The sequence below is a fragment of the Orcinus orca genome, chromosome 16 (assembly GCF_937001465.1).
Source record: "Orcinus orca chromosome 16, mOrcOrc1.1, whole genome shotgun sequence".
Taxonomy (NCBI): domain Eukaryota; kingdom Metazoa; phylum Chordata; class Mammalia; order Artiodactyla; family Delphinidae; genus Orcinus; species Orcinus orca.
In genome coordinates this window covers 47,963,882-48,085,777 of record NC_064574.1, presented here as the reverse complement: position 1 = coordinate 48,085,777, position 121,896 = coordinate 47,963,882, and the positions used below count along the sequence as shown (strand labels likewise).

The 121,896-nt window shown below is 47.3% G+C and overlaps 1 protein-coding gene across 1 annotated transcript; it reads left to right on the top strand.

Moving 5' to 3' along the window:
* The first annotated feature begins 408 nt into the window (after positions 1-408).
* Positions 409-104,192, top strand: DTD1 (D-aminoacyl-tRNA deacylase 1). The gene is made up of 6 exons (XM_004270411.3): positions 409-563; positions 5,983-6,073; positions 7,774-8,009; positions 26,450-26,556; positions 95,208-95,375; positions 103,625-104,192. Exons 1-5 carry the CDS (start codon positions 521-523, stop codon positions 95,358-95,360), a joined length of 630 nt encoding a protein of 209 aa, XP_004270459.1. The 5' UTR covers positions 409-520; the 3' UTR covers positions 95,361-95,375; positions 103,625-104,192.
* The last annotated feature ends 17,704 nt before the right edge of the window (positions 104,193-121,896 follow it).

The window sequence follows — 121,896 nt, the reverse complement described above, 5'->3', positions numbered from 1 at the left end:
AGAGGCAGGAAAACAAGGGAAAAAGAACTTGGGAGAATCTGGGGGCAGAAGGGTGGAAACATGGAAGGAGGCACACGATTAGGATTAGTATTCAGGACAAAGCTGGGATTCAGGGATGACTGTCTCTCAGGCCGGGGTTTGTGAAAAGAAACTGGGGCAGAAACTACTGTCTGGGCACCAGTGAGTCGGGCTGGGGTGTGGGGACGGGGAAGGGGGTTGCGGGACTCCAGCGTCCGGGCGGGGCTCATCTAGCTGTACGGGGGACATGACCAAGAGTGGGCGGGGCCGGACATGGAGCGGGCGGGGCCTCTCGCGGGGGCGGGGCCACACGGAGGGCTCAGATGGGCGGGACCAACCTGTGGTGGGCGTGGCCGACGTGGGCGGGCCGTCGACTCGTGGGTTCAGGGGGTCGGAGCGCGCTTCCAGGTGTCCCCGGCAGAGGGCGCGGGCAGCTGCGCAGCCCGCGGAGTCCCGAGGCCGGAAGCCGCGCGGCGCCGCCCCGCTCGCCCCAGCCGTCGCCATGAAGGCCGTGGTGCAGCGCGTCACCCGGGCAAGCGTCACAGGTCAGTCGGGCGGGGCTGGGCCGGGCTGGTCGCCCCCGGGCCGCCGCCGGCCACGCGCGAGCCCGGCCCCCGCCGCCCCGAGTCCCCGCCGTCCCGGGGCGCCGTCCACGGGCTGCAGGGTCTACGCTTAGTGTCGCGGTGACCGCGCCTCGTCGTCTTCTGCAGCGTTTCCTTTAGTCCGGAGCGCAGGTGGCCTCCCGCATCCCCCGAGCGTCCCCCGAGCATCCCCCGGCCCGCCCTTCCACGCGGTGTTAAACAGACGACGCGTGGGAGCGTTTCCGGGGCACACACCCCTTCCCCAGCCTTCTGCCCCGCGTCTCCCTTTCTTGCCGGTTTTCTCCGTGTCCCGGTTCACCTGGAGCTTGACTCCCCTAAGGTGCCCGCTCGTGACAGGTGCTCGTAGGGGTGGGTTCTGACCGTGTCTGCCCACGTGACCCGGGTGGGAACCCAGGAGATCCAGGATGAGATGTTTCTCTTTTCCACCAGTTTCATGTGAACCGAGCCACGCAACCATCAGTCATGGCTTGAACACTGCGGTCTAGTTTGAACATCAGGGGTCCAGATGATTAATAGGTAGAAGGAAGTCCTTTTAAAAGCTCAAGCCAAGATAAGCAGAAATAGAGACACAGAGGTAGAGAACAAACGAATGGACACCAAGGGGGAAGGGGTGGGTGGGATGGATTGGGAGATGGGGATTGACATATATACACCTACACTATTGATACTATGTATAAAATAGATAACTAATGAGAGCCTACTGTACAGCACAGGGAACTCTACTCAGTGCTCTGTGGTGACCTAAATGGGAAGGAAATCTAAAAAAGAGGGGATATATATACACATATAGCTGATTCACTTTGCTGTACAGCAGAAACTAACACAACATTGTAAAGCAACTATACTCCAATTTAAAAAAAACCTCGAGTGAAGATAGTATAGATGTTAAAATTTTTTTGAATGATTAACTTTACATTGTCTTCTAGTCTTTCCTATTTTTATTGGCAGAATTCTAATATTGTTTCAGTTCAAGTAGTTCTAGATATCCTTTCCTTCAAGCCTATACCAAATGTGTGTTTCTATGTCCAGGAGAGTATAAATCTAAGAACGAAACAACAAAATCCCCTAAAGAAACAATCAAACTCAGTAAAACCATATATTTAGATCCGAGATTCTACTTTTCAGTCCTGGCTAATGATTTCTAAGCTGTTCTGATAAGTGATTTTGGATATCGTCCTGGAGTAATAGGGAATAGTATAGCTCTGGGATTTATGAAATTTTAAAACAAAGTGGGCTTTTTTTTTTTTTAGTATTTTAGTTAATATGTAACTTCACTAAAACTGGGAAAATTCATAGATGAAAAGATTTTCTTGCTTTTTTTGAGAAGAATCTTGCAGCCTGCCCTATGTGGTCATGATGGCCAGTGAACAGACTTTGGAGAATGTAAGTTTTGATCAGAATGGAGAACTCTCCATTGTGCTGATCTGGAATATCAAAAACACATTTCTGTGAGATTAGCTGAATAGTTTGAATGATCTTACTTTACTATTTAAGTTGTATGCTTTTAGTTAAAAACAACAAATTAACTGTCTGAAGGTGTTAATAAGATGGAATTCTCCCACGGTGCTGGAGGAAACTTTGAGTTAGCCTTGCCTTCTACTTGCATTGTAATGGGGAGAGGTTTTCTGATTCCTTTAGAATGTGACTGACAGGCTTCACTTCCATGTGGCCTTTCTCGAATGGCATTTTATTTCAAAGGTTCTAAAATGTCACTTCCAGTTTTATAGGTGGGACAGTATTAAGAGTCACGTATTACGTGGCAGGCTCACTTGATGAGCTCGGTCAGGCACATTTGATGCCTTAGCATGGTTATTGTGATAATCTAATTTTAAAAGCTTTATGACAGAACACTTCAAACATATTCATGTGGTTACACACATGGAATAGTACAATAACCCCCATGTCCATCACTCAGCTTTATAAGCCGAAATCTGAATAGAATCATAGAATGTTGGGAAGAGATTGGTTGGGTTTGAATGCGTTGATTTGTGAGCTGGTGAATTCTTCTCAAAGAGGAAGTCTTGGGTGATGCCACTATACGTGGCGTCAAATAAACATTGACCAAACAGCTCAGGTCTCTTCTAGCCCTGTGACCTTTTGTCTAAAATGGTGATTCTCAAGTTTTTCCCCTTGGAAATCCATTTGTCTATAATAAAACATCCCTTTAACCTCCTAATTCTTCTGCCTGAAGGAGGGACAAAACTTCTCCAAAATAAGAGAGCGAATTGTGTCATCTCAAGGCTTTGGTGCATAATTCATTTCTTATTAGGATAATACCACATTATAAAAATATTGAAACTGTTCAGATAGTGATTTGAATCACTTCAAATAGTGATTCTATTTTTGAGAATCTATTCTAAGAAGATAATCCTAATTATAGAAGAAGCTTTAGAGGGGTGAACAGGTGGAGCACAGAGGATCCTTAGGGCAGTGAAACTACTCTGTACGATACTGTCATGGTGGATACGTGTCATTACATTTGTCCAAACCGATAGAATGTCCAACACCAAGAGTGAGCCCTCATGTAAACTGTGGACTTGGAGTGATAATGAGGTGTCAGTGTAAGTTCATCATTTGGAACAAATGTACCATCTGGAGGGGGACGTTGATAGTGGGGAGACTGCATGTGGGGCTGAGGGTATATGGGAAATCTCTGTGCCCTCTGTTCAGTTTTGCTGTGAACCTAAAACTACTCTATACATGAAAGTATATTTAAAAAACCCCAAAACTTTAGTGTATAAAGATTTTCACCACAGTGTTACTTATTGAAGTGAAAAATTTTAAAACAAGCCATTTATCCAGCCAAACAGGATGGTTAGTCCATCCATGGATGGAATGCAAATGTTCCACTGGATGGGCTGCAACTATTAAAAGATGCTTAGGAAAAGCTCATAATGTGGAAAAATCATTGTGAGATGTTAAAAAAGATGAGACACAAAAATTTATACACAATATTACTATGGTAGTTGAGAACAAATATGAAGTAAAATCTGTGAATAGAGGAAATATCAGAAGGGAATCAGTAACATACTGAAGTGCTTGTCTTCGGTTGTTCTTTTTGCTTTCCTGTTTCTTTTATTTTTTGAAGTTTTTCTATACTGCATGTGCATTACTTTTAATGGTGGACATAGTTCAACCATCATTCTTTTTTAAGTTTTTAAAATATACCCTGGGGAAAATTTTTAAAATATCTTGATATTGTAAGAAAATAATATTGACTTACTTAAAGAACAAATAAAGCCACAGTTTTCTAAAGCACTGCAAACAGGCAAGCAACCCCAGTTGTTTACTGCTTATGTCAGGATAGCTGATTTCTGTTTCAGATTTTGAGTCAGTGGCTCAAAGGATAGTAAATCACCCATAGTCCATTATAAAAAAAGCAGCACAGAAGAAAATACTAAAATATTTGTGTTTTCTTAATCATAAAACTAAGAGAAGTTAAGCTTTAATAAGAATTATTTCAGGGACTTCCCTGGTGGTCTAGGGATAAGACTCCGTGGTCCCAATGCAGGGGGCTTGGGTTCGATCCATGGTCAGGGAACTAGATCCCGCATGGCACAACTAAGATCCTGCGTGCCGCAGCTAAGACCGGCTCAGCCAAAATAAATAAATCAGTAAATGTTCTTTAAAAAAGAGTTATTTCAGGAACAAACTGATGCTCGTGCTCGCCTAGTGTCTGTCAGATGGTCCCTTGTCAGACACCTGCAGGGAGAGGGTTTCTCACTCTTCCCTTAGCTTGCAGGATGTGGCAACATGGAACAGTCTGTGATGCCTTGTTGGGTGTATTTGTAAATATTATTATGTAGCAGAAGCAAATAACAAGAAAGTGGCAGAGTTGACCTTTCTCCTGATTGGAACATTAGGTCAGTATACGATAAAATAACCAAACATCAATAATCAATGAGCTTTGGCAAAAAGTTGGCCAAAAAAATTGAAAATTATGAAGATCAACATTTGAAATATGGATTTAGTTTCACCACCATAATGATGTGTCTTGACCTAAGTACTGTGCCAGCACTGAGATACTGTCTAGTGGTAGTAGAGTGTACATTTGACGCTAAATATCTATGCAAATGTTTGGAATAGGAATCTGTGTTCAAAGAATTTTTTTTATGCCTGGGGTGCATCACTCAAAATGATTTGGAGGGCTTCCCTGGTGGCGCAGTGGTTGAGAGTCTGCCTGCCGATGCAGGGGACACGGGTTCGTGCCCCGGTCCGGGAAGATCCCACATGCCACGGAGCGGCTGGGCCCGTGAGCCATGGCCGCTGAGCCTGCGCGTCCGGAGCCTGTGCTCCACAACAGGAGAGGCCACAACACTGAGAGGCCCGCGTACCGCAAAAAAACAAAAACAAAAACAAACAAACAAAAGATTTGGAGGTCATTGGCTTAGAATACAACCTTAGTAATAAACTGGGAAATAATAGAAGTTTGCTGACTTGAAGTTTAACTTTTATTTCTTTAAAAGTTTATTCATTTATTTTTAATTAATTAATTAATTAATATTTTATTTTTGGCTGTGCTGGGTCTTCGTTGCTGTGTGCGGGCTTTCTCTAGTTGCAGCAAGCGGGAGCTACTCTTCGTTGTGGTGCACAGGCTTCTCATTGCGGTGGCTTCTCTTGTTGCCGAGCATGGGCTCTAGGCGTGCAGGCTCAGTAGCTGTGGCTCACGGGCTCTAGAGCACAGGTTCAGTAGTCGTGGCGCACAGGCTTAGTTGCTCCGTGGCACGTAGGATCTTCCCGGACTAGGGCTCAAACCCGTGTACCCTGCGTTGGCAGGCGGATTCTTAACCACTGTGCCACCAGGGAAGCCCCTGGAAGCTTAACTTTTAAACTGTGTTTTTTATGTATGATATATTTATCTTTTCTGCAGTGAGTAGAGAAATCATTTCTTTATTTTTATGACATAAATGTTTTCCATTGTGCATTGTGTATTATGTTTTCAGGTTTGCTGATTTCCAAGAAGAGCAGGCATCTCCTTTTTGAGAATTACCATAGCTGAACTGGATTCTCTGGGGAGAAAAACTTTTGTTACAGACGGGCAAACTCATAGAAAGTTTCAGGGGTCTCAACCAAGGTAGCACAGATGAAAACGTGGCCTGAAAATCCCGCATAATGGTTGTTCACTTCACAACTCATTCATTCCAAATGTAAAGTCAGAGTGGACAAAGTATGATTATCATACTGCATCGACGTAACCCCTTTCACGTTTCAGTACCTACTGACTTTGGCAAAGAAGTTACGAGAAGTATGTGTGATGTTCAAACTTTCCTGTGGATGCTCAGATGTGCTTCACGGCACCGGTTTGGTTTTCCCTTTTGTTTCATTTCTCTTTTGTCTCTTTTCCCTTTTGTTTCCTTTCCAGTTGGTGGAGAACAGATAAGTGCCATTGGACGGGGCATCTGTGTGTTGCTGGGTATTTCCCTGGAAGATACGCAGAAGGAATTGGAGCACATGTAAGAGGCGGGTTTCCACGTCACTGCCTTTCTAGTGGGACATGTGCTGGTCATCTGGCTGGCTGGCTAGCTATTTAAATAAATTATACATATATATATATATATATATATATATGGAACTTCCATAGTATTTTGCTCCTATAAAGTGAGCCTCTGTCAGTTTTACCCATGTCCCTTTTGATGCAGTGTGGTTATTTCTGTGTCACAGATGGGGAGAGCGAGGAAGAGCTGTCACCCAGTAAGTCAGCGACAGGGCAGGACCACAACTTAGCCTCTGTCCCTATTTGCTGCTGCAGCCTTGAACCATTCCCTTGGTGTGAAAACCAAGCCTCTTTTCATAGGAATGTTTTATGTTTTCAGTTTGAGCAGTATGATCTGGGCACTGTTTACACATGTTAAGAATGCCCAGTTGTTCACCGTTCACAATAGGATCTGGAGCTCAGAGGGGTTACATTACCTGCCGAAGGTCAGGCACACGTCCTTAGCAAAAACCCTGACTCCAGGTTAGAACCTAGGCCGCCTGGCCTGGAAGCCAGTGCTCTTTTTACTAAGGTGGGAGGTTTGTCATTGCTCTTGACCCTTAGTACAGGCAGCCTCCCCTCCTCATGTTCACTCTCCCCCGCACCACTTCGCACATGTACTTCAGATGCTTGGATCCATTTTCTCTGCCCCTGGTGCCCAGAGCCTACATGTGACGGTTGCCCAGTTGTCCCTTTTGTATTAGGTTGAAAACCAGACTTGGAACCAAGCTCCTGCTGAGGTGTTGATGACTAGTTCAATAACACTCACGGATGTTGGTATTTTAAAAGCTGTCCCCTGGATTCGCAAAGAGGGAGCGAAGTGGTGTAGTGGTTAAAAGCCGGGGGGCTGGTCTGAATCTCTCCGTGGCGCTGACAAAATGGAGAGCTAGTGCCTAACTCGGTTAAGAGCAATGACTCCGCATAAGGCAGACCCGCTGTGGAGAAGGGGTGATGAATAGCGCCCACCGCACGGGGTTCCCATGTAAGGTGTCGGCGAATGAGTATTTGTTCAGGCTTTGAACATGTCTTCAACATCATCCAGAAAGGTGGCTTCAAATGGTGGAATTGCACCTTTCACGGAGGTAGTTCTTTGTCATTTGTCTCAAGTTTGACCTTATAAATGTTACCTGGTCCTCCTCCTTGCCAGGGTGGCCGTCCTTTGTCATCCATGTGTATAGGGAAAGCCCCGCTGGGGCATAAGGAGCATGTGGCATAGTTGTCAAGGTGTCTTTCCCCAGATCGTTTTGCATATCTGCAATGACCATGAGTTTTCTCCAGGGTATTTGCTGAATTGTTCATTTTGAGAAGTTCCGAGAAAAGGTATAAAAGCGGGGCATCATTTATTCCAGTGTAAAGATGGAATTCTGTAAAAAATCAGAATTGAGCCCATGTTTTGACACATCCGGTTCCCACCGGAAGCTGCTGTGACTTGGAGGGGCTGACAAAAAAAAAAAAGCAAATCGCCAATCAACGCTAAGAGGTAGGACTATTATTACCCCATTACAGATGCAGAAACTGAGGCACAGAGTAGAAAGTAACTTGCCTGTGGTCACCCCTGCTGTAAGTGATGGAGCCAGCACAGTGTCCCTAGTCAGCAGAGTGCTTGTGACATTTGGGGGTGTGGGTGTGTCTGGGGGGCTTATGATTCTTCAGGTAGCGCTCACCCCTGTTTTCCCCCAGGGTCCGGAAGATCTTAAACCTGCGTGTGTTTGAGGATGAAGGTGGGAAACACTGGTCGAAGAGCGTGATGGACAAACAGTACGAGGTGCTGTGCATCAGCCAGTTCACCCTGCAGTGCGTCCTCAAGGGGAACAAGCCCGATTTCCACCTGGCGATGCCCTCAGAGCAGGCGGAGGGCTTCTACAACGGCTTCCTGGAGCAGCTACGCAAGGCATACCGGCCGGAGCTTGTCAAAGGTAGGCGGGAGCCCAGCGCCCAGGAGGGCGTCCCCTGGACACTTCCTGGCAGGGGAAAGGCAATCTGCAGATGCAACATTTCCTTTTCCAGAAAGTTCACTGTTTACGCTTATTACTTTCTTAAAACAGCATAAGGGCCGCTGCCGCCGCCGCTCTTGTGCGTGTCCTCTGAATGCCCCAGTACTGTTTACCCTTCTTTATTCTTCTGTCCACATTTGGAATGTTTAGCAACCCAGCAGTGCGCTTGATATAGTGGTGGTTCATTTCGGTTGCTTATCCTGCCCAACAGAGAAATACACCTTCCAGACGCCAGTGGGAGCCATGTGTCATTTTAAATTTCTAGGAGCCATATTAAAAAAAAAGAAAAAGAAACAAGTGAAATTAATTTTAAAACTGTAATTCATTTAGCCCAGGATATCCACAATATTCTGATTTCACCCTGTCGTCAATGTAAAGAGTTATTAATGAGGTAACTCACGTTCCTTCTTCTTACTGAGGCCTTTCATTCTCACAGTGCATCTCGATTCAGACCAGCCACATGTCCAGCGCCTGGTGGCCGTGTGTGGCCCTCGGCTGTCATTTGGACAGTGTAGGCTTAACGGCTTGTCGTGGGGACTGCCAGCCTAGCCTGACTTATCAAGATTAAGCCTAGAAAACGCCTGAGAAGCGTGGGCCTGGTTTGTGGGAGGATTATGGATCGGAACTTATGAATCTTCTCAAGAGGGGGTGTTTCTAGTCTGTTTTCATGTTCCTAGTGTGCTTTTCCTTCAGAGTTACTGGGAAGCGTATTGAGCCTCCTTTGGTGACGCACCTCAGGGTGTGAACTTGCTCAGCAGGATGTCTGCTTCCGAGTCTGACTGCAGCTGCTCCTGCTGCTGTCGGACTCTCGTAGCTGTTTAGTAGTTGTTAATAGTTGACTCTGTAGTGTTTCCTACACTTTAACTTTCTCTCAGTGGGTTTGACAAACCCAGGTCCCTTTGTTATCGGGCCTGTTTTCAACCGTAAGTAATAAAAGTCACGACATGACTTTGGAGCTCTGTAGCAGAGCCCCACATCTCTGAGGGTCGTCAGCTCCTCAGGTGGCTCTGTGTTCTGAGGAGTGATGTTCCAGCCCCCAATGGTATTTCCTTTCGTTTTTATTCTCCTCTTACTTGTGTCAGGTGTCCATTTGCCAGCAGGACAAATGGATTCTATGTGATCAGGACCCTCCCGCCTTAAATCAAATCCTGCTCTTTACTTGGGTCCTGGTAGAGCAGAATATATTCGCTTCTTCTGGGAGCATCGAAGTTTAGAACTCCATTGACACGTCCGATCGTGGATGTCCACTGGGGTCCTCTGTCCGTCGTGGCTTCGCTGCAAACAAGGTTCTTCCCAGAATTAGCCATTAAGTTAAGTGCTTTGAATAATAATTTTTCTTGGTTGAGACAAGGATTAATGCTGCCAGCATTGCCTTCTCTGCTTGATGTTTATAGAATCATCCCATTTCTGAGTAATCTCAGACATATTTGGGGATGCACTGAAGTCCTTTGAAGGATGAGCAGAAGGAATATCATGAAAGGCTTCCCTGGTGGTGCAGTGGTTAAGAATCCACCTGCCAGTGCAGGGGACACGGATTCGAGCCCAGGTCCGGGAAGATCCCACATGCCGCAGAGCAACTAAGCCCATGTGCCACAACTGCTGAGCCTGTGCTCTAGAGCCCACGTGCCGCAACTACTGAAGCCTGCATGCCTAGAGCCCGTGCTCTGCAACAAGAGAAGCCACCGCAACGAGAAGCCCGCACACCGCAATGGAGAGTAGCCCCCGCTCGCCGCAACTAGAGAAAGCCTGCGCGCAGCAACGAAGACCCAACACAGCCAAAAATAAATCAATTTATGTATAAAAAAAGGAATATCATGAAAGCACAGGTGAGGGCCCTTTCCATGGGAGAACAGTGATGGTCATGAAGGAATGCTTGAGTGAAAACAAAACCACTTTCGTCTAAAGCCTTAAAGAGGAGCGTTTTATTATTCAGTGCTTTGTGTTCCTAAAAACACCTTTTACGTTTTGAAAAAAATCTGTATTCCATCCAGGTAATTATATGAAGTACCTGAAGCAATGTACTGCAAACAGTACAATTTTATAATGGATCAGAATTTAAGCTCATGGGATATGATACCTCTGGTCATTTTGATGAAAAATCAACATGAATTATGCCACGGGTTTTCATCAGAATTTATTTTCTGCTCCTTTGGGCTTTCAGAGGCACTGCAGTGATTTCCCAGGGCCTCACGCACTCTTCACCTTTTATCTCCTTTATGGTCTCCAGTGGAACCAAGTGCAGGGAGCGTGTTTTACGTGCTTGCAGTCTTTTGGTAAATTTTGAGATTCTGGCTTCCAGCTCCGGTACGGAAAGGCCTCTGTGACCTGGAGGGAAGATGGAACACAAACTGCTAAATACGTTTTCTTTCTTTTAGGATTTTCAGGACCTCTTTAGTGACTTTAAGACTTAAAGGAGTTTAATTCGAAAATTAAAACATTTAACCCTAACCCTAAAAAATTTAAAAAACTTTCCAGTTTTATTGAGGTATAATTGACCTCTAACACTCCATTAGTTTTAGTTGTACAACATGGTGATTTGATATACACATATATTGTGAAATGATCACCACGATAAGTTAACAGCCATCACCTCACATGGGTTGACAGTTAAGGTAAGGATGCTGTACCTCACATCCCCAGAACTTAGTCATCTTCTAACTGGAAGTTTGTACCTTTCGTACCTGCGCCCTCCAACTTCGGCAACGAGCCTCTTCTCTGTATTTATGGGTTTGTTTTTTTAGGTTTTGTAATATAAGTAAGATCAGACGGTGTCTTTCTTTGTCTAACTTTTTTCACTCAGTGTAAAGCCCTCACGGTCCATCCGTGTCGTCACGAATGGCAGGATCTCCTCCTTTTGTGGCTGACTGGTATCCCACTGTGTGGCTAGACCACATCTTCTTTATCCTTTCATCACCAGTGGACATTTAGGTTGCTTCCATGTCTTGGCTGTTAGTTTAATTAGACATTAATTTTCACTCCCTTCCTCTTTAATGACTGAAACTTTATTTCAAATGTGTATTTAATTTGCTTCTCTTACTTGTTGTTAAGGGCTGGATGGAGGGTGTAAACTCTTCCTATTTCCCCTGCTGAAAGATTCAGACTTTTCTTTTTATCCTGAGTTATTTCAAGTCTTTGGACAGTGACAACAGTGAAAGGATTTTCTTTCCCCTTATACCTGTATCTTCTTTATTATTATTATTATTTTTGTGGTACACGGGCCTCTCACTGTTGTGGCCTTGCCCGTTGCAGAGCACAGGCTCCGGACGCGCAGGCTTAGCGGCACGGCTCACGGGCCTAGCCGCTCCACGGCATGTGGGATCTTCCCGGACCAGGGCACGAACCTGTGTCCCCTGCATCGGCAGGCGGACTCTCAACCACTGTGCCACCAGGGAAGCCCACCCCTAGCTATTCTTAATTGTTATTTTTCTATATGCATTTTAAAATCAGCTTGTCTAGTTCCAGAAAATAATCTGTTATTTTTATTTGATTTGCATTAAATTTATAAATTCATAATTCCTTTGTTTCATGATAATAATTACTCTTAGCATATTTCCTTACCTCCCTTAACTGTTTTTTGGGACAAACTGCAGCCCTGGCAGGACGCCAGCCCTCAGCCTACCCTGGGCCCGTGCAGCTGAATGTGGCTGGAGACAACGTCCACATCACCTGGCCTCACGGTCATGACCTTGACCTGCAAGGTGGCTCAGCAATTGTGATACATCGGCCTGTTCATTCACTCGACTGTTCTCTCTCCTGAAAGCTCCATCCTCACCTTAGCTATTGACCTTACTTCCCATTTTCCTGAGAAAACGGAAGCACTCAGAAGAGAATTTCCAGAATTCCGTCTGCTCCACCTGCTGGCATCTGCACCAGGAAACAGCCTGCCTTCCTTCGAGGTAGCTGACCCCATGCTCTCACCTGTGCAGGGACTGAGCAGGGACGTTCTTCTGCCCCCTCTTCTGTCTCTGAGTCAGTTTTGCTCCCCCATGCCCAGACCATCCCCACCAGCTTGCAGATCTGCTGTTGGTCCTCCCATCATGGAGACAGCCTGTCAGCCCCACCTCCAGCTCCTGCCCCAGTTCTCTGCTTCACTTGACTGCGTGGTCTGTGGAGGGCTGTCTGCCCCCATCCCACTCCAGTCCGCCTTTGCCCCTCTCACTGCTGTAGCTGCTCTTGGCAAGGCACCATGCCCTCCACTTGGCCAGGTTAGTTCTCATCCTCAGCTCAGCGGCCCATCAGCAGGTTTAGTCCTGTTGCTTCCTCCCTCCTCTGTGGGACAGTAGTCCTTCACTGGGCGTTTAGGACTCCGCACTCTCCTGCTTTTCCTCCTGCTTCACCGATTGCCCCTTCTCAGTTCTTGGTTACTTCTTCCTACTTCCTCGGCTTTGTAACATTAGAGGGCTCTGGCCTTTGAACTTTTCTCATTTACACTGGGCCCTTGGGCATCTTGTCCAATGGCTTTTAAAAGCCATCTAGGGAATTCTCTGGTGTTCCAGGACTCCACACTTCCATTGCAGGGGGCACAGGTTCGATCTCTGGTCAGGGAACTAGGATCCTTCAAGCCGCATAAAAAATAAAATAAAATAAAAAAAAAAAATAAAATAAAATAAAATAAAATAAAAAAATTAAATTCTTAAAAGCCATCCATGTGCTGGTGACTCCTGAATTTCTCTTCCAGCCTGGACCTCCCCAGCCTTTTTGTTGCTTTTCGTTTTGCCACGCTGCACGGCTTGAGGGGGTCTTGGTTCCTAGGCTGGGGATTGGGCCTGAGCTCCTATACTGGGAGCACTGAGTCCAAACCTCTGGACTAACAGAGAACCTCAGACCCCAGAGAATCTTAATCGGTGTGAGCTCTCTCAGAGGTCCTCATCTCGGCACCAAGACCTGGCTCTGCCCAACTGACTGCAAACACCACTGCTGGGTGCCTCAGGCCAAACAACCAACAACACAGGAACACAGCCCCACCCATCAAAAAAAATGAGATGACAAAAAATATGTTACAGATGAAGGAGCAAGGTAAAAACCTACAAGATCAAATAAATGAAGAGGAAATAGGCAATCTACCTGAAAAATCAGAGTAAGGATAGTAAACAAGATCCAAAATCTCGGAAATAGAATGGGGGCATGGATCGAGAAAATACAAGAAATGTTTAACAGGGACCTAGAAGAACTAAAGAACAAACAAATAGTGATGAACAACACAATAACTGAAATGAAAAATACACTAGAAGGAATCAATAGCAGAATAACTGAGGCAGAAGGACGAATAAGTAAGCTGGAAGATAGAATGGTGGAAATAACTACTGAGGAGCAGAATAAAGAAGAAGAATGAAAAGAAATGAGGACAGTCTCAGAGACCTCTGGGACAACATTAAACGCACCAACATTCAGATTATAGGGGTCCCAGAAGGAAAAGAGAAAGAGAAAGGATCTGAGAAAATATTTGAAGAGATTACATTCAGAAACCTAACATGGGACAGGAAATAGTCACCCACAAGTCCAGGAAGCTCAGAGAGGCCCATATGGATAACCCCAAGGAGAAACATGCCGAGACACATATTAATCAAACTAACAAAAATTAAATTCCAAGAAAAAATATTAAAAGCAACAAAGGAGACAAGCCTCTTAGATAGCCTCATCCACCAGAGGGCAGACAGCAGAAGCAAGAAGAACTACAATCCTGCAGCCTGTGGAGAAAAAACCACATTCACAGAAAGATAGACAAAACGAAAAGGCAGAGGACTATGTAGCAGATGAAGGAACAAGATAAAACCCCAGAAAAACAACTAAATGAAGTGGAGATAGGCAACCTTCCAGAAAAAGAATTCAGAATAATGAGAGTGAAGATGATCCAGGACCTTGGGAAAAGAATGGAGGCAAAGATCGAGAAGATGCAAGAAATGTTTAACAAAGACCTAGAAGAATTAAAAACAAACAGAGATGAACAATGCAATAACTGAAATGAAAACTACACTAGAAGGAATCCATAGCAGAATAACTGAGGCAGAAGAACGGATAAGTGACCTGGAAGACAGAATGATGGAACTCACTGCTGGGGAACAGAATAAAGAAAAAAGAATGAAAAGGAATGAAGACAGCCTAAGAGACCTCCAGGACAACATTAAATGCAACAACATTCGCATTATAGGGGTCCCAGAAGGAGAAGAGAGAGAGAAAGGATGCAAGAAAATATTTGAAGAGATTATAGTCGAAAACTTCCCTAACACGGGAAAGGAAATAGCCACCCAAGTCCAGGAAGCGCAGCGAGTCCCATACAGGATAAAGCCAAGGAGAAACATGCCGAGACACATAGTAATCAAATTGGCAAAAATTAAAGACAAAGAAAACTTATTGAAAGCAGCAAGGGAAAAACGACAAATAACATACAAGGGAACTTCCATAAGGTTAACAGCTGATTTCTCAGCACAAACTCTACAAGCCCGAAGGGAGTGGCATGATACACTGAAAGTGATGAAAGGGAAGAACCTACAACCAAGATTACTCTACCTGGCAAGGATCTCATTCAGATTCTATGGAGAAATCAAAAGCTTTACAGACAAGCAAAAGCTAAGAGAATTCAGCACCACCAAACCAGCTCTACAACAAATGCTAAAGGAACTTCTCTAAGTGGGAAACACAAGAGAAGAAAAGGACCTACAAAAACAAACCCAAAACAATTAAGAAAATGCTCATAGGAACATACATATCGATAATTAACTTAAACATGAATAGATTAAATGCTCCAACCAAAAGACACAGGCTTGCTGAGTGGATACAAAAACAAGACCCATATATATGCTGTCTACAAGAGACCCACTTCAGACCTAGGGACACATACAGACTGAAAGTGAGGGGATGGAAAAAGATATTCCATGCAAATGGAAATCAAAAGAAAGCTGGAGTAGCATACTCATATCAGACAAAATAGACTTTAAAATAAAGAATGTTACAAGAGACAAGGAGGGACACTACATAATGATCAAGGGATCAATCCAAGAGGAAGATATAACAATTATAAATATATATGCACCCAACACAGGAGCACCTCAATACATAAGGCAAGTGCTAACAGCTATAAAAGAGGAAATCGACAGTAACACAATAATAGTGGGGGACTTTAACACCTCACTTACACCAATGGACAGATCATCCAAAATGAAAATAAATAAGGAAACAGAAGCTTTAAATGACACAATAGACCAGGTGGATTTAATTGATATTTATAGGACATTCCATCCAAAAACAGCAGATTACACTTTCTTGTCAAGTGCTCACGGAACATTCTCCAGCATAGGTCACATCCTGGGTCACAAATCAAGCCTCAGTAAATTTAAGAAAACTGAAATCATATCAAGCATCTTTTCTGACCACAACGCTATGAGATTAGAAATGAATTACAGGGAAAAAACCGTAAAAAACACAAACACATGGAGGCTAAACAATACGTTACTGAATAACCAAGAGATCACTGAAGGAATCAAAGAGGAAATCAAAAAATACCTAGAGACAAATGACAATGAAAACACAATGATCCAAAACCTATGGGATGTAACAAAAGCAGTTCTAAGAGGGAAGTTTATAGATATACAAGCCTACCTCAAGAAACAAGAAAAATCTCAAACAATCTAACCTTACTCCTAAAGGAACTAGACAAAGAAGAACAAACAAAACCCAAGGTTAGCAGAAGGAAAAATCATAAAGATCAGAGCAGAAATAAATGAAATAGAAACAAAGAAAACAATAGCAAAGATCAATAAAACTAAAAGCTGGTTCTTTGAGAAGATAAACAAAATTGATAAACCATTAGCCAGACTCATCAAGAAAAAGAGAGAGAGGACTCAATAAAATTAGAAATGAAAAAGGAGAAGTTAAAACAGACACCGTAGAAATACAAAGCATCCTAAGAGACTACTACAAGCAACTGTATGCCACTAAAATGGACAACCTGGAAGAAATGGACAAATTCTTGGAAAGGTATAACCTTCCAAGACTGAACCAGGAATAAATAGAAAATATGAACAGACCACAAGTAATGAAATTGAAACTGATTAAAAATCTTCCAACAAACAAAAGTCCAGGACCAGATGGCTTCACAGATGAATTCTATCAAACATTTAGAGAAGAGCTAACACCCATCCTTCTCAAACTCTTCCAAGAAATTGCAGAGGAAGGAACTCCCCCAAACTCATTCTATGAGGCCACCATCACCCTGATACCAAAACCAGACAAAGATACTACAAAAAAAGAAAGCTACAGACCAATATCACTGATGAATATAGACGCAAAAATCCACAACAAAATACTAGCAAACAGAATCCAACAACACATTAAAAGGATCATACACCATGATGAAGTGGGATTTAACCCAGGGATGCAAGGATTCTTCAATATACGCAAATCAATCAATGTGATACACCATACCAACAAACTGAAGAATATCATCTCAATAGATGCAGAAAAAGCTGTTGACAAAATTCAACACCCATTTATGATAAAAACTCTCCAGAAAGTGGGCATAGAGGGAACCTACCTCAACATAATAAAGGCCGTATATGACAAACCCACAGCAGACATCATTCTCAATGGTGAAAAACTGAAAGCATTTCCTCTAAGATCAGGAACAGGACAAGGTTGTCCACTCCTACCACTGTTATTCAACATAGTTTTGGAGGTCCTAGCCACGGCAATCAGAGAAGAAAAAGAAATAAAAGGAATACAAATTGGAAAAGAAGAAATAAAACCGTCACTGTTTGCAGATGACACGATAGTATACATAGAGAAAAAATGCCACCAGAAAACTACTAGACCTAATCAGTGAATTTGGTAAAGTTTCAGGGTACAAAATTAATGCACAGAAATCTCTTGCATTCCTATACACTAATGATGAAAAATCTGAAAGAGAAATTAAGGAAACACTCCCAATTACCATTGCAACAAAAAGAATAAAATACCTAGGATAAACCTACCTAGGGAGACAAAAGACCTGTATGCAGAAAACTATAAGACACTGATGAAAGAAATTAAAGATGATACCAACAGATGGAGAGATATACCATGTTCTTGGATTGGAAGAATCAATATTGTGAAAATGACTATACTACCCAAAGCAATCTAACAAATTCAATGCAATCCCTATCAAATTACCAGTGGCAGTTTTTACGGAACTAGAACAAAAAATCTTAAAATTTGTATGGAGACAGAAAAGATCCTGAATAGCCAAAGCGGTCTTGAGGGGAAAAAACGGAGCTGGAGGAATCAGACTCCCTGACTTCAGATTATACTACAAAGCTACAGTAATCAAGACAAAATGGTACTGGCACAAAAACAGAAACATAGATCAATGGAACAAGATAGAAATCCCAGAGATAAACCCATGCACCTATGGTCAACTAATCTATGACAAAGGAGGCAAGGATATAGAATGGAGAAAAGACAGTCTCTTCAATAAGTGGTGCTGGGAAAACTGGACAGCTACATGTAAAAGAATGAAATTAGAACACTCTGTAACACCATACACAAAAATAAACTCAAAATGGATTCGAGACCTAAATGTTAAGACCGGACACTATAAAACTCTTAGAGGAAAACATAGGAAGAACACTCTTTGACATAAATCACAGCAAGATCTTTTTTGATCCGTCTCCTAGAGTAATGGAAATAAAAACAAAAATAAATAAGTGGGACCTAATGAAACTTAAAAGCTTTTGCACAGCAAAGGAAACCATAAACGACGAAAAGACAACCCTCAGAATGGGAGAAAATATTTGCAAATGAAGCAACTGACAAAGGATTCATCTTCAAAATATACAAACAGCTTGGGCAGCTCAATATCAAAAAAACAACCAAATTGAAAAATGGGCGGAAGACCTAAATAGACATTTCTTCAAAGAAGACATACCAATGGCCAAGAGGCACATGAAAAGATGCTCATCATCACTAATTATTAGAGAAATGCAGATCAAAACTGTAATGAGGTATCACCTCACACCAGTCAGAATGGGTGTCATCAGAAAATCTACAAACAATAATTTCTGGAGAGGGTGTGGAGAAAAGGGAACCCTCCTACACTTTTGGTGGGAATGTAAATTGATACAGCTGCTATGGAGAACAGTATGGAGGTTCATTACAAAACTAAAAATAGAACTACCATATGACCCAGCAGTCCCAATACTGGGCATATACCCTGAGAAAACCATAATTCAAAAAGACACATGTACCCCAGTGTTCTTTGCAGCACTATTTACAATAGCCAGGACATGGAAGCAACCTAAATGTCCATCAACAGAGGAATGGATAAAGAAGATGTGGTGGTACATGTAATTGAGTTGGCCAAAAAGTTCATTCAGGTTTTTCTGTAAGATGTTATCAAGCCTGAACGAACTTTTTGGCCAACCCAGTACAATGGAGTATTAGCCATAAAAAGGAACGAAATTGGGTCATTTGTAGAGATGTGGATAGACCTAGAGACTCATACAGAGTGAAGTTAGTCAGAAAGAGAAAAACAAATATATTAACACATATATGTGGAATCTAGAAAAATGGTACAGATGAACCTATTTGTAGGGCAGGAATAGAGACGCAGACATAGAGAACAGAGATGTGGACACAGGGGGAAGGGGAGGGTGGGACGAATTGGGAGATTAGGTTTGACGTAAACACACTACCATGTGTAAAATAGCTAGTGGGAGCCTGCTGCATAGCACAGGGAACTCAGCTCGGTGCTCTGTGATGACCTAGATGGGTGGGATTGGGGGTGGGGGGGGTGGGAGGGAGGTCCAAGAGGGAGGGGATATATGTATACATATAGCTGATTCACTTCATTGTACAGCAGAAACTAACGCAACATTGTAAAGCAATTATACTCCAATTTAAAACAATAGTGTATTTCCTCCAGCTTCTGTTGATAATATTTGACACGGCCACAGTGCACTTAATAAGACCAGGAAATTAACTTTGCTGAAGCGCTGTTGAATGAACTACAGACCTTGTTTGAATTCTGCCAGTGTTCCCACTGGCGTTGTTTTCCTGGTCCCAGGATCCAGTCCAGAACCCACGTTGCACTTGGTTGTTGCGTCTCTTCCTTAGTCTCTTCCAGGGGGTGACGGTTCCTGGGTCCTTCCTTGTCCTTTGTGGCCACTTTTGAAGGGTGGCTTGTTTGGTCGGTTTGTCTGTCCGTGTCCCGCAGCATGTGTTTGCCTGAAGTCTTCTCGACGTTAGGTTCAGGTTGTACGTTTTGGCAGGAACACCACGGAGGTGGTCTTGTACATTAGATCCTGGGTACCTGCTGTCGATCAGTCTGCTTATTTGGCAGATTTCTCTCTGGTCAAGTTATTCTTTTCCTCTTTGTGTAAATATCCTGTGTGGAGATACTGTGAGACTGTGCCAATATCCTGATATCCAACACACCCCGCCCACTGATTTTATCTTCATCCCTGGTCTTTGCTGCAGCAGTTATCACTGAGGTGTTTGCCCAGTCGGTCCATCTTTTTAAGTGTCAGCTGTGCTGCCTGGGAGGCGGGGAAGGTCATCAGGGTGCCTTCGTTACCCGACTGAAAAAAGCAGGTCACCACATAGTCTTTCTCCAGTTCAAAGGAGCGAGCTTCCCTTGCTAGCCAAGTGTTTCAGTTTTAAAGGAAGGGGAGTTGATTTTTTTCCAGTGTCTTTTTCTCTAAGTTTTAACCTGGTGAATGCCCTTCCTAATCAGGAGCTGTGCCGACTCACCCTTCACTGGTCACTGCACCGTGTTCCTCTGGTGTGTGTGCCTGTGAGAAACTGCCCACACGTCCCTGTACAGTTTTTTGCCTCTGTATTCAAAGGCGAAAGTGGGCTATGCTTTTTTTTTTTTTGTATATCCAGTTTTTATATTAGGGTAATACTAGCCTTGCAGGATAAATTGGAAGGCTTTTCATCGTTTTCCGTTGGTCTGGACCAACTTAATCAACAGGAAGTATCTGTTATTTTGTTTGTTTGTTTTTTTCCGGTACGCGGGCCTCTCACTGTTGTGGCCTCTCCCGTTGCGGAGCACAGGCTCCGGACGTGCAGGCTCAGTGGCCATGGCTTATGGGCCCAGCCGCTCCGCGACATGCGGGATCTTCCCGGACCAGGGCACGAACCCGTGTCCCCCGCATCGGCAGGCGGACTCTCAACCACTGCGCCACCAGGGAAGCCCCGGAAGTATCTGTTTTAATAGATCTTGTCGGACCAGCCCTTTGGGTGGCCTTCCTTGGTCACGGCCCTGGTCAGGATTCCCAGGACCCTTGAGCCCCTGTAGGCAGTTTGCCTGTGTCTCCTATCCGTCTGGAGTTTCAAATGCATCAGGAGGAAGCGTACAGATTTTTTTGCGGGGTGATTTAGAATGATCTCTGCATCTAGAATCATACCCTTTTCTCATTGTGGTTTGTTAGATGTATTTTCCCCCTTTGCTCTCTTATCAGAGTTTTTAATATTTTTTCAGAAAACTAGCTCTTAATTTATCAAGTCTGGTTATATTTTTTTGTTTGATATTTTATTATTTTCCCTTAATCTTCACTTTCGAAATTCTGCGTACCTTTTGTGTGTGTCGTTTATTTGGCTTCTTTTCCTGGGTCCGTATTTCACGTACTTTCAGTCTTCTTTCCTAACAGGCGCATTTAAGGCCCCAAACTTCACTTTTGCTTGGCTCCTCTTTCCCCCATCAGCAGCTCCCGCGGGCCTGACCTTTGACATGCACACAGAATCCAGCAGCTACACACGGCGTCTGCGGCCCCCGGCCCGGCCGCCGCCTCTCCTCCCACCCAAATTGTCGCGACAGCTCCCTAGTGGGTCTTCCGCCTCCACAGCCGCCCGAGTGAGTCACTTCCCCACGGATGCTGATCCTCAGGTTAGAACAAGCTTTCAGGCTTGGGAAACGTTTTGGGATTCCCTCTGTCTTCTCAACAACAGATACAAGAACCATTACATATATAGGTGTCCATGGGGGTGGGGGGCTTGCTGGCCACTTGAGCCCTGGGGCTCTAGCCCAGGAGGTGGCGGGAGCTGATGGCAGGTGGTCCGGAGCAGAGGCTCCCTCTGGACGAGGGTCAGAGTTTACAGGCTCAGTCCTTTGAATCCATCTTTAAACACTGAGGCTGTTCCTGCTGTGTGTCTTTTGTCCCCAGAGCCCCTGAATTGGGTCAGAACCTTGCTGTGAAGCCCCTCCAGGGCCACTCTGCTCCCAAGGTGAAAGACTTCTTCCCTAGTCTGTGTCCTAAACCGTGTCCAGCCTTGGCCCGGCCCAGCACACGAGAGGTTCTGCAGTGAGGTGAAGTGACGGTATTAATATATTCCAATAATAAATACATGAGAAACTCAGAATAAAAAGCCAACGACATGGAGAGGACCTGAGCTTAACTATAAACCCTCGCCCATTATCACAGTCCCAGGGAAAAGTTACAGATCAAGTTTAAGTTCTGTGTCATATTCAAGTCTAAAGGAGTTAAAGTCTGAAATCAGACCCCGTGGCCGGATGAGCTCAGAAGCTGCCCTCCCTGGTTTCTCACTCAGCTGCTCTCGGTGGAGGGGAGTCTGCCTGGTGGAATAGGTTCTTTCAGAGCCCTGGCCTGGCTCTGTCACACACAGGTCCACTTGGGCCCTTCAGGGCCTCAGACACTGCATCGTTCTCTCGCGCCTCAGTGAGGAGACCGGGCAGCCTTGGACACAGGTATCCCAGGCAGCAGGACGCCGAGGACACCGGCAGAGCCCGGGGAAGTCTGAGCAAAGCTGGTGGTCAGGGATGACCTTGCCTTGAGCCTCCCTGTCGTGCAGGTTGGGTGACTTCAGAGCTTCAGCTAGGACGAGAATTTAACCTCCCAGCAAGGGGTTAATTTTGGTCCTAGGCATTTACCATCTTAATGTCCGTTTGCACAGAAGCTGCCCCTGTTCTTAGGTCTGCGGTTTGGAATTGGGGACGCCCCATTGGGGACAGGTGCCCTCACTTTCCTGTGAGGGGGCACTTTCCATCCTGGGCCACAGGGCCTGTCGCCCAGTGTCTCTTACTATGGAGTCCTGGTCCCCGGATGCCTGCTGCCTAGAGCGGGTGTCTCCCTCCAAGTCCTGAACCACCGTAGAGCCAAGCAGAGACCGGCAGTTGGGAGGGACTTGGGCCCAGGGAGAAGCCTCAAGATTCCGGTCAGGGTTGCTGTTCTGCGGCCTCTGTGACCCTGAATGTGGCATGGAGTCAGGTGGTGGTTCTGACGTGCCCACCTGGGCCTGGCCCTCATGCTCTGAGAAATCCAAAGGGCCTGGAATGCACCTTGTTTCTGACAACTGAGTATTTCCCCAGCCAAGGTACTTAGGAGATGCCGTTCCTTGAGCCCTGGTCTCTGCTCTCCAGGCCCCCTCGAGCTAGATCCTTACCCCAGTGGTGGTTCCCCCCTGGGCTGGGCTGAGCTCTCTGGGGAGCCGGGGGCCAGGAAGCAATCGGACTCTGTAGAACGGACAGAGCTGCCCTAGCGCCATGCGTCCCCCAGGGCCACACTCCCACGGGGACCAAACTCCTCCAGCCCCATGGCCCTAGCCTCACCACCTGCTTATTTTGAGCCCCCGATTCCACCCGTTTGCTTGATTTCTTGGTCCCCAGCCTGTCACTCGATGTTGGGGTCCCCATCAGTAACCCCTCTCCCCTGCGTGCCCAGGCTCAGAACAGGTTGAAAGGAGAACAGAGAGGAAGCCTGGGCGGTGAGGATGCATCCTGACGGCAGAGGGAGCCGCCTTTGGTGGAGAGCTTAGATGGGCGGGCCTGAGGCTCAGTGTCTGGTGCGGGTGTCCAGGACCGTCTGCGGAGGTGGGCCGAGCCCCAGCTGGGTCCCAGCTGCGCAGGGCCGGCCCTGGAGAACAGAGGACACTTGTGTGCAGGGTCTTCTGCTCTTCCCAGTTTTCTTCAAAAGCATCTTCTTCAGTTTCGTTTTCTGCTATTCCCCCCCCGCCCCCCACCTTTTGTTCATATACTCCCCCCCCCCCCCCCCCGCCCCTTGGCCCATATACCACATGGACAGTGGTAGGAATGATAGCAGTGATAGGGACCAGGTTTCCTGCATGCTGACTGCTGGGCTCTGGGCCTGGTGCCCTGCCTGTACTAACTCACGTGCACCCTCCTTGTGGTTACCGGCCTGCTGTCATCCTGCAACAGACTGGGGCACAGAGAGGCAGGGCAGGGCTTCTCGTTGGGTGGTGGCAGGCAGTCAGCCTTTGCAGGTAAATGGGGCGCTCTGGTTTGGGGCTGGTAGAGCCCTTGGACCCTGCAGGGTTGGCCCCAGTGGGGAGTCTTCCTGCTGGAAACATGTGGGACTTATATTTAAGAGTGACTTGGTTATGTCATCACTGGAGCCTAGATGTAGTTTTGTAGATATGTTTCTGTCTTTTAAGATTATTTAAAACAATGTTTTTATTTTCCCTGGCCAATGTAATTTTTCTTGGGGGCTTTCCTCTTTGATGTGGACTGGAAAAGAATGTTACCATTTTAAGATCTCTCAAAACATGTCTTTGGATTTGTTGTCCGTACAAATGGAAATTCAGATAATAGTTCTGTTCTTAACTGAAGAAAAACAGGAAAAGAAAATAAATTTCTTGCTACTTGGAATGATAAACACGGTGAAGCATATGCCGTATATCCTGACAACAGAAATTCAAGGTCGGAAATAATTCCTTTCCTCCTGAGTCTGCCTTCAGCTTCCCTGAGGAGTGCAGGAGCTGAAATTTGCTCCTAATTGTAGCCTGCAATTAAACACATGATTTCATCCCAGCTGATGTCTTTTTAGCTCTTCTGACATGCATAACACGAAAGCCCTGTAGATTTGAGCGGCCACTTTAATCTGATGGGAGGTCACAGGAAGTCACCGTTATCTGAGCACGACTGGCTGCCCAGTGGGAACTAGATTCATCTTGCCTCTAAAAAGGGCACACAGCTCGTCTTCTCTCGGTTTCCAGGGCTACTGTCTGTGCCTGTTCTGCTGAGACCCTCTGTGAGGTCAAGGGTCATCGGAGCAAGTGCCAGCAGGTGGGGTGGAGTCGAGCTGGTGGGAGTCCCTTGCTGCTGCAGCGGGTCTGGTATCCAGAGCCCCGGAGCCGAGCTGCTCTGAGGAGGGAGCTGGAGGGGCTCCTGGTTCAGGCCCGTCTGGGCTGCTCTTCTCCTCGGCCTGTCCCCCAGAGATTGGCCTGTCCTCCGGAGGTCGGCCTGTCTCCTTGGAGGTCGGCCTGTCTGCCCAGGGGTCAGCCATCTCCCCAGAGGCCAGCCTGTCTCCCCAGGGGTCAGCCTGTCACCCAGGGGTCGGCCTCTCTCCCCAGGGGTCGGCCTGTCCCCCAGGGGTTGGCCTGTCTCCCCAGAGGTCGGCTCTCTCCCCGGAGGTGAGCCTGTCCCCCAGAAGTCGTCCACCCCATGAAGCGAGGGCTCCCTGCCCAGGGGAGCGTGGGGAGCACCAGAATGAAACAGGTTTCCCTCCTCCAGGTCCTGAGAGCCCATCCTTGCTGCGGTGCATGGTGACCCCCAGGGCCGGCATGCAGGCGTGGTCCCCGAGTGTGATGCCGAGAGCAGACCCTGATCCTGCACAGGCACGTGCTGGCCGCGGCCCTGAGCGCTTCTGTGCTCGGCCTCCTTGAACTTTCACCATGACCCAGGGCTTCTCATTGGTCTCCCTGTGGTGCAGGTGGGATGCCGAGGCCTCGGAGCTGGTTGGGGGCTGGGTCCAAGTCTTGTTGCCCTTCACATCCTGAAGCTGGTGGAGCCTCCTCCAGGGAGCCCCTCTGATTCCCTCCTCATCCCCTAAGGGGGGGGGATTCTGACCTCCGGGGTTGGGATTCCTCAGGGTTGAATGGTGCCGCATCATCACCACCCTGCACCCACCTGTCGCCTGTGAGACCCTGGGCCATGAGTGCCGGGCTGTCCGCGCCCCTGAGCTGAGCAGGGTCTTCTGGTCTCCAGCAGTGAGCCTGGCGCTTCATTGCTGTGAGTTAATCGTCAGCGGGGCATGGATCTCGCCCTCTCTCTACTCCTTCATGGTGGGAGGTAGCAGAAGGGCTCACACTGTCTTTATGCTGTGGACCCGGCACCTTCTCCCTGTTGGGTTGATCAGGAGCGGTGTGCAGTCACTCGAGCAGGTGTCGGCATGTGGCATCGGCTGCATTTGGACCCAGTGCACATCAGAAGTTCTCGGGTGGATGGAGGCAGCGTTCGGATGATTGCGCGGCCAGCTCTCAGGGCGTGTGCTGGGCTTTCTTTACAGACGTCGCTTGTGAAGAACGTCGTTCAGCATTCGGGGGTTGACTAGATACTGTTTGATTGATTGGATACAGTTGGCGTGGGTTTGGGTTAGAAGGTTCGGAATAGGACACGGAGAGGCGCTCATTTCTGGGGCGGTCCGTGGCCACTTTGAGGATGCACCCCGGGAAGCAGGATGGCTCTGCAGCCTCGCTGGGGTGTCCCCTCTGTTCTCTGGCCTGTGGGACCTTCTGTAGGTTGACCTGCCTTTTGGCCTCACGGTGAGGGACCCCCCTCCGCGTCTTACACAGAGGGGCCCGCCGGCCGCTCACAGGGCAGTGTAGGAGGTTGTTCTGGGGGAACCTCCTAAGCTCTTTGCCTACTGTGTTTGATTTGTTTAAAAACGTTTGTTAGGAAACCTGCAGAGAACAGACACCGGGGGCTCACTGGCCAGGCAGTCTCGTGCTTCACGTGTCTCTCAACTGCCCTGCCCCCCCGCCCGTGTGGAGGTCGCCATCGCCCTGCCTTTGCTGTTCGTCTTCCTGCCGTGTTTCTTCATGCATCTCTCTCCACAAGTGATAGAATTTGTTTTGGTGTTTGAACATACCATCTAAATGGTGTTGCACTGATGTGTCCTCGCCACTGTTTAAAGATCACATTGTGGGTTTGAGATTTGCTGCGTTGACAGGTGTGGCCGCCGAATGGTATTCTGTGGGAGAATTCAGGCAGAGATTCTGCATTGGTTCCCCTCCAGGACAGTCACACTGGGTCCACTTTCTCTCTTATAAACATGGCCAGAGTGAACACCCTTGGCTGTCTCCTTTTGGATAAGAGATTCTAGAGCAGACGCCCCAAAGTGGAATTCCAGGCTTGTAGGGTTTGTTCAGCTTGAACTTGACCTCCACAGTGGTTGTACACTTTACCTTCTCAGTGTCTCACAGGCCTGTTAACCCACGTGTTCCCTGACCCTGCCCTCTTGCCAGGTCTGCAGAGCCTGCGGAGGCCCTCTGCCGTGTGGTTTTGTGTTTTCCTTACTCGGGGGCGCAGAGGGGGGAGTTGGGCGGTCCTGCTCCCGGGTTTCTGATTACACTGATCGAGGTTAGCTTTAATCTGAGGTCTCCAACTCTTGTGACCGTTGGAATTGCTCTTACAGACGGCAAGTTCGGTGCCTACATGCAAGTTCACATTCAGAACGATGGGCCTGTGACCATTGAACTGGAATCTCCGGCTCCTGGTGCTGCTACCTCCGACCCAAAGCAGGTAAGCCCAGAGTCAAGGGTCGGGTCTGTCTCCTGGGAGCCGGTAACATCTTTTGACCTTGATTTATTTCCTGGAGCACTTCTGAGTCTGAGGTGGAGAAACCGCCTCGTCGTAGTAACCTAGAGTTTATTCGCTACATCCCTTCCCGAGAACGCACCTGTCGCCCCGCGTCTCCGTGCTGCGGCCTTGCCTCCACCTGACTCCATTCCAGAGCCCAGTCCTCCTCCAGGCTGGTCCTGGGTGAGGTGCCTGGGCGTCCACAGGCCGCTGGGTGGCAGCAGAGGAGCGGCACGGCTCCCCTCGGCCGGACCCGGTTCCCGAGTGTGGAATGGTTGCGAGGAGTGGGTTTATCCCAGGTGTGGGTAGATGTGCCACCTGAGGGTCTTTGTAAATCTTTATTTTTCTAAAGCAACGTCTGACCTGGATTTGCTGCCAACTCTGTAAGCTTTCAGAAAAAATTTAATTAAACTAGAGAAAGGAAATCTGTGCTAGTCCTTGTGAGCTGTGTGCTTCTCATAGGTGCTTAGCACTTCTGAAGGCTTTAATTAATGCAGCTGCTCTGTGGCCTTTGAGAGGCAGGAGGGCAGGAGGAGTGAGAGCTGGGGGCGGGCAGCCCTGTTCTCCCCCTGCCCCCGCCTTCTGGGACACCGAAGTGGAAGGATGCAGGGGTGGTGGGGAGTATTATGTAAACGTAAAGCTCTGTGACCTGTTCAAAGTCATCATTTCCAAGGGGAACAGACCTTTTCTTTTATGTTACTGATCCTTTGGATTGATAGAGAAGCAGGAACACATCTGGCGCAGTAGTGCTGGGCTTGAAAGGTGATAATTGAGGTTCCTGGAATTACTGATAACATGAAAGAAAATCACAAGTGAAAAGTCCACATGAAAAATTAAACTTTTTATTTTGATGTAACTTGAGACTTACAGGCAAGTTGAAAAGAGTCAGAGTTTCCATACGCCCTTTACCCGGTATCCCCTAAATTTCCCGTTTTATGTAATCAGTCTGCTCATCAAAATGTTGACATTAATATTGATACAATACTGTTGGCGACGCTACAACCTTACTTAAGTTTCACTAGTTTTCTCTAGCGTCCTTCATCTGTTTCAGGATAATCTGGGATCCCATGTGGTGTTTACGGCCTTTCCCGGTCCTCGTGGCTTTGGTCTGCTGCTTCTGTAGAATGTTCCTCGGTTTCCTTCCCTGTGGTTACACTGAGGTTGTGCATTTGACAGGTTCATCTTTACCTTGTTTCGCAGGATACCGGCCTCTCCCGGTTTCCTCTTGCCCCTGGCTGTTCTCCCTCTGCTTTTATTTGATCACTGTTTCGTTGTTTTGATTTATTATTCTGCTTCAACTGTATTTGGAAAGAAAATTTAGTCAAGATTTTTTCATTCTAAATATTTTTCTAGAAGTGATAGAATAATACATGAAATCTTTAGGCTCTTCAACCTTCTTGAGCAAGCACCCCCTCTTCTTTACCATAAAGAAAAAGACAACTTTTTTTTTTTTTTTTTGTGGTACGCGGGCCTCTCACTGTTGTGGCCTCTCCCGTTGCGGAGCACAGGCTCCGGACGCGCAGGCTCAGCGACCATGGCTCACGGGCCACCTCCGCGGCATGTGGGATCCTCCCAGACCGGGGCACAAACCCGTGTCCCCTGCATCGGCAGGAGGACTCTCAAACAATGTGCCACCAGGGAAGCCCCTAGAGACAACATTTTTTAAATTTATTAACAGGCCATGCTAACTTGTTACAATAAGAAAGTTAGTTTCATTAGTTCTGAATCTTTTAGGAGCTTTCTCTTCAAAGGCAGGAGTTGTCCTGAGTCAATTTCAATTACTTGTTCTAGTTAATGGACTCCAGAAGCCTCAGACCCTATAAACTGCCCAGATCTCTGTCCCCGAGCTGTCAGGAGGTACTGGTAGGCAGGCACAGGGGGCTCTGGGGTGGCCTGTCTGCCTTCCCCCTTTCAGTAAGAACAGGCTTCCTCTTCGGGCTTATAGCTGAGTTGTTCACTTTTGTGTTGTGTTTTAAAAATACAGGTTCTTTAAACCTGAACAAATGAACAATGCGTGTGTGAGCTTTTTTTTTCCTAATTGAAGTATAGTTGATTTGCAATGTTGTGTTAGTTTCTGCCATACAGAAGAGTGATTCAGTTATACATATATATATATCTATTCTTTGTCATATTCTTTTCCATTATGGTTCATTATAGGATATTGAATATAGCTCCCTGCTCTACAGTAGGTCCTTTTGTGTGTGTGTGTGTGTGTGTGTGTGTGTGTATTTAAGCATCAGGTGTCTTTTTAGTGTGTGACAGTGTGTTGGGGGGGAGGAGGTGCCGTGACCCGGTCCCTGCTCTGGGGACAGATTCAGGGCAGCATAAACCGGGAAGGTTCTTGACAGTGACGGGGGTAAAGGACAGTGTCCGACAACTTGGGACACATCACAAGGACACCACTTCATGCTCCGCGTTAAACCCCTCAGTGCCTTCCAGAGACATCTGGGTTCCAACCTGAGCCACGTGCCTGGCTGCTGTGGCTCGTGGCCTGCTCTGCACTAGCCCCCTCAAGACCCCCACTTCCCCTGCCTCTGGACTCTGGTCTCAGCGTTTGTCTCCTCCTCGGAGGGTATCCTCTGACCCCTCAACCCCAGTGAGCCCCCGTCAGCCACTCGTCCCGTTGCTCTGAGTCTTTTTCACTGCCTGGGGCTGAGCCTGGGGTGCACTTTGTTCTGGAGTCGTGTGTCCTGGGCCCGTGAGCTGTGTGTCTGTGAATGTCCTTCTGGCACTGCCGTCGGCACAGAGCTGGCCTGGCCTCCCAGGGGACTGGTGGTTTTGCTGACCTTTAAGGATGTGAGGTGGGGGGAGGAGGCATTCTCAGTTGTTGTTTCCAAACTTGCACTTGAAATAGGGCTAAATTCCTGTTTTTAAGAGTCCCAGGGCTCTATTTATGGGTCATGCAGCTACTGCTGGTGAAGACTGGGCTTGTAAAGGCAGCTCGCTGTGTGCCTGCCTTAACCAGGTCTCTGCTCGGGTCTGGAAGTGGCAGCCCCTGCACATTTCCCATGGCTGCATGGGCACCACACCCAACGCAGTAGGGGCTGCAGTGTGGGTCCCCTGATGTTCCCGACGGAGAGAAAGTGGAAGAAGATGGGTAGTGCTCGCTCTGAGGGACATCCCTCAAAGAACAGGGGGTGGAAGCAGTAGCAGAGCCATCAGACAGAAGACAGAGGCTGGCTTCCCCATTGCACTTTTGTGGAAGAACATGGTTCTGGTAGGAACATCCTGATTATAACCTAGAGAAGATCGCTAGTGCGTGAGTTCTTCTGTGGGTGGCTAGATACAGGGAAATTTCAACACCCTTGCCAGCCCGGGCCTGTGGGGAGAAACTTACTGTTGCTCTTGTTTTCATCTTAATTGCTTTCCCTTGGTGGGGGGTGTTTTCCTGAGTCTCACATGGTCGGGATTGCACGTGGTGAGAGCAGGTGGGGGCTCCCCCCCTCCCCCGCCCAGGAGGGCATTTCAGTAATTGGAGGGCTCTTTCCTGGGGCCCAGGGCTCACCTAGTTCACAGTGTTGCCATTAAGTATTTATATTTTCACGGATTTAGTGGGCTTGTAAACCTCACTAAATGAAAGGCTGGAATGAGCTGAAAAAAATGAACTTTCAAATACACATCCTTGAATTGGCTCATGAGTTTATTGACAGATCTCTGGGATAAGTTGACCAGTGAAGAATGGTGCCAGAGCTTTTCATTTCATGCTTCTCTGATTATCACCCTCACTTCGCCTGTAACTTTCTCTGCACTCGTCTTATCAGCAAGCACCCATCCCTTTGCCCTGAAACCTTGGGACGTCGAGATTGAGACACTGGTGGCTTCTGTAGGGTCAGGAGGAAATGTGTGGGCTAGAGAGGGGGTGCGGAGTGAGCGCCGGTCAGCCTCATTTACCCGTACTTTTCAGTAACACGTGCTGCAGAATCCAGAAGGTGAAGCAGAGGACAGGCCAGGACACAGGTGGCAGCCCCCCTGCAGGTGCACAAAGGTGGGTCTGAGTTACCGCACAGTTCAGTATGAGCAACGGTCTAACGAGAAGTGTTCTGAATATAAGAAAGAGTTATACTGATGCCCATACGTTTGCATTTCTTCATGGAAGAACGTTTATTTAAATGTACGTATTCCCTTTTTCGTCCTGTTTTAGGCTTGAACTCTGGTGCGAACTCCCCGGTCTCTGTTGGTGTCAGTGTGAGGTTTTGCGTGGCCTGAGCCAGGCCACAGAGCAAGCTTCTGGGTCTGGTTGCCACAGTGGCACTGGATCCTGTCCTTCACTCCAGTCGCTGGTTCATTGTGTCACATTGATTTATTGGACAAATGTTGACTGAGGGTCCTGCCTTGTTTATACTGAAGTGTTACTAAGACAAAAGCGGGAACTTAGCAAGAGCTTCATCACAGAGTTTTTGTTGCTGCTCGTGTTCATCTTTGTCACCGTTTCACCGTGGGTGTGCTTGTGACCTTGGGTCCCAGGACCTCACCTTGTATGGAAGCTTTCCCGATGGGGCAGTGCTGGCACCTGCCAGACCGCTGGGGCTGCGGGCATCACTGCTGGTTTTCTCATCCTTTCAGCGCGAACATCCACTTTCCTGCATAACCATCTGGCCAAGGGTCGGGTTTGGAGGCTGGGGGGCTTCTCTGCTCGAGCAGCCAGGGCCCCTGCTGAGTGCCATCAGTGCACGGGCGCCCATGCCTGGGGCATGTGTGTCTGGCTGGTCGGAAGGGTTGGGAGCCTCGTAGAAGTTTCCACCCAGGCTGGCTTCTTCTGAGTTGGGGAGCTGCAAGGGCTTGCTTTTGTTTTAGCATTTTAATTTGTTTTTATATAGATGGTTGTCCTAACTCAGTATATACCATAGAGTTAAAAAGAAGCCTTTCCAAGAGATACATGACTGGCTCTGCCTGGAGACCCATTGATGAACTGATCAGTCGACAGAACTTCATCTTTGCTTCTTCAGTCCATAATGGGTCACCGAAATTGTGAAAACTGAAAAGAGTTTGTTTCCTGCTGTTGGAATATGGCTGGTAAATTAAAAACTGCAATCTTCTCCTCTTCCACCTTTGATACATGCAACATTTCTTAATCTCCAACTAGAGAAAAACATCTGTTTTGCCTTAAATAACTCTCTCAGGGCACTAATGGGTTAGTACATTTAAGGCTTACGGGTTTTGTTTGTTCCTGTGTATGTGTTTTGGGCAGATTCTTAGTTATTTTAATCTTCTAATCTCATTTGGGGATGTGCTAGAAAGACAAAACTCCTTACGTTACTGAGTTGGCCTACTGAAGATTAACTAGCATCTTTCTTTATTCCCAAGGGAGGGAGGTAAAGTTTATCCTGCCAGGGATTATACATTGAGCACAGCAGTAATGTAATCATCCAGACTCAGATTATCGTTGGGAATTCTTAGCTTTTTAACTAAGTTATTAGGAGCTTCATAGTCTCGGGTAACTGTAGAAAAATGTTCGGCCAGTCAGCGGTATTTTGTAGAAAGCCTTGTTCAAACATCTGCGTTTCTAACAGAGAGAGAAGAATGATCTGGAAATGAAGGAAATAAAAAGTGAAGCTCTTCCTATAATTTTTTAAAAAGGACTGCTCAATAAATAAAACCCTTAACTACCCAGAGGTGTTTTGCCAACATCTGTCAGCCTGACTGACCAAGGTTTATCTTTTTGTTAACCTGATTTCTCTTTAAGATAAGGTCAGGATGGGAGGGTGGGGTGTGAATTGGGTCACGTGGGCTTTTAGGGGTTCATGAACCACCCTGGGCTCACCCAGGTTTTCTTAGTGCCTGTGCACGCCAGTGCTTTTGCTGGGAGGTTCCAGGGCTTTCATCAGACCCTCCGAAGGCCCCAAGGAAGTGAAGATGCTTGGGGGGTGCTGGGAGCAGTTGGGTTCAGGGATTACTGTTCTCTGTCCACCAGAGTCACTCAGGACCACCCACTGTAAGCGCCGAGGGTTTGTATTAAAGGGAGGAGTCTTGGACACCACCCCACCCCACCCTCCGCCCCCAGGTTTTCTGAATCCGAGTTCCTGGCGTGTCTGGACGTGGAAGGCAGAAGAGTAGCAGGTTTGTGTGTTTAACCAGTTCTTCCTGTGCCCTCCAAGGACACTGATGTAGAAGAACTGCTGGGCCGGAGGCAACCGGACAGTCGGACGTTGCCATTTTAATCTGCTCCAGGCGTTGGTCTCTTCTGGACCACGCTTCATCCCCAGCTGAAATGTCTAAAAATACTTTACAACCTGTGTTACTGCAGCTGCCAGGAAGCAGGCTGGCTGGGCTTGATTATTGAGGTCACATATGAGGCCGTTGGCATTCATCACCGCCCCTCAGTACCCATCCCCCACCCGCCCAGCGGTGATGGAAATATTCCCAGGGCACGGGGCCTTCTCGACGCAATTACAGATGTGTCAGGAAAAGTCGATAGAGCGACAGCAGCTCAGCACCTTAGTGACGTATGACAGGCCCTCTGCTGAGCGGCACTGAGGCCTGAGCTAGCGGAATAACTTGTTTCTTAAGAGAGATGAACCCGAAGTGTGGGCGAGATTGTAGTGCTGTATCCTCTTAGAGTTTTTAGTTGAAAAGCAATTTATAGTTCTCTTGGTTTTTTGGGTACCAGACATGGAATGCCTTACTCACTGGTCGGCTTATTGATTGGACTAGAATAAAAACCGGGGATGACCAGCACCTCAGTCTTTGCTTGGAGAATTGCAGTTTAGTGAAATGCATGATGTCAAGGCTTCATGGGCAGTTGACTAATCACTTTTGTTTAAACACACGTGGGACATTGTTAAACGTTCATCTTTTATGGTGCATTACTTCTTGGGTTTATGGTAAAGGCTTTTCGCATTGAGCTGTAGGACTCGTTGCCTGCAGGTTATTCACTGTTTCTTGAATATTGTGTTCCTGTTCATCCCCCTGAAATGAATTCCCTCTCTCTTTACCTGTTGCTGTCTTCCCCATCTTTAAGGTCTGTTTCAGACAGTGCTTCATCCAAGGTGCTCACCTCAGTGCCATCCAGGCAAGGCCTTCCTGCCTTTGAGCCCTCACTGCGTGGTGTGGTCCACGGACTGAATACCCGCCATGTTTCTCCTTTGTTAGTGTGTTTGTTCATTTCTCCATCTATCCTTCCACCTTGTGTCCATCCATCTGTCCAGTCCCCTACCTACCACCCACTCGTCTGTCCACCCAGCAGGTATTCACAGGGTGCGCGCTGCTGCTGGCCTTGCATCGCGAACAGCGCTGGGCAAAGTTGTGCCCTCATGGTGCTTGCATTCTAATTCTAGTGCGAAACAGGCACAAGCAAGTATAATTTAAAACTGTAATATTATAAAGAAATCAAAGCTGGGAGAAGTGTAGAGAGGGCTGCTGGCAGGGGCCACCTCAGGCACAGGAGCTGGGGGTGGGGATGCTGAGCTGGGGGGCCGCTACGTGGAGATGGGGAGGAGTGTGCTGGACGGAGGGGCTGGCGGGTGCAGAGCCCCGGGGAGTGGTAGGGGGAGGTCGGGGGTGCAGGGAGAGAGTGGACACGAAGGCAGAGCCATGACCCCAGCCTCATGGCCAGGGTGAGTAGTGTGGGTTTTAGTGGCAGCGAGCTGGAGGGTTACTAGAGGGTTACGTGTGTGTGTGTGTGTGTTCACAGAGCTGGCTGACACTGGATTGTAGAGCTGGCCGGGGCAAAGGTGGCGGGGGGCACTTAGGAGGTCCTACAGCAGGTGGCCAAGAGCTGTGGACAGGATCTGGACGCCCCTGGAGGGTCTCGGCTGCCCTGGTGCTCTGCTACCCCCAGCGCAGCTTCCCTAGAAAAGACTCGTGTTGGAAATCTTTTATCCCGTGGTGTGAGCGTCAGGACACTCTGCAAAGTCCAGCCCCCACTGGTCACTACAGGAAGGACCCTATTCCTGCCTTCTGTGCAGGACGGTGAGGGGATTCCGAGCTTCTTTGAGTTTCTAGGTTAAGATCAGACATTTCGACATCAAGGGGTGTGACACTTGCCCTGGTCCTGAGTGACCCTGGGCACAGGCTGGTTGCTAAACCAGAACCTCTTTTTGATGCGGTTCAAAAAGAGCAGATTTTAGGGACTCAGTTCCCTGTCTTCAGGTCAGCGTGATGCTTCTCTATGGCCCAGTTCTCCCCTTAATGCAAAAAACTTTAATTATAAGAAGAAATTGTGAAAATCCCAAGAATCAACATTTATATTGAATTTGATTTATATGTACCATTTTAGCTTATATTGTCAGGGCAGTTTCTAAGCGTTCAGAGCTTGTCAGGGAAAAGAAAGGGTTTATTTTTGGAAGAGTGTGTCCCCTGGTGTTCACCGCTCTTAGGAATTACGGGGAGTAATTGTCAGGAGGGCGCAGCAGCTCCAGGGCTGGAGGAGGCTGGCAGCAGATCCAGAATCTCACAGCGGCTGCTTTTGCCTGCCTCGTTCCCCAGCCTTCATTACTTTTGTCAGTATGAAACACAGAAGAATAGCTCTTCCATGAAGATTCTTCACACAAAATGTGTTCCTTTGACGACTTTCCATAGAATGTGAAGTCAGTTTCTTTTTCCATTTTTAACTGTGAAAGTGCAGTCTGCAGCTTCCATTTCTGTGGGACAGGAAGAGCTAATTTGTGGCCTTGTTTGCATTTCCACCCTTCCTGCCCCGTGGGGTCGCGGTGCCCATGGCGGGCAGAGCCAGAGTCTGTCAGGGAGCCAAGGCGCTTTGACGGCTTGGAGGGCAGAGGCTGCTGTTAACTGTCGGTTTCGTTGCTGGCTCATGAGACCTTGGGGGATAAGGACAGTTTCTATAAGATTTCATTTCGAAGTCCAGACTTCATCTGGCCTTATGCCCTGTGGATTCCTTTTTTTTTTTTTCATTTCATGTTGTCCCTTTGCCCCCTTCATTTTTCTACAGGGAAGAGTCTCTTATTGTCATTTAAAAAATTTCATGCCAGCAGTGTATTGACTGGAAAGTACCAGGTTAGAAATGTTATCATTATTATTTTTAAAAATTTTGATTTATTTTTTATTTTTTGGCTGCATTGGGTCTTCGTTGCTGTGCGCAGGCTTTCTCTAGTTGTGGCGAGCGGGGGCTACTCTTCATTGTGGTGCGCGGGCTTCTCATTGCAGTGGCTTCTCTTGTTTAGTAGCTGTGGCACGCGGGCTTCAGTAGTTATGGCTCGCGGGCTCTTGAGTGCAGGCTCAGAAGTTGTGGCGCATGGGCTTAGTTGCTTCGTGGCATGTGGGATCTTCCCGGACCAGGGCTCGAACCTGTGTCCCCTGCGTTAGCAGGCAGATTCTTAACCACTGAGCCACCAGGGAAGCCCAGAAATGTTATTTTTTTTATTAGTAAGTTTTTATAGTATTCCTGGGTAGAAAGATATTTTTTTGGAAACAGTTCTTTTCCTGTCTTCTGTTTTTCTCATGAGCCCATAGAATAACATCTTTATTCATTTTTTGTTATATATAATATATAAAATCAATATTTTTTAAAAAATTAGGAGTTTAACCAGAAGTTTAAGATACATTAACGTTGCTTTTGACTATAATCTTTCATTCCCAGAGGTAACACCATTAATAAGCTCCATATGTTTTCTTCTAGACTTAATAAAAATATGTTTATGCACATTTTACACATAGTCGTAGAAAATACATGGTATCTGTTGGTGTGTGTATGTCATATGGTTTTTTAAAAAACTGTAGTAAAATATACATAAAACTTACCATTTTAATCATTTTACCATTTTTGGTTGTACAGTTCATTGCCATTAAGAAGGTTAACATTGTTTTGCAGTCATCACCACCATCCATCTCCAGGACTTTTTCATCTTCCTGAACTATCCTCTACCGATTAAACGCTAACTCCCCATTCTCCCCTGCCCCCGGCCCCTGGTAACCAGTATTCAACTTTCTGTCTCTGAATTTGACTACTAGAGACCCAACATACGTAGAATTGTACAATATTTGTCTTTGTGCCTGGCTTATTTCACTTAGCATATAATGTATTCAGAGTTCATCTATGTTGTTGCACGTATCATAATTTCATTCCTTTTTAAGGCTGAATAATGCTGCATTGTATGTATAGACCACATTTTGTTTATTCATTTGTCTGTTGATGGACATTTGGGTTATTTCCACTCTTGGCTATTGTGAATAGTGCTGCTATGAACATGGGTGTACAAATACCTGTTTGAGACCCTGCTTTCAATTTTTTTTTGGTATATACTTAGAAATGGGATTGCTGAATCATATTCATAATTATTTGTTTAATTTTTTGAGGATTTGCCCTATCATTTTCCACAGTGGCTGCACCATTTAATATTCCCACCAACAGTGCCCAAGGGTTCCAGTTCCTCCACATCCTCCCTAACACTTGTTATTTCCTGTTTTTTTTTAAATATTAGTCACCCTAATGGGTATGAGGTGATATCTCATTGTGGTTTTGATTTGCATTTTCCTAGTGCCCAGGGATGTTGAGCATCTTTTCATGTGCTTAATAACTATTTGTGTGTGTTGTTTGGGGAAATATCTACTCAAGTGCTTTGCCTGTTTTTGAATTGGGCTGTTTTTTTGTTGAGTTGTAGGAGGTTTTTTTTTAATCTATTCTAGATATTAACCCTTTATCAGATATATGATTTGAAAATATTTTCTCCCATTCTGTGAGTTGCCTTTTCACTCTTAATAGTATCCTTTGATGCACAAAAGTTTTACATTTTGATGAAGTCCAATTTATCTATTTTTTCTTTTGTGGACAGTGCTGTTGGTGTCATATCCAAGGAATTGTTGCCAAATCTAGTGTCATGAAGGTTTCCTCTTATATTTTCTTTTAAGAGATTTATAATTTAGCCTTTCATGTTTATTTTCACTTAATTTTTATATATGGTGTAAAGTGAATGTCATAAGGTTTTATTTGCAGGCAAGTTGGAAAAACAGTACCAGTGACTTTCCCTGAGCCACATGAGAGTAAGTTGCTGACCTGATACCCCATCACCCCTGAACATGTTAGTCTATATTTCTTGCAAGCAAAGACATTCTCTTATAGAACCCCCAAACATCCATTAAAATCAGAAAAACTAGGGAATTTCCTGGCGGTCCAGTGGTTAAGACTCCACACTTCCATTGCAGGGGGCACAGGTTTGATCCCTGGTTGGGGAACTGAGACCCCACGAGCTGCATGGTGTGGCCGAAAAAAAAAAATCAGAAAAACTATCATTGGCATTTTAACACCATCCAGTCCTCAGACCCCATTCATGTTTTAGCGGTTATCCCAATAGCTGGTCTTTTGCAGTTGTTCAGAATCATGTTGCATTCAATAGTCATATGTCTTTAGTTTCCTTCATTCTACGTTAGTTCCTTGGTCTCTCCTTGACTTTCATAACCTTGACTCTTTGGATGAGTACAGGTCAGTTATTTTGAAAATGTCTCTCAATTTGGGTTTCCTTAGGATTACATTCTGGATGGATGTGTGTACATACATGCACATGTGTGTGTGCACGCATGTGTGTGCACATGCCCTTGACCTCCATGGTATTGTTGGTATTGTTGGTATTGTTCTACATTTACTGTCCTGAAACAGGCTGCTTTTCCCACCAGCAATGTTGTTTGTGTTGTTACATCTACAGCTAGTTCATTCATTTTAACTGCGAGACAGGATTCTGCCATGTGAATACACTGCCTTTGATTAGCTGTTCTCCTGTTGATGGACTTAGGGGTTGTTGGCAGTTTTTTGCTGTTACTAACAATGATGCAAAAATCATCCTTGTTTGCATCTCTTTTGTGGATGTAGATTTTCGAGGCAACAGACTTTTATTATTATTTTTTAAATTTGAAATATTTCAAACATGCTGAACGTATGGAGAGTAATATAACAGCACTCAACTTTAGCCATTGTGAATGTTGGGTCTAGAATCTTTAAGTTGGTAAAGTTGTCATCCCAGTCAGTAAATGGGAGTTTTACTGACACTTGCTCAACGTTACTGTCTCACTGAGTGAGAATTATTGTTAATGATGAAATTGTCTCAAAAGTGTGTAGCTTTAGGGACTTCCCTGGCGCTCCAGTGGTTAAGACTCCGAGCTTCCAATGCAGGGGGTGCGGGTTCCATCCCTGGTTGGGGAACTAAGATCCCACATGCCGTGCAGTGCGGCCGAAAAAAAAAAAAGTGTGGCTTTATTAAGAGAGAGGTATTTTGGGAAAACCAGTCAGACTTAAAAAGCAGAAAATGTGGGCCTACCACCCAGAAGTGAACTGGGAATAAACTACCACATAGGTGCAGCCAACTTTCCATTTAGTCTTTCTTCATGTGTCTCTTAGTAGAATTTAATGAAACAAGACAGGAGGAGGAATCACCGGAGGTTAAGGATAACGGACCTGAAAGACGTGCTTGGCCCCTGGGGAGACTCACCTCTCAGCTGGGCCCGTTCCTTGGCTGTGGCGTCAGGTGATGTGAAAAGTGCCTTCCGGAGTTCGTTTCGAGCCTGCTTCAGGCCCCAGCATAGACCTGTGATAAATCAGCTCTGTGCTCACGCGTGACGTTTAGCAAATCAAGGGAAGGAGAGGGAGGGAATCAGGTCAGAGCCCAGCTGGCTTCACAAGCCACGGGAAACCGAATTCTCCGAAGATAAATAAGCCCATAACTTCAGGGCTTAGAGGGACGCGGCAGTGACAGGCAGCCTCTTGAGTTTTGTTGAAGCGTCTCCTTTTTCACCTGTGGAGATGGAAACGCGCTGTCTCCTGATACCCACCCACACCTCCAGGGAGAGCTCTGCGGGCCACCCTGGACTGCAGAGCCCTCGACTGCTTACAGCCTCGGCCAGAAGCAAGCGTGTGGCCGGCTGTGTCTTCCCACCAGGAGTGGAAAAGCGCGATCCACTCAAACACCAGCTCCTACAAGCTTAAGAGAGAGACATGGTCTCAGTACCTTAGAAGTGACGTCTCTGTGTTCTGTCGGTGGGTGTTTCCTGGGTTTTGCTTTTAATGCTAAATAACATTCCTCCTGGCCTGTCTATTCATAGTGGAGTAAAGGGAACCATGGAGGTTTCCTAACATTTAAACTGCTTTGGACTCCTGTTCCTGGCTGAAGTTGTGTTTGGTGGGAATGTGGCTTTCACTTTTTAAGTTCTGATACCTGGATTGTGGGTAGAAAAAGGAGAAAAAGGCTCACATCTGAAAGACAGTGGCAGCAACGGTAACCACAGCCAGGAAGCTCATTTGGGACTCTCGGGGATTCATTTTCCGTGCTGTTTGAAGTTCTGTGTCAGCATTTGCTAAAATGCTGTCCACAGCAGAGTGGACATCACTTGTTTCAGTCATCACATGAGGATTCCGGTGTGGACAGTAATCCCGAGGGGTTTTCCTGCATCCTTTCTAGGGATGCAGAGTGTTCGGCCTTTGAAGTGATGCCGTCTGGGACCTCAGGCTGCTGCTGCGGGTCTGTAGGCCGGGAAGTGCCAGTGTAATGGGTACCTACTCACATGTGTCCCCAAGGCCCTGAAAGAGACCAGGGCGGAAGTGAGCCCTCTCTGGACAAAGGTGAGAGCAGAGTGGCCATGTCAGACCTTCACCCTAAACACCATCACCTGCTTTCTGCATTCAAAGCAAGTTCTGGTTCAGTAGGAATCGTGGCCTCTCCGGGCTGTCAGCACCCCGCTTCCTCAGTCCTGGACCTGACATGCTCACCTGACACCGTGTGCTCCAGGATGCTGTGTGTGGATGGGGCGGCAGACATACGTCGTGTGCACATCTGCCCTGCTCACGCGCATGCTCCCTTGTCCCACTGGACTCTGCTGCAAAACACAAGAGTCGAAGATAAAATTATTAAGAATTTCACGATGGCAGTGGCAGAGCAGTGGGCCAAGTGCAGGTCCTCTGAGCACGAGGCCCCATGTGCCTGCTGTGATCACACGCCGGTGAAGTCAGCCCCACACCCTCTGTCATATCGCAGTCTGCTCTTCTTCTTCCTCCCCGCAGCGCCCACACTCCTGGCCCCGACCCTGATCACCCAGCATCGTACTGCAGCCTGCCCCTGACCCCAGCCTGCTCTGTACTTCCAGGGCCTCCTACCTGCCCCACTTCTTTTTTTTTTTTTTCCCCGGTACGCGGGCCTCTCACTGTTGTGGCCTCTCCCATTGCGGAGCACAGGCTCCGGACGCGCAGGCTCAGTGGCCATGGCTCACGGGCCCAGCTGCTCCACGGCATGTGGGATCTTCCCGGACTGGGGCACGAACCCGTGTCCCCTGCATTGGCAGGCAGACTCTCAACCACTGCGCCACCAGGGAAGCCCTGCCCTACTTCTTGCTCTTTTTTTTAAAGATTTATCACCTTCTAAAATATTATAACTGTAACTTTTGGTTACCTAAAAAAATTATCATTTATTTCCCCTGCTAGAATATAAGTTCCCAAAGGGCAGGGTTCTTCCACCAAATAAGGGAAGAAGTTCAGAATTGAATATTTGATATTTACTGTGCAAGAATATGACATGTTATAAAGTAGGCATTACACATTAATGGCAGAGGAAGGATTTCACAATAAGCAGTAATTGGGCAACTGGTTGGCAATTATGGAAAAATTAATCATTTTACAGGCTTACTTTTTACTATACCTTAAAAAAATTCCAGTGGAATTAAAGAGATAAATGTAATTAAAAAAAATCTCACTGAGTGTACTGGCCTTCCTAGGTATAAAATGTATTACAGCGTTATAGTTAATAAAAACAGATGGTGCTGGCTGAGCAAGAAACCTATCACCAAGGAGATGAGAGGCCTGAAAGGGAGACCGATTGTCTATGAGAAGTTTGGTTTGTGATAAAGATAGCGTTTCAGATCAGGGCAAGAGGTGGGTTTTCATCAAAGGTGTTATGACAACTGGCTGGTTCGTTTTAAAAATTGAACGCAGTAGCGATCTATGAACTTGTGTGAAAAACATAGCGGCTCTGTTACTGTATGAAGCTAGCACATCTCCAAAGAATACATGTAGTGTGATTCCAGTTATATAAAAGCAAAGACTATCTGTTGGTATGTAGTTCATTTATCTGCCTCCCACTCTCAGGGACCTGCCATCTCTCATACATTCTGGTAAAGAGAGGATTTATCTTTTTAAAAAAATTGAGATATAATTGTCACATAACATTATATTAGTTTCAGATGTACAACATAATGATTCAGTATTTGTATATATTGTGAAACGATCACAAGTCCAGTTAACATCCATTCCATATACAGTTACAAATTTCTTTTTTCTTGTGATAAGAACTCTTAAGATGTGTGCTCTTAGCAACTTTCAAATATGCAGTACAGTACTATTAACTATAGTCACCATGCTGTACGTTACATCCCAGGACTTATTTATTTTATTACCGAAAATGTGTACCTTTTTTTTTTTCTTTTTGGCAGTACGCGGGCCTCTCACTGTTGTGGCCTCTCCCATTGCGGAGCACAAGCTCTGGATGCGCAGGCTCAGTGACCATGGCTCACGGGCCCAGCCGCTCCGTGGCATGTGGGATCCTCCCGGACCGGGGCACGAACCCGCGTCCCCTGCATCAGCAGGCAGACTCCCAACCACTGTGCCACCGGGGAAGCCCCGAAAATGTGTACCTTTTGACCCCTTTTACTCACTCTGCCCATCCCCCACCCCACGTTTCTAGCAGCCGCTAGTCTGTTAAGAGAGGATTTATCTTAAACCTCTCAAGACTGGTCCCCTTGAGAGTCTCTGCATCTTCTGGCCCTCCCTGCGGGGCTCCGCTGACTGTATTCCTGGTTAGGTTGGAACTCCTGGGTCGTGGTATAGGGTGAGCCCTAGGCAGCCTGTCCCACCTGAGACAGGTCAGTGTGATGTTTCTGGGGGGTGATCTGAGCATCAGAGCTTCTCAAAGCTCCCCAGGAGATGCCAACATGCAGCTAATGCTGAAAACCACTGTTCTTGTTGGATCTGGTAAGAATTCCTCCTTTTGAGGCATAACAAGATCGAGGCCAAGAGCCGCTCCAAAGGGTTAGGGCATGGGGCTCAGCAGATTCTTACAGTTATACAGAGACAGAGGTGCATCTGCGGTACTTCTGACCAGCCCACTTACTAAAGGGTGCAGAATGCCCTCCGGGGTTGTCTGTCCAGAGGATGGAGATGGGGCCTTTAGCTGCTGGTTCCCACCCCTGTTGGCTTTCCAGGCAGGCCAGCAGGCTCCCGTGACTTCTGAGAAGGCCCTGGGGCAAAAAGACCCTCAGTGCTTGCTTGAGGGAGGGAGTCCTGGCTGTCAGCTGAGCTGGAACTTGCATGGTACCATCAGCAGCTGTGGCCAAGGGGATGGCGTGCAGGCACTCAGATAGAGTGATTCTGTGTTTAAGTCGTTGCATATCCTTACGCACCCCATCCTTAACATTAAGTGCACTTCCAGGCATTTTGGGGGATTCTCATTAAATGTTACCTGGAAAATTATAGTTGTAAGAGTGAAATATTCTTTAAAGCGGTGAGGGAAAAGTCTCATTTCTGTTTATGTTTTCAGTCTGGTAGAGGAGCTCCTAGGAAGAATAAGTCAATCAGATCCTTAGGCAACGCTTTTTCTTTCGTTCCTGCTTGGCTCCTGTTTGGGAACCAACGGGCTGAGCCTGGAGGGGCCCATCCAGCCTTTGGACCAAGCCAGGTGCAGCCTGGAGGCCTCGGCAGGTGGTGACGGGTGAGGGGACCCTTCTGGGGATGCATGCAGTGACTTCCTGGGCCCAGCTTTGTGTCGCTGTGTGGGTACCTCATCTTAGGTGTAGTCTTGAAGGACATGGGGTCAGGGATGCCACGTACAGGGCCCCTCACAGAGTCAGCCTTCCCGGCCCCCTCGGGCACCTGGGTCTCTTTGGGGAGTGCACTGGCCCCTTCAGCTGTGGGCACCCCCAGACGGGAGGGACAGTGGCACCGGGGTTGGAGGACAGGTGCTCGGAGCAGGTGTTGGCTGACTTGCTTTAGAAATGTAATTTTTTTTAACTTTTTATTTTATATTGGAGTATAGTTGATTAACAATGGTGTGTTAGTTTCAGGTGTACAGCAAAGTGAATCAGTTATACATATACATGTATCTATTCTTTTTCAAATCCTTTTCGCATTTAGGTTGTTACAGAATATTGAGCAGAAATGTAATTTTTGAGGATGTGGCATTTAACAAATACATTGTGCCTGAGTACCATGTCACCTAATACTAATTGAAGAATAGTGACCAGATTCATGAATTATCTTTGCTTGAACTTAAATACTGATCTAATGTCTACAAATATTTGAAAGTAGTAGTTGAGTTTGGTGCTTTGAGTATGGAATAAAAATATGCTAAAAAATGAAAGCAGCTTATGAAATACAAGTAATTTTACTTACCAGGGCCGTATAATAATATGAGAGGTAAATCAGCTCAACAGACAGCCAGTCTGCTTGTTTACGAGTTAGCCAGACACAGATTCATCAACTTCTAAACTCTCTTCTCTCTTTGCATAGTAGCTCTGCTGTTCTTTCCAGAAGTTTCTTTTTTTAAAAAAGAAGTGTTGACCAAATGTAAAACTGATAGCCAGTGGGAAGCAGCCGCATAGCACAGGGAGATCAGCTTGGTGCTTTGTGACCACCTAGAGGGGTGGGATAGGGAGGGTAGGAGGGAGGGAGACGCAAGAAGGAAGAGATATGGGGATATATGTATATGTATAGCTGATTCACTTTGTTATAAAGCAGAAACTACCACGCCATTGTAAAGCAATTATACTCCAATAAAAATGTTAAAAAAATAAATAAAATTTAAAAAATAAAATGCTTAAAAAAAAAGAAGTGTTGAACTATATCTAAAATAGATAACTAATAAGAACCTGCTGTATAGCACAGGGAACTCTACTCAATTCTCTGTAATAGCCCAATGGGAAAAGAATGTAAAAAAAAAAAGAGTGGATATATGTATAAATGATTCACTTTGCTGTACACATGAAACTAACACAACATTGTAAATCAACTCTACTCCAATAAAAATTTTTTTAAAAAGTGTTGAGAATGTTTTTTGGGGGGAGGGGTGGAGAAATGTATAACTCTAAAAGTAAACCTTGCTTTTGAAAAATGAAGTTGTTATACATGAAGAAGGATTATAATAAATAGCAGACTGTCATTGTTAATAAAAACAAAGTTGAGAACTAACAGTTTCTAAGCTTTGCATCCATGCGTGTGATCCTCACAACCACCGTGAGAGGGGAGAAGCGCAATTCTCTCCTTGATTAACTTGTTCAAGGTCTTGGGACGCGGCCACTAAGTGAGTGAGCTGCGTTCCAACAGAAGACAGTCTTTTAGGTCATCCTGCCTCAGGCTTCTTCTGACTGAACTTCCTTAACTGCCATCTTTCTGATTTATAACATGGTCTGTTCAAACAAAGACCAGTGGGTGACGTTTGGTCCTTCAGGAGTCAGCTGTTCTAGAAGTGGATTCATGTCCTTGCCAGTGACCTTCAGTTCACTTGTAGTTGCACTGAGGTTTACAGGTCTGTGTGTTCCTTTTCTCCCCCAAAGTTGGATGGTATTGACCAGAATCCTCAGTAGCTGCTTGCAAAGCCGTCTTTCAGGGCTTACTTATTCTGTTGTATTTCTCCAGGTTCTGGGAATCACTGGCCCATCTCCAGAGCCTCTGTATCTCACAGTTAGAAGTATTGTCTGTGTTTGATAGGCTGGAAACAATTTTGTTGAGTAAAAGTTTAGGTTAATAAGGGAATCATATGCAAATAAAAGTGCCTTACAAAGTTAAAAGAACCTCCTTTTTTGAGCATTAATCGGTATTAACAGTGTTCTTTTTGGTAAGATCACCTTTATCTATCTATCTGTTTTACGGGGGATAGTTAACATGTAATACTATGTTAGTTTCAGGTATACAACATAGTGATTCGACGTTTAAATGCATTACTAAATGATCATCGTGATAGGTCTAGTAACCATCTGTCACCATACAAAATTACTGTGGTATTTATCGGCTGTATTCCTTATGCTGTGTATTATGTTCGTGTAACTTATTTATTTTGTAAATGGAAGTTTGTACCTCAGTCTTATTCATCTTTTCCCAGCTCCCTCCCTCCTCAACTACCAGTTTGTTCTCTGTATCTGTGAGTCTGTTTCTGTTTTGCTTTGTTTGTTTGTTTTCCACATGTAAGTTAAATCATATGGTATTTGTCTTTCTCTGCCTGACTTACTTCACTTAGCATGATACCATCTAGATCCATCCATGTTGTTGCAAATGGCAAGATTTCATTCTTTTTTATGGTGGTTTAATATTCCATTTTGTGTGTGTGTGTGTATGTGTATATATATATATATATATATATATATGTATGTATACATACTGTATCTTCTTTATCCATTCATATATTGATGGGCATTTGGGTTGCTTCCATATGTTGGCTATTATAAATAGTGATGCAATGAGCATAGGGGTGCATATATCTCTTTCAATTAGTGTTTTTGTTTTCTTTGGGTAAACACCCCGAAGTGGAATTGCTGCATCTTATGATAATTCTAGTTTTAATTTTTTGAGGACTCTCCATACTGTTTTCCATAGTGGCTGCATCAGTTTACATTCCCACCAACAGTGCAGGAGGGTTCCCTTTTCTTCACACCCTGGCCACACTTGTAAGGTCAGTTCATCTGTGACAAAGGAGGCAAGAATATACAATGGGGAAAAGACAGCCTCTTCAATAAATGGTATGAGGGAAACTGGACAGCTACATGTAAAAGAATGAAACTAGACCATTTTCTTACGCTATATACAAAAACAAGCTCAAAATGAATTAAAGACTTAATCATAAACCATAAAACTAGAAGAAAATAGGCAGAACATGCTTTGACATTGATCTTAGCAGTATATTTTTGGATATGTCTCCTCAGGCAAGGGAACAAAAGCAAAAATAAACAAATTGGACTACATCAAACTAAAAAGCTTTTGCAGGGCTTCCCTGGTGGCTCAGTGGTTGAGATTCCGCCTGCCGATGCAGGGGACACGGGTTCGTGCCCCGGTCCGGGAAGATCCCACATGCCGCGGAGCGGCTGGGCCTGTGAGCCGTAGCCATTGAGCCTGTGCGTCCGGAGCCTGTGCTCTACAACGGGAGAGGCCACAACAGTGAGAAAAAAAAAAAATCTTTTGCGTAGTGAAGGAAACTATCAGCAAAATGAAAAGACCACCTACTGAATGGGAGAAGATATTTGCAAAGGATACATCTGATAATGAGTTAATATCCAGATTATATACAGAAACCATACAGCTCAGTATCAACAAAACAAACAATCCGATTAAAAAACAGGCAGAGACCCTGAATTGACATTTCTCCAAAGAAGACATATAAACGGCCAATAGACACATGAAAAGATGCTCAACATCACTAATCATCAGGGAAATGCAAATCAAAACCCCAATGAGACACCACCTCACACCTGTCAGAATGGCTGTCATCAAGAAGACAACAAATAACTAATTTTGGCACATTATTATTTTAAAAGGTAATCATGAGTTGGAAAATGAATAAGTATTTATGGATCATGCTTCTGTATTTTATCTGTAAAATATAAAGTTATTTCAAAGAGTGTTTTTGGTTATTAATTTGTTTCACTATGTTTTGATATTCCATTTAAATTTAATTTCAGTAACAACAAAACAAGAACTGAATCTTAGGGTCTACAAGATAGTCTAGAAAATGTGGGTCCATTGGGAATGCTTCCTATTCAATATATTTGTTTTTCAAACAAGGTCATGAACTCTCTTAAGTTAATCTAGATCTAAATAGCTTCGATTACCACTGAATTTATGTGAGTGATTTTCGTAGACTAATGAGTTAATCGGCAGCCCATTCTAACCACTGAGGTACTAGAGCAATTGCTTTATCTGCCTGGGTTAGTTTTCTTGCCTCTTTTAGTGAACATAATCATTTCTGATTACTGCAAGGGTTAGTCAGCTTTACCTATGGCAGTTTTCCTAAAATTTACATTTTTAAAACTTTGTATTATAGAAAACTTTGAACTCACATAAATAGAGAGGATGGATAGTGTAACAAATCCCCATGTACTCAGCATCCTGTATCAGTGACTATCATCCATCCCAGAAAATTCACATCTTATGGGTATCCCTGTGCGGGGCCCAGCTGGGCACTGCTGATTGGGTTTAGCAGAGCACACATCAGGGGGGTGTGTGGGGACCACAGAGAATAGGTTGTTGAATGGCTGTATTCTTTCCCTGTTTGATGGGCATTTAGTTTAATTTTTTTTTTTTTTGCTAACACAAATAGGCAGTGTGGCAGTAAACATGCTTGTATGTAATTTTTTTCGTACTCATGTGAGTATTTCTGTAGGATAATGGAGGAAACATCTACATATGAAGGAGGCTTGGATATTTTCATTCTTCCCTATGAAGATATTGTAACCTGCTAAATTTTAGCACTTTTGTTCTTTTCTTAGAAGTTCTAGGTTAATTATTCTCTGCATGGAATTATCTTTATTGGGACTATCTTAAGAAATGCTAGCTGCCACAGCAGACACTCAGAAATCTCCATGGCTTAACACAACAAAAGTTGGTATCACCAAAGTATCGCCTGGGTTGGTAGGAGTCTGCTCCTGACTCAGGGATCCAGACTCCCTCCAGCTTGTAACACTGGCCTCCCCAGCGGAAGGAGAGAGGGGTGGAGGTACCTTACCAGCTCTGACGCGTCATCTCTGTTCACGTTTCTGTCAGCGTCACTCACTTAATGGAGGGCTTGGGGGTGTGCTTGGATGTTGGGTAAGCACTGTGGCTGTGCCCGTCCTCAGCTGGCAAGGAAGGGGATGTTGTATACTTGACCGCCCTTGACCTCCAGCCCCATGTTTGCCTGTCCAAACACTTAAAAGTCTTTGCCCCCCAAGGGAAAGGAGGTTTGAAATCAAGCGTAGACTCCTTGTGTCTCAGTCCCCTCCTTAACTATGGCTGTGTTGGAATAGCCTTTCCAAGTGTGTTCTGGAAAACTGGCATCTGAGCCCGAGGAATGGATTTAGTGTCATTTACATTCTAATGGCAATATTCTTTTTTTTGTTGCCTTAAATGTATTTTATTTTTTAAACTTTATCATCTTGAAAAGTTGCAAAAATAGTACCAGGGGACCTGTATACCTTCACCCAGCTTCCCCTGGATAAATTCCAGTCCACAGATCTTATTTGTATTTTGTCAAAGGAGATACTTTGACAAATAAAGCCAGAGTTGCTCTCAGGTCCCTGTTTGTACATCCCCGTCACCGACGGGTGGTCTCTCTTTGCTCACAGGTACTCCTTTTTTTTAAAATTTCAATTTTATTCTATTTTTTGGCCGTACTGCATGGCTTGTGGCATCTTAGTTCCCCAACCAGGGATCAAACCCATACCCCCCGCAGTGGAAGCCAGGGAGCACAGGCTCCAGACGCGCAGGCTCAGCGGCCATGGCTCACGGGCCCAGCCGCTCCGCGGCATGTGGGATCTTCCCGGACCGGGGCATGGACCCGTGTCCCCTGCATCGGCAGGCGGACTCTGAACCACTGCGCCACCAGGGAAGCCCTTCTCAACATTTTTGATTGAGATTTTTATTGAGGTAATTATAGGTTCACATGCAGTTGTAAGAAATAATAGTGAGATACTGTGAACCTTCACCCAGTTTCCCCTAATGGCAGAGCCTTGCAAAGTATGGTACAATCAGGACATTGGGACTGATGTAATCCGTCCATCTTTAGGTAGGTCTTTTTTTGCCTATGGCTGTCTAGTAGATCCAGCATCTGTTAAAAAGACTGTCCTTCCCCCATTTTTATGCTTTCGTCAAAAATCGGTTGCACTTATTTGTGTGGGTCTGTTTCTGGGGTCTCCATGTGTCTGCCGCTCCCCCATCACCACACTGTCTTCTTTGCTCTGGTGTTTATATAGTAAGCCTTGATGTTGAGCACAGCGACTCCTCCTGCTTTATTCTCCTTTGTCAGACTTGTTTTAGCTCTTCTAGACCCTGAGCTGTTCCACATTAATTTTAGAATAAACTTATTATGTCTATGAAAACCATGCTGGCATTTGGATAGGAATTGCATTAACGCTCAATCAATTTGCAGAGACTTCTCTTTTTTACTGTGTTGTGGCATCTAATCCATAAACATGGTATGTCTCTCCGTTTATGAAACATTTTCTTTTTTAAAAATAAAGAACTAATTCTTAGAATCTATAAAGAGCACCTACAAATTAATAACAAACAAGAGGCCAAAACACATAGGAAACTGGGAAAAGGCTATTATTAGGCAGTTCCCAGAAAAAAGACAAATGGTAACCAAGGTTTGAATAGAGGCTTAATCTCACCCATGATGCAGGAAGTGCAGATTAGAAGATCCCTTTGTTTTGTCTGGTAAAAAGTAAAAGTTGATGGCATCATTTGATGAGAGTACAAGGAAGTGGGGCTGTGATACACTGCTGGTGGCAGCAAGCGGGTGAAGCATTTTAGAAGAACTTAGCAATGTTAATCAAAACTAGTAGCAGATAGAACTTGACTGAGCAGTTCCACTGCTTTGAGCATCTCCTTCAGAAGTCTGTGCACCTGTGCACGAAGATACTGGTACAAGGATGCCCCATACAGTGTTACGGGAACAACCAAAATGCTAGTCAATAGAGGAAAGGCTGGACAAATTACCTCATTCATAGTGTAGGATACTGCGCACTAGTTAAAAGACTGAGGCCCACCTGTATGCACTGACATCTCAAATTAGATAAGAATAGAGGTCAAATTATACCCCTCCCCCTTTTTTGGTTCTGCTTTCCTTTTAAACAGATATAAAACAGCCATCTGGTCACTACTGACTTTCTTGTCACATTGTTGAACAGATACAGCTGCTTCAGATAATTCCATTGTGGCTCAGGGAGGCTAAATTACTGATAAATTAACTTTCTTTTTATGGCTCTTATTTCGAAATCATTCTATTGCCTTCATTATGTACCAGGAGTGGGGAATAAAGGTCCAGGGCTGGGGGGAGAGCTTGGGCCTCGGCAGGAACGATGTGTCTCTGGCTTTGCCCAGTGGTCCGGCCCTCCCAGTTCCCTGGCCCCTTGTCATCCTACTTGGGTCAGAAGGGCATTGCTAACCCCTCTGAGAAATGGCTTTTCCTTTGACAAGGTCTTAATAGGGCTGGTATCCTGAAGAACGTTTGTTTTCATGACCCAGTTTGGGGGAAAAGTTCCATAAGAAGTATTTGACAGTAGCTGGCTTAAGTACCTTGATTTACGCTCCTTTCAAAAAGGATTGTGCATTTAATTTAGTAAATCAAAATATTTATGTTTTTCAAAGGAATTTCAGAACAGAGTTGCTTCTCTGAGCCGAGCTCAGTTTCTGTGCATTGTTTTCCAAGTAAAAATACTTTACTGTGAATTATTTAGGACAAATAAAAAGGAGTAAGACAGTAGACACTGGTATATCCACTCCCCAGCATAACAAAGTGTTCTTCTTACTTGTAGACTCTTTTTTTTTTTGGCCGCACCTCGTGGCATGTGGGATCTTAGTTCCCTGACCAGGGATTGAACCCATGCCCCCTGCAGTGGAAGCATGGAGTCTTAACCACTGGACCACCAGGGAAGTCCTTACTTGTAGATTCTTGAAGACATTCCAGTGAACGGGGTTGGGGGGGGGCTGGCCATTTTAATGCCCCTTGTGCTAACGCCTTCTGATTGAATATTGGTGTCTGGGGCCCAGCTCCTTGCTGCTTCTTGTACTGTCCCCTGTGATGGGAAATCCTCCAGCACAGCTCAGATTCTGCAGCAGTGCAACACTGGGGGAGCAGACTCAGGAAATGGCTTCTTGTGATTTCTCTGTAGATGAATTTTAGTATTTAATACAGGCTTTATAGGAAGCTGTTCCCCTGCTCTTGCCAAGGCTATTGCAATACTGGCACTCTTGGGTGAGCCGGTGAGGCAGTGCAGGAGTCCAAATCTGGCCCCTTTCCCCCTCCTGCTTCACCACCTCCCCATCTGTCCATCTGTCCATCCCTCCATCCCTCCACTCCTTCATCTGTTCATCCACCCATCCACCCATCCACCCATCCACCCATCCACCCATCCACCCATCCACCCATCCACCCATCCACCCATCCATCCATCCACCCATCCATCCATCCATCCATCCATCCACCCACCCATCCACCCATCCATGCATCCACCCTTCTTGGCAGTCCTTCATTGCTTCAGTGTTCTTTGAGCATTTCCTGTCGTAGGGCTCTGTCCAGGGCATTGTCCAGGCTGTTGAAGTCCTGCTTAGAGCAATAAGGGCAGCTTAGACCACCTTTGACCAGTCCTACCCATCATTCTACATCTTCTTCTGGCCCTGCAGTGGCTTCAAGGTGGAGCCACCCTCCAAGCTGGTCCTCTACCTGGGGGTGGCTGTGACTGGGGGAGTTGATTTGATTGAGGATCTTGGGTCAAGCTCTGGACACCATTTTAAGCATTTTGTATTTTATCTTCAAAGTCTTGGGGGGTCCTGGAAGGATTTTAAGCAGGGAAGTGACATGCTCATCTGCTTTCTCTCTTTTTTTTTTTTTTTTTGCGGTATGCAGGCCTCTCACTGTTGTGGCCTCTCCTGTTGAGGAGCATAGGCTCCGGACGTGCAGGCTCAGCGGCCATGGCTCACGGGCCCAGCCGCTCCGCGGCATGTGGGATCTTCCCGGACCGGGGCACGAACCAGCATCCCCTGCATCGGCAGGCGGACTCTCAACCACTGTGCCACCAGGGAAGCCCTCAGCTGCTTTCTCATTCTACCTCTGGTAGTAGTGCAGAGTGCCTTGGGGTGGGAGGCAGGTGTGTGATCCAAGGCCAGCAGCTGGTCTGTTTGGAGGCCTGTAGACCTCCCCCCGACAGGGCATCTGGAGCTGGGCTAGAGCCCGCACCAGCCTCACATCCCACCTCCTCCTTCCCCCTCCTCCAGGAGGGAGACTCGGACACACAGGCTGCAGGGACTACAGACTTAATACCCCAGTGGTCTCCAGAGTGGGCTGTGGGGAAGAAAAGCCTTTTGGAGAATGGGAAGTAAATATCACCACTCCTATTTATATGCATCTGATTTTTAGAACATTCTATTTTTAGGGCATTTATAACGTTCTTAGTGTGCGAGTTCCACAGAAGATGTATGTACGTTATACGTAAGTGAATGTGCATCACTGGGGGCACACGCCCCATGCCTTTTACCAGTGGGGTGGATGCTTCCCAAGGGTGGAGACCATTGCTGGGGGGTGCCGGTCCTTGGGGGGCTGGGGTAGGGGTGTTGGCAGTTGTGCCCAGAGTCCCTTCCCATGACTGGTTGCTCTACTAGGGCACTGGCGTTGTCTGCAGCACTGTCCTCAGAAGGCCTGTGCTGGCAAGGTGTCCACTCAGCCCTCTGGTGGCGGCTGACCTGCCCACATGCCACCAGTGACTGCCCCTGGTGACCCGGGTCACGGTTGGGAAGCCATCCTCAGGCATCCTCTGTTGTGAGCTGGATGCTGGCTGCAGAGTCAGACCTGCATTCCCATCAGGCCCTGGAAGTGGTGGTAGTTCTGCCTGGGGCAGGTCATTCAGATTTTCTGGGGACCTCTCCTGGTTTGTAAAACAAGGCAGGCCTCCTGTGCAGGGCGCTCCAGTGGAAGGGCCTCATGCAGGGCCCGGCACGTGGTGTCCCCACACCCTGTCACACACATGGGCCAGCACAGACCGCAGACTCCGTCCTGACGGTGTCCAAAGCCAGGACCCCAGGGGGCTACCACTGTCCCCTTATTAAGGCCCAGGGTTCCCCTAACACACTGAGTTCCAGGAAGATCCTGGCTCACCCAGCCTGGATATCCACAGCCCATCTGGATGGTGCCCCTGAGTTCAGAATGTGACAAGTGGCTTTGATAACAAAGTGAAATGTCCTTAGCATTTGACGAACTACAAACACTAAGGCTCAAACATCCTTTGCTGCCTTTGTTTGCAAGGGTTACTTTGTAGTCTGAAGTCTAAAAACGAAATGAAAGTCAATTTTCATAGTCTTTGCAGTACCCTTGAAATATCTTTACAAAAGAATGCATCTGATCTGCAGGGTTTATTTTTATAATCTCTTGCATGTTCCTTGCATAATGTATCTTTTCAAACTTTTTATTTTGAAGTGATCTTAGAGAAAAGTTGCCAAAATAGTAATAAGTTTCTTCGTCAGGCTCCTTCTGTGTTGACATCTTACATGAGCACAACACGGTTATCAAAGTAAGGAATTAACATTGGTACAATACGATTGCTAATCCTCAACCCTTACTTGAATTTCTCCAGTTCCCCACTTTTCTGTTCCAGGACCCATGTTGCATTTGTCATGTCTCTTTGGTTTCCTCCAATCTGGACACTGCCCCAGTCATGTTTATATTTATATCTTCATGTTATATTTTTGAAAATGTGTAAATCTGAGTTGATAGAAATCCTTTGACCCTAATTTTGTTTTCTTCTTGAAGCCCCTGTGCCCCCAGCTACGACCTGGCGTTTTCTGCTGGGTCCCAGCGGTGCGTGCTGGCATGTAATGACGGCTCAGTAAACGGCAGCCACGGTCGGCATGTAAACGAGACATGGTCACTGCTGTGCCGCATTCCTCACTCCCTCATGGAGAAGCTGGTCATCAGTCTCCTTACCTGGCCCCTGTGGGCAAATGCTTTCAGTTTTCTCCAGTTCAGGTTTCCACGTGCAGGTGTGAGGTGGGCAAGCGCCCCAGACTGTGTGCCAGGAGCGTCTGTTTCCAGTCAGGAGGGCAGAGGCCATGGTGGGGCCGGCCCGCTTCTCTGTTACAGACATCCGTGCTCAGGCCAATGCAGGCCAAGCCCGAGAAAGCCCAGATCTCACTGTTCAGGTTTGTGCTTAGTAAACCACACTTCCTCTGGGTAGCAGACTGCTTATAGGGTGGCCTTTCCCAGGACTTTGGGGTGCTCTGGAAACTTCCCCGGGGCTGTGGAAGGATGTATACAAAGGTGGCTCTGTGTTTACAGACCGGGCGTGATATTGGGCACAAATCTGTTGTGGTGGTAGGTGGATGGCAGAGTGGAGGGAGGGCTGTTTTATTCTAGAGTTTTCTGTAAAAGTGAGTTACCTGGACTCTGGAGGTGTGCCCAACTTTTTGTGTATTCAGTTCAAGAGTCCCTGTGTGTGTGTGTGTGTGCGCGCACACGTGTACACGTGTGTGCGTTACATGTGCACACACGTGCACATGTATTCGTGCACACTGTGTGTGTGTATGCGTGTACGATTGTGTGTGGGTACATGTATGCGTGTGTGCGCGTGTGTGTACATGTGTGCACCTGTGTGTCTGTGTGTGCCTGTGCTTACGAGACAGACACATAGTCACACACACGCAGAGAGTCAGAGATCAAGAGGCCTGGGTTTGCCCAGCACCTAGGGCTTCTCTGGGACACGGGACTTGCAGCGTTGACTCTGGGACGGTCCCCGCAAACTGCAAAGGACCTACTTGGGGCAGAAAGTGATAGGGATGGTGAGACCTGAGAGATCTCCTGTGTGAAGTTTCTAGTCATCATCTTCTGCCATTGGCTCATGTCCCCTTTTTTTTTTTTTTTTTTTTGCGGTACGCGGGCCTCTCACTGCTGTGGCCTCTCCCGTTGCAGAGCACAGGCTCCGGACGCGTAGGCTCAGCGGCCATGGCTCACAGGCCCAGCCGCTCCGCGGCATGTGGGATCCTCCTGGACCGGGGCACGAACCCATGTCCCCTGCATCGGCAGGCGGACTCTCAACCACTGCGCCACCAGGGAAGCCCCTCATGTCCCTTTTTAAAGAAATTCTTATTTAAAAAACTTTTTTTAAAAATTAAGATTATCAGCATTTAATTAGTCTTGTTTTATCAACTTCCTCCCTATGTTTTGCTGGAGAATTTTGAAGCAGTTCCCTGATACCCTTTCATTCCATTACATCTGATTTTTTTAAAGTAAAAGTTTATTTTGGAGTAATTTTAGATTTACAGAAGTGTTGCCAGGAGCACAGAGTTCCCAGATACTTCCCACCCATGTATATCATTGTCACCCTCTTGCATTTCCACGGCATGTCTGTAAAAATTAGAAACTGACGTTAGTGCATGACTGCTGATCAAACTCCAGGCTTTGCTTGGATCTCACCCATCTTCCATTCACGCCCTCTCTCCGTTCTAGGGCCCAGTCCAGGGCACCCCGTTACCTTTCCTTGTCTGGGACAGTTTCTCTGTCTTTCTCAGTTAACAGAGGGAAAAAGCAGCATTTTTCATGACCCTGAAGTCTTGAGGCATTCTGGCCGGGTACCCTGCAGAATGCCCCCACGTCTGGGTTTGTCCCACGTGTCTTGTGATTAGACTGGGGTTATGGGCTTTTAGAAGGAGCACCACTGACATGAAGTGCCCTTTTGTGTCTCATCGTATCAGGGGTGTGTGACATCCACGTGACATGAGCCTTGGTCACCTGGCTGGTGTTGTCTTGGCCGGTCTCTCAGCTGCAGGGTTGCTGTTTTTCCATTTCCCTACTCTGTTTTTGGAAGTGAATCCCTAAGCACAGCCCATCTTGAAGGGGTTCAGGGAAGAGTGAGCTCCACCTCCTGGGGGCGGAAATATCTCCATGTATTACTTGTAGGGTTGCAGGACACCCAGATGACTTTGATTGTTAGATAAACAGTGAATAATTTTTTGGTGTTAGTATGTCCCTTGTGATATCTGAACTTCAGATTTAACTGAGCGTCTTGTATTTTGTTAAATCTGGCAACCCTAATTATTTGGAATTCTTCTGTAAGAAAAATTGGTCTCTTCCTCCCTACATTTGATTTTTAGTTTCATTGCACCGTCTTCCTATTATAGTTTTCTTCCCACTTTCTGTCATTCTTTAGCAGAGTTTGATGTATTTTAGTGATTACACTTTGTCTACTTAATTTTCTTTTAAAACAACATGGAAAATAGTTTTGTTTTGTTTGCCTCACAAGATGAATTAGCGTGAGTGTGTGTGTGTGTTTAATCAAAGGATTTTTCTCATTACATGAGCCAAAAAGCACATTAGTTTCCAGCCCCTATAAATGAAACCCAGAATTGAAGGAAACAAGATTTGTGCTGAACTTGCAAGTGTGGATCGTGGCCGGGGCAGGGGAGCAGGACGTCCATGCTCCTTAAGCAGCAGCGAGCATGTGGATTCCACTGGACTTGACCATGCGTGGCAGGTGTGGTTGCCTCAGCTCCCTGACCTCGGGCAGGTGTGGGAGAGTGCTCACTGAGAGGATGTGCAAGTGCGGAGGGCTGGGTGGGCGGGGACTTCCTGTTTCCTGGCAGTCACTTCACCCCTCAGCTGGTGCTGCATTGCACTGAAGCTGCAGTTCTGCAGCGCCGTGGCCTTGGTGTTCTGTTCCCCGCAGCTGATACCCATCAGATCAGGGCTGTCTTCTCCTCAGTAGCAGGTGTTCCAGGACGCAGCAGGGACTGCCTGTTCAAAGGCGCCCCAGCCCCCCCTGGACAGGAGGCTGCTGCGGTCCCAGGGCCCCAGGGGGGCCTCCCCAGAGCTGAAGTCACCGAGGGGCAGGCAGAGGGGGAGGGGGTTCAGGGCTCGGTGAACGGGACGTGGCTCCTCCCTGCCGACAGTTGCCTTCCTAGTTCATTGGAAAGGATGCACTGGACTGGTTGAATGTCCCTTGGAGGTGAGAGCTGCCTGGCACATAGGAGGAGCTTTAGTAAATGTTGTCCATGGAATGAGGGCATCATTCTTTGTCCGGCCATGTTTTAGGGTCATCCTCAGTAATTGTGACAAGGATCTACCTGCCCTACCTAAACCGACTCCCTTTTCTGTGTTAACAATGCCGGTCACTTGTCTTTGCTTAACATCAGTTTTCTTGAACTATGGGGGCTGACTCCTGCCAGGTCTGCACAGAAAGCCTTCAGCAGTCCCGGGGCTCTGGTGCCCTTCAATCCGAGCACCCTCCCCTTTTCCTTGCGAGGATGTGGCTGCCTGTACCTCTGCTTCTGGAGGGTCCCTTTGCTGCCTCGTCTCTGGCACTGGCCCAGTCCTTGACCCGCCCTCATCAGGCTGGGATTGCTTGCATGGCCCGAATGAGAAACGCTTACAGGTGCAAAGATGCACAGGGCAACTTATTAAAATACCTGCACATGCGTACAGGTAATAAATTTAGTCTGAGGCTGCCAATGCTTTTTTCATAAGGAAACAAGGAGCATCGTTTTTCATATAGCTTCCCGAAGGTGTTACACGTGTCTGTGTTTGGCTCTTGTAATCCTGTTGAACAGAACAACATATGTTTGTCAATGTGTTTACGTTTTTTCAGATACCAGCTGTCTGTAGTACAAGTTTTTATTATCTATTTTTGAATTATGTTTTGAAACTAAAAAACACATTTTGGGATATTGCTGTGGAAAGGAGTGCTCCATGCTACCTGACTGTACGATTTGTTTTGGCAAGCTGTTTTGAGTTCTGAATTTTCTTGGATTTCTGTTTATGGGATGCCAGTGTGTTAAATACACAAATTGTAAAAGAGTGAGGTCAGTTCCTAACCAGCTCTAAGAAAGAGCAGGCAGCTATGTTTTCGGTGAGGACTCTGGAGTGAATGCGTAAGCCCTGGAGAGTGACAGCCACATTCTGCATTATTTGGAGGTGAGGATGCCGGGGGCTGGGCCCTGGGACAGCGGCCCCTTTGTCGGGTCAAGTCAGCTTGACCCACACCTGTCGCAGGGACCCGTCCTGAGTGTGGCCCGGCAGGGAGCGCGTGGTATGAACGTGGTCACTGTCACAGAAACGAGGCCTCTCATGATTGTTATGAGGTGTGACTCCGGGTTGGTGTCCTTCTGGGTCTGGTACCATGGTGGAATTGACGAGTGAAGTGAGCGACACAGCTCTCATTTTCACACAGACCACGACCTCTTCTGAACCGCTCACTGTCCTTTTATGAGGAAACTTAAATAGCTTTACTTGCCCTTTTCCAGATTTTTCTGCTTCTTTTTATAGCTGGAATATGAGGTCACCAGAAGGTTTTCTCTTCAGCTTTAATGTTACTGAATTGAACATTTTTGCAGCTGTGGTGCCTTGTTTTCAGATATTTGTTTCCCTTGGTTCTGGCTAACGAGCGTCTCGGACATGGGGAGAGTCTCCCTAGAAGAGGGTTCTCTGTGGGGCGCAGCCCCCCGGTGTCTGGGCTCCATCCTCTTTAGCGGTTAGGGAAGGGGACACCATGGACCACTTGTTTGCAGACTGCCTTAGCGGGGACCCCTTTGTATACATATGATTGCATCCTCAAGACTGTGGGGACCGGGCGAGAGCGAGCTCGCGGGGGCTTAGCGCTGCACCTGCAGGAGGCGGTGGGGAGCGCTGTCCCTGAGGCCACCTCCCAGGAGCCTCCCAGGCCACCTGGCACAGAAGCCGCCCCTCTGGACTCGGGCGTCCGTGGGCAGGGACGCCGCACTCCTCGGGGTCTGTCCTTGGTGCTGCTACCTCCCGCGGGCCAGCGGCTCCCTCTGACCTTTGGGCCAGACGGTCCTGCTCAGAAGCACGTCAGCCCCAGTGTTTCCTTGGCTGTGTTCCTTTTCCAGGTCACATTCAGCCTCTGTTGTCGGCCGGGTCCTTGGGACCTGCCCATCTTCCTCGGCGTCCTGCTTCTCATGGATAACCAGGGCCTGTTCATCAGCATCTCAGGTGTAACTGTAACGGCACTAGTGGTGGTGATGGGGCCCTTGCTGTGTCCTCACCCTCACCAGGGTGACCCGTTCTTCCCGTGTCCTTGCTGAACGTGCGGGCTGCTCACCGCAGGCTGGAGTAATTGTAATTGCCCCCCGAGGGTCTGCACGAAGGGTTTCTGTGCCACGCCTCGCATCCCGGGCTTGCTTGGTCTTTCTCAGATCTTTGATCACAGCCATTCCGCCACATGTCTGCTGGCTCCCCTGCCCTCGGGGAAGATGGGACCTCGGCCCGTCCCCGCCTGGGTCACTGGGGCCCGTCTCCCACGGCCTCCCTGTTGGGGCCAACAGCGTCAGCGGAAGCTCACTGGTTTCCTCACCCCCAGGATGGGGCTCAAGCCCCTTCCCCCCACACGGCCGTGTGTCCGCTCTCGTTGCCCTGAGATGTACGTTATTTCCATCTGACTTCTCTAGAGCTCGTGCCCTGTTCTGCATTAAATTACAAACTCTCTTTCACAAGAGAACCAGAGCGCCCATCACCAATCACAGAGCGGGCAGTCGACAAGCACTCACCGTCTGTTAGATCTGAAGACAGTCACTGCTCTGTGTCCCTGCATGCGGATGCGGGGTTCCTGCGCCCCCGCCTCGTTCTCCATCCGTCCACGGGAGCTTCACGCCGAGCAGAACAAAGACGACGATGGGGTGAAACGCGCTCAGGTTTCTGTGCGTTGGGACCTCATCTCAGTGTTGTCCGTTCACAGGCCGCTGTGGGTGTGGTGCCCTGGGGGGGCATCCACGTGCTCCTGGAGCTCAGGACTCGGCCTGGCTCCGCGAGGCTCGGCTGCCCACGGTGACAACCTCTTGGAAGTGGGGACGAGAGTTGCTTTGTCCCTCCTTGGTCAGCCTTCTTCGAAACGTCTCCAAGGTGTAGATGGGCTTGAACCTGCGGAGCGTGGAGGGCCTGTGTCGTTGGCGGGAGGGAGGGGCCGCCCTGCACGGCTGTCCTCAGGCCGGCGGGCGGGGTTGGTTAGGGGGGCTCCTCTCTCCTGCAGTATTTATGTCATTCTGAGACTTTGGTCTGATTACAGTGTAAATTTTGTTCTCTTCCTTTTGTGGCTTATTTAATTGAGAACATCTGATGAAAAAACGTTTAAAACATAGCAGTTGTAAAGGATCTGGGGTCCCACAGAGCTTTTAATTGATCCTTATGATGAATAAAAGAGTATCCTGTAAATGGCCTCCCTTCCATTATTTCCCAAGGCCTTCATCCCATCTCGATCAGCGCGGAGCAGCGTCGTGTTTTTGGCCCGTTGCACTGTGGGTTATACTCCTTTCAAAGCCTTGACTTCATAACCGAGAGGCTGCACCAGAGTAGCTGGACCCCTCACTCCAGTGCTGTGCATTGCACCAGGCATTAAAAACGGCATCAGTGTGGTCATCTGTTCTATTTTTTATAGACTCTGTCATCACTTTAATTGGTTGTTGTTAGAACAGATGTTTTAAAAGGAAGATTTTGGCATGACTATATTTGCTTATTTAATTTCTGATGATTTGCAGGACATTTATTTCTACATTAAAAAAAAAGAGCTGTGGGCCATGGGAGCAGAGCAACCCGTTGGCCCTTTCCAGAACTGGTCCTGGAGAATAATGAGGTTGCTGGGGAGGAGGTTTGCGGGGAGAAAACGTAAACTTGAAGAGCTCGGCCAGCAGGCAGAAGCCTCTCCATTTACAGTCAGTAGGACTTTCCAGAGCTCTCCCAGTGCCAAACCACCTTGCAGGATGGCTTTTAAGAATGCAGAAGCCAAGTTACCACTGTTTTAACATCAGCAAACTTAAAAAGAAAATCGTCATCCTGTTTAGAGAGACCTTATTAGCCAGCTGAGGCTTTTGCACCTTTGGCCCCTTGTAGAGTGCCAAGCTGACTGCAGACTTGGCCCTGAGTTTGGTTCACATGCCACAGCTAAATAATCCAGTGATTATTTTTGGTTCTTTGAATCTGGGCGCTCACAGAAAAGCTTATCAATACTAACTTGCGAAAAAAAGATTTGCTTCCGTGTTGGTGCCAAAATATACTTCCTAAATTAGTATTTCATAGCAATGTTTGTAAAATAATGTTGTAACTCTGTATTTTAAAGAATTTTACATTCAGAAAAAGCCTCTAAGGATAAAAGAATTCTTTTCAAGGTTCTTTATTCTTTTATATTATTTGAATCGTCTTCCCTGCCTTTAAAATTTTTTGGGTAGCTGGGGGAACTTGTTGCTTAAACCTAGTAAGTCAGCATCGCGTCACCAGTGGAAGTGGTCATGGTGAGTCCTGTGGTCTGGCAGTTTCCATCTGGCTAATCGATACATTGGCTGATTTGGGGCTGTGTGGTTACGATTGTACAGAAAATGTCTCTTACGGGAAGACAGGCAGATGCTGCTCAACCCATCATCAGGCTTCCTCGGTGTAGACGGACGTCTCCTGCTTCTGAGCCACGGGGCGAGCATCTGCTGTCATCCAGCTTGGTCCTGTCTTACTCACTCAGTAACTGCTTGTCTGATGAATGAATTGCCACAGAGTGTACAAGTGACCAGATGTCATTTGTCCCTAGGGAGTAGCTTGTTGGTGGAGTGCCACCTGGTCTCCATGGTGTTGTCATTATCTGGGAGTGTTAATTGATAACCACGCTGATTAATCTGCCCAGTATATTAAAGTCTTAAATTGAAATTCTGAGGTTTTCTTGGATGTTAGTGTGATTTTTGTTTTTATGTGATGTTTTAAACCATTTGAGATCAATTGATCAACTTTTGTTTTTTTGAACTCACCTAAGCACCTTATGGTTAATAAAACGTCAAACCTTTTCTGGTGTGAAAAGTGCTACAAATCAAAGCGAACATGGTAGAACATGTCTATGAGTCATATTTTATTTTGGGGTTGTTATTCATTTATTGGGGAAGGGAGTGGGAGGGACTTAACTCTTTGCATGTTCCTACTCTTATGTAATAAAAAGGGAAAGGTCTAGAGTGATGAAAATTATTCTTGTCAAGTTTATGATTCTTGCCCTTTACAGAATAATGTCCGTGCCAGTTGATGAGGAAGGTGGGAGTGCAGTTTCTTTGAAATACCGTCACTCATTGTCCTCAGAAGAACTTCAACTCTTTAAAACCTGGGTCACGTCTAAATTGACACTAAAAGCCTCACTTTTACAGGGTAGGAGAAGTGGCATTTCTAGCTTATGCCTGGGGAAGCAAGCACAGGAGTCTTTGATGGCTGAGTGGGCTTGAGTATTTTTCAGCCAAGTGTCCTGCTAGCCTGTTCTGGCAACATTTATCTGATCCTTATTCTCCAAAAAAAACAAAGTATCCAAAATGAAATAAAACCCTACATTGAGATAGTTTTCTGTTTAGAATTCACAGTTAAAACATTTTGTTACATTCTATTCTGATACCAACCATTTCAGAATCACTTTTTCAAAAATATTGGTAATAAGGGGGGAAGATGCCTCTTTTCTTAAGTTACCAAATTAAATTTCTCAAGTTTACATTTCCCCCTGTATTTTGCATTGCTCAATTTATTTTTCCACATAGATTTATATCAGAGGTACTTCTCTCCTACTTTCTTTTTTTTTTCCAATTTACTGATTTGATGATATAAATATACATGGAAACTGTTGCAATTGAACTATTCTGAGCAATAATAATTTTATTGACTTGGAAACCTGAGTTGTCTTGATTTCCAGTGTTTGTTTGCATTGCAGTGTTTAAAGTAACTGACAACCCTGAGAACCTTACCAAAAATTTGTGACAATAAAAAAGAAAAAAAAAAAAGGAAGGGGTAGGGTGGGGAATGGAAAAAATGCTGTTTAAATTACAAACTGCTTGTAGCAGTTACATAGGGAGGGCAGTTAACCCCTGTCACTTAAAATATGGTCATAACATTGAGAGTTAAAAATAATTTTGATTGTAGAAGAACTAGGAGCAGAAATCAAAAAGTCCAGATGAGTTAAAGGTTCATCAGAGACACTTTTGGGCGGCGGGCACCATTTCGAGTGTTTCTTTGTAGAAGGTCATCCGTGCTGTGGGCTGGCCTGCAGTTTGGGGCCACACGTGTGATCTTATGACCCCAGGTTGATTCAGAGCGCTGTCTGTTGATAAGCTCAGGTGCTGTCTCCTCTGGGGGGGTTGGTGCCTCTCCGCTGCTGTCCCATTGAGAGTGTTCACCAAGCACTGCTGGAAGCTAGCTGGCCTCCCAGCTGTCACCGGAGGAGCCCTGGACCACAGTGACAGAAACGCATCCCCGCCCCTGTTCCCTGGGGAACTCCCTGCAGAGCCGCCGCCTGTGCAGAGACCTCCCTGCAGCCACGTGGGTGAGGACCCCCCGCCCCTGAGAAGTGAAGCCTGCCTGGGGCATGTGGGTCGTGCTTTAAGTCAGACCATCTGTGTTAGTTAGCGAGCACTGCGTAGCCAACTACCCCAAACTGAGCGGCTCAACACAATAGTAAACGTTTTTCACACAGTTTCTGTGGGTCAGGAATTTGGACCGTGTAGCTGGGTGGTTCTAGCAGGGAGTGATCTCCTGTTAAGTTACAGTCAGCATGTTGGCAGGGCCTGTTTCCTGCGTGGCCCTCGGGGCTGGCGAGCTGGTGCTGGCTGTTGGCAGGAGGCCTCAGTTTCTTGCCACGGGGACTTTGCCGCAGGGCTGCTCCGGTGTCCTCCCAACATGACAGCTGGTTTTCCCTAGAGCCCTCCCTCTGAATCACACGCTGTTATCTGTGCAGTGTCCTGTGGGTACACTGGCCAGCCCTGTGCAGTGTGGCTACAGAGGGTCACAAGGTCCTGAAGAATCTTGAAGACTGGCCGCCACACCATCCCAAATGTACCTTCCAGTCAGTAAAATCCATCCTGTCTCCCCATCATGAACTTAAAGATGAACAGAATGCTTACTGAGTGCAGGTACCATATAATGAATCATAACCTGGAAGCTTGCAGGGTGGCTGCCCAGACATAAGAGAGGAGAGCTTCATCCTTGCTGAGTGCGTGGCAGAAGCATTTTATTCAAACACTGTTCTTTTAAAATCAGTGATAATAGTTATTCTTGTCTTTACAAAGAAGAAAATAAAATCACCTTTTAATTCTACCCTCCGCAGCACCAAAATATACTTTTAGTCTGTTTTCTGTGTAGTGCTTTCCCACACGCCCTCTATTTTAATCCCAGATTTGCAAAATGGGATCACTCTGTGCTGTTTTTTTGTTTGTTTGTTTGTTTTTTTGCAGTACGCAGGCCTCTCACTGTTGTGGCCTCTCCCGTTGCGGAGCACAGGCTCCAGACGCGCAGGCTCAGCGGCCATGGCTCACGGGCCCAGCCGCTCCACGGCATGTGGGATCTTCCCAGACCGGAGCACGAACCCGTGTCCCCTGCATCGAAAGGCGGACTCTCAACCACTGCGCCACCCCTGTACTGTTTTATAACCTAATTTTTCCACTGATGATATTGTGGACATTTTTGCACATCTTCAAATAATCTTTTTAACCTCAGTTTTAATGGGTGCCTACTATCCTGCCATGAGATGAATCCTAGTCTCTTTAACTAACTCACACTTGTTGGACATTTAAGTTATGTGCTAGCCTCTCCTCTTAGGGGCGGTGCTGCGGTGAGGTGCATCATGTCCTGAGTCTTGCCCCGAACCCCGGGTTGATTCTTGGCATAGTTCCCAGACCTGCAACCACTGGCCACACACTCAGGGTGTGATGCTCTTATCAGGAGCCTCCTCCATCATGTCTTTAGCAGGCGCCCCTTCCTGAGCATTGGGCTCTTCACGTCAATGTGAATTTTTGCCAATTTGATAGGTTAAAAAGTGGAAAAAGACAGAAATTTTGTTTATTCAGAGTATGCCTCACTTAAAAAAATGTCAGTTAATTCCTAATTGCCCAAAGAAGTTGTGCTGAGGCAGCAGAGGGAGGGGAGGAGCCTGGCCACGTGGAAGGCACAGCCACGCCGTTCAAGCAGAAACCCACCACCCTCCCCTGTGAGAAGCCAACTCCTCCACCAACGATGGAGCCAAGAAATTGGAAAACTGACTGTTTTCATCCCTCATTTCTCTCTGCCCACCCCAACCTGCAGGTTCTGTCCAGCTGAAGAGCAGAGAGCACAGCACAGGGGGTGCCCATCCCCAGGGTGATGGGTGTAGCTTCAGAGCATGGGGGGCAGCGACATCCTGTACCCCTTTGCTGGCTCCTTGGAGGGCATTTTGGTCACACCTGCTCTCGGCTTCTGTGCTGTGTGACTTAGGGCTCAGGGATGGGCAGACCTTTGGATCCCAGCCTGGTGCCCAATGCTCGTGTGTCCTGGACAGAGACCTGCTGGTCCTTGGAAGAATTCCGGCCCAGGCCCCGAAAGAGCAGGACTCGGAAGGCGCCGGGAACTGCCATTTATTCAACTCCAGCTCCTCTTTCCCAGCGTATTTGTCTTGTTCTTATTCCTACTAACTGCCCCTCCCCTCTCCAAGAAAGGAGCAGAAACAGGCATTTCGTATACATTCTTTTATTCAAGCGACCAAGTAGTTAATCCCAGTCATAAATAATGTACAACTTAAAAATTTCTCTTGCACGTGAACTTTATGGGGGAGTAAATATTTTCTTCTTCGGGACTTTTGTTTTCTCTGCCTGGGTTCAGGAACTTTACAACCCTTTCCAGCCTGTGTGCGTTTAAATGTTTGCAGCTTCAGTGTGCTGTTTCTGTCACCCTAAAGAAAACACACACAGCTCTTTCCACTGAGGAGGTGAGAAGGGGCTGCATTTTTTGTGACGCGGAGCCCTGACTTTTGAACCTGATGCTGAAGAACCCGTGTTGTCTCTGCAGCACTGATGACTCAGGGAACATTTCAGTGAAGAGTCACTCCTGGTTTATTTCACTGTTTTGTTTTGTTTTTCTCTGAGGAGCTGTTTTCTATCATCCAGGATACTGGACACAGGGGGTTGGGGCGGGAGGCTGAGACTGGCTCCGTGGCCCCCAGTGTCCGCCCTGTGCTCCAGGTGTTCAGCCAGCTCCGCTTAATGAAGACGTCTTACTTCCCCAAATGTCAGAACCTTCCGCAGAAACACATCCCCACAGCTCAAAGGAGACCTGCTTCAGCTTTCCTGCGGGGAGGGCAGAGAACTGTGGGGCTGAGTCTGGTGAGAACTAGACCCCAGATGCCCTATTTTCCTCCCTTTCCTTGACTTTTGCTAAACTCTTATCCAAATACATCCACAAACAAAGGCACAGTTCAGGAGCATCTGCTCTACCAAAGCCTTAAGCAGTGATCTGAGAAATAATAGAGTTGCTTCTTTTTAAAAATGAAGCCTCTACTCTCCGTACTGGACACACAAGTGTGATCTTCCTAAAACATGGGTGGTGAGAGGGCAGAGAGGGGCTTGATTCTGCAACCCTGTATCCTTGATGCTCTGGTCTACTACTTACTACTTGGGTAGTAAGTGCTAAATGCAGGTTTTCCCGAGGTTTTCGAGATGATAGGAGAGCCTTATGGGTGGAAATATAAAAGAAAGGCATAGAAAAGAATTTGAAACCAAGAGGCCGTCAAGACCCAAATGTCCGTGGCGCCGAGATAGGGCAGCAGAGGAGGCAGTAGAGAGAGATTGCTTGTGCACGGGAGGAATCTGGCGCTGACGGCCTCGGGTCGGAGGGGGTCGTGGGAGGGCCGGGAGCCCCACCTCGGCCAGCATCTGCAGGTGCCCCAAGCCGTCACCTGATGGGAGGAACTAGAGCTGATTGTAAGAGGTTCCCAGGTGCGGGGTGGACTGTTAACACTCGCACTGGTAATTCAGCTTTACTGCCTGGAAATTGTTCTTTCTTTGGAACTGAGTCTTCCTAGTTTAACCCGCTGCCTGCCTCTCACCAACTCCCTCTGGAGATGTGGTGTCTCTGCAGTTCTGATAACTTGCTGGCCGTTTTCTGCACAATCATGGTAATACACTTCAAGGAATTTGTATTTTGAAACTTGATTACAGGTGAAGCCATATTGTAACTGTGATCTGTTGTGAAAGAAGAGATCTGAAACGTGTGTGAAACTTTCAGAATTTAAAATGAGTATTGTCTAAGTGCTTGATGTTGAGATGAACCATTACCATCCAGGAAGACAACATTTTACCTTTTTGGTGTCATGCTCATTTTCTGTCTCGACCTCCCTCTGTCCTGCCCCTTGTCACCTCCCCAGCCTCCCCACTTGCGTCATCCCGTCCCTCCCCTGCTCACCCCGGGTCCCCATAGAGAATTGATTTCATTTCTTTTCAGTGTACTTTGGACTTAGAATCAGTAAACTCTTCCAGACACAGGTCTTCTTGCTATCCTGTCCCTTGACTTTCTAGGAGAGTGCTTTTCTCCATGTTTGGCTTTACCATCCGTAGGATGGCTCATGAGGAATGGAAGGAAATGCTGGCGAGACCCCAGGCTTTAAGTCATTTGAATATTAAATGTCAAATTTGCTGTCAGAGTTAAACTCATAATGAGCCACGTCCTCCTGAAGTCAATCCAAGAGTGAGCCTGGTTTTCCTGAGGCCACACTTTTGAGTTTTGAAAGCTTTCCTGATTTACATTTTCTTTGATTGCAACTGAAAAGGCCTGTTGGCCTGACAACAGTTGCTATGGCGATGATACTTGTGGTTAGTGCTGTCGGGCAGGTGCCTCTTTGTTCACGGTGTGGAACGAGGTCCTGTTACACAGTGCCTGACAGTGACTCATCCCCGCCTTGCTCTGCTCTCTGATGATACTCTGGGAGCCGTGTGACGCACATCCCATCTGTGGTAGTGATTGCCATTGGCCTCTGCTGTCTGTAATTTTCTAGGGAGTCTGAAACTTGAGGTCTGTTTTTTGAAGAACAGATATTAAAGATGAGATTTTAAAATAATTACCCTCTGATTTATATGTGACACTGACCTCTGTGATGGACAGGAGGGAAGATGGATAAACCGCTGCTGGGAACTGACCTAATCAACCTGGCCATGGCAATGCTCATATTCTTTTCGGTGGGTAATAATCACTACCAGAATGTTTGAGGTGGGTGAGGGTTAGTTATTTCCCCCATAACCTCTCTGCAAGATGAGATGGAAACAGTCATCAAACCAAATTCTCCACAGGATTGATTAGAGACATGTGTTAAGCAGGTACGAAGCAGCTTCTCCCCCGTCCTGTCAGCTTGCTGAAGCCCCCATGCTCAAGTAGGTGCTGCATCTTCTAGACTTAGAGGCAGGAACTGTTACCTGTAGGGTCTGCACTGGGTCCCTGGGTCTGCATTAGGATCCTGGTGCAGGACCAGAGTACGTAGCATTGCTCACGGGCGAAGGAACCTGGGGCACCTTTCCCAAGCACGGAGAACTACACACCTAGGCGGATTCTTACACTCTATTTATGCAGGGTCGGGGAGTTTGCCTCAAATATTGTAGCCACTCCACATTTCATGAACACCATTTATGTCACTGGTGAGAACCTGTTATGCAGATTAACAAATCACTAATTTGCTACTGAGCACCCACTTTTAAAATTTTTTTTAATTTGTGTTTTATTTTTGGCTGTGTTGGGTCTTCGTTGCTGTGCACGGGCTTTCTCTAGTTGTGGTGAGCGGGGGCTACTCTTCGTTGCAGTGCGCGGGCTTCTCATTTGCGGTGGCTTCTCTCGTTGCGGAGCACGGGCTCTAGGCGGGCAGGCTTCAGTAGTTGTGACTCACGGGCTCAGTAGTTGTGGCTCGCAGGCTCTAGAGCTCAGGCTCAGCAGTTGTGATGCACAGGCTTCGTTGCTCAGTGGCATGTGGAATCTTCCCAGACCGGGCTTGAACCCGTGCCCCCTGCATTGGCAGGCGGATTCTTAACCACTGCACCACCAGGGAGTGGTTAAGTCCCCTGAGCACCTACTGACATTCATTTGTTGGAGCACGGCCCGTTGCCAAGGGGTGGATAACAAAGCCCCTGGCACTGCTGCCTCTGGAACTGGGTCCTGATTAGAACACAGGCCGCCCCTTCTGCTGTGTCGGTTCCTGACAGGCCATGTGGCCCAGGCCTCAGGCTTGGGGAGACAGCAGAGCAACCACGCAGCTACTTTCTGCAGCGGAGACAGTGGCCTTTCACAAGGCAGCCTGGAGCAAGTGGGAGCCCGTCCTGCAGGGGCTCAAACTATAGAGTGAATCCCGTTCAGAGTGGATGATGGGTTAAACTTTGGCAACATCATCTTTTTTTTTTTTTTTGGCTGTGTGGTACAAAAGCGTGGAGTCCTAACCACTGGACGGCCAGGGAATTCCTGGCAACATCATCTTAAAATGGTTCCCTGAATTAGTGAGTTGATCACAAGGACAGTTTTCTACACTATAAAATTCTCCCAGTTGGTTCCTTATCCCTAAAACCACCATGGATAGGCTTCTGTTTTGAATGTGTATCAATAATTTATTGGGCTCATATAGTTTTTTGGTTTGTTTGTTTTTTGTTTTTTTGCGGTACGCGGGCCTCTTACTGTTGTGGCCTCTCCCGTTGCGGAGCCCAGGCTCCGGACGCACAGGCTCAGCGGCCATGGCTCACGGGCCCAGCCGCTCCGCGGCATGTGGGATCCTCCCGGATCGGGGCACGAACCCGTGTCCCCTGCATCGGCAGGCGGACCCTCAACCACTGCGCCACCAGGGAAGCCCCTCATATAGTTTTTAACCATTGTTTCCGTGAAGTTGACAAATAGCCTGCTGCAAGAAGTAAGCATTCTCTGCTCTTTATCCCAGTGATTTTTTTTTTTCGGTCTGGCAAGTGCTTGGTGGTTAAGTGATCCTGAGTCCCGAGCCACACACCATCCCACAGGAGCCTCCTGAGGGGGATGGGAGTTCGTTATCTCTGGGTCAGGTACCAGCTGGACATACTGAGCTATGTGTCAGTTTGGGGCATCTTATCAGCAATCAGATTCATTTACAGCCTGGTTTGCTTGCAAGGCGTGGAGTTCTTTTAAGCATTACAATGCAACAGTCAGGTGAGGCCTTTCACAGATGCTTTTATGACGGAGGTCATCTACTTGAGCCCCATTAATTTGCCTGGATTGCACATACTGTTCAAGGTTTACCTCACTGGGAATTTTATGGGCTGCATCAGAGGGTGTCTGTTTTTGGAGGAAGGTGTTTTACTGGAAGGTTTTCAATATGGAAACAAAACATCACTACCTAGAGAGGAATAAGAATAGGAATTAGAGGGGCTTCTTGTCAGAAACCATGCACGCAAGAAGAGAGTAGAGAAAAATATTTCAAGTGGTGAAAGAGAATCCCACCAATCTAGAATTCTACATTCAGTGAAGTTACCCTTCAAAAGTAAAGGCAGGGCTTCCCTGGTGGCACAGTGGTTGGGAGTCCACCTGTCGATGCAGGGAACATGGGTTCGTGCCCCGGTCCGGGAAGGCCCCACATGCCACGGAGCGGCTGGGCCCGTGAGCCATGGCCACTGAGCCTGCACGTCTGGAGCCTGTGCTCCGCAACGGGAGAGGCCACAACAGTGAGAGGCCCGCATACCGCAAAAAAAAAAAGTAAAGGCAAAATAAGAACTTTCTCAGACAAACAAAAAGTGAGACTGTTCATCACCAGCAGACCTGTGTTGCAGAAAACGTTGAAAGAAGTTTTTGAGGGCAGAAGGAAAATGATACAGGTCAGAAACTTGGATCTCCATAAAGAAGAGTATCAGAGAAGGAATACAGTAAGGCGAGATAAATTTTTTTATTCTTAATTGATCCAAAAGTTAGCTGTATATTTAAATCTGTAATAGTAATGATGCCCTGTGTGATGCTAGCATGTGGGTGGGTGAGCTGCAGGGAAACCGTGTCACCAGGGATGGGAAGGAGGAATTGGCATGGCCTTACATGGGACCTGCACTCCAGGCGTTAACACTGCAGTTTCATTTGAAGGTGGACTTAGATTAGCTATAAAATGCGTATTGTAAGCTCTAGGGTGGTCACAAAAAGTTTTAAAAAGAAGTGTAGTTGGCCCGCTGAGAGATTGAGCACACGTTCATAGAGACGTGTTTATCTCCTCTTAGGTTAGATAAGATGTTTCAGTTGCCCATTTCAATCCTTGATCAGACTCCTCCTCTGAGGGTGGTGTGTGATATGTGTGTCTGTTTGATGTGATGTGTCTTTGCCCATTGTTGGACACTACATGCTGTAGCGTGACCATCTTTGGGGTAGTTTTACGGTTTGGAGCTAGCAGTGTCCCCAGATGTGGGATATATGTCCCCCAAACCTGAGCAACCTGACCAGGTGCTGTGCCTCCCGCTTGGTTCCCAGGGTTGGCAAGGGCGGCTGTTTACTTTAGCTGCCTGAGGAATAGCACGGGCGGCTCCTGCCCAAGTTCCTCCTAAGAACTTGACTGTTCCTTTGGGCCCTTGAGCACTTGCTGGGTTTATCAGCCAGACTCTGTGAGTCATGTGTGTCACCACTGCCTTATTCAGGCCTAGCTTGCGCTTCAATTTCTGATAATATATCATCAACGTGGAGTGTTATCACACTCAGGACCTGCATTCGGTACAGACCCTTCCTAACCAGATTACAGCAGTAGCTGGTGAATTCAAATAACTGTGGCAACACAATAAATGTGAATTGGGATTCTTTCCATGTGAAGGCAAAGCACAGTTGACTCTTTTGGGGTAGGTATTGAGAAAAATGCAATTTACAAGATCAATGACTGAATGTCTCCTGTAGTTTGCACTTTTTCTTTGTCAGAATCCTGTCAGACTGCTGATGCTTGTAAGCGTTACTACTTTATTCAAGCCTTGATCCCCTGCAGTTCATCTCCATGAGCCACCCGCGTCTTTCTCAGGCCACACAGGGCTGTCACACAGAGAACATGCTGGTACTTCTAACGTGTCGTTAATTAAGGCGGTGATTTCTTTTTGTCCACCAGGTATTCTATGTTGTTTCACGTTAATGGTACAAGGTAGGCAACATGTCCCCGGTCAGATAGTATCCACCTCCACAGTACGTTCAGGTAAGGGGGGTGCGGCCAGTTCACATGAAGTCTGTCCAGACATTCTACTTCTCACCCAGACTGCATCCCCATATCCTCCCAGTCAGGGCCTCACCAGTGGGCCCTGGAGTCACAGGGCACTGGGCTCCATATCAGGGGGCCTCAGAAAAGCTTCTTCACTCGCGGGCCCTTTACCCACCCACGTGTGTGTGGCCTTGGGTCCTCAGCCGGGGTCAGGCTGAGAGACTGGCTCCTTCATCAACTCTCCTCCTGACTAATCGGTCATAATACCACCCAGTGATCGGGGGTCAGCCTTCTCATCGCCATCCTTGCCTTCTGGCTTTTACAATTCCTCCAGGCTGTAGGAAGCAGAGCAGATTTGTTTGGGTCCTGTCAGTGTCGGAGGCCCGGCGGGGCATCCGTCTGTTGAGCTGCCATCGGTAACGTCACATTGAGACCTTTGCATCGATGCCGTCAATGTCCAGCTTACTCACCTATTTCTTAATAACCATTTAGAGACTTTATGCTGTTGGGAGGGGTCTCTTGGCCACCCCCTTAGTCTTTCCCTGTTATCTCGTGAATCGCTCTAATACTTTTTAGCATCTTAACCACCCTTAAGAGGAAGCTGAGGCAGCAAATCTGATACAGTGTCTCAAACTGTTCTCGACTTTGTAGCAGTGAGGTTACACGGGCCCCAGGTTAAGGGGCCTTTTCATCACAGCAGTTTTCACAACCTCAGGAAAGGGCACGCATGTGGATGTACATCCCAGTTATCATACAGCCAGTCCAGAACGGCTTCACATGCAATATATCAGCCACTTCATCTGGGGTGTTCTATTTTGCGTTTAAAGGAGGGGCAGGGTAATTCTCCTTCTTCTTGTCAGCAAACTTTACAGTGGCCCTAGTCCAGTCTGTCAGGCTGGCTGTCCCCTTGGGAGCAGGCCGCTGTGTGTTTACGTCATGTCAGAGCACCACTAATTGTTCAGTCGTGAGCTGTGGGCCCAGCAGTGACCCAGACGTGCACCTCTGCTCTGCAGTATTCAGAACCAAGGGGCAACTGATTTTAGCTAAATTCTTCAGGAATCTGGCAATATTGAGCTGTAAGATGAGATAGCTCCTTCACTGTACACCCCTTGGTTTCAGTTGCAGTAGTTTTCTTGGTTTTGCCCTGACCCCTGGCCACTTGGACTACCTTCTTGGTGACTGACCGCAAGTCACAGAGGTGCTCTCTGTTATTCCGGCACAATTTTTCTATTTGGTAGTGACCATGAGGCTAGTGGCCATAGCTCAGACTGCCCGAAATCCAAGCTTGATGCAGGGCTGGGATCTGAGCCAGCACTGTCCGTTACTTTCATTTTAGTTATCCCAGCTAACAGTAATCAAAGGATTGTTCATGTAGGCTGTTTCTCATTATCTTACATTGTTTATGCGTCCAGTGAGCCAATTCCTTGGGAGTTAGATCCATCATTTCTAAATTCCAGTGGTAACTCACCCCCAGCAGTGATCACAGCACAGCTGCCGTCTGTACCGTGATGACTCATTAGCCACCAGACATCAAAGGTTCAGTGAGTCAGTTGTTCTAGGGAATCCCACTTCTGACACGTCTCACTTCTGTCTTGGGGTCTCCAGGACCACCCTCAGGCTCAGTGATTTGCTAGGTGGACCCTGAGGGCTCAGAAGTTGTTATACGTGTGGTTATGGTTTACTACAGTGAAATGATACAGAGTAAAATCAGGAAACCAGGTGCAAGCCTCCAGGTGTCCCCCAGGTGCTTCGTTCCCCAGGGACGATGTGTGACCATACGTGTAAAATGCTGCCAACCGGGGAACTCTGCTCCGTCCTGAGTGGCCCGGCTTTGTCCTGCAGGTGGGTCACGTGGGCACAGGTACCTGCATGGCTGACCTCAGTTACTGAAGCTGCAGCTGTTCCCCACAATCACCTTGTTAAGTAAACTGTCTGGACAGAGTGACACAGGGCCTCAAGCTGGCAGAACTCTTCATGGTTCAGAAGGTTCCAAGGGCTCAGTTCTCCGGAGCCTCCCCAGGCCGGTCATGAAAATGGGCCTTTCTCAGATGTGTGCCGGGTTTGAGCAGCCCAGGCCTGCACACCTTGTAATTTTTTGTTGAAGACCAGGCATGTTGATGAAGGCATAGATGCTGAGGTCGAGAGACCCTGGACGTGAGGATTAATGTTCATGAGCCGGAAGTAGTCTCTGCGAAACAGTTGCTGTAGCTGGAGGCGCCAGAGGCTCCGGTCCCAAGGTGTCTTCATCTTTGTCTCCCTTCTCCTCCTTGGAGAAGGTCTGTCTCCAGCCCTTGGCTCTGTGAGCCGTCGTGGTTGCTGGAGCCCCTGCCGGGTGGTGAGGGGTGAGTGCAAGGGAGCGTCCTGCCGTCTCCCCGTGAGTGTCATCCCCTCAGCGAGCCAGTGTCTTGGGCTGTGGCACCGCTTCCCCCTCCACACACACCCCCCCCACGGCTCCCTCCCCTGCCACCTCCTTCCTGGTCTGTTTCCCTGAAGCCCTGACCCCTGCGGCACTGTTTTTCGGCCTCACTTAGACGGGGAGCCTGGAGAGGCTGGAGTGGGAGCAGTTCCCTTTCCAGAGCTGCGGTCAGGCTCTGCAGGGCCGGCTCTCCTGGGAGGAGGAGGCTTTGCTGTGGGCGGGGTCTTCCCCGTGGAGGCCGGCGCAGCACCTGGTGGTCGGTCACATGGAAGTGTGAGGACCCCAGCGTGCGCCGGGCTCCACGCTCCGTGCCCAGCAGCCCGTTGGCGCCCCCGCTCCCGCGTCTCCTGCTTCCGCAGGCAGGCCTCGTTGTGTCTGTCGCCGGGCGCCTGTCTCTCATGTCGCGGGTGGTGATTCACTCTGCGACCTTGGTTCAGCCAGAGTGGTTGGTTTTCAGTGCTTTCTCTCTTTTGATGGGAGTGATTCCCAGGGCCTGCACGTGTCGGAGCTGAAGCCGGAGTCTCTCTAAGTGATGGGTCCTGAGAACGGGTCCCCACAGAGGCTTCTGGAAGGAGGGAGGGGGTCTAGATGGAGGGCAGCTGAGGGCCAGAGCCAGTCCCCGCCTCGGGGCACGGAAGGAGCGGAAGGGGGCGGGGCGAAGGCGCTGGAAGCTGGGGGCGCTGGGGGCGGTAGGGGTCCGCGGGAAGAGCGTGGGAGAGAGACAGCGGTTCGTGCTGTGAGTCCGTGGCCTCGGGTGACGGGACGGTGCAGGGGCAGAGGGGCCGTCGGGGACAGGCGGCTGCCTCCTCCGGCCTCGGTGACCATGGCTCGAGGGCGCGTGGCGCCTGTGGTGGCCGCACTCACCCCCGTTCACTTTAGCAAATTTAGAGGACGGAGAAACAGGGTAGTTCATACCTAGTGCTTTGCTTTGGTTTTTCTCAAAGCTACATAAGAGCTTGTGCTTTGATGCCACGTCACTGACTGATGGGGGCGCCGGGTGATGCCGCTGGGAGTGTGGGGCAGGGACACTGACACTGGGGGCAGGCGATGCAGCAGAGCCCGGCAGAGGAGCCGCCGCTTCCCCTGCTCAGATCGCCCTGGGCCCCATCCTCCCAGCAAAGCCCCGCGGCCTCTGGGGGCTCCTGGTAAGCAGGAGCCTGCTGGGCTCTTCTGGGTCTCACCTCCTCTCTCTGGGGCTGCACTTCTGCCACCTGGGCATGTACCTCCCGAGCACAGGGTCAGCATCGTTCAGGGCGCGGGGACCAAGTCTGAGACACGTAGTTACATGTATAAATTACATGTATCTGTATCAAGATAACAGAGTAGCCATAGTTTGTGTTCCGTGCACGCTCAGTTATTATATAAACATTTCCCCATTTTAACTATTCCTCTTTATCATGATTGTAAATGGCCACAGAGTAGTCCATGATGTGACTATAACAACTTAAAAAAAATCTATTGTTGGGTATTAAGTTGTTTCCTTTTTTGGGGGACGGGGGTGGGTGCAGTGCTGTAGTGTGTGTCTGTACGTATATTTCTGCATACACCTCTGGTACTTTCTGTAGGGTAAAGTTCTAGAAGTGGAATTTCCTTATATATTTTTGTTAGATGTTACCAGTTGGCCCTCAGAAGGCTTATAATTTACATTCCTAACAGCAGGGTGTTCTTGCCAATATTTGTATATGCTTTTAAAATCTTTGTCAATTTTGTAGGTGATAAGTGATCTAGGTGTAACTTAACATATCTTTTTTATACGTGAGATTGACTCTTTTAAAATATTTACCAGGGATTTCCCTGGTGGTCCAGTGGTTAAGAATCCACCTTCCAGTGCAGGGGACGCGGGTTCAATCCCCGGTGGGGGAACTAAGATCTCGCATGCCGTGGGGCAGCTAAGCCTGCGCGCCACATCTAGAGAAAAGCCTGCGTGCTGCAACGAAGAGCCCGCATGCCTCAACTAAGACCCGATGCAGCCAAATAAATAAATGGATAAACAAATATTTTAAAAAATACATTTACTAGTTATCTGTATTTTGTGTGTGTGTGTGAATTGCCTGTTTCTTATTTCTTCTTTTTTTAAAATCAAGGTGTTCTTTTTCCTAGTGATTTTGTCTTGCCTTTTCTCCAGCCTGTCCTTCCTTGCAGGGGGCGGTGGCTTGGACTACTCATAGACCAGGTTGCAGCAGAGGTTCTTGTGAAAGAGATTTCATGAGAAGCTGACTCTCTCAGTTTTTCTACAGATATTTATCCAGCACCTGCTTTGTGCCAGGTGCCTCTAGACACTGCGATATGACAGTGAGCAAAACAGGATATGCACAGAGTGTGTATCATGCATGGTGTGTTGGGGGGTGTGTGTGTAGCTCTGGGAAACTGTACACACATAGACAGGTGTGTCAGGTGGTGACGAACGTGATGGAGGAGAGTAAGGCCGGGAAGGACGGGGTGGGGGTGGGGGTCTGGTAGGCCGTGTTTTGAGGGAACCGTTTGCATCAAGGCCTGAGGAAGGAGGAGCAGTGTCTTGGGAAAGGCGTTCCAGGTGGAGGGAACAGCCAGTGTGGGTCCCAGAGAGGGGCAGTGCTGGGTGGGTTTGAGAAACAGCCAAAGAAAAGTGTGTCTAGCAGGGCACGTGGGATGTGAGGGTGGTGGTGCTGGTGGGAAGGAGGTGAGGGGTGCCAGGCCGGGGACGTGAGGCCTCAAATCTGAGCTGCTTTAGAATTTAGGACTGTGGATTATTACAGAAGGAGTTTCTGATGAGGAAGCAAGCACTTCCCAATGCTGGCAACCCAGGCCGGACTCAGTGAAATAGAGAAGAAAAAGGAGGTTCATTATGTTTGTAGTAAATAAATATAGTGTTTTGAACGATGGGTTCACAGTCTTTTGACAGCAACGAAGAAGGCAGTTTTCTAGAATTTGAGAAAACTTGTTTGCAGAAGGCTGTTTAATCTTAACTCCTCCTTAATCTTTATGCAAGTCTTCCTGACCTCCTCTTCTCCTACTCCTGAGGTCGTTCAGTTAGTCGTTTCTACTTTTAGGCAGGGGGCCATTTCCCAAAAGAGCAGTCTCGTGCCAGGGGCTGGTTATCTCTCTGAGTTAGTAAAACCCATACCCCCGCCATCTGTGTTTGAAGCTGGAGTTGCATCTCAGGACAAGAACACATTTCCTTGACTCTCAAAAGATATTTGTTCATTCAGTAGTTGATTTGTTCGTCTTTCAAATATTTATTGATTGACTACCTGCTGTCCCATGCATGGTACTGGGACAAAACAGAGCCGTTCCTCACTGGTGGTTCAGACTTGTGGGGGTGAGGGAGGCGTTCTCCAAATAGTCCTACAAATAAGTATGTAATTGTCAACTGCGGTAAATGCCATGAGGTGTAAATACAGGGGGTCATGTGAGTGTGGATCTGGGGTCCTGGACTCAACAGGGTATCAGGAAAGCTTCCCTGAGGAAGTAGAGTTGAGCTAAAGAATGAGGAGCATTGAATGAGGTGAAGTGGGATGGGAAGAGCATCCCGGGGGGCAGGAGCCACGTGTGCAAAGCCCCAAGAAAGAGAGCAGGTGACTCTGGGGTGTTCTTCTGAAATGGCAGGGAAATGCATCACAGGTTTTTGGTTTTTTTTTTTTTTTTTGTGGTATGCGGGCCTCTCAGTGTTGTGGCCTCTCCCGTTGCAGAGCACAGGCCCCAGACGCGCAGGCTCAGCGGCCATGGCTCACGGGCCCAGCCGCTTTGCGGCATGTAGGATCCTCCCGGACCGGGGCACGAACCCGTGTCCCCTGCATCGGCAGGCGGACTCTCAACCACTGCGCCACCAGGGAAGCCCCATCACAGTTTTTAGATGCATTTAAATACACTCAGGGTGTAAACAGTCACCCTTTGAGCATCTGGAAGGACCCTTTTCCAGAACAGTTTACTTTCCTAGAATAGGTAGCTGAATGCTATTTTAGTTGTCTGCTCTCATTTTATTTCCTAGTGTTTGGACTTCTAGCTACGATGCATTCACAGAAATTCCCTGAGCAAAGACTTCCTTCTTGGGGAAGCAGTGCTGGATCATGCAGAGCTCTGTGCTGGGGAGCTCGGAAGTCCTGGCCCCCTGCTCACCCACGATGGGGGTGGGGGAGGGAGATGGAGCCCCAGTGGCCAGCAGGGGAGGACTGAAGGAGAAATCAAAAATGCAGAACCCTCTGAAAGCATTACAGACCATCATGGGTTGAAATTAGAAGCAGTGTGTGCATTTTTAATATTCTGCTAGGAAAAGGCCTGTAGCCCATCAATGTTTAATGCCTGGATCATAATAGAAAGCTGAGCAGCTCTCCCTGGCCCCGTGGGTTCCAGCCTGGTCCAGAGGAAAGAAGTCGGGTTCTATTTTAGGCCTGTCTTTGGGACCTGGATCCCACCGTGTAGCGAGACCCTTGAGATCTGAGTTGCCTTTTCTCTCCCCTATGAATAGGTCCATCTGATAGAAGAAAAGTAGTTTGCTCTGTGTTATCCACCCCACCCCCTTGTATATATGCTATGTGCCGTTTTCAGGGGTTATACACAATTCAGTGTTTATAACTTTTTTTTACCAGTTTTCTCTCCAGATTTTTGTAGAATCAGTTGTAGACTTTCTTTAGGGTAGTTCTGTAAGGGACAGAAAAAGGGGGTAGAATACACATTAGCTGTCCCCCCCCCCCTTTTTAGCATTCATGTGAGCAGTGATGCGCTGAGATTTTCGTTTGCTTGTGGATGAGTGACCCCTCTATCCCCAGGGAGATTTATTTGGACAGCAGTGTGTGCAGGGGCGTCGGGGGACAGGGAAGAGTCTTTCATCACTAATAGTGTTTACAGCTGCCAGTGCATGTTGACAGTAAAGACCAGGGTGACTTTTAGTCAGGGTTTTTTTTGTGTGTTTTTTTGCGGTACACGGGCCTCTCACTGTTGTGGCCTCTCCTGTTGCGGAGCAAGGCTCCGGACGCGCAGGCTCAGCGGCCTTGGCTCACGGGCCCAGCAGCTCCGCGGCATGTGGGATCTTCCCAGACCGGGGCACGAACCCGTGTCCCCTGCATCGGCAGGCGGACTCTCAACCACTGCGCCACCAGGGAAGCCCCCGATGTATTTGTTTTTAACAATAGCTACATAGCTCAGTTCTGTATTGTTAATGAGAAATGACCTTAACTTTTTATTGTGGAAACATCTCAACAGTTTAGACAAATATAGCATATAGAACCCAATGGACCCAGCGTCCAGGTCATCATTACCTAGTTATGGCACCTCTGATGTCATTAACTCTCCCACCTGTGGTTTTATTTTGAAGCAAATCTCAGTACTCGCTTCAGAATTGTTTCATCTCATTGAAAGCTCATTGTGGTTTTGATTTGCACGTCCCTGAGGATTAGTGATGTTGAGCATCTTTTCACGTGCCTGTTGGCCATCTGTATGTCTTCTTTAGAAAAATGGCTCTTTAGGTCCTCTGGGGGGTATCGTATCTTCTTAACGCTTTCTGAAGATTCTGATTGGATTTTTAAATGTTCATTTCTATTTGCCGAATTATCTCTGCTCAGAGTCAGTTGTCTGTTTACTCTACGTGATCCTTCTCTTTTGAGCTGCAGATGCTCCCTCAAGTATCTGGATGTTTTTGGCTGTCTGTCCGCACCTAAGAATGCTGACCGGAGTAGGTTAGGTAGTTGGTAGGTAGGTAGTTTTATAGGTTGGTCATTTTGGTCTCCAGTGTGTCTCTTCCTACCGGGGCACTCAGCCTACCTGCATATGTGGGCAGGAACCTCAGGAAAACAGTGCAGGAGCCCTGCTTGACTCAGGTTTTGAAAGGGTCTGTGCAAGATGTGGAAAAAAGGGCACTTAACCAACGGCAAATATGAGAGACTTACAGCAATTCTAAGAACAGCGTTTTTGTTCTTATTTGTTTGTGTTTGTTTTTAAAAGTTATTTTTATTTCTCAACCATTTTGCACCCCAAGGACATTTGGCAGTGTCTGGAGACATATTTGGTTGTCACAGCTGGGGGAGGGGAAGTGCCACTGGCTTCTAGTGAGTAGAGGCCAGGGATGCTGCTGAACCCCCTGAAGTCCACAGAACGGCCCTCACAGCAAAGCATTCATCTGGCTTCAAATGTCACTACTGCCGAGATCAAGAAACAGTGATCACGGAGAGCATAGCCCTTTCAAAGGGCAGTCAGGGCAGGGTGAAGGATGGACCTTCTTCACATAAGGACCTTGACAGCAGTGCCCATTTGGGGTGAAACGGGTCTTTCTCATGGTGCAGGGCAGTGCTGATGTGTTAGGAAAAGCACCTGCACTGTTCCTGGGTCTGTCTAGAAATATGTGTATTTTGAGGAAGGAGAATTTCGAAAGTAAGGTGGCTCTGAGCATTACTTCTGTTCTCTGATTTCACTGTTAGCAAACTGCCTCGCAGAAGGCGAGACTTCCTGGTGGCTTCCTGTAAAGGGACTTGTGGCTGATGACAAAGGTATCTCTGGGCGGGGTGGAGCAGCGTTTGTACAAAACTATAGTGGGCGCTTTTGTACATGTGTTTTCTCCCACACAAATGGCATTCATAAAGAAAAGAGTATTGCCCCAGCCCTGCTCCGGGCGCCTGGAGCCAGGGTTTCAGCTGAATTCCCAGAAGTGCCGTTTTTCTCTGACAGGCTGCGCACCCGAGAAGTTTGTGCTCAGTAGTGTTTACCTTGCCTGTTCTGTTTGGAGGCCAGTCAGCTTGTTGGAGTCGCTTGGGCAGAGCAGTGGCTGAAGATGAGGTGCTGTCGCTCGTGTGTGTTCTAGAAACATTTATTGCATAATCTGTGGTCACTGAAAAAGGACGTATGTAACGTGCATGTGTACAAAGCCTACCGTTAGGGTGACTGCCCCCCACTTTCAGACGGGAGCCCCAGCCGCTGCCACCCAGGGCTGTCCCAGGCCCTCCCCTCACAACCCCTTGCCTCCCCCCGAGACACCCCGGTGCTGTGTTTTGTGCTGGTCCCCCCACCCCTTTGTCCCGAGCGGCTTCAGCCCACATGTGTGTCCCTGGCTTTCTTGTTGGGGCTTGTCTGCTGCACGTCGTTCTTTTCTGTCAGGCTCGGCCTAGTGGTGGGACCCTCGTGTTTCAACACCCTCCGCCACCAGACAGGCCCTTGGAGCTGCATTTGTACTGTTCTCAAAGAGCTGCTTTTTTTAGTTGGTGAAGAGAGGGGAATTCTAGGGTTTGATGGCTGCAGCCATAAATTTTCTGTAGCAACACCTCAAATGGTAAATCAGTCTGTACAGAATGTCTCGTAATTTATTTAAATCCTCTTTCTGTGGGCATTTAGATTGCTCCACAGTTTTTACTGTTGTAAAAGGCAATTCAGTGAACACCCTTTTGGATGTATCTTTGTGCACGAAGCCACTTATTTTCCACGAGATAAATTCCAGGAGGTGAAATTATTGGGTCAAAATGTGCAGACACTTAGTGTTTGATATGTGTGTTGCCAAATTGCGCCCCTAAGGTCCACATGTACTCTCCATCACCAGCATTCAGTGTTCCTTTCCTTAAACCCTTGCGAAGGCTGGTTTATCATTGCTTAATTATCATTGTTTAATCTGATTATCATTGTTTAATTATTATTATAATTAATAATATATCATTATCATTGATTATCATTGTTTAATCCTTGTCAACTTGATGACTCATAAATTATCTCATTGTTTTTATTTGCATCAATTACTAGTGAAGTAGCACTCTTTCTCATAAGCTTATTAGGCATTTGCGTTTCATCCCATTTAAGAGGTTGCTTGTGAATCTGAATTTTAGATCCCGATAAGTTTAATTTCTCATTTACATTTTATATTTTCTTCTTCACCAGTTAGTTTTGGGACTTGTCACTCAATTTTATTGGTTATATTACTTAACACAGTTTCTTTATTACTCTCTCAAGAGGCTGGAGTCCTTCTGTAATTTATTTATGCATTTATTTTTTAAGGGTGGGAATGGCCATAAAACATTCTGGATACTTGCAGGTTGGGAACGTCCTGGTTGATCTGGGAATGCTTGGGTCGCCAGCTTTTACCTTCAGGTTCTACAGGTGTCGCCCCGATGGTTGGTTGGCCTCCTTCCTTCCCTCTGTCTACGCATCTGTCTGTCATCATGAAGCCATCCCTTTGTTCATCCAACAGACGTGTCACCAGTGTTTCGCTGCATCTGGCTCCCTGCTGGCATTTAGTGGTGTGCCCTCCGTGTGGATTTCTCTACCTAAATTTCCCTGACTGTTGGTGCCTCCAGGATATACTGGAGCCCATGGGATGTTCTTCTGTAATGTCTTTGCTTATTGCTTTTTTGGTATCTGCTCTGATCTCTCCTTTTCTCCCGTCCTACATATATGACTTATAAGTTTCTGTTGTCTTTTCCTCTGAGTATTGGAAGGATTGCATGAATTGATTTTTCTGAGTCATTAATTTTTCTCCATAGTCTTGGATCTGTTGTTAACTATATCTACTGTATGAGTTTTCTTTCTTAAACAAATTTTAAATTGCTTATTAAAGCAATTATGTGCATAACTGAAAATCATTTAGTACATAAAGGCTTGTAATGAAAAATAACCTTTTCTGCCTGTTTTCCCTCGTCCTTGTCCTCTTCCCCGCAAGCAAGTGCCTTTAACATATTTTAAGCTATTTTTTTGGGTGCTTCCCCCTCTGTCCCTAAATTATAAACTTTACTGTTTCTTTTTTTTTTTAACTAAATTTATTTATTTTATTTATTTATTTTTGGCTGCTTTGGTTCTTTGTTGCTGCGTGCGGCTTTCTCTAGTTGCGGCGAGCAGGGGCTGCTCTTCATTGCAGTGCGTGGGCTTCCTATTGCGGTGGCTTCTATTGTTGCGGAGCAGGGGCTCTAGGTGCACGGGCTTCAGTAGATGTGGCATGTGGGCTCAGTAGTTGTGGCTCGCGGGCTCTAGAGCGCAGGCTCGGTAGTTATGGCACACAGGCTTAGTTGCTCCGCGGCATGTGGGATCTTCCCGGGCCAGGGTTCGAACCCATGTCCCCTGCATTGACAGGCGGATTCTTAACCACTGCACCACCAGTGAAGCCCAAACTCGTACTGTTTCTTGATGTATTAAGTTCTGACATCATTTATTTCATGCTACTGTAGAGGGGGAGCCAGCACTGCTCATGCCGCACACCCTCCCATCTTTCCAGCATTTTGATATCATTTTAATGGAATCCAAAAATGGTGTTTATGTTGCCATGACCCTGTGACTGTGGGTCACCACAGGGCCCAAGTCGTACCCTATCGTTTTTTTCCTTGTTCAGCCCTTTGCTTTTCTGGGAGTATGTACTTGTCTTTCTTCTCTTGAAATCTTGTTTGAAGCACTGTATTTTCTGCTCCTGCTCCCAGACCTCTGAGCCCAGGCATTCTCTTTCAAGGCCCTTCCTGCGGGAGCCCCGTCCTCCGGAGCGCTTGCCCCACTCCCCTGCCCCTCACCCCGGCCCGGCTGCCGAGCACCCTGACCTTGACTTCTCTTCAGGTTGTGGGCACTGTTTTTCTGGGTCCCACGTCTTCATTATTTTGCACAATAATTCTTCATCGTTCCAAATCTGTTCTGTTGGCATTTGTACATGTAAGACCCAGTGGGGCAGAGAAAAGGTCTCCCCTCTTTTTTAAGACTCTTGCAAATTGAAGAAACATTTAAGCAACACTACTAGTTTAAAATGCTCGTGAACAGTTTTCTGGTACCAATTATGCATTGGAATACCAAAGATGAAATTGTTTTAGTGTCTCCTGAAACTTCGCTACAGCCCGTGATTATTAACCAGACACGTGCCAAGAGAGACTCCAGCCTGAGGCAGATGGTTTTTTGGTTTGTTTTTTTTTGAATTTTAGAATTTTATTTATTTTTTTATACAGCAGGTTCTTATTAGTTATCTGTTTTATACATATTAGTGTGTATATGTCAATCCCAATCTCCCACTTCATCCCACCACCCTCCCCCTCTAACACTTTCCCCCCTTGGTGTCCATACGTGTGTTCTCTACATCTGTGTCTCTATTTCTGCCCTGCAAACCGGTTCATCTGTACCATTTTTCTAGGGTCCACATATATGCGTTAATAATGTTAACGCAGATGTTGATGAAGTAGGTGCCTATTATTTCTGCCTGCAAAGAGCAGCGGCCTAGAGAGGAGGGGGAGCTGATAGCTCAGCCGTGGGGCGCGAGAAGCCGGCCTCTGGCCTCCGAGTGCCACAGCCACTGCTGCTTCCTCAGCGGCGGGGAAATAGTTAACTTCTTGCCCATTACTCTCGAAATTTTATAATTAGCCCCCATCGAAGGAAGAGGCCAGGCCACAGGAGTGGGTTGTGTCGTGTTAGAAGTGCAGTTGATACCTTGTCCGCAGTGGGGTTAGGGAATGGAGGGCAACATAATAAAAATCCTGGCTGCTAGAATATATCGTTTGCCATGTATATGGGTGACCAGTTTTCAGAGAATTCACATATATAGTGAGATGTCACAGGACTGTACTGCATCCCTCAGCGCCTTCAGTGGGGGTGGAATCCTCATCACCCCCATGGCCCTCCTGTGTCTGGGGTGCCCACCAGTGGAGAACACTGGTTAACATGGGGCCTGTAACACATAACAAATGATCACGTTAAAATGTGGCTCATTTCAAAGCATGTAAAATGCTTCTGGTTTGGGTGCCCCCGAAGTGAAAGGCTTGCGGTACAGGTCTTCCCAGTACAGGAAGCACGGTGAGGGGTGGAAGCGAGACGGAGAGGGGGACCTGTGTGTTGGTGACCCCTGGGCACCCCCTGGGGGGCCGCATGGAACACATCTCAGCGTGGGTGCCGTGCGGCCTGAGGGGGCTGGAGGTGGACCCCTAGCACTCGTTTCCCCCTGGCCGAGATCACGTCCAGGAGTGCTTGCCTCCAGACATGTCTGCTGCCCACACTCAGGCCAGGTGCCCCCCCTGGGCCCGGGGGCATCTTCAGGCTGAAGGTGCAGGTGCTCAGGCTGGAGGAGGTCAGAAGTCGTGGGCTGACACTGCAGGGACCTCTGGGCTGGGGGACATGCAGGCCCTGACAGCCTCTGCCGCGGTGATAGAGAAACCCACGCCTTTGCTGACCTCGAACCCCTGATGGCCTGAAACAAGCCGCCCCGGGTCCTGAAGGCTGGAGCCCCCCCAGCGTGGACGTGGACGGGAGGAGAAGAGAGTAAGAATAATGCGAAAGACAGCCGGGCACCCCGCCCTCACTGCCACTTCGCATGCCTAAGAGGGTTTTTGTAAACAGTGGGGAATTAGAAAATAAAATTAGATTGCACGATTTCAGTTGGGAACGGATGCCTCCTTGCCTGACTTTTTTCCTTTTCTAATTCCCACGAAAACCTCAAGCAGAGTTAATAATGTATGAAAATTAGGTACCATGTGTGCACATTGCTTTGTAATGTTTTTATTAAGCAGCCAGTTGATTTAAAAATAACACAACATGACAGTTGACATAATGGCAGATGCTTCAGAGTGTATGGAAACATCCTCTTTGAGTGTTCTGTCAGATTTTCCATTACACAAGGACATTTTTAAAAAAGAAGCTTTCAGAATTATCACATAATATGAAATTATATCAAGTTACAATTCGATAAAACAAAGTTGCCCAAATATAAATTCCAATTGCTTTTTAAAAAATGGCTTAGTCAACTAGAGCTAATCTGTGGAAGTAGGTTTCTACAGATTGTTTAAAATTCCACAGTAGATTCACACTTCTGTCTTCTCGGAGTTTTGCGAGTCTCATAGGTTGATGGGAATTTGCCTTTTCTTCTTCCCCCTTCCCACTCTCTGCCCTCTGGCCTGTAGGCAGCAGAAAGAAACAGGGAGAAGCAAAAGGTCATGGAGCCAGGGGTGTCCAGTAGCTCAGGAGATGTCCCGCCCATGGCACGGGGGCATCGGGCTTGGGTGGGGCGCCCTTTCCCGGCCTTGAGCGCCGTCCTCCATCATTCCCTGAAGGGTCCACCCCTGAAGGGGTCCCCGCCTGACGTGGAGGGACTGTGGGCTGCTCTGGTCGCTGTGTGGGGCCTCTTGGGCTTTCCTGCATCTCTAGGCGGTGCTGGCAGGCCGCCTCCGGTGTGTGTGGTCGAGGGGAGCCCCGGGATTCCACCTGACCCCAGGAGGCCCGTGGAGGTGGAGTATTGCTCCACTCCACAGTGCGTCTTGCTTACTGCCTCGAACGTGTTCGTTATTCAGCAAAACAATTCTCTGGTGTCAGCGTGCTCTGCAGGGTGAGAGAATGGTCAACACGCTGGTTTCAATGACTCGGCACAGTCAGGGCATCTTTTCCTGGCGGTAGGAGTTGGTGGACACAGGAAAGACAGCGAACCTCGTGGAGTGAAGGTTCTAGCGCTGTTGAAAAGGGTTCACGGGCTGGTGGGTTTGGGGCATTTTGTCCTTTAGCTCCTGTCCTTCTAAGGGGACGCGCCAGCCATGTCCTTCTTCTGCAGCTTCCTGTGGTTGCCCGCTCGTGCCTTCTGACATCAGCGGGGCCACAGGTGTGGGCCAGCGCCCGCGGAGCCATCATACCTTGTGGTATTTTACAATGTAATTGCAGAGGGGACATTTGATCTTTATGACTTTCTTGGAATCTTTGCAAGGGGTTGGTTGGAACAGAACCTTTCCATCTACATCACGGTCTATAAAAATCCTAGTAACTGGCTTCATGGGGCTCGCGCTTTTCTTTTGTTACTTTCTTCACTCTCTAATTAGATTTTGCTCCTTCACGGGACAGAACAGTCTGGCCGGAAATGACCAGCATTAAAATAACTCAAAGGCAGGGCTGTACCTGGCATTGCCCTAGCAAGATCACAGCAGGGTTGGCTGCCCCGGACCTGGGGCTAACCTCAGAAGCCCCTGTCCAGGTGAGCTTCGGCCTCAAAGGAGCCAGGCCGACTGGGGGCTCGGCTGGGAGTCTGGTGGCCTGAGGCTCCTCCCAGCCTGGCCACTGCCTGGCCATGGCCTTGAACTTTCTCTCTCAACTGACTCCACTTCCCGTGTGCTCAGAAGCAATCTGGGAGTAATAATACCTGCTCTTGACTCCTCGGAATGCTCAACGTGACAAATTGGTTGTCACAATCTAAGGGGCCATTTATTTCCCTAGTGTGAAGACAGACTGTAAAGGGATGAAATTAAAATCTCAGGTTATACTCATGGGCCCTTTGAGGAAGGAGTTGCCCCTTTTAGTCAACTGTAGTCCAAAAAAGAAGAAGAGGAAGACCTGAAATAGTTTTTGTGGGACTTATGTGAACGTACAAAAGCATCTACAAGAAGCTGTAATTTTTCACATCATTTCTCCAAATCGTGTTGGAAGCAAGTCTGAGACATCGTCTCGCTCAGAGAATCACCCTTCCATCAGGGGTTGCTGGGCACCTGTTTTGTTTGGAAACGACTTGCAAAGAAACCATCTCTCTTGAAGCCCTCCAAAACCGCTTCTAGTGCCTGTCAGCTGCGTGGTTGGGACGTTCCCAAAAGAGGCAGGCGGGTGGTGGCAACTGCAGACACAGACCTCTCTGCCAGCTCCTTTGAACCCTCCCAGCCTGGATTGGTGTCCGCAGCTGCAGAGCAGAGCCCTTGGCTGGGCCTCCCCTGCACACGTGGAATCTCGGGGGCGCCCAGAGTCTGACTGTACGCAGAGCGCGTCCTGGGAGCTTGTGGTGTCCACGGCAGCCTGGAGGGGCTCCTTCATTTAATGTTCTGTGTCATCGTCCACTGGATCAGCCCACAGGGTGAAGGGATCTGCCTTTGGAGATGCTTCAGCAGCGCTGTTCTATGAGAAAGACCCGGGCAGGTAGGAGTAGCTCACACGTCTCAGAGCCCGTCCTCCGGTGCCCAGGGCAGGCGGCCTGGCAGTAGAGGCACAGAGGACAAACGGCCAGCCCGAGGGTCTCCGCTTCTCCCCTTCCAGTGGTCTGCTGTCCGCCCCCTGCCCCGGGAGGGGTCCCTCCTCTGGAGCGCCCACACGGCGCCCTGCTCTGTGGGTCCCACGTGTTTCCTTCTCTTGTGCTGCTGAAGAGCATTAGTTACGCCGCCGACAGGGGCTCGAGCCGGAGCCTCCCGTCCCCCGGAGGCCATCACCTGGTCACTCCCCTCCCCCATGCTCATTTGTCCAGTGTCTCATGCGCACTGCGGACTGCCCATCACCACGGCCGTGGTCATCAATGGAGACTCAGGGCTCTCCCACACCTATCCCCCCAGCCGGCCAGCATCCCGTTTGTGCCCCAGTCCTGGGTGACAGTGACCCCACAGTGCGCTGACCCCATGCGCTCCCGGCCGGACGCCCCCCTTACCGTGGGTGCTGCGCCCCGGGCAGGACTTAACCCCCTCCCCTGCTTCTCCTGGTGGCCTTGACCTCACTCGGCCCCTCGCTCCTCAGCCTGTCTCGTGCAGCCCTTGATGTCCAGTTCAGTCACCTCTGTGTCATCACCCTGTGCCCGGGGGGCCTGCAGCGTGGCTGGTGGTGAAGCGCGAACACAGAGTCCCATGCTGGTCCTGGGAGGCCTTCTCCTCCCTCCTCCAGGGACTCCTGTCCCGCTCTCAGCCCTGCTTCCGTCAGCCCTCCCAGAACTTGGGGGCCTGCCCCCAACCCTCCGCGAGCCCTCCACATGCTGGCCGCCCTGTGTTCCCTGCTATGATGCTCTGATGCTCACTGCTTTCCGGGGCTGCCCCGTATCAGTGGCCGGCCTGGGCCAGACTGGTCTCCGTCACCCTGGTCCTCCTCTCCCGCTGCCACTGATGGGCCCCACTGACAGGGCCTTTCCTTGGGTCAGGATCAGGGGCCCTGGAGAGCTCCCTCTGGGCCCTCTTGTCTTTGGGGGCTTCCCCATCCTGCTTCCTCCTCCAGCCTCGTTTCCGGCTCACTCAGCTTAGGTTGCGCCTTCTGATTCTTCAGCCACAGGGTGGAAACACACAGTCACGTTGAGGTCCTACGGCGGCTTGCTGCTGGACCACCGCGGAGCAGGATCCGCGTCAGGGCAAAGGGAGGAGGTTGAGGTCCCTGCGTGTTCTCCACCAGCGAGGACAAGTGCTTCAGGCAGGATGCTGGGGGCGCCGGCGCCCTCGGCTTCACCTCAGAGTGGGGATGGTGATGGTGCCCTCGTGCATGCCGAGGGCTGAGAACAGAGCCTGGCAGTGGGAGCTGCCAGTTATTTATGTGATGGGCAGTCGGCCCCAGGAAAGCCAGCGCTCTGCTTGGTTCTCCTCTGTGTCCCTGGCACCTAGGACAGGGCATGACGTGTAGCCCAGTGCTCAATAAATATCTCTGAAATGAAGTTCATAGATTAAGGAAGAGGGGCCGTGTGATGCCCTGGAAAGAATACGGAGTTTGGCGTCTAGAGGCCTGGTCCCGTCTCTGCCTTTTGCACCCCGTGCGTGACACCTGAGCAAGCCCCCCACCCTCTTGAAGGCCCGTTTCTCCTTTACTTCGATGAGTGTGTGATGAGATGCTTTGCTTTCAGCTGCACATGCTCCAAACCTGGCCGAGTGTGGCTGAAACAGGGAGGAGCTTAGTGACCCACCCCCCAAAAGGATGGCTGATTCCTCCGGCTTGGCTTTACCCCTCCCCGGAGGTGTCTCTGTACCCCTGGACACCCCATCTCGTTCCAAGAGCTGCCACCGCTCCAGAGGTCTTTGTCCGTCCCCAGGTCTCCATGCACCTCTGTTTATTTGGGAGAGAAACCTTTCTCTGAAGCCCCCTGGTGGTCCCTCAGGTCCTGGTGGCTGTGAATGCTGTCCCCTGACCATGTGACAGCAGGCTCAGACAGTGCTACTTCTGAGCAGAAGGCTGCTCATGCCAGCAGGGAGAGAGGAGGGAGCTCGAGGATGACTATAGCGTAGGCTGCCGACAGTGGCTTCTCCAGGGGACGCTGATGAGAATACAACTGTTACGGGGTTGTTCAGAGCAGTCGAGATCAGGTGGGCGGAGGTGCAAAGCGGGGTACCTATGGGGGGCTCAATCTACCCCATTTACTTTATACCTTTGTGCAGATGCTTGTTTAAAAAGAAAATGTGAATGCCCTGGTAGGGCTTGTGGGTGGGTGGGTGGGGCTTGTCCTCTGCAGTGTGGCCGCAGTCTCCATCCTGCCCTAAAGTCTTTTTTTTTTTTTTGCTGTACGCGGGCCTCTCACTGTTGTGGCCTCCCCCGCTGCGGAGCACAGGCTCCGGACGCGCAGGCCCAGCGGCCACGGCTCACGGGCCCAGCCGCTCCGCGGCACGTGGGATCTTCCCGGACCGGGGCACGAACCCGCGTCCCCTGCATCGACAGGCGGACTCCCAACCACTGCGCCACCAGGGAAGCCCCCTAAAGTCTTATAGTTACTTCACTCATTTTGCTTCTGCCTGGTCCCTCAGGGCATTATTACATTTGCAGGCCCCGTGATAGAGCATTGTTCAACTAGTTTATTTGTACATTAGGCAATCAGAGCATGGTCATCTTAATTAAAAAGAAAGTTCTTTATTTTCTCAGTGGATTTAGGCGTGAGTCAGGGAGGTTTGGGTCTAGATATTCCAGCCCGCCCTCACTGGCCCCGCTCTTCAGAGATCCACCGTGAGAGGCATGGGCTGGCCTTGGGACAGTTACCTGACCCCTGGCCGTGTCTTGTGCCTGGAGTTGCCTTTGGAAGGTTTGGGTTTCTCTTTAAGGCGCTAGAGCCTGTATGGTTTGGACACTGTCTCCTTTGCAATATGGACACTCTCAGATGATTAAAAAGCAAACAAACAAAGAAACAAAAGTCCTCCATTTTGGTGTCTAGGTCCTGTGTTCACTGGCCTGTGCGGTTTTTATTCTCCTTGACATAAGTGTGCTCGTTAACCTGAAAGCCGTGGACATGCTACAGGAGTCCGTGTGCAGCACCAATTTCTTTTCTTCTTTTTCTTTCTTTCTCATTTGTTTCCTCAAAAAAACAAAAAATCCAATTGCTTTCTTGCCTTAAGATGTAAATTCCACATTTTGGCTGCATTGGATTCCAAGTTTTCCGAGAAAAGGCTTAAATTTATTAGGTTAGTTCACAATGTTCCCTCAGAGAACTTTTACTTTGAGGCGTGGAGCCATATGTGGTTGGGTTGTTTTAAGATAAATAATGAACGACAATCAGCATTACATCGTTTACAGAAACTCGGGCTGTGCCTGTCCCTTCGGTAATTGTCACTCGTGATTCAGTGATTCACAAGCTTGGTCCAGGGCGGTAGGGATGGAGCTGGGGTGTAAGGCCGCGCTGATGTTTCTGCAGTTTGGCTCAACGTTGATGGCGCCTCTGGGCCAGTGCAGAGTCAGACGGTGCCGTGGGGCCCTGAGCAGCCTCTGGGAAGCCTGCTTCCATTGGGGATTATTCCCATCACCCTGCCAGGATCTGGCTTCTCCGCAGCATTAAAGAGTAGAAAGCGAGTAACAGGTTGGATCACAAACAAGCCTTTGCATGAGATGGAATCTCAGCAGTGCGGGAGCCTTGGTTTGGTTGTGTCACTGGCGATAGTCAACATTTTTTTATATTTACCTCTGAAGAGGGGAAACAAAACTGAGAGGGCCTCTTCTGGAAATAAAAATCATGCTTTCTCAGTGTCTAACTTGGAACATGTTCACGGTTATATATGTGCATTCGTAGATGTATCCATCCACCTACAGATATGTACACATATAACACACACGTGTAAACACACATACAGACACTGATGTGAATGTAAACGGCTGACAGCAGAAGGCGATTATCACAGTTCACTGCCGAACACTGATTCCCAGATGTTTGGATTTCATGAACTAGGGACATGAAATATAAAAAAGGAAGGGGGCCAGCACGAATTGCCAACTTCATGTTTTCTAAGGTCATTAAGAAATTGTTTTGGTGATGGACGCTAACTAGACTTACGGTGGTGATCATTTCGCAGTATGTACAGCTATGGAATCGTTATGTTGTACACCTGTAACTAATGTTATACGTCAATTATATCACTATAAAAAATTCTTTTAGTTGTAAAATACACATAACATAAAATTTACCATCCCACCCATTTTTAATTGTACAGCTCAGTACGGTTAAGTACATTCATGTTGTGTATCCAAGATCATTTTGCAAGAAAAAGAGCAAGACAGAAGGGCACCCATTTACCATCCTAATCATTTCTTAGAAGAAAGAGCATTTAACACCAAAAGGGAAACAAGAAAGGAAGGCTGGCATCTTGATGAAGGAAATTCCTCCCACATCTGCGGTAGAATGGCACAGAGAAGAATAATCGTTCATGGAAAAATAATAGTGCAGAGGGAAATATATAGCAAAGAGCTCTGTGTAGCCATTACTCAGATTTTTAAAACGCTAACCTTTTGGTTTAGCAGTGTATACAAGTGTCGAATCATTACATTGTACACCTGAAACTAATATAATGTTGTCTGTCAATTTTATCTCAATTAAAAAGTGCTGGGGCTTCCCTGGTGGCGCAGCGGTTGAGAGTCCGCCTGCCGATGCAGGGGACACGGGTTCGTGCCCCGGTCTGGGGAGATCCCACATGCCACGGAGCAAAAAAAAAAAAAAAAAAAGTGCTAGCCTGTTGTCATCTTTGCTCAAGATCATCCTATTCACCGTGCCTGTACCTGAGCTGTTTTTTACCAGGCCATGGCCAGAGGAGCTCAGCTTTGCCACTAAGTGCACAGTTTAGCAGTGATACTTTTTCACAGCAAGACTTTGTTGACGAAGGAAGCTGTGTGTTGGTTTACATCCTGGCACGAGTCTTACCGTCAGTGGTCCGAGGGCCAGTAGCAAGCAGTCCACGTCTGACAGCGGTCAGCAGCTCTGTTCTGGAGCTGGTTTTGTTGTTATAGAAGTGAAAGCTGACAGTTACAGTTGGAGCCCATGTATATTCATCCCACTATGATCCCATTCTCTTCTCTTTCTCCCCAAAGTTAACTGGACTTGCTTGTATGCTCCCAGTCCATCCTCCATCTGCCCATTAGTGGCACGTAGTGCTTTGTGAAAATGGGATCCTACTGTTCTGGCCTCTGAAGCTTACATTGGTTTGTCTAACGTGGGTTTAGAGACATATCTGGTTTTTAATTTTTTAATTTTTTTAATTTTTTATTTTTTTTGAGGTACGCGGGCCTCTCCCATTTGCGGCCTCTCCCATTTGCGGAGCACAGGCTCCGGACGCGCAGGCTCAGCGGCCATGGCTCACGGGCCCAGCCGCTCCGCGGCATGTGGGATCCTCCCGGACCGGGGCACGAACCCGTGTCCCCTGCATTGGCAGGCGGAGTCTCAACCACTGCACCACCAGGGAAGCCCTAGAGACGTATCTGTTTTGATACATGTCCATCTGCTCTAGATATCGCTCTGTGGGACTGTGCCACGTTCTAGTTACCTGTCCTCCTACAGTGGACTCAGGTTGTTTCTAGGTTCTTGCTAAATACAAGCAATACCACGGTGCACATTCACAGGAGCTTTTCCTGCAATACGAGAGGGAATTTATCCAGGTGAGCTTTCTGGGAAGGGAGTCCTGGGTCAAAGGGGAAGTGAAGCCTTCATTCACAAAATGGAATAGCTTGTTAACCAAGCCGGTTGTTTACTACAGCTGTTCAGGCACCTGGGGTTGGGAGGTGGGGGAGATAATATCATAAGTCCACCATTAATAAACTTGGTTTTCTGGACCAAATTGAGAGCTGCTGATTATTGATCTACCTAAAGGTTTAATTCAGAGTCTGAGAATAATAAAGCGATGATCTGGCAGGTTGGTTACAGTAACTTTCCTTTGCGTCTTCACGGGGCAGAGACCAGCGGGGAGCGTCTGGCCCTTCCCTGTTTCCCCCTTTCCACGTGAATGGGAAAATGTTTGCAGACTTGACCTGGGAGGCCCATGAACCTGGGTGTTGCCGTGTCTCAAGCTTTGTCACAGATGGTTTTTATGGTCCAAGAAAATCCCGTGGCCATGGCTTGGCCCGTCTCCTTGGATGAGTTTCTTGGCAGGTCTTTCTGGGGTGGCTGAACCGTTGTGCAGAGTGTCAGCGGATCTGTCTTTCCACTGTCCGGTCTGTGGTCTCTGAACAAGCTGGGGAGACACCCAGGGCAGAAGTGGCCCTGGGTGGCCTGTGGGACGTGTGCCCTGTGGCAGTGTCCCCGTGTAGCCACCACGCAGCCCGCCGGGAGCACCCAGGGTTTGGGCTGTGGACGAGTCAGGCTTCAGTCTCAGGACAAACCGAGGGCCCAGATGATGTCTCATGTGTCTGATGTACTTTATCACAGCCTTCTCTCACCTTCAGCAAATGGTGGAGAGAACAGTGAGTGGGAAGACAAAGTGGTGAGAAAAAAGCTATAGAGACATCAAAGAAAAAAATAACAGACTAAAAGCCTTTTCATTTACAGTCTCTGCTCAGCCTGTCAAAGAAGGCTGTTAGTGGCCCCTCCCCAAAACCCCAAGACAGGCAGAGTGGTGGGGAAATCTGACGGACGTCATACGTCTGATGTGTCTGTATTAAGGATGCTGGTGTCTGACAGACAGACACTTGGTGTGGGATCTGGCATGTCGGAGCCACTGCGGTGCCCCATGTTATCAGACAGAAAGCGTTTTTAGTGGTTGCTGCCTGTGAAGTAATTGGTGCTTTGGACATACAGGCACGAGTTTACATTTGTAAAATAATTCTCTTTCTTTTTCATAACCAGCTGTCGAAGCTTGAAAAGCAACAGCAGAGGAAAGAAAAAACCAGAGCCAAAGGGCCTTCTGAATCAAGCAAGGAAAGAAGCGCTCCTCGCAAGGAAGACCGCAGCGCCAGCAGCGGGGCCGAGGGGGACGTGTCCTCGGAGCGGGAGCCGTAGGGGGCCGGGGCGCAGGTAGGGCTCCCCCGGAGCTGCATCGGCGCCTCTCGTCGGGGTCACCAGTCGGGGTAGAGGACAGGGTGGCTTTGGAGGCAGAGCTTGTTTCATGGCGGTTCCTTGTGGCTTCCTGAGATCTGCTGCCTCCAGGGCAGAGAGAAGAGTTGAGACGCGCCCGCGTCAGGCAACGACTGCAGCTCCTGGCGCTTCTGGAGTGTGGCAGATGGGAGCTCCTGCCTCTGCGCTCTCCTCTCAGCAGCTGCGGGAGGCCTCCCCTCACAGCCTGCGGCCTTCACGTCCCCCGCGCAGCGCTGCCTGTTCACTTTCCCGAGAAGGGAGTGCCTCACGGTTCCCTGTAGCTTGGGTCCACCCCCCTGCCTGGAGGTCACAGGCCTCTGGAGCTTGTCCCAGCTGCCGGATGGCCCTCGGCTCAAGTTCATTCCCCGTGAACACATCACATGGCGGCGTTCACAGGAGCAGGGAGCAGCGAGGAGACAGTCCCGCCAGAGCACCGGGCAGTGCACCGGTGCCAGGACCGCGGGCCAGGTGGACAGGGACGTGGCCGTGGCTCCAGGGAAGGGACATGGGGCTCTTTTGGGGAGCTTGTCTGAAGGCAGGGGTGGAAGAGGGGCCCGGGCCATACAGGGTCCGGTTTTGGAGAAATGTGGGTTTTGTCCTGGGATCATGGCGAACCTTTTGAAAGCTGTCAAGTGCACAAGTGACACAGTCAGATCCCGAGTTTCGAAAGGTGACCCCAGCAGCCGTGGGGAGCAGGCTGGAGGCGACAGGCCAGTGACAGGCCAGTTGCAGAAACCAAAGGAGCCAGGCCGGGCGTGCAGTCTGGAGCCTTCGGGTTGTGGACTGTCGTTCAAATCAAGTCAGCCTTGGGTTCGCCCTGGAGATGCCACATGGCGAGAGGGAACACTTGTGAGATGGCTTGTGCCTTCTGAAGGGGCTGGGGACCAGGAGTCTCCTGCGGAGTGTCCCCAGGATGTCCGCTGCCGGTGCTGGGAAGATTTGCCGAGCCCACGGCAGACCGGCCGGCAGACGTTAGTAGAGCAGACGGGTGGGGTGGAGATCTTGGAAAGGAGGGGTTGCTGAATCGTAGTTTTATGGGGGGCCATGTGGGATTGTCAGTCCTGTAAGGCCCTGTTGACTTTCCCCAGTCACCATGTTCTGTCCAAGTGTAACTCTGGGGAGGTGAAAACCGTGCTCGCGGGTCTGGGCTCATGCGTGTCACACACTCAGGTGAGCAAGAAGCCGGAGTCACAGGGGAGCCTTTCACACTCGGCCTCATTTGTCGCCCCACCTTGTTCTGGATCTTGACGCTGCGGCCTCAAGCCGTTGGTTTTTATTTGTGAACTGAAACAGTTGTTATAAGTTAGGGAGAGTCTTCTGAATGTGGAATTTGGTGTATAAATAATGTTAAATATTCATGAACACACAGTAACCTTTTTTTTTTTTTTTTTTGCGGTATGCGGGCCTCCCACCGCTACAGCCTCCCCCGCCGCAGAGCGCAGGCTCAGCGGCCATGGCCCACGCTGCCCAGCCGCTCTGCGGCATGTGGGATCCCCCCAAACGGGGGCACGAACCCACGTCCCCTGCACCAGCAGGCAGACTCCCAACCACTGCGCCACCAGAGAAGCCCCACACGGTAACCTTTTATGTGGCATTTATGTTACATAAAACTTCCCCTCCAAGATGATGAGGATTTGCTCATCACTGACATGGTCAGTTTTGTTGTCAGAAATACCGGCAGTGCTTCTGATTTACGGTCCATCCAGAAATCCGAAATCTGGGGGTGAAACGTGCCACATAAAGACAGTGCACAGGGCTGCTCTTTGGGTTAGTTTTCTAATTGTGCTAATTAATAAAGTGGGTCCAGCAGTGATTCAGAGCCTCGTCAGGTGCTTATTTGCATCCTACCAATTTCTGTGTGACAGTGAGTAAGTTATGTAATTTCTGCTTCTTTGGTTTTTCTTCTGTGAACTTAGTGAGTGAAGCTCATCCCTTCAGCGAAGTGGGGAGATGCAGGCGGGTACGAGCCACCATGCCCAGCAGAGCACCCGGGTTTTAGGCACGCTCCCGGATTTGCAGACCTTAAAGGGGTTAGGCTAAGCGACAGCTGGTACTCCATGGATATATTGGGGGGTTTGCTGCCCGTGGACATTTGTTGCCCCTTCTGCTGGACTTTGTCATCCCAGTTGACCCCCAAAACCACCACCCAGTATTCAGATGTCTGTAAGAGCTCAGTTACATGGTGACAGAAGATAACCTTGGCATTGGCCCTGTTCCACTGAAAAACAGCAGCCCCCCCACCCCCAGTGAGGGGAGCTGCAGTTTTCATTTGCTGCAGGTTTCATTTACTTTTCTTTAAAAACGGAAAGAGCCCTGGGGAGCCTCACAGGCCCGAAGGGGAGCAGCTTTGAGTTTCCGAGGCATGAGGGAGAAAAAAGAGGCGAGAGAAAATGGAATGAGAACCTGCATGATCTTGGGTGTATGTTCCTTTGAAAATGAGCTCAAACCTACTTGGTTCGGAGGACCTCCCCAGGGTGCCGCCATCTCTCTGTCACATTGCAGACATTTCTTATTTTACCAAATGGATGTGAAACTGCTAAAATTAACTTCTCTTTTGTCCTCTGTCTCATTCCTTCGGGCTCCTCCTCTTGCTGGGAGGATTCGTGGTTTCCTGTGAGGCTGCAGCTCAGTTTTCCCCCCTTTGTGTCCCACAGCTAAAGGAACGAGGGCTACTTCTCATGAAAAGAGTGTGGTTTCTGCCTGTGATCACAGGCTGCAGTATCCACTCGTTTGAGTATTGACTTAACTGCCATCATGAGTGTGTGCACGAGAGGGGCGCACTTCGAGCCAGCACTCCGTGTTTCTGTCCTCAGATGTCAGCCCTCGAAACCAAGCAAGGAAAAAGTTTTGGAAGCTGCCGTCTGTTTGCTTTTCCAACTTGACCTTTGTCTGTATAGTGAGACTTGTCCTGGCCAAGCACGTTTCTTCCTGATGAGCTAGAGCAGGTGTGTGTGTGTGTGTGTGTGTGCGCGCGCGCGCTCTGTAAAAGGCTATTCCATCACTTTTCACTGTTTTTTTCCCTGTAGAAGGTGGGATCTTTTATTCCCGGAGCTTCACTTTGCTTCCCTGTGTCAACATTCATACCACTTTTCAAGTCCCTGTGCATTTCATGGTATAAAAATACACTATGCCTCTGAGGTAGTGTTTTTATTTTTTTTAACTTTAAACAACCTTTTCTCAGCGGCTGCCCTAGAGTTTGCAGCATACATTTTGTTTTCTTCTTTCATAGGCATAAGCTAATACTAAAATCCCCAAAACACTTATGGTGTTACTTCATGATATTGAAGGAACATACAATAAGATTTTCAAAGAACACATTGACAAAATATTATTTAATCCAAATTCACTGTTATATGGGCCTATGCTTTTTTTTTTTTTGGCTATACGCAGACCTCTCACTGTTGTGGCCTCTCCCGTTGCGGAGCACAGTCTCCGGATGCGCAGGCTCAGCGGCCATGGCTCACAGGCCCAGCCGCTCCACGGCATGTGGGATCTTCCTGGACCGGGGCACGAACCCGTGTCCCCTGCATCGGCAGGCGGACTCTCAACCACTGCGCCACCAGGGAAGCCCGGGCCTAAGCTTTTTAAAATCCATGATGTTTATATTTACTAAGATCTGGACTATTTGAAGAATAATGTGAGGATAATGGGAAATTTTTACAGAATTCTAGGATGCCCAGTAATGCCTGGATAGCATATGCAATTAGTGGAAAACAATAATCTATCTTCTGTGACATATCAATCAAAGAGAAATGATACCTTCCATTGTGAGGTTAATGAGTTATTCACAATTATGTCACTTATAGGATATAACAGAGTTTGTGGTATACACTTTTAACAAATCTGAGCCCACCTGCAAACAGCCTGGGCTCCTCACCTGTGCAGGTGCCTCATGGCAGCATCTCCCAGTCCCTCCCTTATGTTCCTCGTGACCTGTGTCACTCACGCCACTTTCATGTGTTCCACAACCCAATGCATTGTTACTGTTATCATTTCATAAGTAGTTTTTTAGATGAACTAAGAATAAGAAAAAGAACAGATCTTATTTTACCTTAATTTCATCTCTGATGTTGTCCCTTTCATTATGTCAGTCCAAGTTTCAGAGCTGTATTGTGTTCCTTCTGCCCGAAGAACTTCTTTGAGCATTTCTTGCAGATCAAAGAGAGTCTTTGTTTCTCCTTCACTTTTGAGGGATAGTTTTGCTGGTATAGAATTCTGGTTTGGTGGTTTCTTTGGTTGAACACTTTAAATATTTTATTCCACTCTCCCCTTGCTGGCATAGTTTCTTCTGAGATGTCCTCTGTAATCTGCAGCCATGTGCCCCCTCCTCCCACTCCGCCTTCAGCTTCTTTCAAGATTTTCTCTTTGCTTTTTTGCAGTTTGCACAGGATTTGTCTGGGTGTGGTTGCTGGTTGGTGTTCTCTGCTTCATGGATCTGTGATTCAGCGTCTCCTGTCATTAAGTTTGGGCCGTTCTTGGCCTTTGTTACTTCCCTGTTCTCTCTGCCTTCTCCTTCTGGTGTGTGTATGTTAACCCTTTTGCAACTGCCCCACAGTTCTTGGATGGTCTGTTCCTTTTTCCGTTCCTTCCTCCCTTTGCAGTTCAGTTTGGGAAGTTTGTAGGGACCTGTCTTCAGGCCCACTGATTCCTCCCTTGGCTGATGAGCCTGTCAAAAGCACTCTGCATTTCCTTTTGATTCTTTCTGGAGCTTCCATGTCTCCACTTACATAACCCATCTGTTCTCGCACGTTGTCTACTTTTCCCAGTAGAGCCCTTAACATATTAATCATAGTTATTCTTCCTTGTCTGATAATTCCAGCGTCTGTGTTAAACATCTAAGTCTCATTCTGATGATTGCTTTGGGTTTTCTGAGCTTCTGGAATCTATAAATGTATGTCTTTCAATACATTTGGGGAATTTTAAGCAGTATTTCTTCCAACGTTATTTTTTGCCCTGTTTTCCCTCGTCTTACTGGGAGGAGATTACTGTTCCCAAACCGAAAGTGTTGTTCTGGCCTTTGTTATACAGGATGTTGTTTGCCTGCTCGCTGGTACGGAGCAGGCATATTATGTCACTCTACTGGCAGGGAGGTTGGATTTACTTCATGCCCAGGCTTGCTCCTCAGTTGCCTTATTTATGAGAAATAAACTGGCAAGAATCTGGCCATAATAATTGATTCTGTTTATTGCTCAAGTGCAGAGCTAAGCTTGGTGATAACCTAGAGTGTGCTAATAAAGTAGGCACTACCTGTATGTGGATATTTAAATGTAAATTAATTAAAATTAAATAAAGTTTAATTTCCTTAGTCACAGTAGCCACATTTCAAGTGCCCAGTAGCCACATATGGCTGGTGGCTGCTGTGTGGCACAGAGCTGGTACAGGACAGTCAGTCACTGCAGAAAGTTTGCTTGGGCGGCACCAGCCTAGAGGGATCAAAGTAAAGTTTGAGACTGTCATCTGAACCACTGTAGGTTTGGTAAGACGGACATGGTTAAATATATACAAATATACGTTACAAATTCTACATGGGGTAGCATTTAATCCAAAAAACAAAAACTGCTGTCAGAGTTTGTTCCTTCCACAATCAGGCGACATCAGTTGGTTTTTTGTTTTTTCCTGCTTGCTTTATTAGTTCACACCAAGCTTTCCTTTTGCAGTTAAAAATGGCATCACTGTCCCCATGTTCTCACCGCCAAGTAAGGACCCGCATGCAGCACTCACGCGCCAGAGGAGTGTCTGCTCTGACAGTTCAGTGGAGGCTTCACTGGGGCTCCTAACTTGCTACAAGGGCTGTGTGAGTCCTTCATTGATAACATCGAATTCCCAGCAACTCATGTTTTTCCATGGAACAGCCTGCCTTTTTTGTGTAAACGAGCTCATATTAGATTCCCAGCTATGACTGGAAGTAAATAAATAAATAAAACTTGGGTTGGGTTCTTTTGACTGTGGTTTGGAGAGCCAGTCTGTGGTGTGTGCGTATCCTGACTAGCACTCACGTCTTCTGGTTGCTCGAATGGCCTGAAGCCAGAAACAGATCAGCTGGGAGTCAGCATCTTTGAGAGACTCCGTGTTTAAACAAGCTGTTGAGGGATCCCTTGCTCCTGATCCTGGTCTATTCCCTGCTGCCTCCAACAGTTGAATGCAGTGAAAGAGAACCACCCCACCAGCTTCTTTCATAAGGCCATGAAATGGTGGTGCCAGGCTATTAGACACTTCTTAATGCATTTATAACATTTTCTCTAAGCAGGTGACTCTATGTCTCTCTAATTTTACAAAGTTAGAGACATACTGTCTGCATAAAGGTACTTGCTTTTGTCATAGAGCATACTATCATGGACATCTTCTCGATCGTTCATTCTTTTGTAGTAAACCTTACCATCTCCATCTGCATGGCAAACATTTGAAGCATAAGTTTACTACCGCAGTTCATTAAAACATGTAGAGTATTTAACTGGTGCAAATGTAAAAGAATAATGTATTCAAGCAGGATCCCAAAGCTCATTTTAAGTTCAAAAGCAAAGGTTTTAATCTGTGCCAAGAAGATAGAGTTCCCCAAAGGTGGAATGTGGGAACTCATTTCAGGATTGCGGTTACTAGTATTGCAGGTGAGGAAAGAGGTATTAAAAGGCCCCAGGTTCTTAAGTTTGGGTTAACATCTTGATTAAAATATAGGAGCAAGTGGGTTGCTTTTCTTGACTTTAAACCGGGAGTATTAAGGTCTCCAGGAATTAGGTTGTGTATTCCCCTTGTGGTTTTTTAGATATCTCCTAGGAAGTAGTGTTGTACTTTGGCAGCCAGGGTTCAGAGCACGAGGGTAGGCCTGGGGGAAATTTTGATCCCTTGTGTGGGTCCAGATAGACCTGAAGAACATGGACAAGCTGCAGTTCCAACCAGCCTTTCCTGTGTGGGCCTGTGAGCCTCAGTGTCAAGCTGGGCTCAAGAATGGAAGGCTGGTCATTCCATGGAGGCGTCTGCTCATAACGTGACCCTTTCTTGAGAACGTGACCTGTGTTGAGTACATCTGGAAGCATGTTCACAGATGTGGCATCACCGCGTGCAAATGACTGTAATCTTTTGAGTTTACTGGAGTTCATCCAGTTAGAGTTTAGGTCTGAGGGAATAGAAACTGCTGTGTGAAGTTTGGGATTTAGTTAAACTTGGATGACAAACGCCTGCCACACAAATCTTGGCACAACCAGCTGGCTTTTGTTGTGGGTTCAGAATTGCAAAAGGAAACGCAGGACGTTTGGACATTTTATACCGAAGAACCTGCCCTCCTTTGAGCAGTATTAAAGATATTCCAAGAACAAGCATTTAGTTTGTACACTGTCCCTATGCTTTCTTTAGGCTCCCCACCCCTCTGCCTCCCTCATTGTTAAAAGGATGTGGAAATGAGACTTTTGTATTTTTTTCAAGGGATTTGTCCATCTTATCCATGTCTAATTTGCGGGCATAAAGTTGTGATATATCCTTTTTATTCTTCTAATGTGTGTAAAATCTGTATTGACATTGTCTCTTTGATTCCTGATATTCCTAACTTGTTTTTTCTCTTTTTTCTTGGTAAGTCTGACAAGAAGTGTATCAATTTTATTGACCTTTTCATTTATTTTCTCTTTTGTTTTTCTGTTTGAAACTTCATTCCTTCCTGCTCTTGTTATTCCCCTCCTCCTGCTTGTTTTGGGTTTACTTTGCTTTTATTCTTTTAATTCCTTAAGGTGGAAACTCAGATTATTGACTTAAAAGCTTTCTTATTTTCTAATGTACGCACTTAAAGCTCTGAATTTTCCTCTAAGCACTGCTATAGGCGAATGTCACAAATTTTGATTGTTGTATTTCAATTTTCACTCACCTTAAAATATTTTCTAATTTGCCATGTGACTTCTTTTTGATGCAAAGTCCATTTAGAAGTGTGTTGTTTAATTCCCAGATATTTGGTTGGTGGCTTTTTGAGCTCTAAGGGTGAAATTCTAATAAATTGGCATCTCTTTGGTGAGAAGGTATTTGGATTTATACGTGACAACACGGCAGATTTTTCACAGTAAAGTGAAACACTGTCATTCTCTTGTCGTTGTAAGAACTGAAAGGATATCTCCAGCTATTTTGTTATGCTTGGTCATGTATTTTAATGTGAATTGAAGGCAAATTTTGGGACTCTTCTGAGTAATGTGTCTTATCTTTGTTCTTTTTAGTGCATTATCACTGGGCAGAACTGGATCCTGAAAAATTCATGAAAGATGCTAGGCACCTACTACTTTAAGGATTTGGAACTGAATCCTAAAAAGGAAGATGGAAATAAGAAACTGGGAACCTGAATAGCCCTGCAAAAACAAAAACAAAACAAAATGAACCCACCAAAGTAGCGTTACCGTTTTCTGTTGCTGCTGTGATTTAGTAGAGGAGGGGGTGCTGCCAGTGTGGGGAAGGCACCCCATGCACAGGGCAGGCAAAGAATACACCCAAGCGTCCCCCTCAGAATGGCTGTGTTGGTCCCTCTGATGTCTCAGCTTGCTCTCGGAACAGGCTGGCCCAACATCACTTGTCATCGAGTCCCCCTTTCACACTGTGGTGTATTTCCGCGTGTCCATGGTGGGTCCCAAATGCATTCCTGCTGTCTGTGTTTTTCCCATCACTGGCTAAGCCAGGGCTCCTGTTAGGGTGTAAAGAGAATAGTCATCAGTGATAATGTATTATGTGAGACCTTTGCATCTTGTCAATTTTATCTGTTTTTTCTAAACAGAAATAAACTCCAAAGCTCAACAGACTACTTTATTCTTAAACAAATCCTGCTAATCCTGCTATGTTTCTTTTTAAGGATTTTGTCTGTAGAGATACAATGTGTCTGACCCTTCTCTGTATGTATGTACTTCTTTTCAAATAATTCTTATGCAAGAGGCCTTCCCTGAGTGGTGCACACAGGCCCCTGGTTCTATGGTGAGAGCCTGTCTGTGGTGATGTATAGCTGATGCCCTTTTCCTTGGACACAAGACAGCAGGAACGGGGAGTGTATGTGGGAAGGGAATTCTGTTTCAGAAAGGCCAGATGACTGATGCCACGTGCGTGCGGCTCAACTTCTGATTTATCTGCCTTTGGGACGTGGGGGAGAGGCTTCACCATGTCGGACCACACAGCTGCCCTTTGTCCAGGAGCCGCATGGTTGTCCGTGTATTCAAGTCCCCACAGTAACATGAAGAAAGAACCACATTCTAGCAAAGAGTTTCTCAGTTAGTTTTGATCTAGTGGTACAACGATAGTGATCATTTTTAGACTTTATGGGATGTCAGTAGTAATATATCTATTGCCATACATAATATACATTTATATAACATATCTATAATATACTAATGCTTATATAGTTATCCTCTCTTGAAGTACTTCTTGTCTGACTATAGAAGAGACGTCCTTATTTGGCATTTTGGTAATGCTGAAACTTTTTTTAAAGCCTACAGCACGGGCTATTCCCAGGCAGTCTCCCATGTAAGTACTAACCATGCCCGACCCTGCTTAGCTTCTGAGACCAGACGAGGTGGGGCGTGTTCAGGGTGGCAATGCTGACACTTGATCTGTGACATTGTAATAACGTCTGAGTCCCTCTACTCTGACCCAGTTGTCTGCTTCAGATAAGAACATAGCTAGAAAATATGAGGGGAAAAAAGCTTTAATCACATCTCCAGTGTACATTCAAGTACTTTGAACATAGAGCTGGACAGGGGTTTGCCAAATTGCCTTATTCTGACCTGATGCAGATGGTCCAGTAGAATCCTCGATGGCGTAAACCTCTCGGTGTGAAATCACGCCGTCCCGGATGCAGAGCCTGGTCAGCTCCCCCAGCTCACAGGCACTCCGGTCCGGGGAGCTCTCCCATTTCCGTGGTCTGTGTTGGCTTTTACAGAGTGAATTCAGATTCACGCTAAAGTTAACTTGAATCTCCAGTGTTGTAAACTCAGCTGTAGGGTGGTGGACTTGCTGAACAGATTTGTCAGACGTTTTCCTGCCGCAGTGTTTGATCACCAGCGGCTCATGCGCAGTGAGCAGAGGGAGCCTGTCGTGGGGTGATGGGCAAGAGGACCGCACAGAGAGAAGAGCCCGCATGCTCGACGTGTGGACGGTGGTGAAACACGACCCTCATCGCTCACACCCCGGCTCACGAATCCCACTTCAGAGGGACTCAGACATGTCGGAGTGTGAGTAGCAGCATGTGGTCAACTTGCTGAAACGTCCGAAAAAGGTAAAGGGAGACAAGGGGAAAAAACCAGAACTCTGAAGGTCTGAAGGACGTGGAGGAGACGCTGGGTTAGAAACAAAGCTGGGAGCAATGGGTGTAAGTGTCATTAACACAGATGCTGTCTTGATAAATGAAACAACACAATTCAACAGGGGGTGACGATGTTGAGAGCATTGGAGCAGAAGTTCTGAGCCTACTTATGTGTGGCGGGAGTTTTTATTTATTTTCATCGGAGTTCCACGACCCCCTGCACACACCGAAGTTCGCAGGTGCTCAAGTCCTTTATGTAAAACGATGTGGGACACTCGGCCCTCTGTATCGGCAGGTTCGCGTTCGTGGGTATGGAGGGCTGACTGTATTCTAAAAATCTTCCCTCCCTCACAGTATGCAGGGAAGATGGTAGATGTCTACTTTTGTAGCATGGGATGGAAGGAGGCTTTTGCATCATCCTGAAGGTCACTTTCAACTCCTAGCCACAGAGAAGCAGCGTGTACACACTAAAGACCGGCTGGCGAGGGTCAGATCTAACCACAAGGCAAGGTTATGAAGGAAAAAATGAAAGCTCAGGAAGAAACCCCATGACATCCACAGCTGCGTCAAAGAGGTCCTTAATTTCTCCCTTCCCCCAGCTCCCTTCACTCTCCTTCTGAAGATCATTTCCAACTCTTGCTGTGGGACAAATGGCTAAAATTAGATTTGGGGTGTAGTTCTGCTTGCAGAGTGTAGAACTCCCAGTCTTCATGTCCCTCCCAACATCTCCAACTCCTCCTTTCTGCTTATTTATAAAGCTTGCTGTTTATTGTCCATTAAAACATCGCTTGAATGAGGATGGGAGAGAATCGTACCATGTATGGCTTTCCTGAGAGGTCTTGGCAGACCTCAGGCCTGGGACTTTAAACAGAGCACTGCCGGACGACACTGGCTGGCAGGGGCTGTTTAATCTTGCGTTTCGTGGTTTACTTTAGAGGAGACCAAGCTCTTCTGGCGACACAAAACATAGACCAAATAAAGGCGCCTTCCAGGGCCGGACACTCCACAGTATCACCGCACCTCGGTGGTCCTCGTGAAGGCATCTTCTCTGCCGGGTGGCATCCCGAGTGGAGGTGGTTGCCAACTGGCAGAGAGAACAGAGAAGCCATGCCGAGGTCACGCGGAGGTCAGCAGTGCAGCCGGGACTCCACCCCAGGTCCGCTGAGACCAGCTGCCCAGAGGCCTTGTCTCCCCAGTGGACAGAGCTGCACTCACTCTCAAGGTCACTCTCAAGGTCACTCTCAAGGCCACATTGTGCGAGAAACTGCTGAAGAACTAGAACAGATCGTCCTGGAGAAGATGGACAGTGATGAGGCCTGAACGTGTGGCAGTGGCCGGCTCACCTGCCCCCGAGGGGTCTGTTTCCGCTCAGCCTTCTTCTGCCTGTGCCCCACCCCTTATGCCCCCTCCCCGAGTCCAGGCTGCCCACCTGCTGGCGGTGGTTTGGACCTCCCCTGCTCTCCCCCTCCCCCTGGCCAGCCCCACCTCATCCTGAGGGTCTCAGCTCCTCTGGAAGGTGGGCCAAGCCCACCTCCCTGCTGCGGAGGAGCTGTTAGCTGCAGCCCCTCCAACAGACACCCCAGTACAATGCCAGCTCCATGGTGGAGCCTCTAACCCACCGCCCCTTGGACAAGAGTCAAAAACAGAAAAGTTATTTTAAGGCCCCCTACAAGTATGGAATATATTATCAAAAATGAGTTTAACAAATCTGAAATACCATCACTAGAAGATATTTTGCTAATGAGAATTTAAGGTTCTGTTTACCAGAACCTCTAAAAATTTAACACACTAGCCTCTATACCCCAGGAGAGAACAAGAACATGAATGGCAGCGGCCGGAGACCGACTCCCTTCAAAACTGATTTTCCGTCTTCATCTCTGATACCATCAATGGGGGGCTCTACCTTTGATATTTAGTCCATGTCTTCTGAGATGAGGTGCTTTAACTCTATTTTTTAAAAGACCTAAATCAGCAATGAATTGCAACTTTAAGAATTCCGAAAGTGCGGGGCTGAAAAGGGGCAGAAATCTGACAAATCAGAAAGCTCACCTCTCTGGTTTTGGAGTTACACGTGATCTGTTCTCTGAGCTTCATCCCCCATCTGTTCACTTGGCGCATGACTGTAGGGTTAAAGGAGAGAGTACGCCGGGCGCTCAGCACAGGGCCTCCCGGTGGCGCCCCCAGACACACCATCAGGTCCCTGAGATGACTCAGCCCCACGTGATGGAAGCTGCTTTCTTGCAGTGGCTGCATCCCTTCTTCGGCTCGCACCAGGCCTGCAGACGACTGAAACCCCACGTGTATCCCATGTAATCACTGTCTGGCCAGTGAAAGATCCCCAGTGAAGAACTTAATTGTATTCCTGTTCGGTGCAGACCTCTTGGGCCCCAGTGTCATCCCGGCTATTCCTCCAGCTTTGCGTCATTTTCAGATGAGTTTTCTGTCCTTATCCAGGTCTCGGCTAAATGCTCTGCATAGCACGGAGTTGGCACCGTGTTCGAGATCTTCTTACAGATCAATAGATGCATCAGTTATGTTCTCACTCACCCCACACTCCTCCTCCCCATGTCGCCGCTCTTGCCGAAATCAAGCTACACTATTTTCACAGTATTTTGGTGATTAATCCAATGATCCTGTCAAAAAATAATAGTACAGCACAACCTACTTGTGAACTCATGCTGTCTTCTGATGATCGCTGTGTTCTTTTCCACTGGGTCACAGACGATCTATTTCATCATCAGTTCTAGAATATTTTCAGGAGTATACATCTAACTGGCCTGATGTGTCTGGAATCCATCTTTTTGAAAGTGGGATTTTGGACATGTTTGGTTTTCTGTCCCCTCTCTTCTTTTCAGAATCTTTTTCAAAGATATCAGTGGTAAGTCTGTTCCTTAATCGCATATTTAACTTGTTTCAGAGTTTTGAAACTTCATTTCATTCAGAGAACCTAGTCTGTGTCTCGACCTACCGCAGGGCCCCATATCCCCTTTTCCGATGTTCATTTTGCCTTTTTTGAGTTTGAAACAAATAACTAACTTAAAGTGAGCACTTAGCCATGACCAAAGCTATTCTAAGCCCTTCGTGTGTCGCCCCTTGTAATCACCAGAGCCCTTTATTTTCCCATTTTACAGATGAGCAGACTGAGGCTTGGAGAGGCGAGGTAGCTGGCCAGAGCTGTGAAGGGTATAGATCTCACCCCATTTACAGTAAAAAGCAAGCAGTAGTGGCAGCTGGCGTCAGCCTCTGCCGGCCCCCGAACCCCATCCCCAGGTGACCCACCGGGCCTGGTGACGCCTCCAAGACAGACCGCCTCCCTGCCCTCTCTGCTGTGTCCACCCTGCTCTTCCCGGAGGCTGACTGCTGTTGGGTTTGGACAAAGGAGGTGTCTGTGGGTGGTCCGAGGACCCGGTGACGAGGGCAGGTGTGAGTCCCCCTCACTGTGGCTCTGGGTGCTTCTCCCCCCACCCCTGGCCCACTCCTCCTAACCTCCACAGCCTAATGGTGACCAGCGTGGGGGGCATGAAGTCATGAGGACCGTGGCCTGCGCCCAGTTAATTTCCTTGGAAAGTTATGGGGCTTCTTCTCCTATACTGTTCTTTCTGTGTCACATCCGTTGTGTCACAGCTTTCTCTGGCCCCATGCCCCCCTTTACCGTAAAGTCCCGGGTAGAGGTCCCGTGGTCCCGGCCGTGCAGTCCTAATGTTGCAGGCTGGAGCCCAGGGCCGCCTTCCTCTCCCAAAGAGTACCTTCAACTAAAGGAAGAGATAGCAATGCCAAGTCTCTTGGTGTCCCCAAGTCTCTTGGTTTCTACCCAGAGTGTCAGAACTTTAGAACTGCGCTGTCCTATACAGTGACCACCTGGCCACATGTACCGAATTAATTCAAATACAAATCCAGGCCCTCGTTCAGCAGCCACATTTCAGTAGCCACGTGTGCCTGGTGGCAGCTGTATCGGCAGGGCCCTTAGAGGACACTTCCATCATTGCAGGAAGTTCTAAGGACAGCACTGATCTACAGATGTGTTCCAGGCTTCCTTCACATGAAGGAACCCTGGGCCTCAGGGGCAGGCAGGGCAACTGGAGGCTTGGTCAGCCTGTGTCTCGGTGGGCTCGCTCCCCCAGCTCAGCAGTGCCAGCCGTGGGAGGACAGCAGGCACTTAGCAAGCCCATCACCTCCATAGCCACATCGTCACCTCTGCTCCTTTAGCAGATGACTGTCCTCCTGGGGGCGATCGCAGCCATCGCTCCCTCTGCTGCGTCCGTTTTATGTGTCTGTGTGCGCACCGTTGTGCATGCATTGCTGTTGGGGCCCCGGGTTTGAGCTCACCGAGGCCTGGAGGAGACGTCTGCCTGTTGAGCATCACACAGTGGCGCCAGGACCTTCTCTTTCTCTTACTTCTGTTGCTTGCAACTCTGGTTCCCTTCTCCTCCACCATCTCATGTAGGTACCATCTTTTTTTTTTTTTTTTTTTTGGTAAGAATGCTTCTACTCTTAGAAAATTTCACATACGTGATACAAAATTATTAACTATAGTCACCACCCTGTACGTTAGATCCCCAGAACTTATTCATCTCATAACTGAAGGCTTGTACACTTCTTTAAAAATTGTATGTTTCAGGTGTCCAGCGTTACAATTCAACATCTGCATACACTGCAAAGTGGTCACCACTGCAAGTCTAGTGACCGCCCATCACCATCCAGTTGCCCCTTCACCCATTTCACCCAACTGCCAACCTTCTTCCCCTCTAGTAACCACTGATCTGATCTCTGTACCTATGAGTTTGTTTTTGTTTTATTTTGATTGTTTTGTTTTTTTAGATTCCACATATTGTGAAATCACGTATCAAGAATATGTGCTTTCTCTGTCTGACTTACTTCACTTAGCATAATACCTTCAGTGTCCATCCATGTTGTTGCAAACGGCAGGATTTCCTTCTCTTTCATGGCCGAGTAGTGTTCCCTTGTGTGTGTGTGTGTGTGTGTACCACATTATGTATATATATCACATCTTCTTTTATTATTTATTTTAACATCTTTTATTATAAGAGTGTAATTGCTTTACAATGTTGTGTTAGTTTCTGCTCTATAACAAAGTGAATCAGCTATACATATATCCCCATATCTCCTCCCTCTTGCATCTCCCTCCCACCCTCCCTATCCCACCCCTCTAGGTCATCACAGAGCACCGAGCTGATCTCCCTGTGCTATGCAGCTGCTTCCCACTAGCTAGCTATTTTACATTTGATAGTGAATATGTCAATGCTACTCTCTCACTTCGTCCCAGCTTACCCTCCCCCATCCCTGTGTCCTCAAGTCCATTCTGTATGGTATGTCTGTGTCTTTATTATTCCTGTCCTGCCCCTAGGTTCATGAGAACCATTTATTTTTAGATTCCATATATATGTGTTAGCATACGGTACTTGTTTTTCTCTTTCTGACTTACTTCACTCTGTATGACAGACTCTAGGTCCATCTACCTCAATACAAATAACTCAATTTCATTTCTTTATATATATATATATATATATCACATCTTCTTTATTCATTCATCCTTTGCTGGACACTTTGGTTGTTTCCATATGTTGGCTATTATATATAATACTGCAGTGAACATAGTGGGTGCATGTATCTTTTCTAATTAGAGTTTTTGTGTTCTTTGGGTAAATACTCAGAAATGAAATAGCTGGATCCTATGGTAGTTCTGTTCTTAACTTTTTGAGGACTCTCCATACTGTTTTCCATAGTAGCTGCATCAGTTTACGGTCTCACCAATTATAGAGTTCCCGTTTCTCTACATCTTCTCCAACATTTGTTATTTCTTGTCTTTTCAATGATAACGATTCTAACAGTGTGAGTTGAAGGCTTGTAACCTTTGACCAGAGTCTTCCCATTTTCCATGCCCCCCAGCCCCTGGTAACCATCATTCTACTTTGTGTTTCTAGGAGTTTGACTTTTTTTTGATTCCACATCTAAGATCATACAGTGTTTGTCTTTCTCTGACTTATTTCACTCAGCATAACGCCCGCAGGTTCATTCCGTGTTATTGCAGATGACAGGATTCCCTTCTTTCTCTTGGCTGAATAATGTTTCATTGTGTATATTGACCACATCTTCTTTATCCATTCAGCCATCTCTAGACGCTAATGTTGTTTCCGTATCTTGGCTATTGTGAATAAGGCTGCAATGAATGTGGGAGGGCTAGCATCTCTTTGAGATACTGATTTTGTTTCCTTCAGATATATACCCAGAAGTGGGATTGCTGGATCATGTGGTAGTTCTATTTTTAATTTTTTGAGGAACCACCATACTGTTCTCCATAGTGACTGCACCAATTTACATTCCCATCAACAGTGTACAAGGGTTCCCATTTCTCCATACCTTCAGAAACACTTGATATCTCTTTCTTTTTAAGAAGAGTTATCCTAACAGGTATGAGGTGAAATCTCGTGGTTCTAATTTGCATTTCCTTGAAGATTAGTGATGTTGGGCACTTTTTCATGTACCTGTTGGCCATTTGTATATCTTCCTTGGAAAAATGTCTGTTCAGGTCCTTTGCCCACTTTTTAATCAGGTTACTTATTTATTGTTTGCTATTGAGTTATATAGGTTCCTTACATATTTTGACTATTAATTCCTTATCAGATATATGGTTTGCAAATATTTCCTTTCATTAGATGGGTTTCCTTTTCATTTTGTTGATCGTTTCCTTTGCTGTGCAGAAACTTCCTAGTTTTAGTCCCTCTTGTTTATTTGTGTTTTTTTGCCTGTGCTTTTGGTGTCATATCCAAGAAATCATTGCAAAGAACAATACCATGGAGTTTCTTACCTATATTTTCATCCAGGAATTTTATGGTATCAGCTTTTATATTTAAGTCTTTAATCCATTTTGAGTTAATTTTTGAGAGTGGTGTAAAATAGGGGTCCAATTTCTTTTCTCTACATGTGGTTATCCAGTGTTCCCAGCACCATTTGTTGCAGAGACTCTCTTTTCCCCACTGAGTATTCTTGGCTCCCATGTCAAATATTAATTGAACATATTTTATAAGCATATACATAAATTAGGTTTATTTCTGGGTTCTCAGTTCTCTTCCATTGGTCTATGTGTCTGTTTTTATGCTAGTATCATACCATTCTGATTACTTTATAATATAGTTTGAAATCAGGAAGTAAGATGCTTCCAGCTTTGTTCTTTCTCAAGATTGCTATGACTGTTTGGGGTCTTTTGTGGTTCCGTATGAATTTTAGGATTTTTTTTTCTATTTCTGTGAGAAATGCCAATGGAATTTTGCATTGAATGTATAGATGGCTTTGGGTAGTTGGACATTTTAAGAATATTAATTCTTCCAATCCATTAACATGTGATATTTATACAATTATTTGTCTCTCTTAATTTCTTCCATCAGTCTCTTATAATTTTCAATGTATAGTCCTTTTACCTACCTTGGTTAAATTTATTCCTAAGTATTTTATTGTTTTGATGCCATTATAAACGGGATTGTTTTCTTAATTTTTCTTTCCAATAGATTGTTGTGTGTAGAAAGACAACTGATTTTTGTATATTGACTTTTTATTCTGCAACTTTACTGAATTTCTTTATTAGTTCTAACAGTTTTTTGGTGGAGTCTTTAGGGTTTTGCTGGTATGTAATTGTTGATCATAGTTTCTTATGATCCTTTGTATTTCTGTGGTATACAAAAGTATTAAAGTCTCCTCTTTCATTTCTGGTTTTATTTGAGTTTTCTTTCTTTTTTCTTTTGTCTAGCTAAAGGTTTGTCAGTTTTATCTTTTCAAAAAAACAGCTCTGACTTTTATTGATATTTTCTGTTGATTTTCTTGTCTTTATTTCATTTATTTCTGCTCTGATCTTTGTTATTTCCTTCCTTCTGCTAACTTTGGGTTTATTTTTCCCCCTATTTCCTTGAGATATAAAGTTGCGTTGTTGATTTGAGGTCCTTCTTTTTTCTTAAGTAGGTATTTATTGCTATGAACTTCCCTCTTAGAACTGCTTTTGCTGAATCCCATAGGTTTTGGTATGTTGTGTTTCACTTTCATTTGTTGCGAGATTTTAAAAATTTTCCTTTTGGTTTCTTCTTTGACCCATGAGCTTTTTAGAAATGTGTTGTTTCATTTCCACATATTTGTGAATTTTCTAGTTTTCCTCCTGTTATTTATTACTAGTTTCATATCATTATGGTTGGAAAATATCCCTGATATGATTTCAGTCTTCTTAAATTTGTTAAGACTTGTTTTATGACCTAACATATGATCTATCCTGGGGAATGTTTTTGCGTGCTTGGGAAGAATGTGTAGTCTGCTGCCGTTGGATGGAACGTTCTGTGTATGTCTATTAGGTTCATTACTATCTAAAGTGTAGTTTAAATCCAGTGTTTCCATATTGATTTTCTGTCTGGATGATCTGTCATTGTTGAAGGTGGGAGTATCGAAGACCCCTACTCTTACTGTGTTGTCTATTTCTCCCTTTGATCAATAAGTATTTTCTTAATATATTTAGGTCCTCCAGTGTTGGGTGCATATATATTTACAATTGTTATAGCCTCCTGATAATAAATTGACTGCAAGAAAGTGAGCATCACAAGAAAGCTAGTCACATGAATTTTTGGTTTCCCAGTGCATATGAAAGTTAATGTTTACACTATACTGTAGTGTATTAAGTGTGTAATATCATGATGTCTAAAAAAGTACCTTCCTTAGCTAAAAAATAGTTTATTGCTAAAAAAAATGCTAACCATCATCTGAGTCTTCAGCAAGTTGTAATCTTTTTGCTCATGGAGGGTCCTGCCTCCATGCTGATGGCTGCTGACTGACCAGGGTGGTGGTTGCTGAAGGCCGGGGTGCCGTAGTTATTTTCTGAAAATAAGACAACAGTGAAGTTTGCTGCATCAGTTGACCCTGTCATGAACAATTTCTCTGTAGCATGCAATGCTAGTTGATAGCATTTTAACCACAGTAGAACTTCTTTCAGAATTGGAGTCAGTCCTCTCAGACCCTGCAGCTGCTTTATCAACTAAGTTCATGTCATATTTTAAATCCTTCATTGCCATTTCAACAATCTTCACCGCATCTTCACCAGGAGTAGACTTCATCTCAAGAAACTACTTTCTTTGCTCATCCATAAGAAGCAACTCCTCATTTGTGAAAGTTTTATCCTGAGATTGTGAAAATTCAGTCCCATCTTCAGGCTCCACGTTTAATTCTAGTTCTCCTGTTCTCAGATGTTCTGTAACATCTGAAGTTACTTCCTCCACTGAAGTCTTGAACCCCTCAGTCATCCATGATGGTTGGAATCAGCTTCTTCCACACTCCTGTTAATGTTGATATTTTGACCTCTTCCCATGAATCATGAATTTCTTAATGGATCTTGAGGGGTGAATCCTTTCCAGAAGGTTTTCAATTTACTTTGACCAGATCCATCAGAGGAATCACTATCTATGCCAGCGAAAGCCTTATGGAATGTCTGTCTTTTTTTTTTTTTTTTTTGGAATGTATTTCTTAATAACACTTGAAAGTAGAAATGACTTCTTCATCCATGGGCTACAGATGGATATAGTGTTAGCAGGCATGAAAACAACATTCATCTCATTGTGCATCTCCATGAGAGCTCTTGGGTAACCAGGTGCATTGTCAATGAGCAGTAATATTTTGAAAGGAATCTTTTTTTCTGAGCAGAGGATCTCAACAGTGAGCTTAAAATATCCAGTAAACTTCTCCTCTCTAGATACTAAAGTCCTGGAAGGCATCTTCTGATATAAGGCTGTTTCATCTCATTGAAACTCTGTTTAGTGTAACCACCTTCATTAATGATCTCAGCTGGATCTTCTGGAGAACTTGCTGCAGCTTCTAGCTCGGCACTTGCCGCTTCAGCTTGCAGTTTTATGTCATGGAGACAGCGTCTTTCCTTAAATCTCATGAACCAGCCTCTGCCAGCCTCAAACGTTTCTTCGTTTCTTCATTTCTTCTGCAGCTTCCTCACCTCACCCAGCCGTCATGGAATGAAGAGAGTTAGGGCTTTGCTCGGATGAGGCTTTGGCTTCAGGGAATGTTGTGGCTGGTTTGATCTTCTATCCAGACCACAAAACTTTCTCCACATCAGCAACAAGGCTGTTTCTTCTTGTCTGTGGGCTCGCTGTTTCCTGGGGCCTTTAGCAGTTGCCCAGGTGGCCCTGCAGTTTTGCCTCTGCCCTGTTCGCTGCCCCCTGTCCATCTTCACTGTCACGCTGGTCCACGGTGCTCCCACCTGGACGACCATGACCACTTTTGACAGGCTTCCTGCTTTCCCTGCCCACTCCCTCCAGTCTGTTGTCTATACACTGAATGATGTGAAACAAGCCACTTCCCGACTTAAAACCTTCCTTGGCTTCAGCTCCAGCCTCCTTATAGAGGTCTGTAAAGTTCCCATTGCCTTGTGCCCACCTGGCTTTCTGACCCTCCACCCCGCCTCCATTCACCCTCTCTGACCTCACCTCCAGCATCACCAGTGTGTTCTAGTTAGTCCAGGTTTTTCCTGGTCTTAGCACTGAAAGTCTGACATCCCAGGAAATAGGGATGGTTGGTCACCCTACATCAACTCCCTCTGCTCTCAGACCTCGCCTCCCACTCCTCCCCTTTGTTCTTTGTGCTATTAACGTCTTTGACCTTTGTTTTCCACGTTTGAGCCAAGCTCCCTCCTACCTCAGGGCCTTTGCACGTGCTGTTTCCCTGCTGGAATTCTACTCTGTCTCCAGCTGGGTTCTCTAAAGCTTCAGGCCCATGCTCAGTTGTAATAGTTCCAAGAGGCCTCTGTGAGCACCAGTGTTCAGGAGGATCCCTGTCCCTCCCACCAGTGCTCTAAGAGCACTCTGTTCTTTTCCTTCTGGAGCTTAGTGAAGCTGGGCAGTCCACTCCCTGGTGTGTGGCCTGGTTGCTGTCAGGTTCTTCCACTGAACTGCAGGCTCCTCAAGGGCGGGTCCATCTGTCTTGTTCACCGGGAAGCCCCAGCCCTGGGCGAGGGCCATGACTCTGTGGAGTAAATGAGTAAATGTACGTGGAGATGGTCACCTGTTCGGGAAGTCAGTTTCCATCTTAACTAGCATTTTTAGTCTTCTCACAGAGAAACAGAACTATTTTTTTTAAAAATGAAAGTTTCTTATCGTGATCCTCATTCCGTTAGGATTTCCCCAGATCTGCGGATGATTCGTGTAGATGTTTCTATCAATATTTGCTCCATCGACCTTCCAGTTAACTCTTAGTTTCCTACTAGAAGGGGAGGAGGATAATAGCATATTTTAGTGACAAAAGGATCCAACCGGATCTTTGCTCTGTCATGTGGGGGGCACGAAGGTGACTGGTTTCCAGGGTCGCATGCCAGGAGCCTGGGTCGAGTGCCATGTTTACTCCCTGCCGTGGGCTCAGACATACTCCTGGCAGGTGCCGGCACCCCAGATGCAGGTGGCTTCCTGGAAGAACACCGGTTTGAACTGCACGGGTCCACTTCTGCAGGGATGTCTTTCAATAGTAAATACTATATATATATAAAATAGTAAATATGATCTGTGGTTGCAGAATCCATGAATGCAGAACCACGGATACGGAGGGCTGACTGTAGTTACACACGGATATTCGACTGCGCAGAGGTTGACACCCCTATCCCCTGGTTGTTCAAGGGTCACCTGTACATCACTCAGTGGTTTTCCATGTGAGGCTTCAGGGCTGCCCTTTTTAAAATTAAACAGACAAGTCTGTCTTCTCAGCCTCTGCTTTCTGTGGACCAGGGCAATGTTCCCTGCAGCCCCGGAGCAGCACAGACTAGAATCAGGCAGTGGAGAGGCTCTCAAATCCACCTGCTGGTCACAGTCACTTGTTGAGTTGGTTATAAAAACAGATTCCGGCGAGGGCAGTTCAGCACCTGAGCTGGCACGTGGTGTGTTTCTGATTTGGGAACTGCTTCTCTAACCAAGTGGTTCTCAAAGTGGGGTCCCCAGACTAGCAGAATCAGCACCCCCTGGGAACTTGCTGGAGGTGCAGATTCTCGGGCTCCATCCCTGACCTGCCAAATTGGACACCGAGGGTGTGGCCTGGCAGCCTGTGTTGTAACCAGCCTCCAGCTGGTGCTGATACAGCTAAGCGTTGAGTACCACTGCCCTCACCTGTCCAGGTAGGAGGCCCGAGAGGCACGCACCAGGGTAACAAGCATCTCTGGGTCTACCAGGGGCTCTTGGCCTTAGCTTTCTAAAACAGTCACCTGGGGAGTTTTTAACAATCCCAGTACCCAAGCTGTGTCCCAAGCCCATGACGTTCCCCAGGCGACTCCAGTGAGCGGCGAGGCTGAGAACCAGCGGGGTGGTCGACCTTGCAGTGCACTTTCCGCTTACAAAGCTCCTTAACCACACCCTCCTTCCCTTAAACTATAAAGATAATGCACGGGGGATAGTACCTTACGTTTAAAAATGCTTTTGCAGACATGACCCCTGAGCTGGAATAACCTTGTGCTACAGCCAGAGATGGATTAAGAAGGAAACTGACTTGCTCTAGATCAAAGAAATAGAGACTGTCCATGGCTTGAGCCCAAGGCTTTGTTTATTCATTCGTTCAGCCGTCTATGTCAGCTACTGTACTAGTTTCCAGGCACACAAAGATGATGTAACTGAGCCCTGATCCCAGGATGCCCTGTCTGCTGAGAAGACGGGCAGACAGATAGGTGTGCAGAGCAGAGTGGCAAGTGCTTCAGTCCAGGGTCTGGAGGAGGCTGAGCAAGCTTTCCAGAGCTTTCGGGGGAAGTGACCTCTGAGGGGCATTTGCCGGGCAGCTTGCTTGGTGGTCGCGGATGTGCAGGCGCTGCTCAGGCATCAGCGGACAGCTTATACAAAGGTGCGTCTGGAGCACGAACCTGCAGAAACATGGAGCACCCTGGGAACCTCAGGGAGATTTACTCTCTGGACAGAAGGCGTCATCCAAGACCTTCCAAGTCTTTCCCATCTGAGTCTTCCTGTGATCCATGAGCAGGTTATTCAATAAAATCGGGGCAGTATCTTGAGGGCAATACCAGTCCAGATTCTGGACCATTTTTGGTGGGATTCAGAGGAAATGGGCTTTGGTATCAGGGTCTTGTCTCTGTCATCTGGGCCAACCACAGAGGAGGCTTTGCCTTCTTTGTGGCATAATGAGGGGATGCCCTCCTGGGGGGCTTTGGGCAGGAGGTGACAAAAGCCGATGGTGTCCCAGAGCTCAGCATTTGTAGAAGGTGGAGCAGAGGGGCTGTAAGCGTCTGGGCAGAAGCCCCAGGTCTGGCTTCCCATGTCATAGACGTTCTTAGCGGTTGTGCCTTGGTCAGGCCGTTGGACCTCGGAGGCTCTTTCTTGTCTGTGTGGTGGCTGTGCCTCCCGCCTGGCATTGCTGTGAGGCTCAGGGCGATGATGCCCAGGACCCCGTGCAGCAGGACGGCAGCTGCTCAGCTAGGGCTGTGTCTGCAGCGAGGGGAGGAGGGGCTGGGAGTGGGGGTCGGGGACTGGGCTCCGAGGGGGCCACGAGAGGCCTGCCGGGGGCTTTAGGTTCCGGATTTCCTTCTGGCGCACGTGGACGCAAATACTGCTGCTGGAAGAAACATAAATACGACGTGGACAACTGACAGCAAAGAATGTGCTCCTGGCGTTTCTCAGTACTTCCTGCAGATGGGGCGCTTCTAAGTAAGGGCAGGGAAAGAGGAGGCCCTCCCTGCCCCGGGGGTGGTGGGTGAGTCCCAGAGAAGGACAGGCCAAGCTGTGCTTCGGTTGAGAGCAAGGTCTCAGGCATAATTACAATCCTCCCAACCCCAGAAGGCTTTGGCTCTGAACAGAGGGATTGTTTCGCCTCACACATGGCATTCCGGACACCCCTCCCCAAGATGGATAACCCCTTTCAGTAAACCCACCTCTCAGAAAAGCAGTCTATATTAACAAAAAATAAACTATGTTTTGGCATTTTGGGGCCAGTGATATGAAGACACTAGAAATATGGAGAAAGATCCCTGGGTTTCCCTGGGATTATAACCTATCATAATAAACGGTTTAAAGGATTACATTTTAAACCGTTTTTATGGAAATAATTTCAAACTTACAGAAATGTTGTAAGAATAGTGCAAAAAAATACCCTTATATCCTTTATCCAGATTTGCCTATTGCTGACATTTTGCCCCATGTGCATTATCACTCCTCCCTGCCCCCTTTGTATATGTGCAAGTCCAGGTGTCACGTGTGCTTCTGATGGACGGGCTGTAGAGCAGAGGTCCCAATCACCACCCCTTGGGTTCAATTAACTTGCTAGAGTGGCTCACGGAACTCAGAGAAATATTTAACTTACTGCATTACCAGTTTATTATGAAAGGATGTAACTCAGGAACAGGGATGCACAGGGCAAGGGGTGGGGAAAGGCTCAGAGCTTCCGTGCTCTCTCCGAGCTCGCCACTCTCCCCAAACCTCCCTGAGGCTCTCCAGACCCTGTCCTTTTGGGGTTTATGGAGGCTTCATTACTGAGGCGCAGTTGATTAAATCACTGGCCACTGGCGATTGGTTCAACCTCCAGCCCTTCTCCCCTCCCCAAGATCCTTAAGTGAGGTCCAAAAGTCACCTCACTAACATAATAAAGAGACCTTTGTTGCTCTTATCACTTAAGAAATTCCAGCGGTTTTAGGAGCTCTGTGCTAAAGACCAAATATATACTTCTTATTATAAACCACAGTATGACACCCGGTAATGTCCTTTATTGCTACACTTTCACTCGGGATTCAGTCTAGGATCAGGCTGCCTTTCTGTAGCTTCTTTTTCCTCCAGACTAGCCCAGGAGCAGATCACTTCCCCGCTGTGGGCCGTAGTTTCCTCATCTGTAAGATGCGGGGGCCTGAGTAGCTGACATCCGAGTTCTGTGATACGTGATGGCCTTTAGATATTTAATTGAAGTCCTGCTTTCTAGAGGGTTGGGAGTAGCCTTGTATTTGAGGGAGCTTACGTCTCACTTCCCTCTCTAAAACTGGACTGCTGGTGTTGGAAGCAAATCTAAAGACTCTGTCCCGGTCTCTAAGAGATCTCAAAGGTTAATGGTTTAAAGTAATAATAGTAACAATGCATTTGGTGATTACAGCATATGGATAAGTGACATGAATGACAATGTCACCAGGCATGGGAGGGGGGATTTGGGAATCCTGTTATAAGGTACCTGCACTACATGTGAAGTGGTGTAGTGTTAATTGAAGGTGGACCTAGATTAGTTTCAAATGTATATTTTAAACTCTAGAGAAACTACTACATGTTTTCTGTAAGAAGCCCATTTTAAATATAAAGATTCTGATAGGTTAAAAGTAAAGGGATGGAATAAGATACACCATGCTAACACTAACCAGAAGAAAGCTGGAGTGGCTGTGTTAATTTCTTCAGAATGAGGAAAGTTATTATGGGTGAAGAAGGGTGCTACTTAGTGGTAAGTGGGTCATTTCCCCAAGAAGACATTACAATGTATGTGCCTGACACCAGATGGTGAAAATATGTGAGGCAGAAATTGATAGATCTAAAATCAGAAATAGACAGACCACCATTAGAGATGGAGACTTCAGCATCCCCCTGTCAGAAACTGACAGCTCAGGCCAGCAGAAAATCAATGAGGATGGAGTTGCCCTGAACAGCACTATCAATCAACTTCACCTAATTGGCGTTCACAGAATACTCCATCCACCACCAGCAGAATCCACATTCTTCTCACGCTCGCATAGGACATTCATCAAGACAGATCACATTCTGGGTCATGAAACACATCTTAAATCTAAAAGACCAGCAATTGTACAAAGTTCTCAGACCACAGTGAATTAAACTAGGAATCAATAATAACAACAAAAAAATGTAGAAACTCCCCAAATATTTGAAGATTAAACAACATACTTCTAAATAATTCGTGGGTCAAGGAAGAAGTCTTGACAGAAATTTAAAAATCTTTTGAAGTAAATGAAAATGAACATACAGCTTATTAAAATTTGTAGGAGGAAGCAAAAGCAGTGCTTAGAGGGAAATTTATAGCATAAATGCGTATATATTAGAACAGAAGAAGGAACTAAAATCAATAACCTAAGCTTTCATCTTAGGAAACTAAAGAAGGAAGAGTAACTTAAATTTAAGGCAAGTAGAATAAGAGAAATTAAAAATATATTCAGTCCATCCCCCGACCCTGAAAAAAAGATGTGAGAAAGAAGTA

Coding starts and splice junctions, on each gene's coding strand:
- DTD1 (XM_004270411.3), top strand. CDS start 521: ATGAAGGCCGTGGTGCAGCGCGTCACCCGGGCAAGCGTCACAG. Junction 564..5,982: donor CACCCGGGCAAGCGTCACAG/GTCAGTCGGGCG, acceptor TTTCCTTTCCAG/TTGGTGGAGAACAGATAAGT. Junction 6,074..7,773: donor CAGAAGGAATTGGAGCACAT/GTAAGAGGCGGG, acceptor GTTTTCCCCCAG/GGTCCGGAAGATCTTAAACC.